At 50.1% G+C, this 140,878-nt stretch overlaps 6 protein-coding genes across 7 annotated transcripts in view; 1 reads left to right on the top strand and 5 right to left on the bottom strand.

Annotated features, from left to right (window-relative positions):
- Ap1m1 (adaptor related protein complex 1 subunit mu 1) overlaps positions 1-19,837 on the bottom strand; it is a 22,898-nt gene extending 3,061 nt beyond the window's left edge. Inside the window, exons 1-9 of the mRNA XM_059244304.1 lie at positions 19,672-19,837; positions 13,749-13,905; positions 8,456-8,523; positions 7,269-7,399; positions 6,887-7,034; positions 2,618-2,744; positions 1,391-1,533; positions 1,043-1,114; positions 598-756 (exon numbers count right to left, since the gene is read on the bottom strand). Of these exons, the coding sequence (XP_059100287.1) occupies positions 598-756; positions 1,043-1,114; positions 1,391-1,533; positions 2,618-2,744; positions 6,887-7,034; positions 7,269-7,399; positions 8,456-8,523; positions 13,749-13,905; positions 19,672-19,713 (1,047 nt within the window). The 5' untranslated portion in view covers positions 19,714-19,837. The remainder of the gene's footprint in view (positions 1-597; positions 757-1,042; positions 1,115-1,390; positions 1,534-2,617; positions 2,745-6,886; positions 7,035-7,268; positions 7,400-8,455; positions 8,524-13,748; positions 13,906-19,671) is intronic.
- A 2,854-nt stretch (positions 19,838-22,691) lies between these two features.
- Positions 22,692-27,871, bottom strand: Fam32a (family with sequence similarity 32 member A). Its single transcript, XM_059244336.1, has 4 exons — positions 27,733-27,871; positions 27,511-27,652; positions 23,085-23,138; positions 22,692-22,897 (listed from the first exon to the last, which is right to left on the bottom strand). Exons 1-4 carry the CDS (start codon positions 27,804-27,806, stop codon positions 22,829-22,831), a joined length of 339 nt encoding a protein of 112 aa, XP_059100319.1. The 5' UTR covers positions 27,807-27,871; the 3' UTR covers positions 22,692-22,828.
- A 21,768-nt stretch (positions 27,872-49,639) lies between these two features.
- Positions 49,640-58,289, top strand: Cib3 (calcium and integrin binding family member 3). Its single transcript, XM_059244479.1, has 5 exons — positions 49,640-49,690; positions 49,814-49,899; positions 52,228-52,339; positions 56,233-56,380; positions 57,878-58,289. The coding sequence occupies exons 1-5, from the start codon at positions 49,640-49,642 to the stop codon at positions 58,117-58,119; spliced, it is 639 nt and encodes a 212-aa protein (XP_059100462.1). The 3' UTR covers positions 58,120-58,289.
- A 2,136-nt stretch (positions 58,290-60,425) lies between these two features.
- Hsh2d (hematopoietic SH2 domain containing) lies at positions 60,426-67,826 on the bottom strand. The gene is made up of 5 exons (XM_059244692.1): positions 67,696-67,826; positions 64,837-64,926; positions 63,895-64,060; positions 63,375-63,500; positions 60,426-61,702 (listed from the first exon to the last, which is right to left on the bottom strand). Exons 1-5 carry the CDS (start codon positions 67,818-67,820, stop codon positions 61,187-61,189), a joined length of 1,023 nt encoding a protein of 340 aa, XP_059100675.1. The 5' UTR covers positions 67,821-67,826; the 3' UTR covers positions 60,426-61,186.
- An 8,293-nt stretch (positions 67,827-76,119) lies between these two features.
- Rab8a (RAB8A, member RAS oncogene family) lies at positions 76,120-95,248 on the bottom strand. Its single transcript, XM_059244618.1, has 8 exons — positions 95,049-95,248; positions 87,915-87,975; positions 85,336-85,396; positions 82,181-82,258; positions 80,802-80,891; positions 80,318-80,383; positions 79,025-79,075; positions 76,120-77,309 (listed from the first exon to the last, which is right to left on the bottom strand). The coding sequence occupies exons 1-8, from the start codon at positions 95,170-95,172 to the stop codon at positions 77,217-77,219; spliced, it is 624 nt and encodes a 207-aa protein (XP_059100601.1). The 5' UTR covers positions 95,173-95,248; the 3' UTR covers positions 76,120-77,216.
- A 7,388-nt stretch (positions 95,249-102,636) lies between these two features.
- Tpm4 (tropomyosin 4) lies at positions 102,637-128,486 on the bottom strand. Of its 2 annotated transcripts, XM_059244290.1 has the most exons (9): positions 128,356-128,486; positions 121,692-121,817; positions 116,954-117,087; positions 112,392-112,509; positions 111,356-111,426; positions 109,704-109,779; positions 109,129-109,191; positions 108,979-109,048; positions 102,637-104,181 (listed from the first exon to the last, which is right to left on the bottom strand). In XM_059244290.1, exons 1-9 carry the CDS (start codon positions 128,467-128,469, stop codon positions 104,099-104,101), a joined length of 855 nt encoding a protein of 284 aa, XP_059100273.1. In that variant the 5' UTR covers positions 128,470-128,486; the 3' UTR covers positions 102,637-104,098. The 2 variants fall into 2 exon arrangements, with proteins under 2 accessions (XP_059100273.1, XP_059100274.1); XM_059244291.1 differs by lacking the exons at positions 121,692-121,817; positions 128,356-128,486 and adding an exon at positions 121,284-121,484.
- Positions 128,487-140,878: the final 12,392 nt, after the last annotated feature.

Here is a 140,878-nt window from a genome sequence, read left to right as displayed (position 1 = left end):
GAGGTCAGCCTGAGCTACATGGTAATTGTTGGGCCAACCTAGGATACATGATGAATTTCAGGCCAGCCTGGGCTACAGTTAGGAGGTCAGTTTGGGCTACATAGTGAGTTGCAGATCACTGAGACTACCCAAGGAGACCCTGTTTCAAACAAAGTCCCCACCAAACAAAATTATGAAACAACCTCCACGTGAAAAGAGGATCTGCAGAAAACGGCATCACACGTTGCCGTGGCTGTGTTGGAGCACCAAGAGAAAGCTCTCCTGGGATGGATCTGCGGCCCACCCTCCCCCAGCCCTGCTGGGGTGCAGAGAGGAGCTGTACCTGTCTTCCTGGGACCAGGATGCCACTCCCCAGGGCTGCTCCTTGCTCTCAAAAAATGCTGTCTCAGAGGTGGAACAGGGGTGGTATGGGGGGGGGTTATTTTTATGTGCATCCGTGTTTTGTCTGCATGTGTCTGTGTGAGGGTGTCAGATCTTGTGACTGCCATGTGGAACTGAACCTGGGTCCTCTGGAAGAGCTCTTAACTGCTGAGCCATCTCTCCAGCCCCGTGGGGGGTGGGGCGTGTTTAGGGCCATGTGGCGAATATGGGGCTCACCGGGAAGGACTTGATGGACCACACGATCTCGCTGTTCTCAGGGACCCACTTGACACTCCCCACTGTGGTCTTGAACTTGGGCGAGTCGGCATCATTGGGGACTGGTATGTGGATCTCTACGTTGTTGGCTGTTGACCGCCGCTTGAACTGGCTCTTGGCCTGCAAGGAGGCCCCGGGCAGAGGCTCTGGAGGATGCAGGGAAGGGAGTCTAGCCACCCCCCACCCAGGCACCTACCAGGGCGACACAGTCCCTGCCTGGCAGTGGGTTCCCACTTTCTACCCCTAGGCTTTTCCAGGCAGTGCCCACACCTGACTCTCCTGTCCCAGGCCTCCAAGGCGCCTGTCCCTCCCTCCAGGACAAGGTGAATGTCTGCAGGATGAGTCTATCTCCTGCTTCCTGTTGCTGCTCCAGCACCAGGTGAGAGCTGCCCACCCTCCCACTGACCTTGATCATGTACTCGATTCGGCTGTGGGAATGCTTCTCAATCACGGACTCAATCCAGATTAAAGGCTTTACCTGTGGGGAAGGAGGAAGGTGCTCACACCAAATCCCACTTCCTGAGGGGAAACTGAGGCCTGTTCTTTCAGGAGACCAGAGTGCAGGCAAGCGGTGGGGCAGTCTCCTGGGCCCCTATGAAGGTGGAGCAGCTATCACACTGCCCAGCGCCTGCCCAAGAAGTCCAGTATTGATGTTTAAGGCTTCCGCTCACCTACAGGGCTGCAAGGTGGCCCAGAGGGTGTGTCAGAACTGACGCTGAACTTCCCTGGGAACCTGCAAGTGGGAGGCACTCACGTGGGTGTTGAGGCGGTAGGACATGAGTTCGAACTCTCCGTCGGGTGGGATGAAGGAGATGGTGCGGTCGTTCTCAAAGCGCGACAGCCGCACACACTGGTGGAACTTCACATCCTCCAGCTCCACTGACTTGCTCTTCCCTCCTGTGTGAGGCAGGGGTGAAGCTGGCACAGGCTGAGAGTCCCCATGTCTGCTCTGGCTCCTACTGCTATGACCACCTCAGCAGACCAGAGCCTGCCCCATGCCCACAAGACATGCCTTTGTATACACAAGGGGCCAGTCAGTTCCTAGACAACTGCCTGTCATCCTCCTGCCTCCGCATCTCAGCCTGACACTGGCATGGAGTCCTGGGGTCTGGGCTCCCTGTGCCATGCCGTGTCTTCAGCAGCCAGAGAGCAGCTGGTCAAGACATATTTGCTAAGTGGCTGTGGGTGGCACTATGGTGTCCCACCTACTTCAGAGGGCCCAGGCAGAGCGAGCAAGTCTGGGAGGCTGTGAGGGGCCAGGAACCTCAACTAGGGCCAATGAAGGCCCACAGAAGCCTAGGCACGCCCACCTGTGGAAGCCTCACCATAGAAAGAGCCCACAGTCAAAGGGAAGGGGACCGAGGATGGGGCCAGGCTCTACTCCAGGCTCTGACTGTGGGACAGGCTGGGCCTCACTGACGACGTCTAAGTACTCAGACCTTAGCTCTCTGTCACCCTCTTGACAGTTTCACACTGTCGTCCAGGATGGCCTCAAACTCCCACTCTTCCACCTCAGTTTCCTGAGGGATGGATGACAGGCAGTTCCACACACTAGCCTGGATCTTTTTGTCTTTTTGGTGCTGGTGGGTATTGAACCCAGGTCTGCTAGGTCAATGTTGACCGTTTACTGATCTGCAGCCCTAGTCTTTGAGGTTTTCTGAGCACTGTGAAAGTCTCTGTTACATCTTACTTACTGTGTACGGGAAGGGGTGTGTGCTGCGGTGTACACGTGAGAGGACAACTTGCAGGAGCTGGCTCTCTCCTTCTACCACAAGGGCTCAAGAGGTCACACTAAGGTCGTGGGGCTTGGCAGCGAGCACCTTTACCTGCTGAGCCTCCTCAACGACCCAAGGCATTTTCTTAAACCTGGCACTTGAAAGCAGTTGACCGTCCCAAGCATGCACTTGGGATCAGGTGAGGCCACCTCCCTGGGGCAAGGCTGATCCATGATCCAGCCTCTGCACTGTTCTCGGGTACTCACGGCCTGTGTTGTCGAAGAGGACCTTGTCATTGAGGCCCAGGCGCAGCTCAGGCATGCCCGAGAGGAAGACCCGCATCTTGATGGAGCCCACAATCTCACTGCGCAGCACGTTGCCATTGGCACTGACCTGGGGACAGTCGGAACCATGTAAGGTGTGACCTCCATCACTTCTGGCTCAATTGCAAACCCAACTTTCTCCCTAGTGTTTGTCCTGAGGAGGACAAGCAGATGAGCTGGCTGCAGGTGTGAGGATTCCAAAGCATGGAGGGCTGGGGATACCCCACTTCCAGAGGGAGGGCACTCGCCTAAGCAGATGGGAACCCAAGCCCAGTTTTATACGCACAGCAACTGGACTATGGTGTTTGGTGATGTCATCATGACAGCACCACAGGGGCCTACATGAACCTTGACCGGTCATGGGCCAGCAGCAGACACCACCTCTCGGTGGCACCAACATATATGAGACTGCCAAATGACACAGCAAACAAGGCTGCTGCTTCACGGCATGTTTGCCAAGTTGCAGCCCGATGTTGAAAGGATGGCCCAGGACACGTGGCTGCAGGGCACACCAGCACAACCCCAGCACTCTCAGCAGGTTCATGTCAGCATGCACTGCACTGGGTGACGACAGGGAAGCCTTGGGACTTCCCAGGTCCTCGGTGGTCCTCAAGGGGGCACCATCTTGAGTGTGATTCATCATTTGCAACACACAGCTCTTGGTGCTTTGCAGAAGCCACTAAGATAAGCACACCATGAGACAAGGGCAGAAGCACAAGGAAGAAACAACGGAACCCTCAAATGTCTCCATGACCCACAGGGAGAGGAGGAAGGAGAGGGAGAACAGGAAGCAGAAAAGAAGGCACAACAGCAGACCTTAGTCCAGAAACTCACAGAGCACAGGCGGTCTAAACACACCAATTACAAGACGGAGACGGGCCGGGAGGGTGGCCAGTGAGTGAAGTGCTTGCCATGCAAGCACAAGGGCCTCAGTTCAAGTCCCCAGAGCCCCACGAAGCCAGCGCTTAGGTAAGCACCTGCAGTGGAGGTGGGGCGGATCGCCTGGGCCTCCAGGCCTGCTGTGGACAGCAACAAACAAGCAAAGGGCCACCTCAGACAGGGTGGAAGGTCAGGACTGACACCAAGACTGTCGGCCCTCTGCCCTCCACTGTAGCACTCATGCACCTGCATTTACACACACACACACACACACACACACAGAGTCAAAATGGATTGTCCTTTTTGGGGGTGAAGTCTCGCTATGGAACTCAGACTGACCTCAACATTATGATTTTCTTGCTTCAGTCTTCCACTTACTGGGAATAGACGGGTGCTACCAGACACCGTCTCAGATTAGGTTTTTAAAATGAGGTTCCTACCAGAACTCACTCTGACTAAGCTGTAGGCAATTCAAAGCAGAAGGATTAGGTGTGGTGGTCTGATGAGAAACACCCTCCTAGCCTCGGGCATTTGAACGGTCCCTCAGTTGGTGCTGTTCGGGAGGCTCAGGAGCTGCGGCCTTCTGGAGACATATGTCACTGGAGATGGGTTTTCAGGTTTCCATGTCTCAGGCCATTCCCTGTTCACTCTGTTTCATGCTTGCGGCTGGAGCTCAGCTTCCAGCTCCAGACACCACGTCTGCCACTTGCTGCCATGCTGTCCCTGCCATCATGGACCCTAACCCTCTGGAAACCATAAGCCCAATAAGCTCTCTCTTTCGTAAGGTGCCCTGGTCATGGTGTTTACCACAGCAAGAGAAAAGCAACTAATACATGGGGGAAGCCTAAGTGAGAGATGACGAGCCAGCCAGGCGTGGGGGTACACTCCTGCCGTCCCAGCACTTGGGAGGCTGAGGCAGGCAGACATCTGTGCATTCAAGGACAATAATGCTGTCTGTCTTACTGGGTGCGGGCTCACTGTACACCTAGTGCCAGACATTCCAAGCCCAGGCTGATCCTTTACTGACTTCTCACCATCTGCTCAGATCACTCACAGGAGGAAAAGGCTGTCAGCACCAGAATCTAGCAGCACGTCCAATTCTTTTGCTTTGAACAAAAAGGCAGGGCCATTTCATCTAGTCAGGGATTTGCATGAGTTCCAGGCTAGCCAGGGCTAAATAGAGAGACCTTGTATTAGAGCAAAACAAAACCGAGACCAGGTATGGAGGCGCACAGCTTTAACCCCAGCACTTTGGGGGCAAAAGCAAACACATCTCTGAGAATCCCAGGCCAGCCAGGGCTATATAGTGAGACCCTCTGACAAGAAACAAACTACAATAAACACAAGCCAAACCAAAGGAAACAGGTTGTAAGAGCATACACTAGGTCTGGAGAGATGGCTCAGCGGTTAAGAGCACTGGCTGTTCTTCCATGGGACCTAGGTTCAATTCCCAGCACCACATGGCAGCTCACAGCAGTCTGTAACTCCAGTTCCAGGGGATCTGACATCCTCACACAGACATATATGCAGGAAAAACACCAATGCACACAAAGTAAAAATAAATAATTTTTAAAAAGAGTATACACTATGTAAAAACTAATAAAAAGCACTGGGATCTGGGTGTACAGCACCTGGGAGGTGGAGTTTCTGCTCTTGGTTCCCAGCACTCATGTCAGGGGGCTCACAACTGTCTCTAACAGCAACTTCAGTGGATCCTACTCCTTTACTGGCCTCTGTGGGCATCTGCACTCTCAGGTACACACCCCCCGAATGCATACACACACACCCCGAATGCATACACACACACCCCGAATGCATACATACACCCCCCGAATGCATACACACACACACACAAATACACACACACGTAATGAAAATTTTTTCCTGATGTGATAGTAACTCTTGATTATTAACCTGACAGGCTTTAGTCACCCAGGAGACAGGCCTCTGGGCAGAGGCAGTCTGGGAGTTTCTAGATTGGGTTAACTGAGGTATGAAGACCCACCCAGAATGGGAGGGCCCCTCCCACGAGCTGGAGTTCTGGATGAGTGAAAAGGCGGAACCAGCACCACTGCAGCCTCCATGGCTCTGCTTCCTGACTGTGGACACTGTGTGACAGCTGTCCACACCCCTGCCACCATGGCTTCCCAACCCTGACGGGCTGTGATGTCCAAGGGACCCTTCCTCCCTTAAGATGTCCGGTATTCTGTAACAGTTAGACAAGTAACTAACACACCCTGTGTGCAGAGGTCCTGGGGTCCACACCCACTACCACAAAAACCAAACACCAAGCAAGGAACACAGAAGCCAAAAGCTCAAGCCACTCATGATCTCAGCATTCTAGAAAAGTAGCAGTCTTGGGGCGTGCGGTCTTTTAGGGTGGCAATAAGACTCCAGGTCTCTTGGGGACAGAGCTGGCTTCCCAACGTTCTATGTTTATGGGTTTGGTCTGTCACATGTGTGCACATGCCTACGTGTGAGCATGTGCAGGCCAGAGTTCCACGTCAGGTATCTTGTCCTCTGGTTCCCCAACCTTTGTTTGAGGCATCCTTTGTCTCTCCTGAGCTGGACTTCTCATGTTGGCTGGGCTAATCCTCCTGGCCCGCCCCCTCAGGGTTGGGGTTACAGTGCACGCCACCACACCCAGCTTCCACTCATGTGTTGGGGTCTGAACTTGGGTCCTCACCCCTGTGCACAAGCGCTCTGCTGGTATACCTATTTTTTAACTAGGTATGAGTGTACAGGATCTGTGTCAGGGTGTCCCCACCTCTACGTGGAGATCAGAAGACTGTGGTGTTCTCTCCTTTCACCTTTCTGAGGCCTCTGGAGTGGAGCTCAGGTCATTAGGCTTGAGCAGTAACTTGGCTCACTGAGCCATTTCCTTGGCTCTTCATTTCTTTAAATTGTAATTATTTATTATGTGTGTGTGTGTGTGTGTGTGTGTGTTTGTGTGTGCAAGGGTATGCACAACTGCGCACATAAGGTCAGAGGCTAACTTGCAGGAGTCACTTCTCTCTTCCCACTGTAGGTCCTAGGATGGAACCCAGATGGGTAGGCTTTGTGGGAAGCCCCTCTGTTTGTGTTTTTCTGAGACAGTGTGACCCAGGAAGGTCTGGAACTTGAGGTCCCCCCACCTCACTGTCCTGAGAACCACCACAATGTTGGCCCTACAGCTTCTAAGTGAGAGGGAGGCTGGCACAGAGGGAGCCCTGCCACCTGCTGCAGGCAGGGAAGGTTACCACTCCCACACCCACGGCGCTGCTGGTTTTCAGTTTTATCTGGCTTCCACCCTGAAGACGGCAAGTTAGGGAAAGGAGAGAGAAGGCGGCTTACCAAGAGGTTGACGGCCTCAATGACGTCCAGGAACACTTCGTTCTTCCGGTACTTGATGCCCTCTGAGCGCCAGGACACAGCATTGGTGACGGTGGCCGGGGGCCGAGGGGCCCCCGTTTCCAGCTTGTGGCCTTCCTGAGTGATGTACCTATGGGGCCACCCGCTCAGTTACAGAGGTGACATGAAATGTTGGACTTTGACACTGGGGTGGGACTACGGGGGAGGGGAGCCCAACCACTGGAAGCCCCTGCATCAGCCCAGCACTCCAGAGGCAGAGGCAAGAGGATCAGGACCCTGCCTCAAAATAACCAAAAAACAGCAGAGACAGGCAGAGCAACCTGCCTGCCCTGCTGGGCTGGCAACTGAGAACACATGCACTCACTCCTGCAGGATCTTGCTGTCTGTGGTCTGTGGGTAGCCAAAGTCCATGAGCTCGTCCAGCAGCTCGTAGATGATGACAAAATTGTCCCGGATGCTCTCCTCCTCCAGCTCTTTAAAGTACTCGGAGAAAACCTGGGCAGGGCGCAGCACAGCAGGCCTCAGACCAGACCTGAGGGCCATTCTGGCCCTCCCTGTGGGTGACACTCCCCATGGGTGATGACACGTGCCCTGAACTCAAGGGTCTGAACAGGGACCACAGGCACTGGCCAGGAAGAATGACCCTGTATCAGCACTGCAGCTGTGAGGCCTCCGCAGTCAATCCTGACTGTGTCTGTCACCCCTGTCTCTGACTCAGGCTGCTGCTCACCTCCCTAAGGTGTTGGCTGTCTGGCTGTAGACAAGCATCTCCATTTCAGTGGGTAGCTAGGAGGCTAAGGAGGGACCCAGAGGGGTACCAGGAGGCCTGTCTTCATACGGACACTGGAGCAAGCCGGTTATTAGAACAAGTGGGAAAGGCCAGCACTGGGGAAGATATATGCCCACATCCCTGCTCACCCCAGCACCCAATCACATCCTGCACGCCAGAGGTGGCAAAGCTAGGCTGTTCGCAGTGGGCCCGCTCAGAAGGAAGCCACCTGGGGACTCTCCTTAGCCCTATCCTTAGCCCTTGGCTAAGAGGCACCCAAGAAGGGAGGGAGGAGAGACAGAGAGAGGGCTCCTGACCCCCAGAGGCACTCAGTGGAAACTCAATGCCAGCCCTGGAGCCCTTGCTCAATCCCAGCAGCAAAAAAGCCAGATTGCCCATAGCTCTGCTGCCTTCATCCCAGTTGACTCAGCAGCCAGAGGTTGCTTTAAATCCAAAGGTGTCCTGGGTAAAGCTGTGCACTAACCAGCATCAGACTGCACATTCCTACACGTCCCCAAGGCCCAGTCCGTCACCTAACTGACCCCAACCCCTATGTCCAGGCACAGGGCCTGGATCACACTATGCACCCTCCTGTCCCTGTACATTTGCACAGCCATGATGTCTCCCCATCTTGATCACTTTCTTGGGGATGCAATGAAGGCCAAAGACCTCACCTGCAAGGAGGCTGAGGCTTCCTAGCCTAGGATCACCTGGGTATACGATGCTACAATCCCTCACTCAAAACCCTTCCCAGGAGGAAGTCCCACTGCGAGGGGCCTTACCTGCACCACCTTGTAAAGGAAGGAGAATACCAGCGACACACAAGCGTTCTTTTTTGAAGTGGCGACCACTGCATGGTGGCAGAGTCAAGGAGCCTTCTGGGGCTGGGATATCACATCATAGAACCCCCACGTCTCCCTGCCCCAGCTGCACTCCAGCCATCCACTGGGCCCAAGATTAGGACTAAGTCCCCAGTCTGAGCCAGGGCAGGGACATATGGTAAGGAGTCAGTGGAGCCCTGGGGGACACAGGAAGTGGAAGGTTTAAGGGGTGGCTTCTGGATGCTGCATTTAGGAGCAATACTGGAAGAGCCCAGCTGGGTGAGGAAGCAACCAGGGTCAGGCCTGTCTGTGTCTTTCCACTGTGCGGCAACACTTTTCCCTGGGGAGACCCTACACAGTTCTACTCCCCCAGAGAGGGAGCTCAGGGCAGACCACAGTATGGGCCATTCCCTTCAGACAACCTTAGGAGCTACCCACTGGTCCACATAAAGTCTGGTCACAGGGAAATCAACACAGGTTGGAAAATAGCTACCTCTGCTGGCATTCCTGAGAAACATCCTGCTATTCTGTATGCTCTCTAAACACATGAGGCCTGTTCTTAAACATGGCCTGGGCAAATGGACAGGACACATACATACATACGTCAACCTGTCCCCCGAGAAATTGGCAGATAGATTTCACAGGGCCTATGCCTATCAGTAAGGGATGCAAATATTTCCTCACCAGAGTGGAGACAGCACAAATCTCTAATAAGCATTTTTGTGCAAGTTGAAGGGACTCTAGCCAGCCCAAGCATGGCAAAGATGGCTCTGGCAGGCCTTGCCCATCTCCCCCATTCTCCCTGCCTTGCTAAAAATCGTTAGATTACATTCCTAAAGCTAGCCTCCAAAGTCTATTCCCTTATTTGGCCCACTTCCTCCTCCTGAGAGTAACTATCAAGGTCCAGCTATCAAAGTATTGAAGTCCAGCAATCAAAAGCCCCCTTTGGCCGGGCGGTGGTGGCGCACGCCTTTAATCCCAGCACTCGGGAGGCAGAGCCAGGCGGATCTCTGTGAGTTCGAGGCCAGCCTGGTCTCCAAAGTGAGTTCCAGGAAAGGCGCAAAGCTACACAGAGAAACCCTGTCTCGAAAAACCAAAAAAAAAAAAAAAAAAAAAAAAAAAAAGCCCCCTTTGGCTAACCTAATTAACACACCCAATTAAAATTAAACCCTTCATTCTAACATGGGTTTCCCCCTTTACCTTTATAAAATGCCATTTGCCTATGGGCCAAGTCAATCCAGAGACAGTCCTTTGTCCCCTGGGACAAATATCCCTTTCCTGTCTCCCTGTCCCCTTACCTTTCTCCCTGTCCTCTATCTCTTGCCTTTGTCTTTTACTCCCTGCCCTCTGGGGCAAATAAATCTCCTTTGTGCTGATAACTTGGGTCTTGGGGGTCCTGAGCCCACACAGGTCCCTTTACAAGTGAGCAATAGGGGAAGCCACCATTAAGGGTCTCACCGAACTAAGCGTTATATATGGGTGTCCATGAAGAACAGACAGTGACAGAGACAGCCATTTCACTAACGTTGACGTACAGAACTCGGCTGAAGACAACCACCTACCTTACAACACAACTGAGGCTCGGTTAACTGAAAGGAAAAATGGGGGTGCTGGAAAGATGGCTCAGTGGTTAAGAGCACTGGTTGTTCTTCCAGAGGACCTGGGTTCAATCCCAAACAACCACACAGTGGCTCATTACTGCCTGTAACTCTAGTCCCAGAGGGATCCAATACCTCCTTCTAGCCTGCATAGGCACTGTGCACAGACATATAGGCATTCAAAATACCCCTACACATAAAAAATAAAAAAATAAAGAAAATTAAAAATAAAAGGAAAAAATGGGTTGTTAAAACAGAGTTTAAATACAAATGGTACCCTACATGGATGGAAAAAGATACTCCCAGAGGCCATAAGGTTACTGAATGAAAATCCTAGTGCCAGGAGTGGGCTGCCTGAAGGGACACTAGCCCACTGGAGCATAGGACTCTGAAAGGCCTTCTCCCCACTTCCTCTGCCTTTCTACAAACCCTTAGATCACATTTCTAAAACTAGCCACCAAGGTCCATTCCTTTATTTGGACATTTCCTCCTCCTGAGGCTGATTACCAAGGTCCAGCAATCAGAAGCCCCCTTTGGCTCACCTAATTAACATGCCCAATTAAAATGAAACACCCCATGCTAACACGAGGGTTCTCCCCCTTCACCTTTACAAACCGCTATTTGCCTATGTGCCATGTCCGTCTCCTATCCAAAGGCAGTCCTTTGTCCCTCCGGAACAAATACACCTTCCCCTTCTCCCCATCCCCTGTCTCCTTTACTACAGCATCCGAGTCCATTCTATCACGGACTTCCCCTTCTTCTCCTCTTTAAAATGACACTGCAAGGTCATTTGCTACTGTTTTCTGCCTGAGTCAGAAAGCAGTCATTTTAACTTTTCTTCCCTGTTTAATAAAGGATCTCCCTGTGAAAACAGGTGTCTGAGTGTGGTTTGTACCTCATACAGGGTCCAGGAGGAAGCCCCTGCTGTGTGTGGGTCTCCTTCTCTACCTCCCTGTGACTCGCTGGCCAGGGAATCCCGAGGCCCCACAAACCATAAAGGCTATTGATACTACTGTTGGTTGTATGCCAGAACTAGTGGAAAGACCCTATTGCTTAAGACACTGCACACTTTGACTGCAGGACATGGAGAAATAAAGTTGGGACTGAACTGGAAATTCCCACCCTGCTGGCTGGCTTTTACAGGTGCCAGAGGGGCCATGCCTGATGCTGGTGAACTGTCACCAACATTCCTGCTCAGCTATGGACCCTGCATGCTAAAACACCGACATGATGGGCAACACTTGCCTGATTGTGAAGTAGTGGCTTGGTGATCATGGATAAGACCAACAGCCTTTCTATTGGCTTTCAGGTCTGCTCCACAAGAGGAAGTTCACATCTGATATTATCTGCCAGGACAAAAACCTGTGGCTGGGGAGGTTCCAGGTCCTAATGGGAAAGCAACTTGTACTGTTTTACCAGGTGGATGTGATGTGCCTGTCAAACTGCCTTCTAAACATGTGTGTTTACCAATCACCAATGTTGTCAGCCTCAACTCATACATAACTGGTGAAACTCCTTGTTAGAATTCCTGGCCACTCCCCCAGCTGCATGACCGCACATGCACAGTTCAGTAGCCAAGCAAGGGGCCTTACACCTTACATCATCTGTGCACAGCGTGGTCACGCAATCTGTGCACCTGTGGTGTAGCTCCATAAGCCCACATGCGCATGTGCAGGGGAATCCTTAAAAAGCCGGTCACAGACTCCTCCCCTCTCTTCTGCTCTCTCTTCATCCCTTCTCTCTCCCTTCTCCTCACGTGTCTTTCACAGGCCTGGCCAGGCTCTCTTCTGTCCCCACCCCCAATAAAGCTCTGATACTGGGTTTTGTCATGCCTCGTGACCTTTCCTCAAAGAGTGAAAGCGCCTCATTTAAAACCAACATTCCTCACAGTGGCTTAATTTTTAGCCATAAGTGGACAATTGTCGTTATCCCTCCAATGTCAGGGATCATAGTGGAACAGGGGGTGGGAAGAATGTTAAAGCTGGGGGAAGGAGTGGAGTGTTGTATAGCAGTTTCCATCCCGCGGGGAAACTCCTTAAGCAGTAAACAACTCCAAATAGCTTCAGGAAGTCCCTGAAACTGAGCAGATTCACTAGGCCTGTTCTTCCCAAGAGTGAAGACTCTGAGACCAGATCAGCTACCTGGACGAAGCAGAGAGCAGCAGAGGTAGCTGCCTGGCAGAAGTTTAGATCAGAGGCACTTGGAAGGAAGGGACACTCTAACATGCCGAGCTGCCTGTAGACTGTGCAGGGACTCAGGCTCCCAGCTTTGTGAGCTGTCACCTGGGCTGGGGTGGGCTTTGGAGATGCATTGTCTTTGAGTCATCTCTGCTCCTGTAAGGGACCCATAATCCTATATGTAACTGTAGTAAACTCATTGGTTCACCAAGTTGGACTTTGCTGGTATCCATACTTTGGTCTGTCTTGAGCTACCAATGTAATGTCTCCCCAGCAAAAGTTCTGTCACACAGCACCTTCCTCGCCTTGCAGACCGCACTAGGCCAATCACACTGTTTACAGAAACTTCCAGATCTCCCCAGCTGGCTGAGGCTGCTAGATTCACAACAACTGTGCTGGAGAAATGTGCCCGCCAGCCCTCAGGAGCTTTGTGCTTCCCTTTCTCATCAGCCTGAGCTATCAGGGAGGCGTGTGGCCAGTCTCCAAGTCCCTGTTTATGCCACACCTATGCACTGGGTAGGAAGGCCCGGGAAGGAGGAAGAAGGCCATGTCCACTTGAGCCTTGCCCCAGTTATACAACAGGATCCAGGTATAAGCTGGAAACTCACAGGACCACAACAGAGGAGGCGGGGCAGGCGGGGGGGGGGGGGCAGTGGTGGAAGATGCCCCAGTGCAGTGTGTTGGGGGGGAGCCCTCTTATGCCCCTGCTGTCACACTGTGGTACTATAGTGGCAGGGACTCATCTGCTGGTCCAACTAAGCTCAGACCACAAGCGCCTCACCTATTCTTGCACTGGGCAGCCATAGCCTAGAGTGTGGCTTCAAGTGACAACCATCTTTCTCTTAGGGGTCCCAGGACACCTATAGCCTCTCCACAACTATCCTCAGGGCTTCTAGAGATGGGGATATTTCTGGGACTCACCCTGTAGGGGGGGGGCACTTATCACCACAGGTTGGAGCATGCCTGGGTGGGAGGGCGGGGCAGGAGCTGCAAGGCCAGAACACGTGTCCATAGGAGGAGGCAGCATCTGCCTCTGTTGGGGGCACACCCACATTCACTTACTGACCCTGAGGGGCTGCAGCTGCAGGGCTGGTGCTCCCCACTGCTTACTGCACAGCCAAAGCCCCGAGTAGTGGGTGCACTCATTTCATGCTTGGTTTGAGGCTGAAGACGGGCTGGGGATGCAGGGCACATGAGAACTCCCCATTCCTACTCCGACCCCACTTCCCTCATTTCTCCACCCCTGCCTGACAATCTGGCCACCCCATCCAAAGACCAACCCTGTTAACATGACATGTCTCCAACCAAAGCCAACCTTGGGCCCAGCTGGCCCCTACTCTTGCCATGTGTCCTCCCTCCCCTGGGCAGCAGCTTTGGAAGACTTAGCATTCCCTAAACTTGTGCCCTCTGGCTGCCCAGTTGTCCTGTGCCAGTGGGCAGGTATGTCACCCCCAAGTCCCTGCTCCGCAGCAGGGATACGGTACAGGTTGTTGTGCTTTATCCACATGAAGCGAACGCCGCCATGGGCCAAGATAGGTGACAGCATGCCCTCCTCCTCCTTCTCCATCAGGATTGGCATGAAGTGCTCCACCTCCGACATGTCCACATCCCCACGGTAGTTCCGGCAGATGAGTACCTGCAACAGGAAGGAAAGAAGGGGTGGCTTCCACTCTTGAGTGCCCAGGTAGGGGTGGGAACCATCTGTGAAGGGACAGGACCTCAGGCCAATTTGGCTTCCACCCCAGGCAAGTTCCACCACAAGGCTCTCCTGCAGTCAGAGGGCAGGAGAGGGGAGGGACTGAATCCCTCAGACACCAGGGCAAGCCCTGCTCCATGAGCACTCCATGCAGACTGCTGGTGCACTTGCCTCTCCTGACAGCAGCAGACACCCAATCTCCAAGGAGTCCAAGTTCATGGAACCCCACTGAGGCCTGCACAAGTGTAGCCCTGCCCTGTCTTTCTCCTCACCGCCCATCACCAAGAGGACTGTGGAATGAGGACAACCATGTTGCAAAGACAGTGGTTCCTCAGAAAGTGACACCAAGAGTTAAATATGACCCAGTGGCTCCTCCTGGAGACACTTACAGTGGAGAAGAAGCTATGTGTGTCAGTGGACATTCAAAGGAGAGTGGAATTGGACCTAATGAGCCCAGGCTAGTCTCAAATCCACTATGTAGCCAATGATGACCCTGAAATCCTGTTCCTCCTGCTGCTACCTCCTGAGTGCTGGGAAGACAGGCGTGAGCTACCACCCCTAGCCCACATATATGAATACTTCAGTGGCTGAAATTTAAACAGACCTGGACTAGAGGCAAGGACATGTCTTTCAACAGATGCACAGAGCATCTGGGTCTGTAACGTCCCAAAGCACTCCACAGCTAGGTTTCAGGACCCCAGGATTCCAGAATCTGAGGGCCCTCCAATCTCTACACAGTGCCTTGGTATCTGTGGACAGCCTCCTCTGACAAGAAAGATGCCTGTAGCTTTTGCTTTGTCGAAATGATTTCACTGTGTAGCCCAGGCTAGCCTCAAACTCATGGCAATCCTGAGTGCTGGGATTATAGGCATGAGCCACCAAAGCTAGTTCAAATGCAACACCTTTGAGTGTGTGTGTGTGTGTGTGTGTGTGTGTGTGTGTGTGTGTGTGTATGTAGTACAAGAGTCTGAATGTGGAGGCCAGGGGATGGCATGGGGTGTTTTCCTCAACCTTACATACTAAGCAGGGTCTCTCACTTGAGCTGCCAGGCATAGTGGCATACTTGGAAGGAAGAGGCAGGTGGATCTGAGTTCAAGGCCAGCCTGGTCTACAGAGTGAGTTCCAGGACAGCCAGGGCTACAACAGAGAAACCCTGTCTCAAAAAACAAGCAAGCAAGCAAACAAATAAATAAATAAATCCTAGAGGTTGGAGAAATAGCTTATTGCTTAAGTCCAATGCTGTTCAGAGGCCCAGGTTCAGTTCCCAGCATCTACATCAAGTAACTCACAACTGCTTATAACTCCAGCTCCAGGGGATCTGATTTCTTTTGACCTCCAGGGCACCTGCACTCTTCACATCCAATCTCTCTCTCTCTCTCTCTCTCTCTCTCTCTCTCTCTCTCTCTCTCTCTCACACACACACACACACACACACACACACACACACACATGAAATTTTGAAAAACCACGATTTCCCATCCAGAGTTAGCTGAGCACAGATATAGAACATGAATACAGGCCTCGGGACTATGAGATGCTCAGGGTGGGCTCTGCCCTCAGAGTCACTGTGCACACTGAAGGAACAGATAGAAGTGTACCCTGGAGGACCCCAAGGAAATGGGATGGAAACGTGAGTGGCTGCAGGGGAGGGAGGGCTGAGGATGGCCTGGGTACTCAGGGTCCAGTGCCCATCTTGTCACACTGCCCGCTGTCGCATGGCTGGCTGGCTGTGGCAGTGCTGCAGTGCTCCCGAACTGCCATGCTGCACAGACACCACCCGCCTCAGAAGCTGTCATTTCAGAAAACATTCTGTCTGTTGCTTACAGCTGGGGTAGTGCAGTCAAAGTGGTTCCCTTCCTAAGCCCTTGGGCCCTGTGGGGACATAGCCCCCACTGGGTAAGCTTCTGGGTCTGATGCCCTGGCCGAGGGCCTCCCCTTTGCCCACTCCTATTCCTCTTGCTATCTCTTATATGGTAGGCTGATTTGACAGGTAGATGACAGTACCCAGAGAGGTGGAGCAGCCTGCCTGAGGTAACACAGCAGGCAGAGCAAGGTCAGGATCTAAGTGACATCCTTACTTCCATCCACTTCCTGTGCTCACTGGGAACCGCTCTCCTGGGCAGCTCTGAGCCCACTTCTCCCCCATGTGTCCAGGGACTAGATGGGACTGGTCAAAGAGTCAGCCAGGTCAAAGAGTCGGCTGTCCAGGGGTTTGCTTGCTCAGCAAATGTGCACCATGTGCCCATATGGTTGCTACCACCATGGCAGCCAAGGCAGACGTGGTTCCTGCAATGTCACAGCTGTCTGGACATAAATAATGGGGAAACCTTTCCGCTAGCCCCCCCTTCTCAAAGTCTGATGGGATGGCAGGGGATGTTAGGAAACCCCTAGGGACTCAGGGAGGGAATTCGCCTCTGAGCTGCTGTGGCACTGAGGGAGGCAGGGGAGACACTGAGGCCCAGTTCCTCTCTGCCATCCTCTCACTCCATGGTCCTTCCCCATGAAGCGGAAGAGGATTCAGTTTCAACAGAAGCTAGACGGAGCAGCCTCTCCCTGTTCAAACCCATCAGGCAGCTCAGGGGCAGTTGCCTGTCCCCAGGGGAGGGGATGATTATCACATCCCTACTCTTTGCCCTGCAGCAGTACCATTTACCTCTGAGACCCATGGCCTCCAGGATGCCCGATGGTCCCATAGCAGCTGCACTCTGGACATCTTCCAGGTACACCCTGTCATTCACAGTTCCTCTCCACCACAGCAAGTGGCATGCTGTCTTTCCCATGGCTCCTTTTCCTTCTTAGCACAGCACCCTTACTGAGTTCTGTCTGACAGCGTGGTTTTGCTCTGGGCATCTAAAGCCTGTGTTGAATGAGTTGGGAGTATCTGCTCTTCTCAGAAATGTCCCAGGATAAGGGAACAGACAGATAAACATGCTTGTGATGCAGTGAGCAGCCTGGGCCAGAAGATGAAGTGTGGTCAGGGTAGGGAGGGCTGGAATATGATCTCAGCCAGGGCAAGCAGGAAAGGCTTCCTGGAGGAAGTGCTGTTTGAGTTGAAGCCAGGCCACACAGCTCTCCACAGGACCAAATACAAAGGTCCCAAGGCAGAAGCAGACAGATTGTCCAGGGACCTGCTTAGAGTCCCCACTGGCTGAAGTGGAATGAGCCAGGACCACGTGTACAAAAAGGCCCTGTGCTGGGGGGCTATGAGAACTCAGACTACAAAGGTCCTTGTGAATAACAGGGGGCAGCCTGGGGTTTTGTTTTCAGTGTCCAGAAGAACAGCATTGAGAAGGAGGGGAAACCGAGAGCTCAGCACCCCAGACCTGGGGTCCCCAGGGCCACGCTGCCAAGCAGGGAAGCTGCAGGGTAGCTGGGGAAGCAACAAACAGCAGTCAAGCGCTCTTGGAAGACCTCCTGCTGTCCAAAGGTGGCCACGTGAGATCCCTCGGTAATCAGAGGCTCAGCCTGGCACATTGTCAGGAGGTTGTCTTCATTTCTGGAAGGAGGCGGAGAGATCTACAGCCTCCCTGGGAAGCTTTCCAGAGGCAGGTCTGCTCACACCCTATCCTGGGGCCTCCTTCCTGGAACTGCAATGGCCCTGGGGCCTCCTCCATTGGAGCCCTAAGATGCCACCACTAGTCTGTGGCTGCCTTATACCTTGCATGCTAATTGGGACACCTGTCACCTCCTCAGAACCAGCTCAGGTGCCCAGTTCTGCCTGGAAGTCTTTTGTAACTTTGTCTGATTGCCAAACAGAAGGCAAGCAACCCTTAAGCTGCTGGTCCAACTGTTTCCTGCTAGGCCAGGAAGCCTGTGGAGCCTAAATAGCATGCTCTGTGGGCCTTGTGCAGGGCTAGGCCTGTCTAACCCTATAATAACCCAGATAAGACTCTTTGGACCAGGCAGGAAGGCAAAGCTCAGAGAGGCCTCGGGTTTGTCTATGGTCACACACCTCAGCTGCAGAGATGGGTTGAGTCCACACATGAATCTAGCTCTATAGCTTGAGTCCAGGATGGGGCACCTGCTAGGTGCCAATGGGGTGCTGGCTAAAGGAACAAGCAAGCCATGACAGGCAGCCCATTGTACCTCCAGGCCAGGGCAGAAGGCAGAGCATGTGCCTAGGGAACATTGCGCCTACCAGGTTCCCAGAAGGCTGTGGAGGAAGCCCAGATCTGGGACTCACCAGTTGTTGACCTTGGGTGGCATCCAAGGCAGGCACATACTCAAGGGACTAAGGAAAACGCTGGGGCTGGGGCACTCCACCTCTTTACTTCTGAACACCAATGTTCTTTCACTGATGAATGTTGGACTTGTTTACTATGGTCGGACCTGTTCTGGTAGCTTCCCGACATTAGAGGCTGGCCACCTGCCTTCGACCTTGATGGACTGAGGCAAAGGGACAGCCATTTCTGAAGGCTGAACAAACATTCCTGTAAGAGGCTTTTGTACTGAGCACAGTGTGGCTCCCCGACACAGCACTCCTTGAACAGACTTGAAGCACTGGGTTATATCCTCAGCATTACAAAACCATAAATTAGCCGTACCCAGATCCCATGGTGGTGGTGGTGGTGGTGGTGTGGTGTGGTGCACACCTTTAATTCCAGCATTCCTGAGGCAGAGCAATCCTGTCTGAGGTCAAGGCCAGCCTGGTCTACAGAGTGTACTCAGGACAGCCTGGGCTACACAGAGAAACCTTGTCTTATAAAACCAAGGGGTGAGGGTTAGCCAGGTGCTGCTGGGAAGTACAGACAGGGAGATCCAAGTGACTTAAAAGGCCAGGCAGCCTCGCTGAATCAGTCTAGTGACTTGAGTTTGATAACAAGAGCCCATGTAAGGGTAGCAGGGTCTCCTTCCTCCACACACATGTGCAAACCCGCACAAACACACACAAATGAAGTTTTCTTCCACAGATACTCCTGGGGAAGATGCCCGAGTCCTGTTTCTGTCCAGGGCCTTCATGTCTCAGCAGTCTTGTTTTCCCCCAGACAGGAAAGCTCTTTCTGACTCCCAGCTGGGGCTGCCAGTTCGTTATGAAGACACGGCCTCAACAGTCATTCATTTATCGGTGCTTTTTCAAGTGACTGAGCTTAGCTGTGTCGGGCTCTGCCCACCCACGGTGGCCCAGGGCTTAGCACCCTGCCTGGCTTCTCTGAAAGCATCAGTTGAAAGCAAGGACGCTTGGGGTGGGGCTTTGAGACCGCTACTTCCCAGTAATCAGTGTGACTCTGGGCAGTCAGTTTCCCCCTCGGTAAGACCGCCTTCCTATCGCCCTCCTCTCCTAACTCAATGTCACAGGAAGCGCAGCTGCTCTCGGGAGAAAGCGCTGAAGCCTGCAGGCTGCGGAGGGAGGGGCTGACCAGAGGACACGGTCCCCACCACGCCTCCGGCCAAGGGTCGCGCGGGGTCCTCAGCTTCCGGTCCGAAGCATAGGCCAAGCCCGGTACCCGGGCGCCCGAGGCGGGAAAGGAGCTAAGCGGACGGTTTCCTAGCAACCATAGCCCACCAAGTTAGCTAGAGACGGGGCGGGGCTCGCAAAGACCCCCGGCCGTTTCCTAGCAACAGGGCGGGCCGGCAACTGAGGCTGCCCCGCCTGCCTGACGCCCAGGCAGGGCCGGCCGGCCAGTTACCTAGCAACAGGGTGGGTCCCGACAGGGCGAGGGCTCCGCTGTTGCTTGGCAACGTGGAGGGTGGAGAGCCCTTCAGTACCTTGCCTTTCAGGTCCAGTACGTAGACGGCGCTGGCGGACATGGCGGCTTTGGAAGGCCTCGGCAATAGCCGAGGGCGGCGGCAACGGCAGGAACTGCCGGCGTTCAGCAAGGCCCGGCGCGCCCCGCGACACTTCCCCTCCACTTCCGGTCCATGAAGCAGCGCGTGGACCGTTATGTCCGGTCTGAGGGGAAAGCCGCGAGTGCGCAGGTGCGCGACGGAATAAGTGCAGGCGCAGTACGAACTTCGTGGCAGTGCTTTTCATCCACAGGGCAAACGGGCCGGAAGTAAGTCCCGGTGGGCGGGCCCTCCGGGTGGGCGGGGCCTGGAGGGCCTGGGGAGGGCCTGGGCAGGGCAGCTTCCCTTCTGTGGCTGGCAGACTGGCGGTGGAGGAGGGTGGACGCTTTCAAACCCGCTGCTGTGGAGAGACTCTGAAAGCGGAACCGATTTGGGTCTGCCTTGCATTCGGCAGAAGTCTAGTAAACTAATGTCCGGTCACCGGCTGTGATTCGCTGTAAGGTGGCGATTAAAGGAAGTCAGTCTCTGAATGGCAATCAAACCTTATCAGTAGTTACCTGTCACCTGTCGGTGTCAGCCTGTCAATGACTGCCCCACCCCGGCTTGCCCCAGTGAACCCAGGCGACTAGCACGTGTGTTACTTAGCCACTGTGCCTAATGTAAAGTGTGGCCGATTACCCCATTTTCTTTGAATTCTGTCATTCTTAACCGTCCCTCCCCGACCAGGAGATCAAACCAGCACCTCAACACCCGCCCCCATGTTTTTCTTTCTTTCTTTGTGTCTGTGTTCCTGTACACACAGGGAGGCCATAGGACAACTTGCAGGGGTCAGTTCTTTCCTTTCACCATGTGGATCCCACAGATCAAACAGGTCATCAGTTTTGGCAGCAGGAGCCTTTACTTGGTGGGTTTTTTTTTTTTTTTTTTTTTTTTTTTTGCCCCTTTTTCAGTTTTTAAAAAGTAATTTTAGGACTGGAGAAGTATTCACTCCTAACCACCGAGAGGTGGTTCCCAACAGAGAGGTCTGTTCCCAACACCCACATGTGCCTCACAACTACCTGTAACTCCAGTTCCAGGTGATCTGATGCCTCTGGACACCTGCACTCATGTACACACACCTGAACAGAGACATATAACTTCTTATTTTTAAAAGTAGTAAGTTTTAGTGAGGGATGGTAGTGTGTGCCTTCAATCCCAGCAGTTGGAAGGCAGAGGCAGTTAGATCTGTGTGTTCTAGGTCAGCCAGGTTTACATAGTAAGACCCAGTTTAAAATTTTTTAATTTATCCTTTGTCAATTTCATACATGTATATAGTTTATATTTTGGTCATATTAGCCCATTTCCCTCCACTATTTTTTTTTAACATTTACTTTGTGTGTTATGTGGAGTTCAGAAGACAACTTGTAGAAATCGGTTCTCTTCTACCATGTGGATCCTGGGACTCAGACTGAGGTCTTCAGGCTTGGCAGCAAGAACCTTAACTGCTGAGCCATCTTGCCAAACTCCTGGTAGGACTGCAGGTTTTGCAGCCTCGGATATAGAATCTTGGTAAAACAATTAAAAAAAAAAAGGCGTGGTGGTGAACGCCTTCTATCCTAGCACTCCAGAGGTAGAAGCAGGGGGTCTAACAGCCCGGTCTACACAGAGTACTTCAGGCAAGCAGGGTTGCACAGTGAGACCCAGTCTCAACCTCTGCCCCTCATAGACCAAAAACAAAACAAACAAACAAAAAAAACCAAAAACCTCAAATAACTAATCTCATATCACTGAACTGTCTCATTTTGTCTCACAAAACTCTTCAAAAGATTGTGTATTTTGTATACTATGTTCAAAGGAAGAAAAAATTCATATAAAATGACCTTGGGCTATGTGCACAAGCACAAATAAAATAGAAATGAAAGGTATGCAAACTTGTGACAATCACTGCAACATCTAATTACATATGACAAAATTAATCTGCTACCCAAATCTGGAAAAATTCCCAAATCCAAAATGGTCCTAACAGTTGAGACAAGGCATGTACATCCCACCTGCTATCTCTCTCAGGCAGGAACACAAGTGGAATAAATGTGTCACCTGGACTATAACTCAGTGGTAAAGGCACTTACAGCTAAGTCTCACAACCTGACTTAGATCCAATCCCCCCAGGATCCACACGGTGGAAGGAGAGAGCCAATCCTTCAAGCTGTCCTTTACACATCGTACATGTGCACACACAACACATACTGTAACACACACACACACACACACACACACACACACACACACCATTAAGAAACAAAAGCATCTAATTTCCCCGAGTAGTTTTGTGCTGTGCACTCTTCATGGGATGGACAGCATACACAGACAATACTCAGACTCTAATTCATGACTGGCACTTGCTTTATTCTACATGTCAGCTCCAGGGATTCCTGGCATTCTTTCGATATCCATGGCAGCAGAAGCTGCTTCTCAACAGTGTGTGCACACAGGTTCTCCAAGTGGTCCACCTAGACTCTCAGATGCCGAAGCTCTGCAGCATTTGCACCAGGGCCCTCCCACCACACCAGGTCTGCTGGCACTTTGCCCTGGCATTGTCTGGCATTTGGTGTCCTTAAGCCAGCAATGGCAAGCAGGCTCATAACACATGCCATATGCTTACAGCACCAGGTGCCATCATTGAGAACTGGATTCATTAGTAATGTCTGCAATGGCAGCCACCAGGTGGACTGTAGGACAGGGTATGTGCTGAAGACCTGTGTCCCATCCTTGCTTCAGGTGGCTGTTGCTCGATGTAGGCTGTGTGGTCTGATGTCCAGGTGGCCCAAAAGGAGCAGCACTGTGGGAACTTCTGTGGTGGTCCACAGGCAGGAGCATCCTGTCCTGGTATTGTGGAGCAGGTGAAGACAGATGCTGCAATGGGGTGGGAAGGGTACCCTCCTTCTATGGCCTTCACCCAGAAATGACCCCAGCCTGTCAATCCATAATGTTGCAGTCCAAATAGGAAAGTAACCAAAACCCAGTGAAAGTACAGCCTGACTTTAATCAAGTTTCAGAAAACCTGGTCTCAGCAGATGCACCAGGCAGCTGTAGAACATTCTAGAAAACACCGAGGGGAGCAACACAGCCAACCTGGCCTGTTTTTTGCACCAGAGGAAAGTTACTTGGTCCAGCTGACTTTAGGAATGTCATAGTGCTCGGTGAGTGTGTCCAGGTGTCGGTTGAAGTCCTGTGGAAGACAGGCCACATCAGTGCGAACCAGGTGGGCAGTGCCCCCATCTGTGCCCAGCCCATCTCTCACACTCAACTACAGGTCTCACAGCACCCCAAATGAGCCTGGGGAGGCACCATGCCTGAGGGTGTGCTTGGGCTCTGGGCACCCCATGGCTCAGGCTCCCCCCAGGTGCAGGACTCACCTCCACTCTCTGCTTGTGGGTTTTGGATGCCTTCTTCAGGATTCTTTCCATTTGCTGGAGAGAGAGAAGACTGGGGTGAGTCCCCATGCCCCACACAGTCCATAGACACCCAAAGCAGCTGTCTCTCTCCCGCCACCCCACTCAGAAGGGGCGCCTGCTTAGTCTCCCTGCAACCTCTGCATTCCTCATGGTCAGATCCTGGCAGAAGCTGGACACTGGCATTGTGCTGCCTGGGGCCATGGTGAAAGCCTGGGGCTGGGAGGAAAGAAACCACGCCCCACCGAAGGAGAGCACAGAGCAAGAGGCCCCAGGGAGGAGGGGCTAAGGGGACAGGACCCCAATGAATGTTCAGTGTCCTAGTTTTCATTTGTTACCAAGACAGAATACCCAGGCAAAAAAGCAACTTGGGGAGAAAGGGTTATTTGGCTTGCTGTTTCAGGTCACAGTCCACCGTGGAGGGGAAGTGAAGGCAGTCTTAGGGCCACGACTCAGGCAGAGCATAGAGAAATGGGTCTGAGCATGCTTCGTGCTCAGTCTTCTCTGCTCGTACACAGCTCAAGACCCAAACCCTGGGGCTACAGAGCTTCAGCTCAGTGGTTAAGAGTACCTGCTGCTCTTTCAGAGTCAGCACCAAGATGGTGGCTCCCAATTTTCTGTAACTCCAGGTCAGGGATCCTATACCCTTTTCCAGTCTCCTTTGGCAGCACGACACACATATGCATATGTGTGTACATATATACAGACAAACAAAACATTTGTACAAATAAACAAAATTTCAAAAGTCTTACACCTAGGGATTGGTGATGCCCACGATTGGCAAGGATGGCAGGTCTTCCCATCCTAGTGCAAATCAGGACAGTCCCTCATTGAGACTCTCCCCCCAGGTGACCCTAGCTTGTGTCAACTTGTCAGTTAGGGTGCCCAGGAGGGCCACAAGACAATAACCAGTCAGCCCATGTCTTCATTCAGTTGCAGACTCTAAAAAAATGACTCCATTCAAGTATAGGCTAGACCAGAGAACACTATTGGCTAGGAGACAGAGAGGATGGGGCTAGCGAGACAGCAAAGGGGCAGTGTGTCCCAAGTGTCACAGCACAGTGGAGTGACCAGAACTTGTGGATTACTACACATCCCAGAAACTCTGTGGGCCAGCTGGAGGAGTCCCAGCACATAATCAATGCCCTTCATCAGATGGAGATGGTGCCCTTCTGGGTTTGCTCAGCACATGGGTATCAATTATAAGACTACACCCCATAAGTTCAAAGACTACAGGTTATTTTCCAAAAAAAGAAAAGAAAAGAAGGACCTATGCTGGGTGTGATGGAACACACCTAGCATCCCCATACTGGGCAGGCTGAAGCCCCATCTCAAAGATGAGGATGAGGGCAAAGGCGCTTGTGAGTTCAATCCCTGGGACCCACAAGATGGGAGGGGAGAACCAACTTCTCCAAGTTATGTTCTGATCGTCACACACCATAGCACAGGCGCATGCTTGAGCACACAAGCACAGGCGCATGCTTGAGCACACAAGCACAGGCGCATGCTTGAGCACACAAGCACAGGTGCTTGCACACAAAACAGAATTTTTTAGAAAGATGAAGATGGGGACAGGAGTAAATGCTCAGTGGTTAAAAGCACTGGCAGGTTTTCCAGAGGACCAGTTCAGTTCCCAGCACTCACACAGCAGCTCAGAAGCATCCGTAATTCCAGACCTAGGGGACCTGCTGCCTTCTGGCCTCCTTGTGCACTGCACTCACATGGTGCACTTAATAACAATACAGGCAAAACACCAATGCATATTATTTTGCTGCGAGATTTTTGTTTTTGTTTTTAGTGAAGTTGAGGACCAGACTGCAGAACTGGGAACAGGGCAGAAAAGGCAGAGCCTGGGTCCCTCCACCTGATGCCCCCACGGTCTGCAGCTGACCCACTCCACCCAAAGGGGCCTTCTGGCAGGAGGCTGGGAGGGGTCTAGCAAACTCATCACCTTGGTCCACATCCTTCCCCCACCTCTCATCACAACCACCTGCAATTTGAAATAACAAGCTCTTTGCCCTGAGGTCCAATCCTCTTCAGTTTTTTGTTTGTTTATTTATTTTGGTTTTCTTAAGACAGGGTTTCTCTGTGTAACAGCCCTGGCTGTCCTGGAACTCACTCTGTAGACCAGGCTGGCCTCAAGTGAGATCTACCTGCCTCTGCCTCCCAAGAGCTGAGATTAAAGCGTGGGACACCTTCACCCAGTCGTCCTTTTCTGTTAGATCTTCACATAACACAGGTGGCTCAGAGACTCTCCAGCACTTGTTCAACGGCCCTCCTATTCCACTTCACCCATGTCTGTCCGTCTGCGGTCTGTCCTGGTCCTATCCCCCACTCGTCCTCAGGCCCCAACTCTGAATACAAATGCTTGAGTCTCGGGTTGAAGATTAAGAAGCAGACTGTGGATTGTGAGATGGGTCAGTGGGTAAAGGTGCTTGTCACCAAAACTGACAACTGAGTTTGATTCTGGGACCCACATGGTGGAAGGAGTGAACAGACTCCCACAAGTTGTCCTCTGACCTCCACAAATATACTGTGGCATTCAAGTCCATACACTGGTAACAATAAATAAAATTTAAAAAAGGACAGTGCTATGACTGGATTTTATAACAAAGTATGTGGTGATTGATTAGTGATGTCTGAGGTAGCAACACACTGTAGATGTGTCTGGAAGGATCACATGCTGCCTGAACACCCACGTCTTCCAAAGAGCCAGTGGTTTTTGTTTTTTGAAAAAGGGTCTCATCCTGCAGCCCAGACTGGCCTGGAACTCACAATGCCCACCACTCGTGGCTCAAAATCGCTTTTCCATTCCTCATCTCCACCTTCATCTTTGTCCCTGTTAGACAGGCTCTAACCAGCCATCCTTCCTCCTCAGCCAACTGCTGTCATTACCATCACCCTTGGCTGCATCAACTGCTCACCCTGACTGGTGGTTGAATGTCAGCCTCAGCTGTGACCTCCAGGTGACAAGGGACGGAGCAGTCACTTGTTAATTCTCCTCACACCCCTGCAGGGTGACTTCAGTCCTCCTCTAAGCGAACGGAAACAGGCTATCCCTCTGAGAGGCAGCAGAGAGCGCCTCGGACCCAGGTGCGCTCTGCCAGCCCACAGCACGCAGAAACTAGATCCACGTGATGCACACACTTTGCGCAGGGCCAGTGCACAGGTACACCAGGCTGATGGTGCTGAGCCTCAGCCTGATATTCGGGAGAAAGTCACTTCTTTCTCTGTACAAGGGTAGCAGTGGGCCTGGCCTCTTCCCACTACATGTTAGTGGCACTCTCTGCTTCAGAGGGAGTCCAAACACCTTCAGAGCCTCATCTGGGGAGAGAGGGACTGCCTTCAGAGAACCACGGACCTGGGAGGGGGTGTGGCTCGGCTGAGGCATGCACTGGGTCCTGGGTACAATCCTCCTACACTGCAAAAAGTAAGCCACAAACACAGGCTTATTTTCCGTCTACAGCCTGGCAGGCTGAGCCTCTGTCTCACTCTGAACTCTCCTCTTCCTCATGATTCTAATACCAAGAGAATAACGTAAGGAGGCATTAAGACCCATGTTTAAAGCAGTCAGGGTGTTGATACCTGTCATTCCAACAAGCAGGAAGATTACAAGTCTAAGGTCATCCTGGCTACAGTGAGTTTGAGGCCAGCCTGGGCTACATAGACAAATGGTACCTCAAAAACAAAAGAAAGCAAAAACACCCAAAATAACTAGCATGGCCTTGTGGGCCACAAAAGTCATTCCAGGAACCAGGAAACTGAGGCAGGAGTTCAAGGCCAACCGAAGCTAGTTCCAGGAGAGCCTGGTGCGGACGCGGACGCGGACACACACACACACACACACACACACACACACACACACCCCGCCAAACAACAAAACCCATTGGAAGCTTCTGAAGCAAGTTGTTACGGAAACATACTTCGTGGTAACTTAAGAGCAACGAACGTGGTTATCAACAGCAGTCGGAAAGTGGTGACACCCGCCTGTCATCCCAGTACACCGGAAGGCTAAGTTAGGCAGGACTACAAGCCCAGGCTACAGGGAGAGTTGAGGGAAGGCCTGGGCTACATCGGGAGTTGGGGGGAAGGCCTGGGCTACATCGGGAGTTGGGAGGAAGGCCTGGGCTATACCGGGAGTTGGGGGGAAGGCCTGAACTACACCGGGAGTTGGGGGAAGGCCTGGGTTACACCGGGAGTTGGGGGAAGGCCTGAGCTATACCGGGAGTTGGGGGAAGGCCTGAGCTACACCGGGAGTTGGGGGAAGGCCTGGGCTACATCGGGAGTTGGGGGAAGGCCTGGGCTACATCGGGAGCTGGGGAAGGCCTGGGCTACACCGGGAGTTGGGGAAGGCCTGGCCCGCCCTCCGCGGTCCCGCCACCCGCCTCACCCGCTTCTCCTGCATCTTCTCGAAGGCCGCCTGCGCCGGCGTCCGCTTGTCCAGGCAGCGCCTCTTCTCCTCCTCGCTCTTCTTACTCGTCCCCATGGCCTCCAGCAGCTTGGCCTTGTCTTTGTCCTTCTTCTTCTTCTTCCTGGGGGAGAAGGGGCCGGTAAGCGGGGCCGGAGCCCGGGGTCGGCCCTCGGGGACAGACCGCGGGCTCCCGGGCCTCACCGCTTCGTCACGCCGAGCTCCGCGACACCTTTCAGCTTCAGGGGGCCCTTCTGGACCTGCTCGTACGCCTCCATGGGGCCCGCCCGCCGTGCGCAGAAACCCGCCACGCTTCCTGTTTGTAAACAGTACTTCCGCCCGACGCCCGCCTCGCTCCCTTCTGATTGGTCGGCTAGGCGAGACCTATGCATACGCAAGTCTCAGAGCTCTAGCACACTTCCGGTCTCACCCTCGGTGGGAACCGTCCCGCAGCTTTGCGGGCCAAAAGCGGTACTTCCTGTTTGGGCATCCACTTCCGGCCTTGTGGGCATAGCTTTGGCTTTGTGGATTTGTGGATTGTGAAGTCGTAATTACTGTATTTTTTTTTTTTTCAATTTAAAGAATTACATTTACCCAGCACTCCAGAGACAGAGGCAGGAGGATCTCTGAATTCGAGGCCAGCCTGGTTTACATAGTGACTTCCAGGACAGCCAGGACTATGTAGAGAGACCCTGTCTCGAAATAAATAAATAGAAGAAAGGTTAAATCTTAAGAATTACATTAAACATTATTTACCTGTATATGTGTATGTGAGTGTGTGTACACACAGAGAACACCTTGCAGGAGTCTGGTCTCTTTTTCCACCCTTTGGCTTCCCGGGAATAGAACGATGTGGTCAGACTTGTAGACCAGAACCTTTACCTTCTGAGTCATCTCACTGGCCCACAGTTCCTGATGTTGTGTGGGTTTGAGGGCAGAAGGGTCGTGCTAAATGATTAACCTTGAATTTGCTGTGTAGACAGACCTCTCTGGGCTCTGCCTCAGCATCTTGTGAACTGGGACTTCAAGTGTGTCCACTGTGGCTTGTTTTGTTGGGTTTGATGGAGGCCATGCTGGCCTCAAACTTACCATGTAGCCGATGACCTTAAACTGTGTTGTTGTTGTTGTTTTGAGACAAGATCTCACTATGTAGCCATGGCTGTCCTTGTATTCACTCTGTAGACCAGGCTGGCTTTGAATTCAGGGAGAAACACCTGCCTCTGCCTCCCGAGTGCTGGAATTAAAGGTGTGTGCCGCCACACCTAACAACCTTACTTCTCAACTTCAGGGATCACAAATGTGCTGGGATTTTTTGTTTTCTTTAGCAATTGTTTTGGAGGTTACATTTATTTGTGTGCTATGTCAAGCAAGCAGAGGTCAGAGGACAACTGCGGTTTGCTCCTTCCACGGTGTGTCCAGGAAATCGACCTTCCGATGCTGCTTTGGGACAGGGTCTCCCTATGTATCCCATGCTGACTAGTGACTCCTGCTTCTGCCTCCCTTAGTGCTGAGTGACAGACTGAACCACTGTTCCCAGCCCACTGATTATGCTACGTAATGGCTATTCTTGGTTGTCAACTTGACTCCATTTAGAATTAACTAAAACCCAACTGGGCACACCTCTGAGGGATTTTTTTCTTTTAATCCAGATTATTTGAGATGGGAGATCCACTTCTAATCTGGGCCACACCTTCTGCTGGCAGACTGTATAAAGTACATGGAAGAAAGAAGAACTGAAGGGACCCCTGAACAGCAGGGGCTTCCTCCCGGACACCAGATTAGGCACAAACCACACCCAAACACCTGTTTTCACAGGGAGATCCTTTATTAAGTAGGGAAGAAAAGTTAAAGTAGCTGCTTTCTGACTCAGGCAGAAAACAGCAGCAAATGACCTTGCAGTGTCATTTTAAAGAGAAAAAGGGGAGGTCTGTGTTAGGATGGACTTGGATGTGGCGATAAAGGAGACAGGAGATGAGGGAGAGGGGAAGGAAACAGGGAAAGGAGGAAGGGGTATTTGTCCCAGAAGGACAAATAATAGAAGGGAGACAGATGTGGCACATAGGCAACTGGCAGTTTATAAAGGTAAAATGGAAAACCCTGTGTTAGGATGAGGTGTTTCATTTTAATTGGGGATGTTAATTAGGATAGCCAACGCAGGCTTCTGATTGCTGGATTTTGGTAGTCAGCCTCAGGAGAAAGAAATGGCCAAATAAGGGAATGGACTTTTGTAGTTAGCTTTAGGAATGTAATCTAACTGTTTTTAGCAAGGCAGAGGGAATGCGGGAGAAGGACAAGTGTAGCATGAATCCTAATTGGTCTTAATAATAAAACCTGGAGCTACATATCAGGCTAAATGCTGAAAGATCGGTAAACGAACCATCCACAAGAGAGACTTCTTACCTTTACTGAATCCTCAGCCTGAAAGGGCCGAGTTCCTGTCTCCATCCTGCCTTATCAGTTCCTCTCTCCACCCAGCCATATCACTTCCTGTTTCCTCTTCCCAAGTGCTGGGATTAAAGGTGTGTGCCACCACTACCTGGCCTCTAGTGATTAGCTTGGCACTCTGAACTCCAGGCAAGCTTTATTTGAAAGAGCACAAACAAAATACCACCACATTTTTCCTTTTTTGTCTAAAATAAAAAAGAACATTATAACTAATATAAGAAAAAGTATATACAATATATATAGGCAATAAATACATCAATAATATCTGGTCTATAAACATTTGACAAATTCAGAGAAATACTCCATTATCTATCCTATCTTGGTGAGTCTGAAAGGTTGTATCTAATTCATTTTCTATTCTAACTTGCATTACCAAAACTATCTCTTAATGTCTCTCAACCTTATATACTTTACACCTCTTTAGTGAATTTCTTTTATGAATCTGGTAACAAGGAAAACTATAACAATAACTATAAAGTCTTCAACTGCATCAGAGACCCAAGAAGGAAATAATATTACTTAAGTAAGCAGAAAGTGCAAGCAGGCAACTTCCAAAAAATGTGAGAAATGACAGAAATAGCTGGCTGCCTGTACAATCACCCAAGGTTCTTGGGGTGTTCATCTTTGGCCTACAGGCCTAGCCTATCTGACAGACTTTTTTGTGAAGCAGGATATTTGAGGGGCTGTCCTACTTTGTCTTGGCAAAGTTTGGCAGTCCTTTCTTTTGTGTCCTGTTTGTCCTATTTGGACAGCATCCTATCAGCAGTTGAGGCAAGAGCATTTTCTTGCCCAGTGGCTAACTTTTGCCACAAAGAAAGTAAACTCTATATGGAGTTTCTTCAATGTCCATCATTTTATCCAAAGTAGATTGGTGCTGCTAGGAGCAGACATATCTCATTGTCATTAAAACAAAACAAAACAAAAACAAAAAAAAAAAAAAAAAAAGAACCTATGTTATTACAACATCTTAAATGTCATATTCTGTAGATCTCTGAAGTGTTTGAAGATGACCTGTTTATATAAAATATATCTCTGTTTGACCTTGAAAACATACCTAACATGATTACAATTGTGATTTTAAGAGGTGACTAACTACTAACCTGCATTTCCTTATTATCCTAAATAGTTGGTGATAAGTCTATGTACCTCTCGCCAACTCAGCAATCCAAATTAAACTGAATCAGACCAAATTGGAAAATCCCAGGTTTAATGGGCGAAGCATTCCTGAGTGATTCCCCAGCCCCTCAGAGAGGAGACTGAGATGAGAGACCAGAAGAACCACACATCTGTTTTCTGGGATGTAGCTTATATACACTGTGGGAGTGGTCTTGAGCCTCTCTGGGGGAGGAGCTGTGTTTGGCAGGCTTTGAAGGGGCAGGTTTAGGGAAAGAGATAGGGGAGGGGAGTTGAGGTGGATCTTCAACTAGAACATTCCAGATTCTTTGGGTATAGGGATGCCAGTGTGCCAGGGGTTGGGGTGGAGCTCCCACCCCAAACAATTGGTAATAATAACTTTCAAGAATTTGAAATTGGCATTATATTGTTAAATGAGTTGTATAGGTACAATACCTTGAACAAGAGTAGAAATGTATATGCAGTATGTTCTAACAAAAATAATCTCAAATTTGTATCAATATTCAAAAATCCATATTAATGTAAAATATTTAAAACTAGTAGTTGCTTTTTTGGTTTAAAAGTAGATTCAACAATCTATCTTTTTATTTTATTTCTATATCCTTCCTGTTTCTTTTCAGAGTAATCTACCCTTATATCCTATCATATCAATATCCCCTTTTCTTCTTTTCAAAACAAGAATCCTGAATCTAAACTCCTTTGTTCAGCTTTTTTCCTGACCATAACCAACCACCCTAAATGATGACAAATATCCATAACCCATTGAAAGACCAAAAACCACCACCCCACCTCTTGGGTGTCAAGTTCTTAAGTTTACTTCCTGCTGTCTGGGGGTGATGGCATCTTTGGGGGATCCCGAAAAGAAAAATTGGGAATACTTGTCAAGTTCTGGGAGAGGTAGCTGTATCATTTGTTGTCCAGTCTCTGTGTAATGGGAAAGTGCAGGGCTTGTCTCAAGTTCTGGCTAGAGTAGTCTGTGAGACTGGATCATCTCAGCTAGCAACCTTGAGATTGTCCTGAGCAGTTTGTAGTCCAAAGCTGATCTTTGGGTGTTGTTTGTCAGCTTAGTGGCATTATCATTGTCCTGATGGAATTGTTGTTGTGGGGCCCCATTATCCTTTTAGAGACTTCAAAGGGTGCTGTTAGTCATGGTCATGGTTCAATGCAGAAAACTTTAACATTTTAAATGTCATATGTAGCAGATCTCAAAGAGGTTAAAGGATCAGTATTTGATATGTACATCCGGAGTATAAAAACTTAATTCCTAGTTACCTGATGAAGACTCAAACCTGAAATCATGTACAGGAAGTTAGAGGAAGCATTTTTCTAGAATTAATTAGTGCTCTGTATGACCATTAATATCATGACAAAAAGTTTAAAATATATGTATATATATATTAATCTTATAAGTTTTGGGATAATATTTATACTTTAAGAAAAGTTCTAAAGAGTTAAAATAAAACCAAAGGATTATGAAATTAGTGGCAATAAAATAGTCCTTTAATTTTGGTTTTTCTTCTGTCCCATATCAGGTAGCTCTTCTGACATGAGACAAAGATTTTGGATTCTACTTTAACAAGCATGCTTGGGTTCAGAGAAGGAGAGAGCCACACTCCAACTCCAAAGCCAGCTTTAATTTTTTTAGTTGGACTGGGACTACAAAAAGACCATTTGCATTATGTGTCTATAGAGAACAGCAGAAATGAACATTTGGGAAGATTTATGAAATTTCCTTTTAAAGATGTGATATACCAATAGGCCAATTTACTCTTTTTCTTGGGACATTATCTTTGGATGATTTGTTCTTTTTCTTCAGATGTCTCATTTGTCCAGTGTTCTTTAGATTCCTTAGCTGGATGCCTTCATTTTCTTGAAAAGACAAAAACAAAAACCCTTCGCTAACCCTAATTTTGGGGAGGTTCCTTTTTGGCAAGTTTTATCTGATCAAATGAAAAGCATTTGTTAGTCTTAAAGTTTTAGATATAATGGTCATGCTAGTTGATGAACTATCACCTATTCCAATTAAGAGTTTGTAGATGAATTTCTAAATGGTCTTATTAAATAAAAAAAACAAGGAGCCAGATATAGGTGTTAAAGCCTGAGAGGGATCAGAGGAATAGGAACAGCCATGAGCTAACTTACCTCGCCAACTCTGCAGCTTCCAAATGTGAGCTACTTCCTGTCTACCCACGCCTATATGCCTTGCTGTTCTGCCATCTGATTTACTTTCTCTGTCCAGCTACATCACTTCCTCTTCCTGCCCAGCTCTGTCACTTCCTGTCTGTCTGTACAGACCTCCATACCTCCATGGTTAACTAGTGTTGGAATTTAAGGCATGTGCCACCACACAGTGGCTGTTTCCAGTGTGGCTTTGAACTCACAGACATTCAGACAGATCGCTGCCTGCCAAGTGATAGGATTAAAGGCATGTACTACTCTTGCCTGACTTCTTTGTTTACTTAGGCCTTCACCCAAAAGCAGCAGGAAGCAATTTTAAATAACACAATGCCCATATTCCCGAAAGGTGTGGGGTGGGTGGTTTTTGGTCTTTCAGTGGGCTTTGGATAATTGTCATTGTTTAGGATGGTTGGTTACAAGTTGTTAATGTTAATGGTCAGGAAAAAGGCTAAACAAAGTGTCCCGGCCAGTGGGATCTTCAGCAGAGACCCTAGAAGGGGGAATGGCGAATGAAAGGGACAAGAGACACAAAGAATTGACAGCAAGACAGGTATTCTGATCAAGCTGCAAAATTTTATTTTTCTCAGGCAGGTTTTATAGCAAGCAGACCAGGAAGCTTTCTTTGGGAAAAGATCAGGGGACTGTTGAGTTGCCAAGCAACGCAACCAAGCAACCTAAACATAAAACATTGTTACTAATGGTCAGTGTAACAGAAAGATAAGGAAATGTTAAGTTATTTTCTAATAACTCAGGACTTGTCCAGGCATGTCACAAGTTTCTGGTAAGTGGCTCAATACTGGAGAACAGAAACTTAACTCAGGAAGGCAATATGGCATGGCTCTTATAATTGTCCCTGGTAACAAAGGAGATCAGATTTAAGGTTCTTGTTTGAGGAGAAAAAAAAAAGAAAAAAAAGAGGATGTAGATAAGAGGTAGATTATTGAATCCACTCTGAAGAAAAAAAAAGATATGGAAATGATAGAATAAAGGGTTGATTAGTGAATCTACTCTGAAAAGAAAAAAAGAAAGGAGAGGCAGAGAGATGCCAGCCAGCTGCCCAGGAAGCAAGATGCTAGCAGACTGGTAAAGCCACAGAACATGTGGCGAAACATAGATTAATAGAAATGGGTTAATTTAAGATATAAGAGCTAGCTAGAGAATATAAGAGAATATAAGAGAAGCCTGAGCCTTTAGGCCATAAAATTGATAATTACTATAAGCCTCTGAATGATTATTTTATAAGTGGTTTCGGGACCCTAGGGCCAGGCAGGACCCAAAGAAACTTATGGCTACAAGAGTTCTCTCTTGTTCAAATTGAACCTTTATCAATTTTGATGGTATTCATAGCTTTTCTTTTCCTGAGGAAACAAAAACAAAACCTCTTCTCCAACGTAACACATATCCTGGTTTCCATTCTGAGGTCAACACATCTTTAAAGTAAACAAGCTGATTTAATTCTATAGTTTTTTTCTATTGTCCAATGTCTCTCTGCAGCTGTTGTTCCTTTCTCATTAGCATTTAGAAAATTCAAAGTTAATAGAGCATTATGTAATCTATTTCTGGGGGGTTTTGTTACCCCTTTCTGTTAGGTTAGCATATCCTTTAGAGTTTGATTTGATCTTTCTATACCTGCTTGGCCTGTAAGATTATGTGGTATACCTGTAATACACTTTATATTGCAATATGCAAAAAACTGTTACATTTTAACAGAGACATATGTTGGAGCATTATCAGTCTTAATTTGTACAGGTATACCCATGATGGCCATAACTTCTAACAGGTATGTAATTACAGAATCAGCCTTTTCAGAACTCAAAGCAGTTGTCTATTGAAATCCTGAATATGTATCTATTGTATGGTGTACATATTTTAATTTTCCAAATTCTACAAAATGAAACACATCCATCTGCCAGATTTTATTCCTTTGAGTACCTTTTGGGTTACTTCCTGCAGGTAGTGGAGTTTGGTTGTATAGAGAACAAGTAGGACATTTCCTTATGATTTCCTTGGCTTGTTGCTAAGTGATGGAAAAATCCTTTTTCAAACCCTTGCTATTGACATGATTTTTTTTTTATGAAATTCAGAGGCCTCCAGCATATTTCCTATCAATAGTTGACCAATCTCATCATTACCTTGGGCTAGAGGTTGTGGCAGACCTGTATGGGATCAGATGTGTGTTATATATAAGGGATGATTCATAGTCCTGATTATTTCTTGTAACTGAATAAATAATGAAGTTAATCCTGATTCATCAGGAATAAATCCAGCAGTTTCAATGTATAAAACAACTCTTTCTGCATACTGAGAGTCAGTAACTATGTTAAGAGGTTCTGTAAAATCCATTAATACCACCAGAATAGCACATAATTCTGACTTTTGGACAGAACCATGAGCCACTTTACTTAAATTTTCTGATTTGTAACCTGCCTTTCCTGATTTATTTGTATCAGTATAGAAATTAGGAGCTCAAGATATTGGTGTTCCCCATACAATGGGAGGAAGGATCCAGTGAGTTCTCTTTATAAATTGAATTCTCTTTCTTTTGGAATATTTGTTGTTAACCTCTCCCAAAAAAATTACTGCAAGCTCTTTGCCAAAGTTCACTTTTTGCCCATAATTTGTCAGTTTCATCATTAGTAAAAGGTACTACAATTCCTGCTGGGTCTATTACTGCTAATTGATGAAGTCTCAATTTTCCTTTTAGAATCAACTCAGAGACATTTTCCACATAAGTTTTTAATTTTTTACTCTGTTTATGTGGTAAAAAGATCCATTCTAAGATAATATCTTTCCTCTGCATTAATAATCCTGTAGGAGAATGTGTACAGGGTAAAATAACCAGAATGCAATCAAGCCCTGGATCCAAATGATCCATATGCGCATACTGTAATTTCTTTTCCACCAAAACCAATTCTCACAGCTTCAGCTAATAATTCTCTTGGATTATTTAAGTTCTTGTCACAATTTAAGGTTTTGAACAAATTAATCAGTTCTTGATTTTCTACTCCAATAGTGGGCTGTAGATGGGAAATGTCTACCAGCAATCTTTGAAAGTCATTAACAATCCACAATCAATATTTCCTAATTTGTACCTTTTGGGGTCTAATTTTTATAGACTTATTTTAGATCTTAAATAATTAATAGAATCTCCTCTTTGTATTTTTTCAGAAGTAATTTGTAATCCCCCAACAAGGCAAAATTTTCTTTACCTCTTCAAACATTTTCTCTAAAGTATCTACATTTGAATCAGCTAGTAAGATGGCATCCATATAATGATAAACTATAGATTGAGGAAATCGCTTATGTATCATTTTCAATAGATGACTTACAAAATATTGGCCCAGGGTGGGCTATTTAACATTATCTGTGAGAGAACCTTCCATTGATATCTCTTAACAGGCTGAGAATTATTAAAAGTAAGCAACGTGAAGGCAAATTTTTCTCTGTCTTTTTATTGTAAAGGTATTGAAAAGAAACAGTCTTTTAAATCAATAACTATAAGAGGCCATTCTTTAGGTAACAGAGAAGGCAAAGGAATTTCAGACTGTAGAGAGCCCATTGGCTGAATCATCTTATTAACAGCTCTTAGATCTGTTACCAGTCTCCATTTTCCAGATTTTATAAAATAACAAATACAGGAGAGTTCCAAGGGCTGGTTGATTCTTTGATATGCTGAGCATTTAACTGCTCCTGTACCAGCTGTCCTAAGGCCTGCAATTTCTCTGATGTTAAAGGCCATTGCTCAATTCATACAGATTTGTCCTGTTAACCATTTTAAAGGTAGGGCTGTTGGTGTCTTTGAAAGATCAGCAGCTGTTGTGCCCTGTTCTTGTACAGCCTGAGCAGTCAGTGACTGTTCTTTATAATACCTTATAATATTTCCCCAGAAACATACGTTAATTTATGGTTTGTTTCTGAAATTGGAGGAATGTTAATCTAAGTATTCCATTGCTGTAACAAATCACGTCCCCATAAATTCATTGCTATGTTAGCCACATGTGGCTTTAATTTTCCTCTCTGTTTCTGGCCCTGTACATTCATCCATCTTGCACTCTGTTTTAACTGAGATAATGTTCCAACCCCTAAAAAGCTGAACATTTACCTCCTGAAGAGGCCAATCTGGTGCAATTATTGTTACATCCCCACCAGAGTCTATAAGGCCTCAAAGATGTCATCTATTAATATTTTTAATTTTGGTCTTTGTTCATTTATAGAAGTTTGCCAAAATATTTGCTTTATGGTTTCTCCTGAATTTTTTGTTCTCTCTTCTATAGGTGTTCTATCATCCAGAGTAGTATGGTTTCTTACAATAGGCATTAGATTCTTTAATTGCTCTGGGAAGGAGTTTCCTCCACAATGACAGGAAATGACTGAACCGGAATTTAACATGGATGTCTGCAAGAGGTTCCTCAAAGCATTTCCCAATGGCAAAAGGTTATCTTGACTGTCCCTTGTTGATCTACATTCATTAGTCTAATGTCTGCCTTTGCCACATCTTCTGCATGATCCGGAAGGGAGGGGCATTCTGTTAGAATTATTTTTAGAAAAAACTGTGTTTCTAGGATGCCCTGTTTTATAATCCCTTTTTAGGTGACCTTGTTCACTACAATTGAAACACTTGACATTTCAATTTTTCTTCAAACCACTGGAAATCATCTCTCCTATCCAAGCATCATCATGGTTATGAGATTCAATATTGATCGTATCTTGGATCCATTCCTCCAAGGGTACTAATCTTGCCTTTAATGGCCTAATTACCCTTTTGCATTGTGCATTAGCATTTTCAAAAGTCAGAGATTCAATTATTACTTGTCTAGCATCTGAATTTGGTATCATTCTATGCACTGATAAAGTCAATCTTTGTAAAAAACAAAAACAAACAAACAAACAAAAAACAAAACAAACCTGTGAAGGTTTCTTTTGGGCCCTGCATAACTTTTGTAAATGACTCAATTTTCTTTCCTACTTCTTCAATTCTGTCTCAAGTATTCAAGGCTGCCACAAAGCATAAAGCCAGGGTGTGGTCATCATATAGAGACTGCCTTTCTACATTAGCATAATCTCCCTCTCCAAGAAGTTGGTCTTGGGAGATTTCCATACCTCTACCCCTACTTCATTGTCCAATGGTCTTAGCCTCATCTTTCTACCAGGTCCTCCATTGTAATTGAGGACCAGTCTCCAAAACTGCTGTAACCAAGTCTCTCCTGTCTTGAGGGATAATTCTATTACAAGTTGACCACAAGTTTAACATCTGCTTCATCAAAGGTGAATGCATGCCATTTGAGACTTCCACTTCCTTGAATCTCCTCATATCTAACATTTGCACAGGAGTCCATTCAGCTCTTATACAGCCTTGGGGATATCTATCATTTGGCAGTTCCTGTAAGGTGACTGGATAAATTAAGGTTGACTGTTTGAAATTCTTAGTCTGATCCTCTGTAAACTTATAATGCAATGCTGAGATTGGTTCTCCTTTAAATTCCTCTGTCTGGGTCTGAATATCTCTATGATCTGTTTTAATAATTTTTTCTAAATTATTAACCAACTTTTTTTATTGATAAAACAAAAATGATCAAACAGATAATATTTATAATTGACATTACATAAATCCCATCTAAATTAATTATCCTCTCATTTAATTGCTCCATTTTCAAACTGTCCAGTGTATTATCATACAGAGATCTAACTCTCTCCATTGTAATAGTGTTTCCCTTTTTTTTTTTTTTTTTGGTTTTTCGAGACAGGGTTTCTCTGTGTAGCTTTGCGCCTTTCCTGGAACTCACTTGGTAGCCCAGGCTGGCCTCAAACTCACAGAGATCCGCCTGGCTCTGCCTCCCGAATGCTGGGATTAAAGGCGTGCGCCACCACCGCCCAGCGTTTCCCATTTTTTTTTAATGTGGGGGAAAAAAAAACTCTCTTTTAACTAATTCCTCCCTTTAAGAATTCCCAATTGTCTCACCAGATCTGTTGACAATGATGATTCAGATGTGAGGCTGACTGCTTCTGTGTAGAACAGTAGAAGCCCAAGTGGGTTCAAGGCAGCTACCTAGTGTGGTAGCAGTCTGAGGAGGGGGTCCAGGGAGAGCCCACAGCCCACCAGGAGAGAAGAAGCCAAAGAGCCAGCCATCCGATGGGAAACCCGCAAAAGTGGCTAACTCCTGAGGTTTTTGGAGCCCCAAAGCCTAAGGAGTTTGCTATAGATAGGCAGCAACAGAAACTTAGCCAGCGGGGTAGTGACTCCAGCCTTCGCAGCCACCGGCAAGAGGCTTTTTTTTGTGAATTTGTGCCCCACAAGTTAGACGCCAGATGTAGCACGAATTCTAATTGGTCTTAATAATAAAATTCCAGAGCCAGATATTGGGGTAAATGCTGAAAGATCAGTGAAGGAGCCAGCCACGAGAGAGACTTCTTACCTCTACTGAATCCTCAGCCTGAGAGAGATGAGCTCCTGTCTCCACCCAACCTTATCACTTCCTCTCTCTGCCCAGCCATATCACTTCCTATTTCCTCCTCCCAAGTGCTGGGATTAAAGGTGTGTGCCACCACTGCCTGGCCTCTAGTGGCTAGCTCTGCACTCTGAACTCCAGGCAAGCTTTATTTGTGAGAGCACAAACAAAATATCCACACAGGCAAGGCCTGCCAGAACCATGTTTGCCGTGCTGGGACTGGCTAGAGTCCCTTCAAGCACTCTCTTTGTCTGCTTGCCCTCTTACAGGCAAGTCCATTCCTTCCCTGGCAACAGAACCTACTTCTTCAGGGTTCTGGAGTACAATGAGACATCCAGCCTTGTGGACTGAACAACTACTGGATTCTTGGACTTTCCGTTGGCAGACTGCCATTCTTGGATCAGCTGGACCACAGCCTGTGAGCTACTCTAATAATTCCCCTTTTATATATTCATTCTATCAGTTCTGACTAGCAGGCCCCCAGATCTTAGCACAACTGACACCATGTTAAAAGCATCATTCTGACCTTACAGCACAGACCCCAACACCTGGCAAAACAGGAACACAGTCCAGACCTAACCATCAACCACGGGTCCACAGCCCAGGATCCAGGAAAGCCCCTGAGTGTGCTGACCTTGTGGTTTCACTTCTCTCATTTTACCTCTTTCTGCTCTTGCTAACCGAAGTGTGTCAACCAGGGTGTGCTTTTTGTGCATAAAAGAAAAAGAACTTACGGGATGGTGGTGGCACCACACTTTCAATGCCATCACTGGGGAGGCAGTGGCAGGTGGAGTTTACTCTGAGTTTGAGGCCAGCCTGGTCTACAGAGCGAGTTCCAGGACAGCCAGGGCTACACAGAGAAACCCTGTCTTGGAAAAAAAAAAAAAAGACAAAGAACCGTGAGTCTTGGGGCTGTGTAATTTGGGCAAATTTACCATGCAAGAGCTCTGGCCAGGAACAAAGACTTTCTTTTCAGCTTTAAGAGTATGTGGGTTTATTATATAAAACATATATGCTATGTATGAGTGTTTCGCTTGCGTGTATGTGCAAGTAAGTGCACCATGTGTATGCCTGCTGTGGAATAATCCTTTTGTACTATAATATATATATCTTGCTCTCATTGTTAATAAAAAGCTGATTGGCTGATAGCTGGGCAGGAAGAGATTGGGTGAGACACCCTGAGACAGACAGAAGGCTGGGATGAAGAAGGGTGGAGTCAGAGAAGTTGCCAGTAAGACAGAGGATGAGTCGGACACACAAAATTGGATAGAGGTAAAAGCCACGAGCCTGGGGCAGCTCATAGATAAATAGAAATGGGTTAAATTGTAAAGCTAGTAAGTAACAAGCCTGAGCATTTATAAGTAACCTTAAGTCTTTGTGTTGGTTGTTTAGGAGCAGGTGGTCAGACAGGAAAACTCCATCTACATAGGCCTGGTGTCCAGGGAAGGCAGAAGAGGGCATTGGATTTCTTGGAACCGAAGTTACAAATGCTTGTGAGCTGCCATTGGTGCTGGGAATGGAACCCAGGTCCTGCTGAGCCATTTCTCCATCCCCATTCAGCGTGTGTGTGTGTGTGTGTGTGTGTGTGTGTGTGTGTGTGTGCTGAGAACACTTAAAATCTCTTTTAAAAAGTTTAAGGCTAGGGGCTGGAGAGTTGCCTCAGTAGTTAAGAGCACTTGCTTATCTTGCAGAAGACCTGGGTTCAGTTCCCAGCACCCACATGGTGACTCACAACCATCCATAGGCACACAAGTGATGCACATACAGACACACAGGGAAAACACAGCACATTTTAAAAGTAAAACAAATCCAATAATATAAAATAAAAAACATGTCAGAACTAGCCAGGTGTGGTTGTTCAGGCTTGCAATCCTAGTACTCAGAGGAGCAGGAGGAGGCAGGAGAATCAAAACTAGTGTGCCAGCCTGGTCTACATAGCAAGTTCCAGGCCAGCCTGGTCTATATACGTAGAGGAGTACAAAGGAGACCCTGTCTCAAAACAACAACAGCAGAAATAATCCATGTGTGGTGGTGCACACCTTTAATTCCAGCACTCCAGCTGTAGAAGTGATAGATACCCCTGCGAATCTGAGGCCAGCCTGGTCTACATAGCAAGTTCTAGGTCAGCCAGGGGTTACATAGTAAGACTCTGTCTCAAAAACAAAACAACAGCTAACCATTTATTGTTATCAATTATAACCACATGCTGTACCACAGATGGCTTGAACTTACTCCTCCTACTGGCAACTTTTGCATTTAGCCTCTCTCCAAATCCCTGGAAGTCACTCTTCTATTTTCTGTTTAGATGAGTTCAATTCTACCCTCCCCCAGCCTTCTTTTTCTTTTAATTCAACATGTTGGGGCCAGAGAGAAGGTTCAGCAGTTAATTCTGTTCCCAACACCAATATGGTGGCTCACAGCCACCTGGATCACTAGTGTCAGAGGATCCAACACACTCTCCTGGCATTTGCCGGCACCTGTACACACACACACACACACACACACACACACACACACACACACACACAAATAAAATAAACCTTTAAGGAATGCTCATATCTAGACTCTTAAGTGAAACTGCAGCACAGCATAAATTAAGGAACTGTTCTGTTGATTTGGTCTGAGTTGTGCCCTCAGGCTCAGAAAGACCCGGCATCTCACAGGGTTCCAGCAAGGGAAGGCAGGAACCACAGATGAGGAAGTGGGCTGTGTGCGGCATTGACAAAAGGTGTTTTGTAAGAACAGTGGGGTCATTTAAAGCATATGTGTAAAGCAGTTTTCAGAAGTGGGGTGGGCGAAGGAATAGGGCATATTTGTGGTGCCTGCTCATAATCCTAGCACTGAGAAAGCAGAGGCAGGAGGATTTTGGAAAGTTCTAGGCCAGCCTGGGCTACAAAGTGAGACCCTGTCTCAAAAACCAAAACTAATGAAAGAAGGAATGGGTGGGCCTGGGGTTTGTTGGTACCACATAGAACAGGAGGTAGAGGCAGAAGGATCAGGAATCAAGGTTATTCCAGGCTACATAGTGCGTTTGAGGTTAGCCCATGCACCTGGTGTGTGTGTGTGTGTGTGTGTGTGTGTGTGTGTGTGTGTGTCCATGTCAGGTAGTTTGTTACAGTGTAGGAAACTGACTAAATACTGTGGGATGGGGATGGAGAGATGGCTCAGAGGCTACGAGAGCTTGTTGCTCATGCAGTAGACCCAGGTTTGGTTCCTAGAACCCACATGGCAGCTCACAACCATCTGTAACTCCAGTTCTGAGGGATCCAGCGCCCTCTTCTGGCTTCCATGGGCACTACAGGCACGTGGTGCACATACACACATGCAGGCAAAGCACCCACAAAGTAAAAAAATAAATCTTTAAAAAAGCAAAATACATGCTGTGAGAGGGAATGTCTCTAATATCCCCTTTGTCACCCTCTCTTCTCCCTTTCTTTTTCTCACTCCTCCTCATCATGCTCATGCTCATGTGTATGCAGTGCTGGAGACGGAATTTAGAGTTTCTTGCATGCCAGACATGCAACTGTACCACTTGATTATATTCTCAGGCCTTTCAAAAAAAAAGATTTACTTCTTACTATTGTGTGTGTGAGAGTATGTGGGTGTGTGAGAGCATGTGTGTGAGAGAGAGCATGTGGGTGTGTGAGTTGGTTCTCGGCTCCTACCTTTATGTATGTCCTAGGGATGTAACTTATGTTGCCACAGCTGGCAGCACTTTACTGGCTGAGCCACTGGGCTGGCCTCTTTCATGCCTTTTTTCTTTAAACAGTGCTGTGAGCTGCAGAAATATGAACTAGGAATTCAGCTGACTATGTCAAAGGCTATTACCTGGAAGAGTTAAGGACTCTTCCAGAGGGTAAAGCCAAGACTCAAGGAGTCTTGGTGATATTGGCTTTTGAATATATTAGCTGTTTCCTGCAATGAATTTCTTGTGTGCTATTGTAGCTTTCCCATTTGATTCTTTTCCCAAGAACTTCCAACAGTGTAGTTGATCATTAATTGGGCACAATTTCCCCTATACAATTGGAGCATTTGGACAACATCCCCCAACTGTGCTGACAGCAGTCACACAGTCAAGACCCCTAATTTCAGGACTTTCTGTAATTATCACCATTAGCAACATCCAGCCAGGACCATCTGTGGATGTATGTATTTTATCTGAGATGCTTCCCAGGCTTTCTAAGAACAGACTGCAGATAAATAAGCATCCAGACTATCTGTTAGTTCCTGAAAGAAGGTAAAAATTTACAGAGACAACTGCCCAGGCCAGGTGGATGTGCTAATTAAGCTCAACCCTCCTTTCCCCAAGTGCTATCTCTAGTTCTAGCTCTCCCTTTAACAATTAACTCAGAACTAAAGGGTTTTTACACACCAGGTACATCTAGCTGTGATGCAGGTTGCCTAGTTACCGAGTACACTTCCCCTGCCCTGCCAGAAAATGGCGCAACCAAGATAAGTTTGGATGGATATGGCACCAAAGGACAAAAAGGCAGTTTTATTTTCACTCACAACTTAGTGACTTATAGGATCCTAACACTTTACCTAACCACTTCTAAGAACATAGTTTGAGCACATAAATTCCCTTTTTAGATCTATTAACCAAATTTATCCCTCAGCTGATTCATTCCCCATTAGTCACTTCCCTTTTGAGTTGCTAATGACAGCTAACAATTACTGCTCTTGGTGTGGATTTTATCACCCCCCACTTTTGACCCTGAAAGAATTCAAGCCTGGTGACCTTGCCTTGGCCAGAGTATTGTTGATTGCATGGGTATATAACTGAAAACCTCAGAGACTTGAGAAGAATTAAGATGGGGAAAACTAAGACAAGGTATTAAGATGGAACTTAGAACAGCAGAAAAATGAAGAGAGAATCAGGCAAGAAAGGAACTAAGTATGAGAGCAGAAAAGAAGCTGTGTAGAGAGAGAACTGACTCAGAAGAATAAAGTGAATGGACTAAGAGTTTTGTGTATGTGGACTCATTTGGTATCATTAAGATTAGATTCCTCAGCTGGTTGTTAGATTCTTCCACAGACCCCAGGAAAAGGCTATCAAGGGGCTGGACTCCAGTAGTCTTTGATAAAACAGGTTCTCATCATGTAGCCCTGGCTGATCTGAAACTCTCTAAGTAGACCAGGCTGGCCTTGAACTCATAGAGAGTCACCAGCACCTGACTCCTGAGTGCTGGGATTAGAGGCGGGCACCACCATGCCCTACTCCCTTTCTTGGTTTTTGAGACAGCATCTCACTAAGTTGTTGCACCTTACTTAATCTGTATCCCAGGCTGGCCATGAACCTGGAATCCCCCTGCCTCAGTATCCCCACTACTGCAATGACAGGCATGCGCCCCTACACTCATCTTCCTTACCTAGGTAGGTTTGCATGGTGGGGAACAGAACACATCTGTAGGAGGGAGGCAACGGCACCTGTTTTTCCCAGTGTCACCTGCAGGGGGCATCAGGCCACTGCCTGATGCCAGGTCACAGGCTGACTGGGACCTGGGGAAGGCAGGATGAACTTGTAGGGGTGGTTCTTGAGGACTTCCAGCCCCTGGGCACCTCACAAATTAACAGAGATGTCTGAGTCTGTAAGACGGCTAAGCAAGAGAAAGCACTTGCCGCTAAGCCTGATGACCCGAGTTGCATCCTTGGGAGCCACAGGGTGGAAAGAGAGAACCGATTACCAAAAGTTGACTTCTGACATGGTGCTGGTTATTTTTTGTCAATTTGACACAGCCAGAATCATCTGGGAAGAGGGAACCTCTATTAAGAAAATACCCCTGAGCCAGGTAGTGGCACATGCCTTTAATCCCAGCACTCAGGAGGCATAGACAAGTGGATCTCTGTGAGTTGGAGGCCAGCCTGGTCTACAGGGCGAGTTCAAGAATAGCCAGAGCTGTTACACAGAGAAACCCTGTCTTGAAACAAACAAACAAACAAAAACAAAAAAGAAAGTGTAGACGAAATTCTAAAGTCTTAGTAAATAAGAAACACATAGCCAAATACAGAGGAAATAGCCAAAGAGATCAGAGCAATAACCAAAATTAGCTTTAGCTTATCACCAGCAGTAGCTTCCCCAGAGAGAGTTTCTTCCTGTCTGACTTGTGTTTTTATTGCCTTTCTGTTCTGCCTTCTCATTGGCTCTAAGCCCAGCCACATGACTTCCTCATCACTGCCTGTCTATACAGACCTCCAGGTCTCTATGGTTGGTACTGGGATTAAAGGCTGGTGTTACCACGCTTGGCTGTGTCATTGACCACACAGAGACTCTGCCTGCCATGTGATTGGATTAAGGGTGTGTGCTACCACCGCCAGACTTCTGCTTAATGGCTATTTGACCTCTGATCTTCAGGCAACTTTACTTATTAACTTACAAATAAAATGTCACATTTCGCCGGGCGGTGGTGGCGCACGCCTTTAATCCCAGCACTCGGGAGGCAGAGCCAGGCGAATCTCTGTGAGTTCGAGGCCAGCCTGGGCTACCAAGTGAGTTCTAGGAGAGGCGCACAGCTACACAGAGAAACCCTGTCTCGAAAAACCAAAAAAAAAAAAAAAAAATCACATTTCATCACAAATAAAATATCACCACAAGAAAGAAAGAAAAAGAAAAGAAAATACCTGTCAAACGGCCTCTAAGGAAATCTGTGGGCTTGTGCCTTGATGGACTATTGATGTGGGGGGGCCCAGCCAACTGTGGGTGGTGTGAGCCCTGGGCAGATGGTCAGTGCTATAAGAGAGCAGACTGAGGGAATGGGGAGATGGCTCAGCAGGTAAGAGCATTTGTTGCTCTTGCAGAGGATGGGCTTGAATTCCCAGCACCCACATGGTGGCTCATAGTCATCTGTGGCTCTAGTTTCAGGGAATCTGATGCCCTCTTCTGACCCCTGTGGACACCAGGCACACACCCATGTTGCACATACATACATACATATCATAAGATAAAATAAATCTAAAGAGAAAAGAGCAGGTTGAGCAAGCCATGAGGAGTGAGTCAGAAAGCTGCATCCCTCTACAGTCTCTGCTCCAGTTTCTGCCCCCGGGTTCCTGTCTTGAGTTCCTGCCATCACTTCCCATCATGGTGGATTATAAGCTGTAAGATGAAATATGCCTTTTCCTCCCCAAGTTGCTTTTGGTCATGGTATTTATCACAGTTACAGAAAACAAACAAAGGTAGACCTCCATAAACAGACCCTGGCATTCACACACACACACACACACACACACACACACACACACACACTCGCTCTCTTTCTTCAAAGAGGGGGGGGGGGAAGGAAGAAAGAAAGAAAGAAAGAAAGAAAGAAAGAAAGAAAGAAAGAAAGAAAGAAAGAAAGTCCTGCTCTTTCCCAGCCAAGCAGCTTGGCCTCAGAGGTGAGTGTGAGTGACTTTGGAGATCCTTACCTGAACACCTGAAGCTGTGTGTCCCTGAGGCAGTGTCTTGGCTTCTCTGAGCTCTAGCCCCTCCTTCATAAACTAGCAACGCTGACAAGATGACAGCAGCAGTAACTGGTGCTCTGAATAGGTTTGTTCAGATTGGTCTCCTTCGTGCTCACCGACATTCCTTTATGTAGAACATCCTCATCGTACGGATAGGGAAACTGAGGCACGGGTGTTATCCAGCCTCTCTCTGCTTAGTGATGCATTGTTGGTTCTGTCAGTGGCCTCATTAAAGTAGGGACTGAGCAATGACTAGGACAGAGTCAAAGGGAAAGAGAGGAGGGGGAGGGGGAAAGGAAGGAGATGGGAGGAAGGGGGAGGAGGGGAAGAGGAGGGGAGACAGGAGGGGGAGGGGGGAGGGGGAGGGAGAGGAGGGAGAGGCGGGGAAGAGGGGGAAGACAGGAGGAAGAGGGAGAGGAGGAGGCAGAGGGGAAAGAGGGGGAGAGAAGGGGAGACAGGAGGAAAAGGGGGAGGTGGAAGGAGAGGAGAAGGAGGGGAACAGGAGGAAGAGGGGGAGGGGAGGAGGAGGAGGAGGGGAAGAAGGAGGAGAGGAGGGGAGGAGGGGAGGAAGGAAGGAGCAAGACCCACCCAGATCTCCACACAACACTAACACTGAGCAGGCTGCATGTAGAAAGAAATGTCTACAACTACAGGCGGAATGTCCGACCTCTCCTCTGCACCCTAGTGTGACAAAGATAGCTTCTGACAGCGTTTCCCAGTTGTCCAGGGAAGGCAAGGAGGGCATCAAAGGGGTGGGGACGTGGGGATGACCACCCAAAATGAGCAATGGGTGTGGACCCCACTCCGAAACCTGCTACTTTGTAATCTCAAAGGGAGGAAAGAAAAATGACCCATTTAACCTTTACCACATCCCCCAATTTCAGTACAAAATACACCCAAACAGCCTCTTAGAAATGGCTTGTTGGTTACCCACACCAGAATTAGAACATCAGACCCTATCGCTGTAGAGACTCTCTGGCTGCTGGACGCAGAGAAATCAAGCTAGAACTGACCGGAAACGTCCTCCTTGCTGGCCAGCTCTCACCATTCCAGACTGCGGTGCTATGCCAGCGGTAGGTGTGGTGTGGGGGAGCAAGCCCCAGCAGTTTTACTGAGCTTTGGATGCTGTGTGCTGCACTGTTGACCTTCTGGGCCAGATGTGCCCTGCTGTAACGGTGGCGCAGCTGTTAAGGTACAACCGACCACTTTCTGCTTGGCATTGTATATCGGGTCAAAAGCACACAGCAGCATTTTCTCAGTTGCGGTTCCCTCTTCCCAGATGACTCTGGCTTGTATCAAATTGACAAACAGTAACCGGCACAGCACAGTTTCTGAGCTTTAGGCTCTGGATCTCTTTCGTCATCTCACTCAGCACTTAATACAAGGACTGCAGTGCTCACCTCGTGCTTCATCTAGCTTCGTTCATTCCTGCGTTCCTAGGGCCTAGAACGGGCTTACGACCAATACCAATCAACTACCCCTCCGTCTCCTGTTCCTTGTGTAACGCGTGTGTATCTTCTCTTTTTGAGACAGGTCTCTCACCAATCACAGAGCTCGCTGATTGGCGGGCTGGCTGGCCTGTGAGCTCCAGGGATCCTCCCGTCTTCTTCCACCCTAACACCCCACCCCACCCACCCCTCACCACCAAGGTTACTGATGTGCACAGAAGGTCCTTTATTGGCTGAGCCATCTCCCGAGTCTACTTCCCTCCCTCCCTACAACCTCCTCCTCCTCCTCCTCCTCTTTTCTTTTCTCTGAGACAGTTTCTCTGTGTAGCCCTGGCTGTCCTGGAACTCTGTGTAGACCAGGCTGGCCTCGAACTCACAAAGATCTGACTGCCTCTGCCTCCCAAGAGTTGGTATTAAAAGCATGCACCCCCATGACCTGGTTCCTCCTCCTCCTCCTCTTCTTCCTCTCCTCCTCCTCCTCCTCCTCCTCCTCCTCCTCCTCCTCCTCCTTCTTTCTCTCATAAGATCTAACTATTCAGCTTCAAGCTGACCTTGAACTCATGACCTTCCTGCCTCAGCCACAGCCACACCCACACCCACCATGATGTCTCTCCCCCTCAGACTGATGCTATGATATAGATGCTAAGTAGTTTCCGTTTCACAAACCAGGTTCAGAGAAGTCAGACAGTTATCCAAGGCCACACAGCTGGCAGGGGGAAAGCTGGGATTTGAGCTGGGGTGTATGTGTGGTGTCCCTGAAGGTGTCCTAGACCACCAGTCTCACCAGACGGTGATGATCCTGGCTCCTCGGGGACCTCCCACGGCCCTCGTTCCTCACCTGTGGACACATTCAAATGGTTGCCCAGAGAGAGCCAGGCTGTAACCTGAGCCTCACTAAGCTTGGGGTGACGGGATGGGTGGGCGGGTGACAGCCAGGGCATCTGCTCAGACACTGTGCCTGGGTGCCCCTGAGGAGCCACCTGTAACTTCAGTTCCAGTAGACTCAAGACTGCGGTCCCCAGCATGGGCAACAAGCAGACTGTGTTCACTCATGAGCAGCTGGAGGAATACCAGGTGTGTGTGGGCGGCGGGTTCTGCCCTCTGGCACAGCCTGGTGTGGGATACAGGCAGCCAAGAGTCTCCGCAGAGCCTTGTTTGTGACATCAGGCTGTCTGCGTGGGTTTGGAGTGACTGGAGGGGCACACGGAGAGATGCAGGTCTGGGCCAAGCCAGTTTCTCTCCCCACAGGACTGTACTTTCTTCACGAGGAAGGAGATCATGAGGTCAGTGGGGAGGCGACACCCCAAAACAACTTTCTAGTCACTGCTGGACCTTTGTGCAGTCTGTTGTTTGGTTTGGTTTGAGCAGGAGCTCAGGCTAGCCTCAGACTTTCCTCTTGAGTCCTGGGGTCTCAGGTGTGTGCCACTGTAGCTGCCTGCAAGGTGTTTTTTTTTTTTTTGAATTATTATTATTGTTGTGGGGAGCATGACATGTGAGTGTGCAAATGTGTGTGCACATGTGCCAGGGTGCATGTGTAAATGTCAAATGACATTTTGTGGGGTTGATTCTTTCCTACCTCCTTTGGGTGCTGGAGACAGAGTCCAGATGGTTCAGATGTTCTCTTTCTACCATGTGGCTCTCAGGGGTCAAACTCAGGTCACCAGGCTTGGCGGCAAGTCAGCAAGCGTCTTTACCAGATGAGCCACTTCGTCATTTTGGTTCCCCTTGGTTTTTTGTTGGTGTTTTTTTTGTTTTTGTTGTTGTTTTTGTCTTTGAAACAGTTTTTCTCTGTGTAGCTCTGGCTGTCCTGGAACTCGCTCTGTAGACCAAGGGAGCCTCGAACTCACAGAGATCCGCCTGCCTCTGCCTCCTGAGTGCTGGGATCACAAGCATACTCCACCATGCTCTGTGTCTTTTGCAATATGAAGGGAGTCAAGATAGCACCGTCAAGGTTAAAGCTTTGATGTGGATGTTGCCTCCAGGTCAGTGGGCTGAGGCAGATACGGTTGGCTGAGAAGTCGCATCCTGTCACACTGGCGGAGTTTTTGTTCTGAGGAATTTGTACTTTTACCCAATGGTAGCAGGGAGCCACGGAAGGTGCTGGAGCCCTGGAGAGGCACATTGGCATTCTGAGGTTGGGAGGCCAGCTCGGAGCCGTGAGGGGTGTGAAGGTGGGTAGCTCCTGGATGGCTGCAGGTCCCTGGCCTGAGCCCAGCAGGATGGACACAAATGAACCTCCCGTGTCACCGTTCTGTCTGTTGGACCATTATCCGTGAACTTGGAGCCGTGAAACCCAAGCCGGCTGGGGTTCAGCTGTGGGGCGCTCAGGGCTGAGCCCCTCTTGTGTGGGCACAGGGCATCCATTATTGATGGGCACACCTCTCACCCATCGCCCATTGTCTGTGAGAGGACAGTTGGCAGGGTCACTTTGGCCATCATGATCAGATTACTGGTGGGGAAACTGAGGCTTGGGCATGGAGGACTTCTGTTTCCAGGGCAGACAGGCAGAGTCATGGTGAGTCTGGCATTTCGACTGGCCCAAGATTCCAGATTGCCAAACAGAGTAACCGAGACCGGGAGGAGAGAGGGACTCACTGGATACCACAAAGAAAGACAAACTCTGTGAGTCCCCAATATGGCTCAGCAAATAAAAGTCCTTGCTGCCAAGCCTGAGAACCAATTTCAGACCCCAGGGCTCACACTGCAGGAGAGAATCCACTCCCATTAGTTGTCTTCTGACCTTGATACATTGGCTGTAGCATGCACACACATGTACACATATCAATACATAACATAACTGTAAAAACACATTTAAAGGAAAGATGAACACACTCAGGGCATTGCCTGGAGGACCCCAGACAAGGGGGTGGGGCGTTTGGGACCCTTGTTCCTCCGAGAAAGTTCTTGGCAGCTTGGGGACATCAGAGATATGTCAAGGATGGGCTCTTGGAGGAGGGCACAGTGTCACCGGTGTTTTGTAGACTCCCTTTTAAAAAAATCAACCAGAAGTGGTAGCACAAGCCTTGGGGGGCTGAAGCAGGAAGAGCATGAGATAGCCTAGGCTATATATGGAGACCCTGTCTCAAAAAAAAAAAAAAGATCTGAACATTAACTGTTTGTGCCCTGCCCGACTGGGGAAAGCTGCCTCCTAGTGTGGAGAGAGTGAAGAAAGCCTGAGACTTGGGTGGAGGGGTCAGCAGAGACGGGATCCTGCTGACGTAATAATGAATTGTATAGGTTATATAGCCAGGTCCCTCAAATATTGGCTATGGGATGATGGATCAGTCATTAACGCCTCCTTCTTCTAGTTCCATCTTCCGGGTCAACTCCTATTCCTACTTGTAAGCCCAACACCAATGCCTCCTCCTCCAGGAAGCCCTTCTTCCTCCTTACCTTGTTTCTGCTTCCCCTCTGCACCCTGGCCTTGTCTGACAGGGAGACAGGTGCCTATTTCTGGTTCTGTGTGCTCCAGGGTCAGACTCTGGCCTGAGGCTCTGGGGACCCAGCGTCCTTCCTTGTGGAGTGAGTAACTGCCAGTGGATAAGAAGAGGGACAAGTCCCTTCCGCCTCTTGGCTCCCAGCCTTCCCTGGCTTCTCTCTCCCCACACCAGGCTCTTCTATCGCTACCAGGACCTGGCCCCCCAGGTGGTGCCCCTCGACTATACCACCTGTCCTGAGGTGAAGGTTCCCTACGAGCTGATTGGCAGCATGCCAGAGCTGAAGGTATGGCTGGGCTGTGGGGACAGAGGGAAAACGGAATGCAGACATCGCGTTCTTATGAGGTGGAAGCTGCTGGTGTCCCCCTTTCACAGAAAAGAAAACTGGGGCTCAGAGAGACACAGCTGCTACAAGAGAAGCAAGGTTGAAACCCGGTCGTGGGCTGGGGCGTGGTGGCACACGTCTCCTGGAGACGCAAGCAGGTCTCTGTGAGTTCGAGGCTGCTCTAGGGTACACTGCAAGTTCCAGGCCACCCACATAGTGAGCTCCTACCTCAAAATAAATAAATAAATTAAATAAAAAGAAAAAGAAAAAAAAAGGAAACAAGGAAGGAAGAAATCAGAAAGACAAAGCACTTAGTCACGAGTTGGGAAGGAGACACCAAAGGTGTGGGAGGATAAGAGAGGTGTGTGTGCCTGTGAGAGGGATGAGTGAGGGGAATGTGGGGGGATGTGTGTGAGGGGAATGTGGGGGGACGTGTGTGAGGGGAATGTGGAGGGATGTGTGTGAGGGGAATGTGGAGGCATGTGTGTGAGGGGAATGTGGGGGGATGTGTGTGAAGGGAATGTGGGGGGATGTGTGTGAGGGGAATGTGGGGGGATGTGTGTGAGGGGAATGTGGGGGGATGTTGTGAGGGGAATGTGGAGGCATGTGTGTGAGGGGAATGTGGGGGGATGTGTGTGAGGGGAATGTGGAGGCATGTGTGTGAGGGGAATGTGGGGGGATGTGTGTGAGGGGAATGTGGGGACATGTGTGTGAGGGGAATGTGGGGGGATGTGTGTGAGGGAAATGTGGGGGGATATGGGTGAGGGGAATGTGTGTATGTATGGGCAAAATGTGTGTGTGTGTGTATGTGTGTGTGCGTGTGTGTATGTGCGTGTGTGTGTGTATGGGAAGATGTGTGTGTGGAAGGGGGACGTGTTTGTGTGGTGCTCGTGGTGGTGTACGGGTGTGTGAGAGATGTGTGTGGAGGGGCTGCGTGTGTGTATGGAGATGATGTGTGTGTCAGGGGAGTATATATGGGGAGTGTGTGTGTATCGGGGAATGTGTATATGTGTGTAAAGAACCACTTGTAACTCCAGCTCTGGGGGATCTGATTCTGTCTGTGGTGTCACTCAGAGGTGATGTGTGGCACCAGTCCTGAGGAAACATGAATAGACATCTACTCACCCAGACGACAGACCAAAGTACAGATATTCCCAGAGCCCACCTTGGTGAACCAATGAGTTTTATTGGGGTCCTGTTTTGGTCACTGTTCTATTGATGTGAAGGGACACTGTGACCACAGCAACTCTTTTTTTTTTTTTTTTTTTTTTTTTTTTTTGAGACAGGGTTTCTCTGTGTAGTTTTGGTGGCTGTCCTGGATCTCGCTCTGTAGACCAGGCTGGCCTTGAACTCACAGAGATCCACCTGGCTCTGCCTCCCAAGTGCTGAAATTAAAGACACGTGCGGCCACCACCCAGTGACCAGGGCAACTCTTATTGGGGCTTGCTTACAGTTTCAGAGGTTTAGTTCATTATCATGGCAGGAAACAAGGTGGCACACAGGCAGACATGGTGCAGAAGTAGCTGAGAGTTCTGCATCCCAATCCACAGGCAGCAAGAAGGAGAGCCATTGGGCCTGGCTTGGGCCTTTGGAACCTCAAAGCCCACCTCACGCGACACACTTCCTCCACATTTCCTCCAACAAGGCCACACCTTCTAATTCTTCTCAAGTAGTTCCACTCCCTGGTGACTAAGAATTCAAATATATGAGCCTACGGGGGCTGTTCTGATTCAAACCACCACGGGTTGCTCTCAGGAGCAGAAATGACTCACAGACAGCCGCATCACCGAAGCCCACCCCAGCACAAGTGACACAGAGCTGGCATCCTGGAGCACACTGCACACCCTGCAGGTGGCTCAGCAGGTTGGAGAATGTCCCTTCCAAGTGACTCAGTTGGCCTAAACCTCTTCATGTCTGAGCCTCTTTTAAGTGGCCCAGCTTGTCTGAGAGCATCCCTCAGCAGTCCTTAGAGCATATAAGCTCTTGGAGAGGAAAGGGTTAGTGAATCTAGCTGGTTTCAGGGACTTCCTGAGGCTACTTTGTGTGCTTCAGGTATTAATGAACTACCCTGCAGGATGGAGCGTTTCTCTTCCCCTTAACCAGTGGTTCTCAACCTGTGGGTTGTGATTCCTTTGGGGGTCAAATGACTCTTTCATGGGGGTTGCCTAAGACCATTGGGAAACACAGATGTGTACATTATGATTCATAATAGTATTAAAATTACAGTTATGAAGTAGCAATGAAAATAATTTTATGGTTGGGGGTCACTACAACATGAGGAACTGTGTCAAAGGGTCACAGCGTTGGGAAGGCTGAGAACCACAGTCCTAGAGCATCTTGTTTTTCCTCCCTTTCTACATCTGTGCCTTAAGAAGTTTCCCTCAGCCGGGCGGTGGTGGTGCACGCCTTTAATCCCAGCACTCGGGAGGCAGAGCCAGGCGGATCTCTGTGAGTTCGAGGCCAGCCTGGGCTACCAAGTGAGTTCCAGGAGAGGCGCAAAGCTACACAGAGAAACCCTGTCTCGAAAAACCAAAAAAAAAAAAAAAAAAAAAAAGAAGTTTCCCTCTGTTGGGCAGTGGTGGCGCACACTTTTAATTCCAGTACTCGGGAGGCAGTGGCAGGAGGATCTTGTGAGTTGGAGGCCAGCCTGGTCTACAGAGCAAGTTCCAGGACAGCCAGAGCTATACAGAGAAACCCTGTTTCAAAACAACAACAAAGAACAAAGATGTTTCCCTCCAAGAGGGGATATAAGAAAGCACCTGTACTCACATGTACACACACACACACACACACACACACACACACAAACACACCATTAAAATTAAATAAACCTTAATTTATTTTTAATTTTATTTTGCTTTTGGTTTTTTGAGACAATCTACGTAGCCCTAAAACTCACTGCATAAATCTACCTGTCTATGTCTCCCCAGTGCTGAGATTAAATGTGTGCACCATCATACCCAACTTGCTTGCTTTTCTTCCTTCCTTCCTTTCTTTCTTTCTTTCTTTCTTTCTTTCTTTCTTTCTTTCTTTCTTTCTTTCTTTCTTTCAGCTGTTGACTGAACCCAAGGCCTTGTACTTGCTAGGCAAGTGCTCTACCACTGAGCTACATCCCCAACCGCCCCCAGCTTTATATTTTATTTTTAAAAAATATTTTATGATATGTGTATGAGTGATTTGCCAGCATGTATGTCTATACACCATGTGCATGCCTTGTGTTTTCAGAGGCCAGAAGAGGGAGTTGGATCCCTAGGAACTGGAGCTACAGATGGTTGGGAGCCACCATGTGGGTGCTGGACACTGAACCTGGGTCCTCTGGAAGAGCAGCCAGAGCTCTTACCCACTGAGCCATCTCTCCAGACCCTAAATCTAGTTTTTTTTTAAAAAAGATATTACATATGTGAATGTAATTGTCAAACAATAAGTAAAAAATTATTTAAAAACTAAAATGAGAGAAAGAGTGAGCACACACACACACACACACACACACACACACACACACACACAGGCACGCACTAAAATTAGAAAACTCAAGGAGTAGTCATGGTGGACTTGGACAGGCCCCCTACACCTACAGGATCACCATCTCGCCTCTGGAAAGAGGTACAAGCCTCAGAAAGTATCTGATTGGTTAGTTTGAGTCACATGTCCCTCAGTTATGGCTGGCAGGTGGATGTCAGCTTCTGATTGGCTTCCTTGGACCACAAGCATCTTGTGGAAGTGGAAATGGGGTGCACAGGTGAGAGCAGCCAGACTTCCTGTTCCAGACCCCTGGGTCCTGGGGAATGGGGCAGGGATGACACCTGGGGTCTGGGGAAGCCCTGAAGAGCAGATATTTGCCTTCCTGTCCCTAGGATAACCCTTTCCGCCAGAGGATTGCACAGGTCTTCTCTCAAGATGGAGATGGTCACATGACCTTAGAGAACTTCTTGGATATGTTCTCAGTGATGAGTGAGATGGCTCCACGGGACCTGAAGGCCTACTATGCCTTTAAGATTTATGGTGCGTGCAGGGTCCTGGGCTGGGAACCAGACAGAGACCATATAATGCTCATCTCCCCAGGGACTCCAATGCCCACATAGCCAGGGCCTCCACCCTATCCCAGATCTCCGTGTACACTATTCCAGCCACATTAGGCTCACCCTTTTTTGAATTTATCAAATGCTTCCAGCCTCAGGACATTTGCTCTCGCTGTGCCCTCTGCTTACAGCAACATCTACAGCTCCTCACTGGGGGATCCTATGCAGGGGCTCCACCCCTGAGCCATGCCCCCAGCCCCTCACTGGGGGATCCTACACAGGGGCTCCACCAAGCCACGCCCCCAGCCCCTCCCTGGGGGTTCTAGGCAGGGGCTCCACCCCTGAGCCATATCCCCATCTGTCTCTGTTCAGAGTGCATATAGATGTCCAGTATTTTCTGAATGACGGCATGTGGAAGAACAGCCTGGCCCATAATAGACACTTAATATGCACAAGTGAGTCAATGAAGAACAGTTGCTAAGGTATCCAATACACAGTAGGTGCTCAGTAAGTGGACCAATAAAACTCTCCCAGGCCCCAACAGCTCACAGACCCCATACATGATGATCCCTCTGTTGACTGATTCTCTTGTGCTCCTGGGCATGTCCTCGGTGTCCCTGACCTCGGCCACATCCGCCGTGGAAGTCATCAGGAGCGTGTGTGCAGCTCCGTGGGCAGGCACAGGTCTAAACACTTAAAACAACCTTTTACATTATTATTTATTTTAGCATGTGTAGGGAGAGTTAATGAATGACAAATCACTACCACAGTTGCTGGCAAGCAGTAGGTATTCAATACATACTTGATGGGTCAGTGAATGAATAAAAAGCAATTATGATGCCTGGTACATAGTATGTACTTAACAAATACTTGTTAAGTGAATAAATGCCTCCCCCCAAAAAAGTTAACATATATGCCACACAGTAGGTACCTAGTAAATATTTCTTTTTTTTTTTTTTTTTTTTTTTTTTCGAGACAGGGTTTCTCTGTGTAGCTTTGCGCCTTTCCTGGAACTCACTTGGTAGTCCAGGCTGGCCTCGAACTCACAGAGATCCACCTGGCTCTGCCTCCCGAGTGCTGGGATTAAAGGCGTGCGCCACCACCGCCCGGCTTAGTAAATATTTCTTGAATGAGTAGATATGGTGCCTGGCACACAGTGAGTGCTCAATTAGTTGACTGAGTGGATGGATAGATGAAGTTATCCCAATGGCTGGCAAACAGAAGGCACTCAATAAATGCTTGCTTAAGTAAGAGAAAATCAGTCATCGTGGTGCCTGACATACAGTGGGTGTTGTATAAGAAACAGTTGTCACGATGGCTGGGATGGCTCTCAGTGCCTAGGGTGCGAAGCTCTAGGGTCATCAGTAGGTGATCAGTAACTGGCACATGAGTTCCAGGCATCCCTGTGCAATTCCAAAGCCTGGGGACAGACATGTTCTCCTGCCACCTGGGGTCCCCAGCCCTACTGTCGGCCTCACAGACTTCAACAATGACGACTACATCTGCGCGTGGGACCTGGAGCAGACGGTGACCCGGCTGACCCGTGGGGAGCTGAGTGCTGAGGAGGTGACCCTGGTCTGTGAGAAGGTGTTGGATGAGGCAGACAGCGACCATGATGGGCGCCTGTCCCTGGAGGACTTCCAAAACATGATCCTGCGGGCGCCAGACTTCCTCAGGTGCAGGTTCAGACCCAGGGATGAGAATTCCTGCTGCGTCATCTGAGACCTCAGGGAGCTTCCCCAGATTCTGTGGCTTCAGCCCACTCTGTCTGAGAATCATAACCAGGGCATTTCCTGTGGACAGAAGCAGCGTTTCCATCAACTGCCACAGATTTTGCTGTGAACTGTCCACACAGTTGTCCTCAGCAGTTTAGAGTAGGGTCAGAGCCCCAAATGCAGGGCTGGGGGGGTGGGTGCATGGTTAACACAGAGTTGGTGGACTGTGGGCCAGGGCCACATCCATCCATTCTTATGTTTAGTTGTTTGGTTTACTTTTTCTCAGAAAAGGTCTCACTATTTAGACCTGGCTGGCCTGGAACTCTCTATGTAGACCAGACGGGTCTTGAACTCACAGAGATTCACCTGCCTCTACCTCCTAAGTGCTGAGGTTAAAGCCCTGTGCCATCAATTGAAGCCTAAACACTTCCGTTTATCAGAGGAATAAACTGAGGCTCAGAGAGGGCCGACAGCCAATCTGGGGAGAGGCGGGGGTGTGAATGCTTATCCAGATAGGTGCCTAAGATCCCCATGGAGATCTGGCATGGTGGCACACACATACCTGTAGTTGAAGCATCCAGAAGTCTGAGGCAGGAGGATTACGGTGAGTTCCAGGGCTTCCTGAACTACAGACTGAGCCAAGGTTTTCAAAACCCCAAACTAAGCAAATGAAAAACAGGTCTCTGGGGCTGGTGAGAGGGCTCAGTGATTAAGAGTGATTGCTGCTCAGGCCAAAGACCTGGGTTCTGTTCCCAGCACCCACATGGTGGCTCACAACTGCCTGTAACTCCAGTTCCAGGGGATCTGATGCCCTCTTCTGGCCTCTGCAGGCTCCTGCATGTAACATACTGCATATACTCATATCCAAGCACGTATGTGTTTGCACAAGTGTGCGCACGTGCATACACACACACACACACACACACAAATAAACAGGTAAATATTTTATAAAATATAGTGTGGAAGCCTGAGGAATGACCCCTGATGTTGACCTGTAGCCTAAGTCTCATAGGGGCAGGAGAATTACTGTCTGTGATTTCTAGGGTGTCCATATTCCTGTGGATCCCTGCTTGCCTCTGGGTCTAGAAGAGAGAGTATTGGGGACCCAGTATCTATTTTCAAGCTATCAGTGATGCCTCTATTTTCTGTACGCAGCACCTTCCACATCCGTATCTGACAGTGCCCGGAGGACAAGGCCTGACCCTCACCCATCTTGACTCTGATGTCTCTGAATAAACAGGAATCAAACCTGCCTCAGGATCTTTGCCTTTTGCTGTGTGGCCACACCCACTCTACGTTGCCATCTTCCATTCATACAACAAACTGACTTCTAGACCTCAAAGTCTAGAGGGGCAGGAACTCCACAGTTAACATATGAAGGCTGTCCAAGCCACACCATAGCTCCTTTCCAGAGGCCAACTTGAGCCCATGAGTGCCTCATTTTTCACTCACACCTCCATGTCTTGTAAATTCCAGGAGCCCAAGGTTGTCCCAGGGTCTTTGTGTAGGGCACCCGCCTTCCCGCTAGGTGGTGATCCCACCACACGGCCCAGCCACCCAGAATCTTCCCAGACCACTCACTCCAGTGATTAAAAGCATCAGGTTCTGGGGCTGGAGAGATGGCTCAGCTATTAGCAGCACCTGCTGCTCTTGCAGAGGACTTGGTCCTTGGGTTGGGTTCCAGCAGCTACGTGGTGGTGACTCTCAACTGCTTGAACCTCCCATTCCAGCAGACCTGATGCCACCTTCTGGCCACCATGGGCAACTGCACTTATGTGCACACACATACCCACATATACACATTTAAAAATGAAAATAGTTCTAGCCGGTTGGTGGTGGCGCAGGCCATTAATCCTAGCACTTGGGAGGCAAAGGCAGGCAGATCTCTGTGAGTTCAAGGCTAGCCTGGTCTACAGAGTGAGTTCCAGGACAGCCAGGGGTACACAGAGAGACCTTATCTCAAAACAAAAAAATAAAAAAAATAAAAATGAAAACAGGACAGGCCTGGTGTGGTACAACTTTAACCTCATCACTCAGGAGGCAGAGGCGGGTAGATCTCCGTCAGTTCTGGCACAGCCAGGAATACATAATGAGACCCTGTCTCGATGATGATGGTGACAGAAGCCCAGGTCCTCCCTGCCTCTTTTCTATATGCTCCTCCTGAGAAGGGATTGCTGTCTTCCCCGTCTCCCAAGTGAAGAAATGGGCCCAGAGAGGTCTATGTTCATCAAAGATCACACAGCACTTTAATGTAGGAATGCCTTCAGAGGCCACTGCGAACCCTCACCTTGGACAGATGCCTTTGTGGGTTTTTTTTTGGGGGGGGGGAGTGCATGTGCTCATGTGTGTTCTCGTGCAGGCAGATGTCAGGGGACAATTTTGGCTGTTGTTCCTCAAAGGCTGTCCACGTTGGCTTTCAATTTTTTTATTTGTTGGCATGGACAGGGGCACATGTGTGGAGGTCAGAGGACAGCTTATAGGAATCGGATCTCCTTCCACCATGGGTCCTGGGGCTCAAACCCAGATCCTCAGGCTTAGCTGCAAGTGCCTTACTGGAGTCATCTGGCCTGCTCTGATTTTTTTTTTTTTTTTTAACACTGGTCTGGAATTCACTAAGTAGGCTAATGTGGCTGAATGTGAAATGTGGAGCCCATGGATACAGATGGCTAACCCACGGTCAGAGAGGTTGGGACACAGGCCTGGCATGTGCTCTGCCCACCAAGTCACTGCGGTAATTATTTTTAAAGTTATATTTACTACGTGTGTATATCAAAACATGTATGTGGAGGTCGGAGGGCAACTGTCAGGAGTCGGGACTCACCCTCCATCATGTGAGTACCGGGGATCGAACTCAGGTAGTCACGCTTGCCTGCAAACGCCTTTACCCTCTTACCGCTGGGCCATCTCACCCGAGTCCCTAAAGAGGTACTTCTATTATTATTAGAATAATCAGGTCCCTCTGCTGGCAACTGCAGAATTCAGCCCCGTAACCTCTTTAACACAGCTCTCTGGTTGTGAGGACAGGGGTGGGGACTGGAAAGAAGAGGCCGGTGCCCAAGATAGAGGGGGCGCTGTCAGTACCCAGGGGCGAAAGGTGGTGGTGGGAGGTATTCCTCAGGTAGCCAGTCCTGGGCTTCTGGCAAGTCTACAGGTTCTGGCTTGGTTGCCTGGACCGACAGGGCCCTCACCACCTTGCCACGCCAGGCCTTGACCCCTGAGACCGCCTCCCTCCAGCTGGCAGGCCTAGAGGCTGTGAAGGTGGCTTCTCCGCCTCTCCAGGCCGGGGACTCTGAGGGGTTTTGGAGAGAGGTGGCTGCACAGGGGTCCGCGGAGTGGCGAGAGCTGTCCCAGCTGGATGCTCGAGTCATAGGGCTGCGATGCTGCGCCTCACGCCTGATGTCCCCGAGCAGGTTCGTGGCCGACAGGTGTGAAGTGAGTCTCTGTTTTACCCTCCGGCTGGTGTCTGGCAGCGTCCTCAGGCTCTTCCACAGTCTCTGTCCCGCCTCCCCAAAAAGTGCTTTTGGGGAGCAGGGGGCTGATGCAAGCTTTCCATCAGTTGCTGCAGAAAGCTTCCTTTTAGGAGCCTGGAACTGGGAACACGGAACAGAGAAGGGGAGGCCGGGGACCCAGCTGATCAGCAAAGCTCCAGGCAACCCCACAACCTTGCCTCAGGGCACTGCAGCTCCCAAGCCCGATCCCTGCCCCATTCTGCCCATTTCTGTGTGTGGCTTCACCACCGCTCCCAAGGTTTGGCAAATTTTCTCAAAAGAATTACAGCTAGGCTGGGGGCGTGGCTCAATGAATTTACCCAACATGCTTTTGGGGACGGCTTCTATTATCAACATTTGCCCCACCTTTCTCCATTGGGAGGGGGGGGTGTAGCAGATAGGATCACTAAGTACCCCTGAGGTCCCTAGCCACAGTGGTCCATGTATTGCCATTTGTCACTCTGTTCTGTAGACACACAAGCCCCAGGGCCTTTGCACACATCCCCCACTCTGGGAATGCCCCTCCTGAATCTCTGTGTCTAGCTGCCCTCATCCTCATCTCCCAGCTCCCTGAAACCCGCCTCCGGGATGTCTTCTCTGACTTGCACCCAAACAGATGTCCAAAACACCAGCTTGCTTCATGCCCACCGCTGTCAGAACTTCCCTGCAACACAGGAAGCCTGGAGTACAACATGGCCTCAACCTAAAGGCCCCACTAGCCTCGAGGAGCCACAAGGCACATATCCATCACTTATTCACCCATCTACACTGAAGATTCATTAGCTTGGCTCCTTCAAATGGTGACCTGGCCGGGCCTGGTGGTGCACGCCTTTTTTTTTTTAGATTTATTTATTTATTATGCATACAGTGTTTTGCCTGCATGTATGTCTGCACACCATAAGAAGGCACCAGATCTTATTATAGATGGTTGTGAGCCACCATGTAGTTACTGGGAATTGAACTCAGGACCTGTAGAAGAGCAGCCAAAGCTCTTAACCTCTGAACCATCTCTCCAGCCCCCTGGTGGTGCACACCTTTAATCCTAACACTCAGGAGGCTGAGGCAGGAGGATCTCTGTGAGTTTGAAACCAGCCTGGATTACATAGGGAGTTCAGGCCAGCCAGGGCTACATAGAGAGACCTTGTCTCAACACAAACAAACAAAAACTATGCCAGGTCCTCTTGGAGGGGTGAGGACAGCAGTGCAGAATGAGCCACCTGGGCCACAGGTTTGAGGGGAGAAACAGAAAGTAAAACATACACACTCAGAATAAACAAAAGCCTCTCAAGTTGGAAGTGGTTCTCTGCAGTGACCACACGGGGTGATATGTGTGGGGAAACTTAAGATCCAGGAACTAGGGAGGGAGACCCTTGAATGGCTTCTAAAAGAAGAATCCTGGAAAGTGCAATGGCCCTCTGGAGGGTCCTAGGAGGAAGGGCCTGGAGGAGAACAGCACCAAAGGTTCTCAGGGTGGCTTGATGGGTCAGAACACAAGAAGCAGCTCAGGGGGAGGGGCTGAAGTTCCAGAGTTCCTGGTTGCTTCTGATGGGGTAGAGATGGAACCCCGAGCCTTAGGCACCCCTGACAAGCACTCTATCACTGAGCAACACACAACCCGAGACCGCAACGTGGAATCTAATCCGAGTCTAGAAATCACTGGGAAGTTGTTTTTTTCTTTAATTACCTAGCTACAGAAGAGAACTCTTTCTAGAAAGGGCCTGCTCTAGCATCTTTCTCTGCCAGACCCAGGCTGGAGGTGCCACCCGGGACCTACCTCTTCAGGAGGGCAGGAAGAAGGCCTCTGAACATCTGTGGGGCCACCACCTCGGCTTTCAGCATCCTGAGCGAGGGCATTCGAGTACAGGAAGAGATCTTCGTAGTCCACGTTTGCTGGATCCTTCTGCAAGGTGTGGAAGAGATGTAGGGCTCAGACTCAGCAGTGGGAAAGGCTGGGATGGGGAGAACCCTGGTTTGGAGGCCTCTAAAAGCCGATATCAGAACCCAGGCCACGCCCACCGGGCCTCAGGGGAAGAGCCCGCCCACAGTGTCTAGGCCACGCCCACCAGCCTCGGGGATGAAAGAGCCCTGCCCACAAGTCTCAGATGGTGGAAAGAGCCCCTCCCACAGCAGGTTTAGGCCACACTCATTCATTAACTGAAAGAGCCCAGTTCACATAAGGTAAGCCACGCCCACCAGCCTCAGAGGAAAGCCATTCCTGCAGATGAACCCCTGTGGATCCCATGCTAGGGCCTCTGGCACTCTCTGGCCCCCATCTGGGGTCCCCTCGCCCCCACCTGCCCGCAGGCTTGCGTCAGCAGCTCCCCGTATGGCCGAATGGGTTTCTGCTGGTGGAAAGTGACCAGGGCGTCCAGAGAGGCGTGGGTTACGTGGTCCCCAGCAAGGATGAAAGTCCCGTGGTCCGAGAGCTTCACCATGAAGTGACGGCAGCAGGTCTGGGCTCTGTGGAGGCACTGCTGGGGTTGGGATGCAGCCACTGGGCCTAGATTTCCCCAGTTCCACGCAGGGTTTCTAAGGCCCACCTCAGGAGTTCTTGGGTGGATGAAATAAGGGGATACGAGCTAATTGCGGTGCCTGCCTGTCATCCCTGCCTTGGGAGACTCAGGGCAAGAGGATGGAGGGTTGGAAGCCAGCCTGGGCTACATGGTGAGACTCAGTCTCAACCAAACAGTACTAGCAAAATGATAGTAATCTTTTCATTTTAAAGACACCATCTCATGGAGTCCAGGCTACACTTAAACTTACTATGTAGCCAAGGAGGACCTTGAATTTCAGATCCCCCGACTCAGCCTTCCCATGCTGGGTTAACAGATGTGCACCCCATACTACACAGCCAGTTCAAGACAACCTGGCTATGAAACCCTCTTCCAAATAGGAAGACAGAGATAGAGAAGGAAGGAAAGAAGAGGGGAAAGAAGGGAGGGAGGGAGGGAGGGAGGGAGGGAGGCAGGCTTTCCTGTGAATGCTCTAAGATGCCAAAATCAGGCTGTGAGGCCCCAGGAGCTCGCAGCCCTGACTTCCCTGACCCAGACTCACGTCACTAATCTGAAGGTGAAGTGTGGAAGGAGGCAGGGGCCACCCTCAGATCTCTGCCTGCCCTATCCTCCAACCCAGGTCTCAGGTCTGCCCCGGTGTTCCAGGCCTGCACACTGGGCAGGCCCCTTATGCATGAGGTGCCTTTGTCCCTCTCCTGGGCCTAACCTCCCCCACGGCCTTACTTGTAGGAAAGGGTGTAGCCCACATGGCTGTGGCTGACTCGGATGAGAAAGGTCCCCAGAGGTTGTGACTCCAGCAGGTTCTCAGCAGCTCTGGAGAGGCACAGAGGAAGGAGATGGCTGGATATGGAGGCAGGCCAGCACAGAGGATGGCTTAGCAACCCAGGGCTCCATCTGGCTCTGGTTATGCACAGGGCTCTTACTATTGCACATGGCGCCCAGCTCTCTCGCCTCTCTGTGCGTGCCTGTCCACCCCCACCCCTCTGAACAACGCACAGAGCAACCTTGGACCCCCACGTGCATCGGGCCACCTGTACATCTCTCACTTAAGAGTGGGGTAAGTAGCCGGGCGGTGGTGGCGCACGCCTTGAATCCCAGCACTCGGGAGGCAGAGCCAGGCGGATCTCTGTGAGTTTGAGGCCAGCCTGGGCTACCAAGTGAGTTCCAGGAAAAGGCGCAAAGCTACACAGAGAAACCCTGTCTCCAAAAACAAAACAAAACAAAACAAAAAAAAGAATGGGGTAAGTTTCCCTACCCCTAAAAACAGTCAAATTTAGTTTCTATTCAAGTGTATTCCCAGGGTATCGAGGAGGAAGAAGTGAAGGGCTGATCCGGGCTGGCCAGATGGTTCTGCCAAGCCTGTCTGCCTGAATTCAATCCCTGGGATAGAAGGAGAGAACCGACTTTCACAAGCTGACCTCTGACCTCCACACACATAATAAATAAAATACAACAAAAATGTAACTATCTCGTTACAAAGAAAGAAAACTTCTGACCCAGCCACAACTGATCTAGTGTGCATGTACACGGCAAACGGTGTCCTTCAAGGGCTTTTGGGGCAAATCTTACACCTGTGTATAACTGGGCATGCATGTGACTAGAATCAGATGCATTATAGAAAAGGCATGCACCATGAGCAAGACCTATCTATTTCAAGCCTGTGAATCAAAACGGAACCACCCACAGTACACTCCCTCAGCACCAAAACGCCTTCTCTTGGAGTACACACCTTTGGTCCTAGTACTCAGGAGGCAGAGGCAGGCGGATACCTGTGAGTTTGAGGCCAGCCTATTTCAAGGACAGCCAGGCCATCAAATGTGCTACGACATACTCAGAAGTCAGAGGACAGTCCACAGAGTTGGTTTTCTCCTTGGGGGTCCCAGGAATTGAACTTGCATTGTCAAGTTTGGCTACAAGCACCCTTAACCCCTGAGCCATCTCACTGGCCCCTGCTGTCGTCAGTCTTGACAGTGTAACCCTGACTAACCTGCACCATTGCTTTGTCTTAATGAGACAGTTTTGCTGCTTTTGCAAATTCATGTGAGCCCTTACATAGGAAGCCGAGAGCCCGGGAACCTTGACCTGACCTGGGAACCCTGACCTGACCTGGGAACCCTGACCCTGACCTGGGAACCCTGACCCTGACCTGGGAACCCTGACCCTGACCTGGGAACCCTGACCCTGACCTGGGAACCCTGGCCCTGACCTGGGAACCCTGGCCCTGACCTGGGAACCCTGGCCCTGACCTGGGAACACCTGACCCTGCCATGGGAACCCTGACCCTGACCCGGGAACCCTCACCCTGACCCGGGAACCCTGACCCTGACCCGGGAACCCTCACCCTGACCCGGGAACCCTGACCCTGACCCGGGAACCCTGACCCTGACCCGGGAACCCTCACCCTGACCCGGGAACCCTGACCCTGACCCGGGAACCCTGACCTGACCTGAGAACCCTGACCTGACCTGAGAACACCTGACCCTGACCCGGGAACCCTGACCCTGACCCGGGAACCCTGACCCTGACCTGGGAACCCTGACCCTGACCTGGGAACCCTGACCCTGACCCGGGAACCCTCACCCTGACCCGGGAACCCTGACCCTGACCCGGGAACCCTGACCCTGACCCGGGAACCCTGACCCTGACCCGGGAACCCTCACCCTGACCTGGGAACCCTCACCCTGACCCGGGAACCCTGACCCTGACCCGGGAACCCTGACCCTGACCCGGGAACCCTGACCCTGACCCGGGAACCCTGACCCTGACCTGGGAACCCTGACCTGACCTGGGAACCCTGACCCTGACCTGGGAACCCTGACCCTGACCAGGGAACCCTGACCCTGACCTGGGAATCCTGACCCTGACCCGGGCACACCTGACAGGCCCTGGAGCTTGCAGCCCTGCACTCTCAGGCTGCCTTTCTTTTCTGTGGGGGAAAGGTCTCATGTAGCTCAGGCTGGCCTCACACTCACTATACAGCTGAGGATGAACTTGAACTCCTGATCCTCCACCCTCCACCTTCTGAGTACTGGGATGACATTACGCCTGGTTTATGCAGAGTGGGAACAGAACTAAGGGTTTTGTGTATGCCAGGCAAGCACTCTACCAACTGAGTTACAAGCACTCTATCAACTAAGCTACAAGCACTTTACCAATCAAGCCATAGCCACAGCCTCTGAATAAGTAAATAATACCCTGTCTTTCTTGGTGGTTTGAAGCGCTGGGTTGTGGACACTTGGAGGCCTCTGATGTTGACCCTGAAGTAGATCTCCTATCTCCCACAGCCCCTGCCTGCCTGTCCCAGATCTGAAATCCTCTTAGGTGGAGCACAGTACCCCAGGTGAAAAAGCCGGGGCTACGATCCATCTGATGCAGAGTCTAGAGCCCAGCTGTGCTATGCATCTGCTGTGTGACCTCAGGCAGGGTATCTAACCTTATCTGTTCCCATGGCCGGGAGCTAATCTGAGAATGGTGTGAACAGGGGGCTTGCCACCTGGGTACACCCCCAAATGTTCACTGTGGTTAGGGGTGACGACTAAGAAGGAGGATATGGCAGGATGGGGGTTATCATTATGTCCTTACTCTCGAGAGATGGTGCCGTGGAACCACTCCGGGATCCCGTATTGGACCAGTGGGTCCACTTGGGTGTGCACAAACCAGTCCAGCCGAGGGGGCAGTGGTGGGGGCAGCTTCCCGGCTTCTGCCATGGCATCCAAGGAAGGCGGTCACCTTGGGGGAAGAGGGAAAGTTTCTTCATACCTCACCTTATATTCTGAGAAAGGTCTGTCACTAAAGCTGGGGCTGGTCACAGAATCCCAGGAGTCCTCCCATACCCCCCAACACCCACCCCGTGCTGGGCCTTTGTTTTTCTCTGTTGTCTCCATGCCTGCTGGAAGGCACATCTGAACTCAGGCCTTAATGCTCACACAGGAAGCATTTTATGGACTAAGCGGGCTCTTGGTTTGGTTAATGAGACAAGCTAGCCTGAAACGAACCATGTAGACAAGGATGGCCTTGAACCCCCAACCCTCCTACCTCTACCTCCTTGGGTGATAGCTCCTCCTGTGTGCTGTTAATTCACACTCATGTTGGTTGGTTTACACTCAGGGTACCGCAGGGCTTTGTGGGCTGATGACATATAATGGACTTGGTCCTGAAATGCACAACAGTATTAAGTGTTAAGCTGAAGGAAAACCAGCAAGAAGCTCTTCCCGGGGCCTCAGTCACTCTCCACTCAGTCCCTAGACCTGAGCTGTGTGTGCAGTCCCCACCTCCAGCCCTGGATGATGGGCTGATCCCACAGGGAGGGGTCTGTTGACACGGGGTGGCTGTGTTGACTTTCTTCCCAGACAGCAAACTCATTCCCTGAGGTGTGGCCCAGAGGCACTCAGAGGAAAGTCATTAACCGAATCCATTAATGAACACTTGATAACCAAGCTGCACACTGTCTCTGTCTCCATTTCCTGTTCCCTCTCTCTCAGCAGGGGTTCCATGGAGGTGAACTGTCTCTTCCAGGCTAGGGTCTCCCCAGGATGAGGCCTGGGATCACCGGCATCAAAGCATCTGGAATTAGAGGCAGATTATCTGGGTTCAAATTCTACCGTACATAGCTGCTTTGTGAAGTCACACACTTAACTGCTCGAGGCCTTAACTTCTGTCCCTAGGTGACATCTTTGGAAGGGGATGGCTGGGACAAAGTACTACATAGTCAACACATTATACATTATATAGATTGCTTACACACCTGTATATATGGAAAGGTCAGAGGCGGCCTCTTTCTTTTCTGTTTTATTTTTATTTTTTGAGACAGAGTTATATAGACCAGGCTGGCCTTAGTGTAGCTAAGGATAACCTTGAACTCCTGATCATCTCACCTCCCTGTCCCAAGTGCTGGGATGACAGGCCTACTCTATTTAACCCAGTTTACACTGTGCCAGGACCCCAGGCTATTGCCACAGGGGTCTGACTTGGGAGGCTGAGGCAGGACTACCATGAGCTCAAAGCTACCAGGACGATGCTGGGAGACCCTGAATTAAAAACAAAAGGCCAAATGTGGTGATGTACATCTGCCATTTCAGTACTTACAAGGTGGAGACAGAAGGATCAGGAGTTTATAGACCACTCTTGAAAATAATAATAGTGGAGCTGAAACTCTCCTATTCTCTGGTTTTTATTTATTTTATTGCTTATTTATTTTTAAAAGGTTTTTATTTTTATTTATGTGTATGTGTGTGCTTCTCTCTCTCTGTGTATGTGTGTATAAATGTTTATCAGCCATGTGTGTGCAGGTACCACTGGAGGCCAGAAGGTACACTAGATCCCTGGAGATGGATTTACAGGTGGTTGTGAGCCTCCCAATGCAGGTGCTGGGAACTGAACTCAGATCCTCTGCAGGAGCAGTGTGCACTCTTAACTGTTTACCCTTCTCTCCAATCTCATTCTGATATTTAAAAATGTTTAGTGTAGCCGGGCAGTGGTGGTGCACACCTTTAATCCCAGCACTCGGGAGGCAGAGCCAGGCGGATCTCTGTGAGTTTGAAACCAGCCTGGTCTACAGAGTGAGATCCAGGACAGCTAGGACTGTTACATAGAGAAACTCTGTCTTGAAAAAAAAAAAAATTAGTGTGTGTGTGTGTGTGTGTGTGTGTGTGTGTGTGTGTCCAAGTGTACGGACACGCACGTGTGCAGATGTATGTAGGCCTGAAATTGACATCAAGTGTCTTCTTCATTTACTCTCCCCCTTACGTATTGAAGCAGAGTCTCTGAATAAGCTGGAGCTGGCAGCTTCCGTGAGTCTGACTAGCCAGCTGCCCTGGGGCTCTCCTGCCTCCACCTCCCACGCCGGGATGACAGGTGGCCATGGATTGCCTGCCAGACTTTACTTGGGTTCTGGGGATCTGCACTCAGGTCCTCACGACCCTCTGCCAAATGCTTTATCTACTGAGCCATCTTGTCAGCCCTCCCTTTTTACTTCCCTTTTCTTATTTCATTATTCACCATGCAGGCACAGACACCTCCATGGTGCTCCAGTTCTGACAGTATTCATGCAGATTGGAGTCCCGGTCCCCAGGGGTGCAGCAGGCAACCAAGTACACGCTGTGACAAAATCACCTACCAAGGCATCTCCCAGAATGTATCCCGTCATGAAGGGACTCTACATCTGCCTCTGTATAAAATACAGCTGAACCCAGTCATAAGCTGGCACAGAATTCTCTTTTTACCTCAGAGCACTCCTACACTTCTTTCAAGACCCAATGCAAATGTCCTTTCCTCCAGCCAGCCTTCCTGCCTCCCTTGCCTATGAAAACCCCTGGCAGTGTTCCCTCCCCTTGAGATTCCTCATTGTTCCTTCCTCTGCTGGCTCCAGCTGGATCCCAAGGAGATGGAGGGACTTTATCTCTCTGTCTTACCCTCATTAAGGCTAAGGGTATTTTCTTAGGACGCAGGGCTAGTGGGTCGATGGTTTCTTTGAAACAGGTCTCTCTATGTAGCTGAAGCTAGCCTCAAACTCATGACCTGGCCTGCCTTGGCCCCCAGAGTGCTGGAATGGCAGGTGTGGCCAACCATGACAGAGCCTGCAAACGGTTCCCTTCCCTGGTAAGCCTTTCCCTTATCTCCCAGCCCCACTCCACCCAGAGCTGGAGCCACAGAGGCTCTGCAGTTGGGGAATGTAGGGATGCAGGGATGCCGGGAGTCCAGATGTGGAGTTCAGGATGTAGGACACATACCTTGGAGAGCCTGGGCTGTGTCCTGCAGGGCTCTTGAGCGGCCGCTGGAGCCTAAGTTTCACTTCAGGGTCTGCACGTCAGAGGGGCAGGGCGGGCAGCCCCAGGCAGTTCCTGTTTCCTCCAGCAGGTGAACAAGGGCGGGACCGAGCTCAGGGCTTGTATCTATAGCTGAAGCTGATACTGGCTCCTGCCAAGGGTTTGCTCAGTACCTATTTGCTACCGGCTCCATGGATCCCCTGAGACAGCTGCAGCCCCTCCTTCCCTTTTGAGACAGTCTCATGTAGCCCAGGCTAGCCTGGAATTTACTATGTAGCTGAGGATGCCCTTGAACTCCCGATCCTCCTGCCTCCACCTCCTGAGTGCTGGCAGGCCTGTACCATCATGCCAAGATTATGCGGTGCTGGCGATGGAACCCAGAACTTCAAGCTTGCTAGACAAGCACTCTGCCAGCTGAGCTGCGTTTCCTGCCCTTATTGCAGCCCGAGGTAGTCGTCTGCCAGGAAATGGGGGTGTCGCAGTCAGAAAGTGAAAGGGGGCAAGTAGACTGCTCAGTGGGTATGGAGTGCAGGAAGAGTGTGTAGACAGAGAATAGCATGTGCAAAGGCCCTGAGGTTGGAGAGACACTGAAGGACAGACTGCACACACAGCTCTGTCTTGCCTTCCTTTGCAAAACACGCTTGAAATGACATTCTGTGTTGCCTCCAGACCAACATAAAAGCGTGATGGCTCAGGTTTATAATCCCAGCATTTAGAAGCCTGAGGCAGGAGGATTTGGGTTTTCAGGTTAGCCTGGGATACATAGGGAGACTCAAACTCAAAATCCAAACAAAACCAAAGAAAACAAAACCAGAATGACCATTTATTTTATCTTGTTTGTTTGTTTTTCTAGGACAGGGTCTCGTGGAGCCCTGGCTGGCCTGGAACCCACTATACTGAGGCTGAGGCTGCTGCGAAACCCTGCTCTTGTTGCTTCCACCTCTGGGAGTGCTGGGATCATAGGCGTGACTATGGGACCCAGCGCTTCATCATCATAGGCGAGCACCTTGCTAATTGAGCTGCAGGTCCAGTCCATGCCTGACTTCTCTCTGATTTTAAAATGAACTAAAACATTGTGTGGGGACTCCTGTGCATACCCTGGGTCCTGGGTGATGTGTCCCTTTGCCTAACAGGCAAAGCTGACTTGGCTGTGAACAGCCTGCCTCAGCCTCTCTTGGCTCCATACCAGGTGGCAAAGGTACTTTCTTCTCTCCAGGGCATCTGGAAGTTGACACCTTCTAGGATGGAGCTGGGAGCCTTTCACACACACACACACACACACACACACACACACACACACACACACACAGCTCTTCCCTGGGTGGTGTGGGCTTGGGAGTCTTTGGGCTGACAAAGGAAAACAGAGAAGGAAACCAGGGTTGTCCCCATGATAGACCCACTCAAGCAAAGGGCCCAGGGGCTCAGCTGAGTCAGTTCATCCGGGCGATTATTATGACTTAATTTGGTGCCTTTTGACTTGGCTCCAGGTGAGATGGGCTCTGATTTCACTGGCTGGGCCAACTCCCTTGACCTCTCTGATGCTCCTCACACTTGCTTGCTCTGGCCTGGTCCCCAGCTTCTCTGGTGAAGGACAGAAGTAGTGTCATCTGGTCGGACAGGTCTTCGCGGTTCTTATGTGCATGGGGCTCAGTCTCGGAGAACATGAGCTGTTTCAGCTTAGCTCTTGGGCTGCGGTCTTCCACAGGATAACATCTTCCTGTCAGCAGTTAAAGTAGAATTCCCCCACCCGCCATGTCTGTGGTTCACAAACGGACACACAGCTCCCAGAGGAAGGAAGGGGGCCGTGGCGGCCACCAAGGCAGTGTAAACAGGGATGCCTGATGGAAGGTAACGGGGACCCTGAGGCCCCTCTCCCTCTGTGTCAGCTTCTTTCGTTGACCTCATGGGGTGAGCTGGAGTGGACCATCCTCAGGGTAGGTAGCTGCAGCCAAACCACATCCGTTTGGGCCACAGACTCGGGACAGGGGGCAGACAGGGAAGGGGCAGAGCTGCCATTTTGTACTTCTCTCTGCCTAGGGCATCTGCTTCTACTCCTTCCCTTGTTCATTCATTCGTTTCACAAACGTTGGCTGGGCTTGAGTTCTGTGCAGGTACCATACTGGATGTCAAGGTTGAGGCAGAAGAAATGATGGCGTACCTCTCATCCCAGCACTTGGAGAGGTCGAGGCAGGAGGAAAGCTAGATACAGTCTGGGCTGTATCCTATCTCAAAAAAGGGAGGGTGGGCAGGGGATAGGATGGCTCAGGGGGTAACTGCACTTGCTGCCGAGCATGATGACCTGAGTTTGGTCCCTAGGAATCACACAGTGACTCCTCCTACAAGCTGTCCTCTGACCTCTGAACACATATACACACAGGAAAAAAAAATACATTTTTTAAGTTAAAAAAAAAAAAAAGGATCTACTTCTACATTGGGCTTGAGCTGTGAGCCTAGGAACCTTGGAAGACACACTCAAAACACGGCACCACACACTGGAGAGAGGGAAGTTCTGCCGCAGGCTGTAACTTGTATAAACTAATAACTTGCTGCTGCTGGGTATGATGGCCCTGGCCTTGAATGGCAGCCCTTGGGAAGCAGAAGCAGTTAGACCTCAGTTAATCCAAGGCCAGCCTGGTCTACATATCAAGAATAGGCCAGCTAGGGCTACACAATGAGACCCTGTCTCAACAAAAGAAAACACCAGAAGTTGTTGCTGAGCAACAGCGGCCAGGCACAGAAGGGTGTGTGTCCTTACAACTGGCATACAGCCAGAGCAGGCAAACGCACAGACAGAAGACACGCTACCCGGGGCAGCTCACAAGGGGGGCAACAGGAAGTAGTGCCTACTCACGGGGACTGAGCGATAAAATATACTCAAACTTGACTTTGGGGAAGATATTTTAAGTCTGTGATTGTGTTAAAAACCTGCCCAAGGCCTGGAGAGACAGCTCAATGGTTAGGACCACTGGCTGCCCTTGCTTGAATACCAGGATTTGGTTCCAAGGATCCACATGGTGGCTCACTTGTAACTCTGGCTCCAGGGGATTCATTCGATGCATCTTCTGGCCTCCATGGGCACCAGGCATGAATGTGGTGCACAGACATACATGCAGGCAAAACAAACACAGAAAAATAAAGTTAAAAAGCCTCCCCCGCCCCCCCAAAAAAGCCTTCCCCAAACCCCGTAAATAGTCCACACTGGCCTCACACCCTTCTCCCTCCTGTCCTAACTTCTCCAGTGCTAGGGAAGACCAGCTTGGATCCCACACTCTGCCCCTTAATGCCATTTTTATCTGGGATCCTTTTGTTGTCATTACCCTCCTGTTACATTGAAAAGCATCTCTCTGCTCAAAGACACACACTATTATTATTCCCGGAAGACTCTGGGTACCAAACCTTGGCCTTGAACCCTGCTCTGTGAATGCTGATGTGGAACCCAGACCGCATACGTCTGGCAGGACCAGATGTGAAGAGTTCCTTCTGAGGGCCAGATAATACTACAGGGATGTTGGGCTGGAGAGATGGCTCAGAGGTTAAGAGCACTGGCTGTTCTTCCAGAGGTCCTGAGTTCAATTCCCAGCAACCACATGGTGGCTCCCAACCCTCTGTAGTGAGATCTGGTGCCCTCTTCTGGCCTGCAGGAAGAAGAGTGCATACATAATAAATAAATCTTAAAAAACAACAACAAAAAAAAAAAAAAAAAAAAAAACTACAGGGATGTCAACTATGATGCGTATAGGATGTTACTTTTTGTGTGTATGGGTGTTTGGCTAGCATGTGTGTCTGTGCACCATATGTGTGCCTACTGTTAGAGCCCAGGTTTGCCAGTCCTCTGGGACTGGAGTTAAGGATGGTGGTGAGCCACCGGGTGGGTGGTGTACTAGAACCAGCGGCCTCTGCAAGAGCAGTAAGTGTTCTTAACCCCTGTAGGAAGGCTCTTAGTGTGCCTCTGTGGCCACCGTTCACCTCTCCTTTCCAGCCCCACCCCACCTCATCTTCCCGGCTCTCCCTGCTGTCCTGTGAGGTGGGAGCTGGGATCCCTCCATGGCACACATAGGTTGTGGTGGCCTGAGATCTGAGCCAGCAGCCTCCTCTTACCCATGACATATTAAGGGCTCAGAACAAAGATAGCAGGGTTAGGTGAAGATTGCCTGTCATCCCAGCACCCAGAGGCTGTGTCAGGACTGCTGCAGGATTCTAGAGCAGCCTGGGCTTCATAATGATCCTCGGTCAAAAACCACAAAAAGCAAATCTTATCTTATCTGGATGGCTCAGTGTGGTGCTAACTACCTGCACACACACAATGGTCTGTGTTAAGCATGCACATGCTCACTGGGAGGAGGGAGTCTCCATGATTGCCCCCATAGAAACCTGGGTGCAGACACTGCCCTTACCTGGCAGACCACCCCTTCCCATGTTGGCAGTCTGTTCATGTGGGGTGAAGCGCATGGTATGTGACGTGCTTTGGCAGAGGATTCTGGAAGCGTCTGCCCACTTTCCTTATGCTCCCTTGCTCACCCTATTAACTCCACGCCCCCCAACCCCTGACAGAGTTTCTGTGTAGCCCTGGCCTCAACTCAGAGATCTGCCCACTCTGCCTCCTGAGTGCTGGGATTAAAGGCGTGTTCCATCATGTCTGGCTTCATTAGCTCATTTTTTTTTTCCTTCTCTTACAGTGATTCATCCTAGCTGAATGTGTGCCACAGTTTGGCGAGAGCTTGTGGCTAGAAAGGCTGTGTGCTGGAAGTCTGGCTCTCTGTGAACTTAGGAGGTGGTGGACTTGTAAGAGGCAAGGCCTTTGGGGAGTGTGGTGGCGTGCTTCCCAGGTAGGAAGCAGGCAGTGAGAGCCAGAGGGGAGGATGTCTGTATCAAACCATCTTGCCAGACAAGACAGGGTTGTAAGTAACTCACAGCTGCTGTGACCGCACTCACAAGGCCTGCACAGGACCACCCCAACCAAACTCCTAGCATGGATGCGGGCGGGGCTCATGAAGTCCCACCTTTAACTGAGGGATGGAGGCTGGATCCTTTGGGAGAGCTGCAAGTGCTCAGCTGCTGGGCCATCTCTCCAGGCCCTAGGCCACTTTTACTAAAAGGCATCCACTGAAGCTGCCACCAAACCCAGCGACCTGGTGGGTACTGGGTGGGCAGAACTGGTTCTTTTCAAACGCACTTTAATCTGTTTTCGAGTGCACGGTCAGTGTAAACAGGAAACGTAAGAGACTCCAGGGAGGGCGACTACTGCTGGTACGCTGGTTTTAATTCCAAAAAAAGGGAGATTCTGGTGCTGACAGCTTGGACTGACAGCGCTTGGGGCAGGGTTAGAGTGAAAGGAAGGGGCTCCCAGGCAACACCCCTCCCGCCAGGACATCTGGTCCCAACCAGTCTCTCTGGGAGGACAGAGCTGTCAAAACACAACTGGGTAAAGACAGCGACAACCCACCAGACTGCAGGGTGGCACTGTGCCATGGAATGCCTGTCTGGGTCTCAGGGACCAGGTGCCCTGTGGGGCCAGGGCAGTCACGCTGGTTCCTGATCGCCTGGGTATGCTGCTAGAAAATCAAAGGCGGAATCATTTCATGGTGTTAGGAATCTGGAAAAATAAAAAATCATCTCAGCTAGAAAAGGAACGTCCCATTGGAGCCAGCCAGAGGATGAGAAGAGCAGGGAGGCGGTTTTGGTGCCATTGAGGCAGGTGGCCCAGTGACAGTGGTTGTGGGTGAGTGGTGGTGATGCTGGGGTCACCTGCTGTGGGTACAGTGTCCCCTCAGTGCTGGACCACAGACTCCCATCCTGCTGTGGCCACGAGAGCCGTCCACTTCTTCCAAAATCCTCTGCATGGATTTTCCTTAGTTTGTGCTTCCCTTTGGTTTGACACGTAAGAAGACAGGGACATGGTTCTTTGTCACTTGTCCAAAACTGAGAACAGGTGAAGGCAGGTGTCAGGCTTGGCCTACAGTGGCCCTTGTGGCGGTGCTCAGGGTACAGGGCCAGGCAGGCTAGGCACCACCGCTGGCCTCACTTCTGTGGTGGAGGGACAGGGACAGAGGCTGGAGATGGTGGCTGCCACGCCCCCACCCAACCTCTCTCCATCTGTGGCAATACACAAGGGATGGATAGGCCTGACTGGCGGACGACACAGGAAAAACAGCAAAATTCTAACTCGTTCCATCTCTGAAGGTGGAAAAGATCAGACGGTTACTAAAATAATCATTTTCTCAATTGTGTCCGGGCGGCCATATCCGAGCAGCGGAGGGAGGTGGGGGCTCGCCCGGGACAGGCACAGTCAGCGGGGCTGAGCCAGGCTCAGAATGGGCGGCGGCGGCAGCGACCTTGTCCTCACAGGAGGCTGCACCGGAAGAAGCTGGTCCTCTTCTGCTGCTCCACTGTGATCTTGACCCCGTGGTTGCTTCCCTGCGGGCTGTTCCCTTCCTGAAGTCACAAGTGTGCCTTGTTACTTACTGTGGACTGTCGGCCACGCAAACCCTGGCAGTCACCCACCCTCTTCCAACCATCCCACTGTCTCCTGACAGTTCATTCACCTTCCATAAACTCAAGACCCGTCTTCATCTGCTTTCCAGGATCCCCAGGCCTTCACCCTTTCTTCCCCCTCCCCGCAAACACCCACACACCTCTCTCCACACTTTTTTGTTCCTGGTTCCCTCCGGGTATTGAACTGAGGACCTATTGGATACTGGTCCTTCCAAGTGGCTCATCACTGAGCCACATCCCCCAGCCGTACAAACCATCTTGTTCTCTCCTCTGCCCTTCCTTCATCCCTGCCCCCTTCCATCTGTCTACCCATCTATCTATGCTAACCATCCCTCTGTCTATCATGGAGGCGACTGAGGGGCAGGGAAACAGTGTCCCTTAGGGCCTGGGAGGTATGGGCTCAGAGTTTTCTGCCCCCTGTGCCCCAGTGGTGCCCAGGTCCATGGGCTGCCAGAGACATAGGACCTAAACTCTAATCTTTCTCTTATAAAGAAAGCTCTTAAAAAATACATTTATTTATTTGTGCATGCATGTGTGCTCTTACACACACAAATGTGCACGTGCAGGTAGGAGAACAACCTGTAGGAGTCAGTTCTTTCTTTCCACAGTGTGGGTTCTGGGTATCTTTATACACTGAGTTATCTGCCCACCCAGGACTCCAATTCTGACCACGCTATGTTGAAGTAAAAACAAACGTACGAAACATACAAAGAGCAGGCAAACCAAGCCACAGAGCTGTATGCTGCACCTGTCCGGTACCCTGGTTTACAGGGATTGCTGCTGTTTAGAGGTCAGCATCGCGGACATGCCGCGGAGACACCGTGAGCCTCAGGGGCCCCTCACAGCCCAGGATGAACGCTGTAGGAGACTTGCAGGGCGGGATGTACTTCACATGGGCTGTCAGGTGATCAGACTTTAAAGTGCCTCAGGCCAAGCACTCTCTGCTCTCTAACCACACCGGTGGGTCTGGGGAAGGGCAGGTGCTGGAACTGAGGCTCAGGAAGCAGGGTCACATCATCGTGTCCCCCATGTCCCAGGGTTCAGTGACATACTCAGCTCAGGCAGGAGAGCCTTGCTCTCTTTGCTCAGCAAGAGTTTGACCTCTAGCCCCACATAAAAAGCCAGGAGTGGAGGCCGGAGAGACAGCTCATCAGGTAAGACCACCGGCTGCTTTTGCAGAGGACCTGGGTTTGATTCCCAGCACCCATTGTACAGCTTACAGCTGCCTGCAACTTCAGATCCAGGAGAGCTCATGCCCTCTTCTGGTCTCCGAGGGCACTAAGCATGCACGTGGTGTGTGGATGTTCAGGCAGGCAGAACACCAAACACATACAAAAACAGTAAAATCAAATCATGAAACAACAACAAAACAAGTCAGGGTGGTGTGCTTATAATCCCAGTGTCAGGGCTGGGGAGACAGGAGGGTCCTGAGGCCGTCTAGAATCCCAATCTAACCAGACGGCTCAACGTTCAGTGAGACCCTGTCTCAAAATCTAAGGTCGGAATCGAAGGAAGACGATACTTGATAACCACACACACACACACACACCCCACACGGGAGGATGGTAGACCTGGGCAGTAATGTACTGCCCCGGTCAAGGATGACTGCATCCTACAGAACCCCAGGTGGAGACCTAGGAAGCACCCGGACTCACCAATTTTTTGTCCATTTTTGCTTTGATATCCCTGGCGAGAGTGAAAAATGCCTGTGGAAAGAGCAGGCCGTCAGAGCCCTCTAGTGGTGGAATGTGGTTGGCTGGAGGTGAGGGAGAGGTTCCAGCTAGCACTTTCTCCTGTTCCCAATTAGGCCCCCATCTGTCACCCTCTGTAAGCACCTTGGGGACAGAGGCCTGCTGTGTGGCCACCTCCCCTAGACCAACAATCCTGTGAGTGTGAGTGGGCATTATACTCAGTTGGTCCTTGACACAGAGTAGTCAAAGGTCCCGAGTAGTTAACTGGTTCTGAAGGGTCTGGAGGACCTGGAGTAGCTATCCCTGGCTGTGTCTGCCCACGCTAATCCCCTACCCTTTTATTTTAGAGAAGTTCTCTCCTAGCCTAGGTTGGCCTCAAACTCGTTTCTCCCGCCTCTACTTCCAAAGTACCAGGTTGACAGATGTCACCTGAGTCACCTGAGTGATACACAGGTGTCACCAGCAAGCCTGGCCCCTCCTCTCTCTTGAAAAACACCTACAAATGCCAGTCTGCTTGCCCACTGCCTCATGGAGAGAACATGCAGAGGCAGACTGGATTTCCTATCTCTGTGCAGGGTCGCTGACTTGGGAAGTGGTGCCAGGGAAGAGGGCGTGGAGGTGTTGCCTTTGGGTGGTGGGCCTGGCCAGGAAAAGGAGAATCTGATGCCATGAAAAGGGAAGGGAAGGCAGCAAAGGCTGGGGAGGGTGGGCCCCACCCTTTGGGTACCTTGTGGGGTAATGTAGATTTAGTTTTTTGTTTGTTTCCTGATATGGTCTTGCTGTGTAGCCCAGGCTGGCCCCAGCAATCCTCCTGTCTCAGCCTCCTGAGAGCTGATTACAGGTAGCTCTGCAGGTCTGTTTTTGAGTGTCATTAGGCTATGTGGGAGAGGTTGAGGGGCAGGGGCCAAGCTGGCACTGCCTTGGAGACGGCATGAGGATCAGGGCACAGCTCTGGGACCTGGCTGCCTACTGGGGCTGTGAATTAGCAGTGTGGCTGAGATGAACGCAGCTGGGCCTATGTACTGGGTCGGCTGGAATATGAGCTGCAGTTCCGGTCATCTGCTGAGAGCCAGTGACATGTGTCCTGAGTGCCCAACAGAGGGCACTGCAGAGGCCCCATCAGCAGCACTGGACTGGGGCCCCTCGCCAGAGGCCAGCCCCACTGGATCTTCCAAGCTGAATCTCCCAAAGAAAGGCCCCCAGAGCCCCTGAACATTGATCCCACAAGTCTGTGTCTCCCTGGAGCCTGGGACTCACATTCTCCACATTGATGTTGGCCTTTGCACTGGTCTCCATGAACTTGATCCCATAGTCGAGTGCCAGCTGTAAAAGGGGACACATGAACACAGTGAACTCCCAGTGTTCCCTAAGGAATGGATGCTGGGGTGGGGTTGGCACAAAGCTCAAGTAGTGATAGGCCAGGACAGGCTAAGGGTGTCACCTTCATTGTGTGATGGAACTGTACCAAGTGGGGAGGGAGCTAAGGAGAGGAAGGTAGAGGTAGCCTGCACCAGCTGTTCCTGCCTGGCCTTGGTGGGTTCTGGTGACATGATTGAAGTTCACTGCCAAGTTCTCATTGCTAGCCATGAGCAGCCTCTGTCCTCCAGCCCTGCCTGGGATTACCACCTCACAAGGCTCTCTCCTCCATCCCAAGCAAGCCAGGATGGCATGTCATCCTCTGCTCAAAAGACATGAAGAGGCACGTGGATCCCCCTGGGGTGGGACTGACTCTGGCACCCACCTTTTCTCCCCGCTCCTTGGACACCTGTCTCTTGTCATTCACGTCACACTTATTCCCCAGGATCATCTTCTCCACATCTGCAGAGGCATGCTGAGGAGAACAGGGTGATCAGGATCAAAGGGGGGACGACACGGGACGGGATACTACTCAGGGGCGGACGGCCCATGTCCCCAGTTGTCAAACCCTTCTTGACTATTAAAAAACTTGTATGGACCATAGTCATCATACTCCAGGCCAGGGCTCCCAGAATGGACCCTGAGAGACCTTACCCACGCCATCCCTGCTCTTCTGCGTTAGTTTGTGCGTGTGCACCTGCATGCACACGCCATGCAGCAGCACATGCAGCACACCATGTGGAGGACTACTTGGAGTCAGTTGTCTCCTTCCACCATATGGGTTCTGGGACTAAAACTCAGGATGTCAGGCTTGCTGGCAAGTGCCTTCACCCATTGGGTAGCTTGCCAGCTGAAGCCCCAATGCCTACTTAGACCTTTTTACTCTCTCCTCTCTAGGTTTTAGAAACAAGGCTGTGCCTAGAACAGCCACAACTTCTAACTAAGTTCCTGATGAGCACCCAGGCTTGGCCCAGCTCTGACTTCTCTCCTAGAAATGGCTCCCCTGCAGAAGAGACATCCAAAAGCAGCTCTGCTGTGAGGGAAACACCTCTCCACGCTGCCACATCTCCTGTCCACCAGAGGACCACACAGGGGCTCCAAGCCAATTTCAGGACTCTTCTTTTGACCAAGATGGCTTCTATAGCCAGGGCAAGGCCTTGGCACCTACACAAGCCCAAAGCAATTGCTCATAAACAGAGGGCCTGCCTCTCGGCCTGGCCTGGGTGTCCACCAGTCCTGGGTCCACAGTGACATGTGCTCCTTTGCGGCTTTATAGATGGTAAAGTTCTTGACATCCTAGACCCAATGCCCCACCTGCTTAGTCATCAGGTGGAGCTGGCCAGGAAGGGTATGGGGTGTGGCAGCACCTGGGCAACTAACTGGTCAGAGGACAAAGTTAGCTTTGGGAGGGGAGGTTGGGCTGCTTGCCTCCTTGACCCTTCACAGTTCAGGATCTCTTTCTCTGACTAGCTGATGACCTGAACATGGGCTTGGACAAGCTCATGTTCTGTTGCGGCTACAGCTCAAAATGTTTGTAACATGTGGTCCAAATACAAGTCTCAGCTGCTCTAGAACTTTCTCTCTCTATAAAGAGTCAAAAGCAGAAACGATTTTGCAAGATCAGCCAAACACTACTTTGTGGGTCCTGGGCCAATCTTGATTTTGGGCAGATGGCTGGCATCTTGGTCCCCACTCTCTGCCTGTCCCTCATGTTCCTGGCTCTGGGGTACAGCCTCAGGAGAGGAAGCAAAAAGGTGCCCTCACCTCTTCAATGTTCCGAATCCAATTCCGGATGTTGTCGAAGGACTTCTCATTGGTGATGTCGTAGACCAGCATGATACCCTGGGTGGGGAAAGACATGGGCTTTGAAGGGCCCCACGGGGCAGGCAGTGTACCCATCAGGAGTGGGCATGGCCACTGCCAGAGATGACCACTGTCTCTGCCCAGCCTGTCAGCTTCCCCACCTCCACGGTGACCTTTCTGACTCCCGAGCTAGACCTTGCCACACCCTCTGTTCCGAGCCTTGCTGGCTCCCTATACCAGCAGAAATGTGCGCCTGGACTCCCCAAAGGCCTCCAGATTCAGCCAGTGCCTCTTTAGGATACCTGGCATCATACCCACTATGTGCCAGGCTTACGGCAGGCAGGAACGAGGCTGGGATGTGCACTCAGGCCGTGTCCTTGGAGGGGTCAGCACCCCAGGATAAGTGGTCTACTCAGTTCCCTAATGAACGTGAGGGGACACCTGACAAGGTCCACAGATCCCAAGAGATCCAGAAAGCGGCCTCAGCCAGCCTGAGCATACTGCCTCACTGCTCCTGTGGAGGAGAAACTGAGGCATAAGGAGATGAGATCTTTTTGATTAAGACTGAAGTCCAGGACACCTACCTGCGTGCTGGTTCATGCCTGAATTCCTAACACTCAGGAGGCTGAGGCAAGAGAACTCCTGTAAGTTTAAGACCAGTCTGGGCTACATAGTAGGATCCTCTCCCTCCCTCTCCTTCTCTCACCCCCCCCCCCCCACTCTGGGCTTCAAGGCCCATAGTTGGCTCCAGCCCAGGCCCTGCTTGCTTCTCTCCCTCAGGCATTGGCTACTGGGTACAGTCCTGTGTAGACTGCAGCATCCCATCTCTAAGGCCAAGGAAGAGGAGTGATCAACAGGAGCACAGCACAGTGGCAGGCATGTGTGAGGGCCTGGGTTCCATTCCCAGCAGGGAAACAAGAATAAACAAAGTAACACGAGCGTCTGGACAAGCTGCTGTCATTGCCTGTAATTCCAGCACCCAGGAAGCTGAAGCAAAGGCTTACCAGTCTGAGGTACAGAGACAGTGCCAAGAGAAAAACTGCCTCAGGCATGGTGGTACATGCCTTTCACCCCAATACTCAGGCGCAGGGAGTATCAGGTAGATAAGACACCTGTGAGTTCAAAACCAAGCTAGTCTACATAGTGAGTTCCAGATCAGCCAGGCTGCACAGTGACACCCTGTCTCAAAACATGGAATTACCTAGAATGCCTGAGGCCCTGGGTTCCATGATGACACTTTGTGAACCAGAACGGTAGCACAGGCCTGTCATCCCAGTACTCAGGAGGCTGAGAAAGGATCAGAAGTTCTAGGCGAGCCTAAGCTAAACAGCAAGAATGTGCTTCAATGAAAGAACACTGAAAGACACTGCCACCATCTTGGTGCTGGTCTGTCAAGTCTCGGGGTCCTGGCTGCACAGCAGGGCTCATGTCCACACCTGTACTCAGGGTACCACCATGATCCAAGGAGATACCAGGCTAAGACCGAGGGTGCTATCTGGGACAGGATGTGGGGATGGGGCAGGGAGGGGCTCAGGGTGACTATCTTAGCCCAGAGAGGTCCAGAGGGCAGAAGTACCCCCAGACCCCAGTACCCTCAAGGAGCAAAACAGGATTAATTTTAACAAGAGCTCTAAGGTTGCAGGCCACAGGATTGAGTTTCCAATGTTGGCTGCACTTCCTGAACACTCTAAATACTTAATTTAATGTCGCCATTCATGTCTTTTGCTCCCAGGCTCCTCAGGTGTCCCCATGATTTCTCAGGCATCAGGCCTGCACAAGGACTTAGACACACACTGTCCTCACAGTGTGGACAGCCTGTTGGGAGGAACTGGGGCCTATGGCCCTCAATGACAGGCTGGGCTACAGAAGGCACAGGTGACAGGGAGAATGGGACTCTGGGCAGAAGGCCATTTGTTTTCACAGCAGCCCGGGGGCATATTCCACTTTCTCAGAGGTGACAGAGCTCGGAGTGTGACACAGAGTTCTGGGCGGGACTGGGGCTGCTCCTGCCCCCTTTGTCTCTCGAGGCCCAGTTTTGCATAGTCTCACACAAGCAGAACCCTCTTGCTGCCTCCCTCGTCTCCATGGGGGAAGTATATGGGGGTGAATTTGCTGACATGTCATCTGGCTGCAGGCCCAGGTGCAAGATGGAACAACGATAATCCAAGTAAATCCAGCCTTCAAGGTTTTCTATGGAATTCTGGAGACACTGATGTGGCCCTTCTCAGTATTGAGAGGCTGGCCCGGGTTTGTCCTCCCCTGAAGGATGCGCTTCCTGGAGCCCCTTTCTTCAACAAAGGATATTCCCGCCATTTAAACCCTGCCCTGGGTCTGAGGCCTGGGAGTGTGCGATGTACACGGAGATGACGGAGATGACATTGCAGGGAGCTGGTCAGGACACGCTGACCTCTTTAAAGCCAGTTTGGGTCTTGAGTTGCCCGAGGAGTTGGAACACAGGCTCCATAAGACATAAGGCTTGGCCAGGTGTGGCGGCATACACCGGTGATATCCCAGCCTAGGGAGGCTAAGGCAGGAGAACTGTGAGTTCCTGGCCAGCCTGGGCTACACAGGCTGCACAGAAAGGCTTGTCTGAAAACCAAATCAAAAAGGGGGCTGAGGCAATAGTTCAAGTCCGTAAAGTACTCACCACATAAGCCTGAGTTTGATCCCTAAACCCACATGGTGCTGCCTTGCACTGCATTGGGGAGGTGGAGACAGGCTGATCCTGGGGTTCATCGCCCCTGCAAGTTCCAAGCCAGAGGCACTCAAGGAACAATGCTGGAGGATAACCTGATCTCTGGCCTCCACACTCATGTACACATATGCACGTGTACCCACATGAACACACACACACACACACACACACACACACACACACACACACACACACATTTTTAGAACACATACAATAAGCTGGGTGCAATGGTATACACCAGCCATCCCAGCACTTGGGAAGTTAAGGCAGGAGTTTTGAGTCCCAGGCCAGCCCAGGCTACATTTGGGATGGTTTCAACAAGATGAAACACAGCAAAAGCCAATCACACCGGCCTTCGTACTGCCACCACTGACACTTGTTTCCACTTGTAAAGCAACAGGGACAACAACCCAGTCAGTACCATGGCACCCCTGTAGTAGGCTGTTGTGATCGTCCGAAACCGCTCCTGGCCAGCTGTGTCCCTAGGAAGAAGGATGGAGGATATTAGTGACATCTGTGGCTTGCTGGATCTTTCCCTCGTCTCTCTGCTTAGGAAGCAGTCACCATTGTTCCCACACTCTGTGACCGTCTTCATGAGGGAGGTGGTGTCCAGAGAGGGCGCCTGAGTTGGTGTGACCATGCCTGGACCAGTACTGGCACATGAGGTAAGTGATCCCAGCTGGCACTGGGGAGGCTTAGGCAGGATTTTGAGTTCCAGGCCAGCCTGGGATACAGTGAGACACTGTCACAGAAAAAAAGGGGACAGGGTGTGCCTGGTGGTACAGTGTTTGCCTAATACACATAAGGTCTTCAGTCTCTACGACTGGGAGGAAACGTGATCTAGTCAGGGACATGCCTTTTTGTCCGAGTCCATGGTTCCTCCCGAGGGCTCTGGATATCTGAATCACACAAAAGGTCTAGTGCTGAGTCCAAGTTCTACCTCTTGCCTTTAACGTCTTCTTATCTGATTGTGAGTGCCACAGTACATATATGGAGTAACTTGTAGGAGTTGGTTCTCTCCTTCTACAGTGTGGGTCCTGGGGATTGAACTCAGGCAAAAAGCACCTTTACCTGCTGAGCCCTCTCGCTGGCCCCTTGGCTTTGAATCTTATTTTACTGTGGCACAGGGGATGAAGTCAGTGCCCTATGTGTGCTAAGGCCAGTGCTCTGTCCCTGAGCCCGGAAGCTCTCGTTTTAATGTTATTTTTAGTTCTGAGATGACCTGCTGATGGCACCTGCAGGGACATACATGGTGACAAATGTTAACTGCAGCCCAGGCCAGCCTTCCAGTGACTCTCCCTTGGCTGAGAATGCTGAGGGGCAAGGTGGGAAGGGAGGAGCCATGGCACGTGGCCTGGCTTGCTGGGACTGTGTCACTTTGGACTGGGGCACAAAGGCTCCCTCATGGCCACCCTGTTGGAAGTGGAGAACTTCTATGGCTCCACTTACCATGTGGCTAGGACTGACGGCTGGCTAGGGACAAGGGCACCCAGGAGGCTCCCCCAGAGATACTGGCAAGCCAGGTAAGGGCTCATGCCGAGATTAAAGAGAACTGACCGCGTCCTGGGGGAGGGGCACCTAGGCTCTCTGTTCCCATCCAGGGATGCCTGGCTGGTGTGTGACCACACCCTTCTGTTTGGTTCTGACACAGCTTCTCACTGTGCAGTCCAAATTGGCCTAGAACTTGCTGTGACCCTTGCGTTGTCCCATGAGGGTTGGGATGACAGATGTATGCCACATGTCCCACTGGAGCATGCTCTTTGAAGTGACTTGGGTCTGTTTGCCCAAGGCTGGCTGGAGTTAGCCTCCCAGGATGCTGGACTACCCCCAGGTCCACACCAGTGATGGGGACCTAGATGCTCACACTTCCCTAACTGACTCTGGTGGGGAAGCCTCTCTCAGGGCTGAGGAGTGTGAACACTCATGGCCTTCGGGCCTGGCCTTAGCTTCAGAGTTGTTTGTGGGTTTCAGGTCCACACACCAGGAAGTGAGGCCTGGGCTCTTTCCTCAGGGGAGAAAACAGGAAGTGGTATGAGGCCTTTAAAATTTGGGGTGAGGCTGTGGGCTCAGAAGGGAACTCTCAGCTGGGTGCGGTGGCACACACTTGTCATCCCAGGACCTGGGAGCCCAAGGCTAAAGACTCAAGTTCCAGGCCAGCTTGGGCTGCACAGTGGGACTCTGTCACCACAAAAGAGAAAGAGGAAGTTGTAGCCCAGGTGTCTTGTGCTACCTCTGCCTACTCCCCAAGATCCTTGGGCAGCCAGAGCCACCAGACTGGCATGGTGACAAGAGCCATGGCTTATGGCCTACCTGTTGAGCATTGGGCCTTCAGGATCCCCTCTATTCCCACATTTGAAAGCTTCTAAAAGTAGTTTCCCTGTCTCTGCTGTCTTTGCTACCTACCTCCTGGCATGGAGGGCTCCCTCCAGGTTCAACATAACCCTGTGCACCCTGGGATACTGAACTCACTGGACAGGTAATTCTTCCCCCACATGTTATGTCCCTTAACACAACCGTTAGGCTCCAGTGGCCAGCAGAGCATGGCTGCCTGAGCTGGGTATGAAATTCTAGAACCTTCTGAGGAAAAGGACTGTGTGCCAGGGCCTGGTACCAAGGAATTTTGCTCATTTGGTAGAGTATTTGCCTAGCATGTACAGGGTTCTGGGTTCATCCCCATCAGTGTGAAAACGAAGAGCTGTGACACACACCTGTCATCTCAGCAGTCAGGAAGGGGAGGCAGGAGGATCAGGAATTCAAAGTCATCTTTGGAGCTAGATGTGGTGTACACCCCTTTAATGCCAGCACTTGAGAGGCAGAGGCAAGCAGATCTCTCTGAGTTTGAGGCCAGCCTGGTCTACATACATAGTGAGTTCCAGGACAGCCAGGGCTGCACAGAGAGACTGTCTCAAAAAAAAAAAAAAAAAAAAAGAAAAGAAAACCTGTATGTGGGGAGGGGGCACCAATGGTTCTGCTCGGGCTGCACAAGGCAACAGAACTCACCATATCTGCAGTTTAATCCTCTTGCCATCAAGCTCTATGGTCCTAATTTTAAAATCAATTCCTGAAAGAAAAGGAAGAAGAAAAGGTGTTATTAAGGTCAGGTCACTTCCTGAGCTGCCAGCCTAGGCTGGTGACTGGGGCTGTGGCTCATGGAGCAGCAGCTGGGTGCTGGGTCCTCAGGGTTCTCTGTACCCCAATAAGACTGGAAGCTTTGGGAAGTATCCTCCCCTGCTAGAAGCAGAGCCTGAGACTGTAGGGGCTAAGGGAGCTGGAAGGAAGCTGACAGGTGGTGGGAGGTGGGCAAGACCACTGGAGGGGGATGGAGGGCATCTCACGCTGGCCCCGCCCTCCCACCACCCTTGCCTAGCCTCACAGTGGGCATCCTAAAGCCTACAGACTAGGTCCTGCACAGAGCATCCAGCAGCTGATCTGCCACCCACAATGCACTGCACTGCAAACAGGCTACATCCTCTCTCCCTAGCCACTGCACAGGTACACTTACTTACTTACTTATATTTTTTGAGACAGGATCTCACGTAGCCCAGGTTGGCCTCAAATTCACGATATAGCTAGCCTTAACCTCCTGATCTTTCTGCCTCCACTTCCTAAGTGTTGGGATTACAGACATGTGTCACCTAACCTGGTATATACAGGCTGCTTCTGTACAGATGGACTACTAGCTACCTGCCCCAATGTCACCTCCTAAGGCCCCTTCCTGATGGTGCCAGCTCTCTGCCTCTGTACTCCCCTCTGCTGAGAGTGACTTGGAAGCTCTTTGGTGCCCACTGTTACATCTCTGCCCACTCCAGCCTTCAAAAATACAAGCCTTGGGCTTCAGATGTAGCTCAGGGTAGAACACTTGCATAGCATGCACAAGGCCTGGAGTTCCATCCAGAGCTGCAAGGCAGAAGGCAATGTGGTGGATCGTGCCAGATACACCAACACCTAGGAGGTGGAGGCAGGAGGATCACGAGTTCATGGTTACCTTTGCCTAAATAGTGAGTTTGAGGCCAGCCTATGTTATATCAGGTCTCAAGATCAACCAAAACCCAAATCAACCCTAACTGTAAGTATGTCCTGAAGCTGGCCTTGGCCCCAGAGCTTCCAGGGCCCAGCCACAGACCGTCTCTATGGGATATTGTGCTGTCACTGAACTGAAGGAAGGACTCATATGATAGATACACTGTAGAGAAGCCTCAAAGACACAATGCTGAGTGAGAGAAGCCAGATAGGAAGGCCGTACATGGAGCGACTAGGCTGCCAGAGCAGGCAAATCCAGAGGCGAGGACTGTGCCTGAGGCTGCCAGGCTAGGGTGTGGGCAAGATAAAGGGCTGAGGGGCATGAGAGTGCTGGTGTTTCTTTTTGGCATAAGGAGACATTCTAAAATTTATTATGGTGATGGATGTGCAACTCAAAGCATACCAAAAGGTGCTGAGCTGTATGCTTTAAATGGGTGGATCAATGAGATGTCAGTTATGATAAAGTTATTGTTTTTTTTTTTTAATTTAAATTTAAGGGCTGGCAAGATGGCTTAGCAGATAAACAGACTTGCTGCCAAGCCTCACGACTGGGTTTGATTTCTGGAACCCACACATCACTGGCCCCCATAGGCTCATGTATTTGAATGCTTGGTCATTCACAGAGTGAAACTGTTTGAATGGATTAGAAGGATTAGGAGGAGGTGTGTCACTAGGGGTTGGCTTTGAGGTTTTAAAAGCCCAGCCTATCTCTCTCTTGGCCTGTAGATCAGGGTGTTGCTCTCAGCTACTGCTCCAGTGCCACGCATGCTGCCATACTTCCCGCCATGATGATAATGGACTAACCTCTAAAACTGTAAGCAAGCCCCAGTTAAACGCTTTCCTTTAGAAGAGTTGTTGTGGCCATGGTGTATCCTCCCAGCAATAGAACAGTGACTATACACCGGCCCTCTGTGCAGCCATGCTGTCCCCTGGCAGCACCCTACACATCTTAAGTATCCTAGGGGCTTTCACACTTGTGCTTCTCTCTTCTGGAATGTTCTTTGCTTCCACAGTCACCTGGTGCCCCTCTCCTGCTCAAGTTGTTCAAAATGGCTTTGTGGGGGCCTTCCTCCACCATTACCACTCCAACACTAGACACTAATCCCATGGCATGCAAGAGAGATGGCTGAGGACCCTCTACCTACACCAAAGCCTGATGATATTCAAATTATTTTCATACTATGACATGTTGCCTACATAGGAACTCTGAATATATTCCATAGATTTTTTTGAGACAGGGTTTCTCTGTGTAGTTTTGCGCCTTTCCTGGAACTCACTCTGTAGCCCAGGCTGGCCTTGAACTCACAGAGATCCGCCTGCCTCTGCCTCCCGAGTGCTGGGATTAAAGGCATGCGCCACCACTGCCCGGCTTTTTTTTTTTTTTTTTTTTTTTAATATTTATTTATTTATTATGTCTACAGTGTTCTGTCTGCACATATCCCTGCAGGCCAGAAGAGGGCACCAGATCTCATTACAGATGGTCATGAGCCACCATGTAGTTGCTGGGAATTGAACTCAGGACCTTTGGAAGAACAAGCAGTGCTCTTAAACTCTGAGCCATCTTTCCAGCCCCTGGCTTTTTTTTTTTTTTAATATATAGTTTTGGGAGGTGAGGATGTACTTCAGGAGACAGCTCTCTCTTTCCACCATGTGGGTCCCAGAAATTGAACTCAGGTTGTCAGGCTTGGCTGCAAGGGCCTTTACCTGATGAGCCATCTCATTGGCCTACATTTTTTTTAGACAGGACCTCACTGTTTCATGAACTTTCCTGGTGATATGAACAGGCCTGTATTCAAGTCTAACAAACAGACCAAAGGAAAAACTCCACCCAAGCCTGGCTGGGTGAACCATGGGGACTTGGTTACAGGACCATGGGTAAGGAGGTGCATGACAGACCTCCATCGCTACATGGATGGAGTCCACTCTTACCTTACACACTACGTACTCTAGCACTCACTGAGACTCCACGCAGCAGACGTTGTAGGCAAAGGTCTGCTGAGCCTCCCTATCCCACCTTCAGTGAAGGTCAACAGTCACGCTATCAGGGCTCTAAGGTGTGAATCTGAGACTAGCCAGGGCTACATAGAGAGACCCTGTCTCAGAGACACACACACACACACACACACACACACACACACACACACACACGGAGGGTGGGGGAGAGGAGGGAGGAAGGGGGAGGTGGCTCTTACACTCAGAGGACAGCACCACAGACCCTGCAGCCCAAGCTGACCTGGAAACTCAGTGATTCTCCTGCCTCAGCCTCCCTAGTGCTGGGATTACAAGCACCATGCCTGGGTCCTCTGTAGATTTTCAGTCCTGTCTAGAGGAGACACAGACTACCCACTGTCCAGGCTGGCAAATGGCAGTAGTTAAAGATGCTTACCAACAAGCCCATGACTTGAGTTCAATCCCTAGAATCCACATGGTGAAGGAGGAGAACCAACTCCTACGAGTTGTCCTTTGACCTCCACACATTGGCCATAGCATGCGCAAAAAAACTGGGTATGCTGGTGTATCCCAGCAATCCCAGAACTCAGAAGATGGAGATGGAGATTAGGAGTTTAAGGTTATCCTCAGCTACATAGGGACGTCAAGGCCAGCCTGGGCTACATGAGGCCTCATCTCAAACAACAGAAAGATGGTCAGATAACACCGCTACAGTGTCTGCTGAAACAATGAATGAGCCCAAAAAAGTGACTGGGCTCTGAGCCTGGCTTGAGAACTGATTTCAGGGGGCTGCAGGGCCAGGTTCACACCACAAATAATTCATTCGGCTCTGGAGAACAATCTACCACAGGGGCACGGCTTCCAGAAAAAACACGGAACACATAGAGTACAGCCGGCTGCCAGTAAGGATGAACCTTCCTGCATAATTTTAGGACTAAGAGGCCGGGGCAGACTCTCCCAGAGACATTACCCAACGTGTCACACATGCCCAGTGACACACAAAAGTCCAGGGTCACTGTGTAACCAGCCCTGGCCATGAATCCTGCTTTAGTCTAGAGCTCTCCTAGTTTCTATTAACACAAGAACTGAATTAGGAACTGTAAACTTTATGAGGCCATAACTTCAAGGTCAAGCAGATTAACTTTCCTAGAAGATAGAGGTCTGTGGGAATGTGATGCTGATTTGGGGAGGGAGGAATCTTGGTTCAAGTGTTACTTCCACCTCGCTGGGTGATCTGACTGAGTTACACCCACCTCACTGTAAAGGGGGGGCGGGCCGTCTCCCAGGGACTCTGAAGGACTAAGTTGGTTTTGCCCAAGAGTTTTAAACCATCCAGATGGAGATGGTCAGTGGTCAGATGTGTGGCGGACCTGTGTGAGGCCATGGGCTCCATCTCCAGTAAAAAAACTGAACAAACACACGTAAAATACGTATTAATGGCCTACAAGAAGGCTCAGCGGGTAAAGGCGCTTGCCACCAAGCCTGATGACTTGTCCTTTGACCTCCACACATTGGCCACAGCATACACATGTCTACACATACATGTACACACACACACACACACACACACCAACCAAATTAATAAATCTTATCTAAAACCTTTTTAAAATATGGGGGCGGGGTTGGGGCTGTGGTTCAGTTGGCAGAGGGCTTGCCTAGCCTGCACACAGATCTCAGTTCCACCCTTAGCACCACATAAACCAGAGGTGGTGGTACACACCTGGGTCCTGGGACCCACTTTGTGGAAGAAAAAAACTAACTCCCACAAGCTGTCTCTTGACTTTGGCATATGCGCACACACTAAATAAATGTAACAAAAGCAGCGGAGCAGGGAGGCTCATATCTGTAATTCCAGCATTGGGGAGACAGGGGCAGGCAGATTTCCATGAGATCCAGGACAGCATGGTTTACACAGCAAGTTCTAGGCCAGCTTGTTACAAACAAACAAACAAAGGCTAGGGACGTGGGCTCAGTCCACCAAGTGCTTACTTACCACACAAGCACGAGGACTTGCGTTTGATCCATGTGAAAATACCATGGCATGGTGGCATGAGCTTACAGTCCCAGCACTGGTAATACAGACAAAGAAGGGTCCTAGGGCTAGCTGACCAGCCAGCCTAGCCACCTGGTGAGCTCCAGGTTCAATGAGAGACCCAGCAAAGATGGTTTGGTGGGTAAAGGTACTTGGCCACAAGCCTGGCCACCTGAGATCAGTCCCCAGGACCTACATGATGGAAGGAAAGAACAAGCTCCCACAAGTTGTCCTCTGACCCCCAATGTGCACCAGCATGCATGTACCCTCTCAGTACAATAAAAATAAATAAATAAATAAATAAATAAATAAATAAATAAATAAATAAAAGAAGCAAGGTGCAGAGTGGCTGAGGAACAATCTCCACTTCCTGCACACACACACACACACACACACACACACACACACACACACACACTATAAAGCAAACAAAAAACACCCTGAATGAGTATGTTGGTGGTGACTGGGAAGTGTCTGAGGCCGGGAAACTGAGGTCTGTGCTGAAAGCAAGCCAGAGCCTGTGGGCAGCTACTGTCATTTCCTGCTTGGTCCTCACCTAAGGGCGACTCCAAGGCTGGACGTTTGGGTGGAGGAGGGGAGAAGCTTCAGATGCACCTGTGCCCAGGGGTGCCTAAACCCTCTCTTTCCCCCAGATGGACCTCTTCACTTGTCATATAGATCTAATCTTCGACCACCCAGGGCACCAGCCAAGACAGACAGTGCCACATCTACTCTAAACCAAATCAGATCAGAGAGGGTTAGAGCTTGTTCAAGGATGAACAGCACCTGGAATCCAGGTAGGATTTTTCTGTCTAGTTCTCTGTACTTGACACCTGACACGTGACTGTTTTAGAGTGCCCACCAGGAAGGAGAGACAATACAGCTTAGTTGACATTACACAGAAATCATTCCCTAAGTTTTCCCTTTCTTTCTGAGCCAGAGTCTCATGTAGCTCAGACTGGCCTTAAACAGTCTATGTAACCAAGGCTGACCTTGAACTCCTGACCCCCCTTGCCTCCACCTCCCTAGTGCTATCATTACAGGTGTTCACTAGCACATCTGGTTTCCAGGTGCTGGGGATCGAACCCAGGGCTGCAACAACTGAACAACAGCTTGGCTTGGATAAACCAGGTCTAGGATAAACCATTCTCTTGTTCCAGGGCCATGAAGCACGCAGATCATGCACGCAGATCACTCTGTCTGAAAGGAGCTACTTCCAGGCCCAGCCTTCTCAATCCGGGCCATGACTATTCATGGCAAGGAGCAAGGTCTAAGCCATTTTTGACGTCAGAACCTGGGCTATCACAAGCCAATTCTATTCAGCTGTACCGTGAGGCAGCCCTGGGGGAAAGCTGTTCAGAAAGTGACAGGTGGTGTCCGGAGCCTGTGACAGGGAAGCCAAGGCTGCATGTGGCCATGGCTGATCTTAGTTTCTCATTGGAACTTTTTTTCTCATATCCCCACCGGGATGACAGGTGCTATCACCACTCGTCAGGCAGAAGGCAGGAGGACTTTGGTTTGGAGTCCTGACTTAAAAGCGGATTGATGGTGCTGGCCCTGTGAGGGTATAAGCCGACCCCTCTCTGGGACAGCCGGGCCTTGAATTTTGGGGTCGGACACACCTGGGTTCAAGTCTCATCCCTGACACCTGTAGACTGTGACCTTCAGTGCGTGCCACTCCCTCCCTCAGTTTCAAATTCCTCCTCCAGCGACACAGCACCCAACACGAGAACACTACAGCGTTTGATACCGCACAGGCCGAGCCTGTCACATAGGAAACGATGCACGAGGTCAGGTGTCACCTCCATGCCTCAGTTTCTACTTCTGTAAGACGGGGATCTCCCCCAAAGAACAGTCTGCGGGGCTGCTGCGAAGACACAGAGAGTTGACAGGCGCCAGGACCCCAGCCCAGGGTAGGCTCTCCCTCAGACAGCAGCCTGCGTGTTCCCGTCCGCACCTCGTCCCGCCACAGCCGGGGCTCCCCTCGGGGAGCTGGAGGCCACTGCGGTTCTCCGTCAGGCCCCGCGACCCTCCCGGATCCTCGGCTCGGGTGGATCCTGAGCCGATCCCTCAGCCCAGCCCCACAGGGGCGCGCCCAGCCCGGGCCCCCGGCCGCCCCAAGGCCCCGCTACCTATGGTGGAGATGAACGTGGAGTTGAAGGCGTCCTCGGAGAAGCGGAACAGGACACAGGTCTTCCCCACCCCCGAGTCCCCGATCAGCAGCAGCTTGAACAGGTAATCGTAGGTCTTCGCCATATTACACTCTCTCCCCGACGGGAAGTACGGCCAGCGCCTCGCCACTGGTCGCTACACCCGTCTATCATCCCAGATCCCGCCCCTTATTGGCCCTCGGCCCGCCGCGCGTCACCAAAGCCGACGCCCGCCCTCCCGAGCCCCGCCCGTCGCAGGGAGCCCAAGGGAAAGAGGCGAATCCGGCGCAGAGCCGGAAGCAGCCGGACCGCACAGCTCATTGGCTGGCCCTTGGAATAGGAAGGTTTGTGATTGGCTAGTGGTGGAGAGTCGAGGGTAAGGGCTTCAAATGACCAGCGGTGGGTGTGGCTACACCCTGGCCCCGCCTTCTCACCCCCCCTACAGTGGCCTCGCCCCGCCCCCGACGGGAGGGACCCCAACAATTCCGCGCGCTAGCTGATGAGGGAGCGGGAGGGGCGGGCTTGGTGAGAATGCGCGTGCGTGCTGGGAAGACGGTTGGCTCCAGCAGAGGGCGCACGCGCGCGGAGGACGTCCGGTTTCCCGCCTTCACAGCCCGCGCAGTCGCAGTCGGCGCTGAGGCGAAGCGCGGGAAGTAGGTAGGTGGCAGTGTTAATCTCCGCGGAGGCAAAGTGGCGCTGGTTACGGTGGGCTCCAGGCTCGCTCCCCAGCCTTGGCGCTCACCACTGGACACACTTAGGGCGAGTCCGCCACGAGCGAGGCCCTGTGGCGCACCCTGCGGGCGATCCCAGAGGCCTCAGCGCGGGCGGGGGTTGATGGGACAGTGGCCGCGTTTGTCCTGTGCCTGCTGCTGCGCTACACGCTTATAAAAAATGCAAGATCCGGGGGCTGGAGAGATGGCTCAGAGGTTAAGAGCACTGGCTGTTTTTCCAGAGGTCCTGAGTTCAATTCCCAGCAACCACATGGTGGCTCACAACCATCTGTAATGAGATCTGGTGCCCTCTTCTGGCCTGCATGGACACATGCAGACATTACACTGTATATATAATAAATAAATAAATCTTAAAAAAAAAAAATGCAAGATCCTTCACCCCACACCCGCCGATGAGGTTAGTAGTCTTTGCTCATTTTATACTAAGTACGCTGACGCTATAGGTGAAGTGACTTTCCCAGGCCTCAGAGTGGCACTTTTTCCCTTCGGTTTTTTACATGTGCTTTGAAAAGAATTGTTGAGATGGAACGCGGTATAACGGGAGAGCAGTGACCATTAAAAAAAAAGAAAAGAAAAAAGAAAAGCGCCACATTAAGATTAATGGATGAGGCCGGGCATTGGTGGCGCACGCCTTTAATCCCAGCACTCGGGAGGCAGAGCCAGGCGGATCTCTGTGAGTTCGAGGCCAGCCTGGTCTACAGAGCGAGTTCCAGAAAGGCTCAAAGCTACACAGAGAAACCCTGTCTCAAAAAAAAAGATTTAACGGATGAGGAGCTGACAACGTAGCTCAGCCAGTAAAGGCACTTGTTAACAATCCTGAGGATCTTAGTTCGATTCCTGGTGTGGAACGAGAGAACCAACTTGTGCAAGTTGTCCTCTGACCTCTACACATAGGTCCTGTGCCACCCTCCCTCTTCTCCCCAAAAGATAAAAATCTGTGGAGAGGAACATCAAGATTTAACACTAGGGGCAACAAGATGGCCCTGTGGTTAAGATGCCAAGCCTGACAACATGGTGGAAGAAGAGAACTAGCTTCTACAAGTTGTGCTCTTGCCTTCTTCACAGGTAGACAGATGCTGAGTACATGTATATTATTATATGAGGGCTGAGGAGATGGCTCAGTGGGTGAAGAAACACTGGCTGAGTCTTAGATCACAGACCAGCTTAGGTCAAGCCTGTCTTCACCCGCATAACTGATTATGCATGTAGGCTCTAGGCTAACACACACCAAGTTATCTGATGTTGCCTCCTCAGAGGAACAACATTAATTAAATGGGCCCCTTCTCACTTCCCCTGCATCATGCCAGCTGGGAATCAGACAGCCTGACTGCAAGCTCTTCCTGTAGACTACTCAACCACAAGGCATGGAACCACTCCCTATAAAACCTGTAAGACCACCCTACTCTGCCACAGTGACCTGAATTCTGAGTTCCTACCATCCTGTCTGGCTGCCTGCCTGCTTATGGCCATAGGATCTGAACCCTTAGAACTCCTGCCCTGCTACTGCTTGTCTGTCTATGTGTTAATAAATCTCCTAATAAATATTTTTCCTGAAAGGATAATCTGTCTCAGTATCCCCCGGAAGCTCAAATCGAAAACCTTTCACAGTGTAAGATGAGGACTGAGTTTGAATCCCCAGAACCTACATAAAAAGTTGAGTGTGGTAGAACTCATCTGTAATTTTTTTTTTTTTTTTTTTTTTTTTTTTGGTTTCTCAAGACAGGGTTTCTCTGTGTAGCTTTGAAACCTGTCCTGGAACTCACTCTGTAGACCAGGCTGGCCTCAAACTCTCAGAGATCTGCCTGCCTCTGCCTCTCCAGTGCTGGGATTAAAGGTGTGCACCATCATCATCATCACCACCACCACCACCACCACCACCGGCTTCATCTGTAGTTCTAATACTCATAAGGTCAAATCGAAGACAGAACCTCTGGAAGCTCAAAGGTAAGTGTGTCAGCAGTGTAGAAAACAAAACAAAACACCCTGTCTCAAGGTAGAAGTCAAGCACAGACAACTGAGGTTGTCCTTTGACCTTTACATACACATGGGCACACACACCTCAATGGGACATAACAAAAAGCCAGTTGGCAGAGGATTGGAAGCTCTTTTCTACCTGGACTGTCTATAACAACCTTGTGCAGAAAAGGGCTACCATATACACATAAGGGAGAGGCTGATCATGAGTCTTGTAGGCCAGTGCTTTTGAGGAGATGCCTGTTCCCTGCTCACAAGCCCATTCTCATTCTCAGAAGCACTCTCTTCTTTCTTTCTAAACTGTCTAGTTTTATGTCCCCAGTACAATCCTTTGTCCTGGTATATAAGAGCCTGGAAACCCGAGTAGGTGCCCCTGGGACGCACCTATAAAAAAAAAACAAGGAGGCCTTGTGCATTCCAGGCAAGTGCTTTGATGCTGACCCTCATTCCCAGGTTAGAAATTGGTTTCTGAGTCAGATCACCATGGCAAGAATTTGATCTATGGTTTCCTGTTCCTCAGAGGTAGTCTGCTTTTAAGTTACTCTGGAGCATTAGAAAGGCAGTGATTCACCTAAGGACGTATAGAAAGCTGGCCTCTGTCTGCCTCTTCTTCCTTCTCATTCAGCTTATTGTTTTCATCCACCTCTGCTTGGGAAGTTTCCATCGGAACTGATGCCCACTTTCTAGGCCTCAGCCTCTGCGGCAGCTACTTCTCTTGACTACCTCTGCACATTCTTTTTTCTTGGTACTCTGTTCATGGTAGTTGCCTCTCTCTTTTGTCATTTCCGCCTCCCCCTCACTAAGCACTGCAGAATCTGTAGATTCCTGTTTGTATTTCAGTATTGGTGTTCTGCAAGATTCTTTCCATCTGACCGTCATTTTCTGGATGATTTTTCCTGTAGCTTCTAATATCTCCATGGTGATAATTCTAAATTCCTCATCCAGGGGCCAGTGAGATAGTTTTGTGGGAAATGGTGCTTGCCACCAAATGTGACAACTTGAATTAGATTCTTAAGACCTATGTGGTGGGGGTTCAAGGTGGCCAGTGTGGAAGGGAGAGAAGGGTGCAGTGCCTGTAAGCTGTGGAGGTAAAGCCTTGATGTTCTGGAAGCTGAACCAGGAGGATTAGAAGCAGAAAATGCATGAGGATGTCATCTTCTCCATTCAGACTTCCTCATCCATGTGGCTCTGCTGCAAGTCACTCCATATATCTTAAAAGTATAAGATTGGGAGTCACGTGTGGATGCATGACATGAAAAACCTAGTGAAAGTTTCTCCTGTGTGTAGAGGACTTGGCCCAGAAAGGGGTAAGAATGATTGAATGGACATAAAAGTTCTACCTGTTAAGAACAAGTTGGGCTGTGGGAACTGACATTCATAGCTGAAATATAGAAAAGATAAAAAGATGTCTTGTGGTTATAGTCCATCCTTAGGCCTGTGGTGTCTACTTCTGTGAGTGCTGAGGGAATTGTAAGTAATAGCAAACTATAAGGGGATTATGTCTGAAATAGTGCTGTCTTGGCAGTCATTTCTGTTTACATCTCTACTTCTGTTCAGAGTGTTTATGAAGAGTCTGATAGAAGTCTGCATATACTCACCATGACCATCAGTCTATATTTTTAGTAAACATCCAAGTGGTGGAAGAAGAGACTCAATTTCTGCAAGCTGTCTTCAGACCTCTATAAACATGCTATGGCATGTACCACATGCACAGACCCATACACACACAAAATAAATAAGTGAGTAAATAGTGTTAAAAAAATAAATTACTCATCCATTGCCCATGTTTAATTGCTTTCTGGTCATTATCCAGACTAGCTTGTTCTAAATTACCTTGTGGGTGAAACTGAAATAATTTTTGAAACTTTTAAAAATCTCTCTCACATCCTGATTCTTTGTGTATATCTGCTGTGTGTATCAGTGTGTATGGCTGTTTGTCGTGTGCCTTCCTTAATCACTCTCCACCATATGGTTTGAGACAGGGTCTCACTGAACCTAAAGCTTGCCAATTTGGCTAAACTTCCTGGCCAGAGAGCCTCCCGTCTCCACCTCCCCAGTGCTAGGCTTAGAGGTACAGACCTCCATGCCTGCTTCTTCACATGAGTGCTAAAGATTGAACTCAGGTTCTCAAGCTTACTCAGCGAGCACATTACTGGTTGAGTCATCCCCCTAGCCCATATTCTGGTTCTTAAAGAGGTTCAAATCCATTTCCATTACCATAGTCACATTATCTTACCCCTCCTTGTCCACGTTAGAATCCACTCTGATATGCTCATTCTTAATGGTTACCTAATATCCATCCTTGCCTTGGTCCATCCCACACAATCTGGTTCTAACCTCACTCTCTTCTCTCCATAGTTCACAGGACTGGGGACTCCTCAAGGCTAGGACAAGTCAGCAAACACTGGGCCCTTTTTGTTGTTATTTTAGCCTTCTTAGAGTCTCAAAACTTGCCAAACCTGACTATATCCTAAGTCAACACCAGAGATACTGGGAAATTTTTCAATTACAGTCACACTGGAGATTACCCTCACTGGCTCCAATTCTCCCATTGTGGTGGTAAGCAAAGCTGAACACTTATTTAAGTGCTGAGGCACAAAAGTGACTAAAACCATCCTGAGTTTAGACTCCAACCCAGTGGGATGAGGAAGGAGAAAGGACCTGTGTAAAGTAAGGACTTTGATTTTATGACGATAGCGTGGCACTCAGAGGAGAGGGTTATGCTATTTAAAGACTTCTGTAGCAACTAAACTCATGGTCCACACTGAATAGGGAAGCTCTCGATTGTATTTGGTTAAGAAAATGGTTTGCATTTTGTGCTAATGTTTTGAAAGCTTTCATTTCTCTCTCTTGAGACAGGGTCTCAAATATCCCAGGCTGGCCTGGAACTCACAGAGATCTGCCTGCCTCTACCTCCTGAGTGCTGGGACTAAAGGTGTGCACCACCTCACCTGACTCTTTTGGAGTCAGTTCTCTCTAGCCTAGGCCAGCCTGTAGCACTACACCCAACAAACCCATTTTCTTCACTTCCTTAACCCCCTTGAAGGTAAGATTTTCATGCAAAACATGTTAGAACAATTGCGGTAACGAAACTGTAATGACTGACAGGCTTACTCCATGTCCCTACCACCCAGCCAAACAGGAAGGTCACTTCCCCCTTACAGCAACTGCTGTCCAGATAGTCTCCTTTAAAAACATTTTTTTTTTTTTTTTTTTTTTTTGAGACAGAGTTTCTTTGTCTAACAGTCCTGGCTGTCCTGGAACACACTTTGTAGACCAGGCTAGCCTTGAACTCAGAGATTTACCTGCCTCTGCCTCCCAAGTACTGGGATTAAAGGCGTGTGCCACCACCACCTGGCTCAGAGGACAACTTTTATTTCTATTCTATGTGTGTATGCCTGCTTATCTGTGTCTGTACCACATAAGTACAAGTGCCCTTTTGAGGCCAGAAGTGGTTGTTGGATCCCCTGAAACTGGAGTTACAGATAGTTGTGAGCTGCCCAGTGTGGGTGCTGGGAATCAAACCCAGGTCTCTTCAAGAGCTGAGTCATTTCTCCAGCCCTGAAAGGACATCTTTTGGGAGTTGGTTCTCACCCTCCACGGTGGCATCCAGGAATCCAGTTCAGGTGGTCAGTCTTTTACAGAAAACACTTTTTTACAGAAAACACTTTTACTCTGAGCCATCCTGCCACCCTGCTTTCCTCCTGTAAAACCAGCCACAGTATTTCTGAAATTAAATGCTAAGCAGGTTCCCTAATACTGCTGCTTATTTCTATTTCTGACCAACCAAATTCCAGTTTTTATCACGTGGATTCAGTCTACCTTTCACTCTTCTATTTTCTGCTGGGCTTTGTGTGTACCACAGGAAGCCTGGTCCCAACAGGCCTTACGTTTTCCTAAATAGGACAGTAGAAACCTTTCTCTCACCATCTATTAACATCCTTCCCACTCTGCTCAACCCAGTTTAGGCAGGATTAGGAATCACAAAGGACAGGACATCCTGAGTGACAGAAGCCATGTGCTTTCACCTGAAGTATGGAGATTATCTTCTTTGTACCGTGAAGTCACAGTGTAAGGCAAAGAAGCTACTTGCTGAGCTCGTGGCAGTCTCCTTCACTTTACATTCTGCTAACATTTGTCGAAACAAAATGGTCTGTGTGCCTGCACATTCTAAAACACAGCTGGGATCTGTGGGGAAAGGCAATTGCTGCCAAGCCTGAAGATTCCAGAACCCAGATGGTGAAAGTAGAGAACCAGCTCCTCCAGGTTGTCCCCTCACCTCCATATACTCACCACTGTATGCACTTAAATGCACAAGTGCACCAACAACAAACATTAAAAAGAAATCTACACAACTCAACCCTAAAGACTTTATACCATTCCTTCCAAGGCTTGGGAAATGCAGAAGAGGGTGGAAACAATGTAAGAGCTGAAATGGAAAAGGGCTGGGAAATGACATCATCTGGGCAAGATATAGCCATCAGAATCGTAACTCTGAATTACTACGAAGTCCATACTAGGTCTGCACAAGAATGGGACAGTCAACAGCCAGGTGTTGATGGAGGGGCCTGGGAGCCCCATCCCTCAATGTGGAACTAGTTTGATGATAGATTCAGAAAAGGGAGGAATAGTTGTATACCCACTCATGATCCCACCAGGTTCCAGCAGAAAGTTCCAAACCTACAATCACAGATAGCCTTGGTTTAACTAAATATATTGCAAAGCAAAACCAAAATGAGACCGGTAGGGATGGAGATGGGGTGTAAAGGAGCAGGAAGGAAATAAGGGGTGTGTGTGGAATAACCAAATATATTCTATATATAACCACAACATGGTCAAGGAACTGAAAAATAAACCCATACACATTGTTTATGTAAAAATTTATTTGACCAAAATGTAGAAAAAGTGATATTATCACATATGATACAATTGCAAGAATCTAAAGAACAGAGTAGGTTTTATTCAACTGCACAGTTTGCTAAAAGTTCACCTCCCTGGTAGTGTGATGCTTAATAAATAGGAGTGAGGGGCAGGGGTTCAGATAAGCTAGAAGCAGGGTGATTTTCAGTCGGAATTGTAAACTCGAGTTGTCCCCATGCTGCTAGGGAATGTGGAATGTTTCAGTCTGAGATGTTAACTGAGAAAGCAAAACTACAACAGAGCAAAAAAAAAAAAAAAAAAAAAAAAAAAAAAAGTGCAGCCTACAGAATACTCCACATCCAGTTCAATCAGGAGTTTCTTGGTCTTTTACTAGTGTCATTCCCGAAGGAATTCAAGTCTTGGCAAAGACAAGCTTCCATTTGTTGTTCCCTGAACAATGGAGATGAAGTTTAACCACTTTCTTTTTCTATCACCTTGCTGCTGGAGAGACCTTTTGTTGCCCAGCATTTGTTATTAGAACAGTCTCCTCAATGTATTGATGGCTAACAGTCTTTTTGTTTGTTATTTGAGACAGGATCTCACCATGTAGCCCTGGTTGGCTTAAAACTCACTCTGTAGACCAGGCTGGCCTCAAACTCACAGAGATCCACCTGCCTCTGTCTCCCGAGTGCTGGGATTAAAGGTGTGCACCACTGTGCCTGGCTTTGCTAGCAGTCTTTGACATGACTGATCTGAAAAGGATTGGACTCTGCCATATTCCTTGCTGAGCATGTCATTAGACCACAGCAGACAAGTCCTGGAGTAAGACACTTGCTCCTCAGAGAACAATTTTGGAGTGAAAGGAAAATGTGCACGGAACAGCATCAAGGATCTGTCTGAAGATACATGGGCAATCACCCCACCATCCTCACTTGGAATGCTTAAAGGAAGTTTGTTCTGCACAGTGGAGTGTGGAGCCGGCTCGGCATGATCAGGCTTGACTTCCCATAGCAGCCCGTTTTTAATTTTTGCTCTAGGTGGAAAATTCCTACACTTTTTCTTGTGACAACCCCCAGCCTCCCATAACTTCCCCAACAGTGACCAGATACTATCAGATACTTGAGCCTGTGCTTGAAAGTGTGGGGCTGACTAATTCCCAGGAACCAAATGCCCTCAGCCTTAAGCAACTACACTCAGTGTGAAATTCCCTGCCTATTTTAAGAATAAATGCAATTTAAGAACAAGACTAGCTGAAGAAGCTGGTGCCATTTGAAAGGAAAAGGAAAGAAACATAAGTGGTGCTCAAAGCTTGTCTGATACAAAATATTTGGTCATGAATTCATTATCTGCTTGGCATTTCCAGCAAGGTGGAGACACAGTAACAAGAGGAACTTCTTATAAGAGAGGAAGACATGGCACACTCTCTGGAGTCGAGTTGATGTTGGAACAGGACTCTTCTGGTTTGGGTTATATACAGTTAAGTTCGTTTAGTGTCTGATCCAGTGTCTGATGTAAGCCCACATTCTCTTCTTTGGCCTGGGCAAGTTTTTCTGTTAAGGATTAAGACAGGAAGGAAAAATGAATTAATAAGCATCTTTGTTAAAGGAAGGAAAAGGGGGTCACCTCAAATTGTCAGTGAAAGTCACAGCTAAGAAAGTACTTTATGCTCTAATCACAGAGAATACCATGGAGTAATAGGTATCAAGGACTAAACAAGATAAAATATGGAATATTAGGCTGGGCGTGATAATGCATTATTTGAATCCTGGCACTCAGGAGGCAGGTAGATCTTAGTTTGAGACTAGCCTGATCTACACAGTAAGTTCCAGGCTAGCCAGAACTGTGTAGTTAGATCCTGTCTCAAAAACAAAAGCAAACAACAAGAATGTCTAGAAAGAGCCTGGCTTTGTGATGTATACCTGACACTCCAGCACATGTGACCCCGTCTCACCACCACCCCCAACCCAAAGAAAAATCCTGGGTTGGTAGGATTCCTCATCAAGAAAAGAAAAGGCACTTGTCGCCAGGCCCGATCATCAAGGTTTTACTTATTTATTTACTTATTCGAGATAGGGTTTCTCCTGAGACAGGGTTTTTCTATGTAGCCCTAGTTGTCCTGGAACTCACTCTATAGACCAGGCTGGCCTTGAACTCACAGAGATCCACTTGCTGGGTTTAAAGGTGTGCACCTCCCCTTCCATAATCAGTTTTATCTCTGGGACTCACATAATGGAAGGAAGAGAAGCGACTCCTACAACCTGTTTTCTGACCTCCACACATGTACTGTGGCACATGAGCACCTCCCCCACAAACATATAAACTACAAATAAAAATTTAACATCCCAAAGGTTTCATGAGATGAAAACTCAATTGATCAACTGCCCTGTATTTTCCTTTGCTAAACCCAGCAATCCTTGGGCCAGAGCACTTGGACTGAAGCCCTAAGTTGTACCATTAGAGTAAGCCATTTAACCTTTCCAGGCCTCAGTTTTCCCATCTGTGAAATGTAGAGAATAACACCAGTGTGTGTAATATAGGCCTTAGGAGAACTAACTAGGACATGCTTCAGAACTCAGGAGGTGCTATACACATAAAAGATTTTGGTCCTAGATACAGGAGACTTGTTAGGAAAATATAAAATCCTATAACCCATTTTTCTTTGCAGTGTCTGGAGATGACTGTTGTAATCCCAGGCACACAATGTTCACTGACTGTGTGCCTCTGGCACTGGAGTCAGATGCCAGGTAAATGACACAGGACTGAAACCTAAGTCAGACCGCAGGCAAACTACTCAATATCTGAGCTGGGTAAATAAACTTTAAAAAAGACAGGGGTGGCTTGTGAGATGGCCAAGGTTCCTGCTGCCAACCCTCAAGACCTGTGTTCCATCCCCAGGACCCACATGGTAGGAGAAACTTGATCCTTTCTGTGTGCTCCCTTCAACCCCAAATAAAGAAATAAATACAATAATTTGTAAAAGCTCTGCATGACCAAGCACGAGAGAAAACTCGTTTGTGTGAGTGATGGCCGATAAGGACCAGGCCAGGAGTCATTAAAATACTGGAAGAAAGTGAAAGACCTCTTAAACTGTGTGATAGGATCAACCTGGAAATTTTCAGAAAGAAAAACACCTCAGACTGCAGCCTCTCTATAGCCACAGAAGCTTTTATGTGACAAACTACTGTGACTGGCCCACCCAGCCCGGGTGAAGACTTGTTAACTGGATGCTCTTGGGCCAGCTGCTCTGTGTTCTTAGACAACCCCTGGTAATCCAGACTGCACCTTTGTTCAACGTTGCCCAGCTCAGTAATGAAGGTGGGATATAACCCAGGTCTTCTACTGTCAATCCTGGTCCCCCATTCCAGCATGTGTTGTTAATTAGGTCTGGGATGAAAGAGGCCCCTGTACCCCACTCCCAAAGTGCTCCTCCCTATCCTTGAGACCCTCAACACCGTTCAGACAGACAACAGGAAGGAGCTGAGCTCTATGGCACCAGTCTGTAGAAGCTCTTGTAGGGCTCTAGAATGATTAGACAGACAGGAAGGGATGGTTATTTCAAAGGGTGGAGGCTATTCATGTCTGGAAAAATGTCAGGGAAATACAGAGCAAACAACAAAAGCACGGTCTGTAATCTATCCCAGGGCCTATGCAAGACAAGGTATATAGGGCACGGTTTTAAAAATGCCCACCCCACCCCCCAAACAGGGTTTCTGTGTAGCCCTGGCTGTCCTAGAAGTTGTTCTGTAGACCAGGCTGGTCTCAAACTCACAGAGATCTGCCTGTTTCTCCCTCCCGAGTGCTGCTGGGATTAAAGGTATGCACCACCACCACCCTGCTTACAAAATGGGTTAATGTAAATGGCACACAGGAACCAGGAGGCTGGTGGTGGAGAGGTTAGAGTTGGCAAAATGAATCTTTCCAAGGTCGGTCAGAGGTCAACCTTGGCTGTTCTTCCTCAGAAGTCACCTATCTTTTGTGGTGTGTGTATCTGTGTGTAGGTGCCTGCAGAGGTCAGAAGAGGGTGCCATGTCCCCTGGAGCCGGGTTACATGTAGTTGTGAACTACTTGATCTGGATGCTGGGAAATGTACTTGGGTCCTTCGAAAGAGCAAGTGGTCTTAACCATGTCTCCAGCCTTCTTACCTTGCTTTTTTGAGACATGGTCTGTCCCTGCCAGAAACTCACTCAGTAGGCTAGACAAGATGGCCAGCAAGCCCCAGGGATCTTATTTCCCCTCTCCCCATTGCTGACTCTACAAGCCCAAGTCACATCCTAGCCTTTTTACCTTATTTACCGGGACTGAATTCAGGTCCTCATGCTTGAAAAGCAAGCACTGTAACTGACCAAACAAACAAACGTACATGTTTTAGGGGTGATATGAGGTATTGGTGGTGATGAGATCTGGATGCATCTCTGTCACAATCTTCAGTCATGTTAAGCATGAACTTTCAGTGCCTACACTTCCCCTGGTTATCCCAAGTACTATGGAAACGTGCTCACCTTGGAACTCGGGAAAAACCCCGCTTTATTGCTTGTCCCCCCCCCCCCCACTTCTGTGTATGTGCACATATGTGCATACCCCTTGTGCACATGCAGAGTACAGAGGCTCTATCACTCAACCCAGACAGGGTTTCATACCAAACCTGGAGCTAGGCAGGCAGCCAGGGAGCCCCGATGATCCTGTCTCCACCACTTTCCACCCCTGAGTGCTGGAGTTATATTATCGTGGGACTATGTCCAGCTTTCATGTGGGAGCTGGGGATTTGAACTTGGATCTTCCTGCTTGCTCAGCAAGCACTCTTACGGAGTCATCTTCCTTCCCCAACCTCTCTTCGGGAGGGTATGTGTGAGACAGGATCTGGCTATGTTGCTCAGACTTCAAATTCAAATCCTCATGTCAGCCTCCAAATGCCCAGTACCTTTGTTTCTTTGTCAATACATCAGGTTCACCTTCCCTCTACTGCTAATGGGTGTTATATCCCTTGTGTGACTCCCTCTCCCCAGGGACAGGGCATTGGCTGACTGTTCCCTAGACAGTGGAGATGTGGGGACTCAGGTCATCAGCCTCAGTGTAACAGACAGAACAAGAGTTGAATTGCAACCACTTGAATTCATAGCCCGAACCCCAATCAAGGGTAGCCTCCTTTTTTTTTGCTGACTCATCAGACACTCTATTAAGAAACAATGACTAGGTTCCCACTCTGATTAGCTACTGCTGTGTTTCAGGACTCCTGCCAGATTGGCTTTTGGAATTATTTTCAGAAAAGGACCACGTGGGCATCATTTTTCTTTGGGTAAAGAGAGCCTCTACCTCTCATCCCAGCCATGGTCAAAGGCACCTTGTTCCAGCTCAAAGATGAGGTGGCAAGGACAGAAGATGGAGATGGCCTGTTGTCATTCTAGTCAGAGTCTGACACATGGAAAAAGGCCAGGAGGTGGGTCCCTGGAGTGCCGAGGCAGCAGAGGCAGGAGGCCACCGGGAGATGGCTGACCCAAGGTGCCCTCAGAGAGAGGTTTGGTCACTGAGGGCTCGTTCAGATCCCTCATGATAGCTATTTCCTTGAGCTTTTGGGCGCTGTCTACATGGTGGTGTCCCCAGGGAGGGAGTCGAAGAGAGGAGACAGAGGGCTGAGATGAACAGTGTAGACAAACAGGAGGAGAAAGTGAGAAAAGAGAGTGTGACTAGGACAGTTGAGCCCCATGTCAAACAAACAGCTATGGAGTGACTCAGGGGAGGTCTCAGGTTCTGGACCGGAGTAGCCTAGATGAACTCTTAAAATAATGGTGAGCTAGGCCTGACAGCACACGCCTTTAATCCCAGCACTTGGGAGGCAGAGGCAAGGCCAGCCTGGTCTACACTGTAAGACCCTGTTTTAAGATAAATAGCTCCCACTACCATCACCACTGGGCCCAAGATGACTTCTGATGATCTAATGACGTCGTCCTGCATAGGTCACCCTTTGGAATGGAGCATTTTCCCTTATATGGATAAGGGATATGAAGAATGAGTTTCACTCCCCTTCCTGGATGAGACAGCCTGGAGGATCCCAACTGGAATTTCCGTGCTCTATCTTGAAGAATAATAAAGTCACTTCAAGAAATGCTGAGTTGTGTGTGGCCCCAGGGAACCGAGGCCCTGCAGGCCCCTTTTTCCTTTTCTTCACACTAAGATAAATAAGCCTGGCCTCTGGGAGAGAGGCCAGCAAGAACCAGAGGCATTTAAAAAATGCAAGGCATCTCTGTGAGAATTCTGAAGACCTCACTGTGGAAACAAAGGCCAGCTCTGTCCCTCCACAGACCCCCTCACCCAACTTTTCATGTGTCACTTAGGGAGGTGGAGATTCCTACCTTCCAGGTCATCGATTGTCTTCTCCAATTTGGAAACTGTCCTCTCTGCAAATTCAGCTCGGGTCTCAGCCTAGGGGAGAAGAGAGTCACCACCCTGTTTCAGATCAGCTCCTCAAAAAGCAGGGCATGGCTGGGTGTAGCCACACTCACCTCCTTCAGCTTGTCAGACAGAAGCTTAATTTCTTCTTCATATTTATCCTCCTTTTCAGAATACTGTGGGAGAAACCAAAAGGCAGTTCTTATAAAGGGGGGAAGGAGCCTGGAGAGGGCTCAGAGGTTAAGAGCTCCTGAAGCTTTTACGGAGGGCCGTGTTCAGTTCTCTGCACCCGCACGGAGGCTCACAGTCACTCGTAACTTCGGGGCCAGGGAACCTGACGTCCCTGTAGTGCAGGCACACATGGCAGGCAAAAACACTTATGCACATGAAATAAATAAATACTCTCAAAAAGGAAGAAAGAGCTGGGTGGTGACTCAGCGGGAGTCACCTGGCTGGAGGACCCCAGCATCCACATAAAGGCTGTGTGGTTGTGGCAGCCCATCGGCGGGGATGGGATCCCTGGAGCAAGCTGGCTAGCTAGACTAGCCAAACAGATGAGCTTCAGGTGAGAAACTCTGCCTCGGCAAGGCTCCCACTAACAAAGGTCTGCATGCTGACACCCTGGCATATGCCAGGCCACCTAGACTGAAGAACAGGACAAAACGCAGCAAGCTCCCCTCCACCTGACCTTTTCAGAAGCAGCCTCCAGTGACTTGAGGTTGTTAGTGACATTCTTGAGCTCCTCTTCCAGGTCACCACACTTTCTGCACCAAGACAAAAGATGTGTGTTTTCTCTTACATTCCCTTCCAAGAAGCCTCCGTTCCCCAGGGAATGCTGGGAGCTTAGCAAACCCTCTCCTGCCAGGTACAGGCAGAGGCAGGGCAGGAGGGCACTTGGAGGGTTTGTAAAGCAAACTGGGCATCTGCCAGGGATGAGGCAATAGGGACTTGTGAAATCTGTGACTGGCTGGGCTTTCTCAGGAAGGTGTGCAAAGGAGATGAGGGCGGGAGGTGGGAGATGGCATTCAGAGTTCATACCGGACACTCCAGGAAGCAAGCCTAGAATGCACCTGTGAAACCAGGGTGCTCCCAGCCCTGCAGGGCTCTCTGTGGAGCTGGATCCCCGGTCCAAGGCCAAGGGGAGAGGTGTTTTGTTTGTTGGGACCTGTGGGATTCTAGCTGAGCTACCCCAATTGGAATGAGTCAGGCACCAATACCAATATCAGAAGCAAAGCCCTCAAACACGTGGGGCACCTGCAATCTACAGACAGCATTCTGAAGATCACATGGCCTGGCTGGGTGTGTGAAGTTAAGGCAGGAAAGTCCAAGTTCCAGGCCAGCCTGGCTATAAAGTGAAACCTTGTCTCAAAAATAAAAACAGCCAATAAGGAACGCTGAGGAAGAGGGGAGGGGGATGTAAGAGCCAGAGGATGGGCAGGAGAGCTAGGAAACTGTCTTCTGTACAGGGTTACTGCAAACCCACAGCTGCAGTGGCCACCCACACAAGACCTGCACAGGAGGGCCTGACAACATTCCGTCATGGAGGAGGTGTGGGCTCAGGAGGCCCGCCCTCCCAAGTAGCTATCAGCAGTCAATGGCCTCTGGGGGAGGAGGAGCTACATTTCTTAGTGGGGTAAACAACCCCTACCCATGCTCATGCTAATATGTATGTCTAATAACTATAGAGGTCACACACAAGAAGAAATGGGAGTTAGGAGGGGGCACACTGAGAAAAGGGTCAGTGGGAGAGGGATAAAGGAGGGTGTAGGGGGTGTGATATAAACAAAGTAAAATGTGTGTGTATACATACATAAATAAAATTGTGAGGAACAAAAATGTAAAAGCTCAGTGTGGTTGCACGCCTGTCATCCCAGCAGTCTAGAGGCAGAGGCAGGAGGATCAGGCATTCCAGGCAACAAGAGACCCTGAATCAAACAAACAAAAACCAAAAAAAACCCAAAAAACAAAAAACAAAAAACAACAACAAAAAAAAACCCCACAAAACAAAAAAACCCAGAAATCAAAGCAAAGCACAGTAGCCTTGGCTGGGAGCGGGAAATCTGGGCCCTCTATGCTGTCCTGGGGTCTCAACTCAATTTCCCAGTTTCTTGATGGGAAAAGGACCCAGCAAAGCTTCCCTTGGTAGTAAGAACCATCAGTAACCATGTTCTCTCAGCTGATAAGCAAAAAAGGAGGGATGAGCCCTGAACCCTGGATGCCCAAGTCCTTGAGCAGAGGCCCCAGCAACAGGCAATTCCCAGCACAGCCCACTCCCCCTCCTCCCTCCTCCCTCCTCCCCCTGGAGCCGGATGAGCAGCTCAGCCCCGTTCTGCCACTTACAGTTCGGACACCTCCGCACGCTCCTCTGCTCTCTCCAGCTCACCCTCCAGGATGACCAACTTACGCGCCACCTACAAAGACAGAAGGGCCAGCTGAGACCCATCCCCACTACCAGGTCATTTCCTTGCAGATGTTGGTCCCTCGAAATCTAAGAGCTCTGGAGCCTGCAAGGGATGGAAACATCTCAGGTCTCCGAAGTGAGGCAGGCAAGGGGAAGGTAGAGCTGAGTCACTGACTGGAGGAAGAAGGACCAGAGCCCAGTGTGGTGGTGACACTGTCATTCCTGTTAGGGAGGTCCAGTTTCAAAAACACAACAAAACCAGGCATGATGGCTTGCAATCCCAACATTTGGGGGCAGAGGCAAAAGAATCTGGAATTAAAGGTCACCCCTGGCTATATAAAGGGAGTTGGAGGCCAGCCTGAGATTCCTTAGACCCTTTCTCTAAAACCAAAATTCAGCCACGTAGAGTGTGGTTCATGCCTATAATCCCAGCACTTTGGAATTGGAGGCAGGAGGATTAGGACTTCAGAGGCCATCCTTACATTCTTCTCTGTATGGGGAGAACAGCCTGGACTGCAGAAGAACCTTTCTCAGAAAAAAAAAGACAAGATAGCCAGGCATAGGGGTTCACGCCTATAATTCCAGCACTTGGGAAGCTGAGGCAGTAGACACAGAGTCAAGAGTTCATGGCTAGCCCGGGCAGCCTGGGCGAGTGTGTAAGCCTATGTCCACGAAGATAAAAAAGTGGCAGCAGAGCCTGACTGGCAGGCATGACCACAGTATCTGCCAACTGGTCTCACATCCAGCTTAAGGGACGAGAGGAGGGAGCTGATCAGTTGGTCTCCAGCAACTCAAACAAGTGGCCGCAGGACTTTTTTTGGCACCCATCAAGATAGCTTCCCAGCCAAGTGGCTGTGCCTGGAAACACAGATGTTCCCGCAGAGGCAATCGTCCTGAGTGTGGGCTTCCCCTGGGCTCCTATCGGCAGCACCATTTCCTCCCACTTCCTGCGGCCACCCCGCCGGCCCCACTCACCTCCTCGTACTTGCGGTCGGCCTCCTCGGCGATGTGCTTGGCCTCTTTGAGCTGCATCTCCTGGATCTCCATCTTCTCCTCGTCTTTCATGGCTCGGTTCTCTATCACCTTCATGCCTCTGCAAACGGGGTGGGGTGTGAGAGCCAGGTCCTCAAATGCCTCCACCCGGGACCCAGGCAAGGATGAAGACCTGCTGTCAACTTCCACATTCATTTCACCGAGAAGCCCTCTGGTGCTGGGCACTGAAGCCAGGCCCGCTGCAAGAGCAGCAGGTGCTCTTAACTGCAGAGCCGGCTCTCCAGCCCGTGATATCTTTTTGAGACAGGTCTCTCACTGGACCTGGAGCTTGCTGCTCTCTACAGACTGGCTGCCATGGAACCCCAGGCCATGGCCAAAGGCCTTCAGTCTTTTGCCTCTCCAGTGCCGGGATTAGACACACACACCCATATCAGCTTTTATGTGGGGGTGGGTACACTAAGTCAGGTTCTCAGGCTTGTGCAGCAAGCACTCAACCATGGACAATCTCCCCAGACTCACTTTTACTTCTTTGGGACAGGGTCTCATATACCCCACGCTGACCTCAAACTCACTGTGCAGTGAAGGGTAGCTTTGAATTCCTGATCCCCCTGCCTCGACCTCCTCGGTGTTGGGGTGACGGGCTTGCATCACCACACCTGGCTTATGTGGTGTTGAGGATTGAACCCAGCTTTGTGGATGCCAGGTAAGAATTCTTATCAACTGAGCTCCAATCCTACCTCCCAACACCCCTTTCATCAGGTCTTAGAAGACGGGGTTTTGCTACCTAGCCCAGGCTACACCCGCCTCAGCCTTTGGGAGCACTGTAATGACAGACATGCATCACTACCATGTCTGGTGGATCTCCAGCTTTCAAAATCACACCATGCAGGGGGTCTACTATCCCCACTTCACAGACAAAAGAAACTGAGGCAGAGAAAGGCTCAAGGTTATGGAGCTGCTAGGCAGCAGAACTGGCCCCACTCCTCAGGGTGCACCCATGTTCGTTTCCTCTCCAGGAGACAGGCCTGAGCATCAGCAGTCAGTATGGAGTGTGCCGCCACACCTGCGGGAATGTGGAGGAGCAGGTGTAGTGGGAACCGAGGGGAGAGCCACAGAGGGCTTTCCGGAGCCCTTATCTACACGAGGCTCAGCTAAGCGTAAGACGAGAACTGGAGGAGCCTGGCAGGTGAGTGGCCCGTGTCTGTCATCTCAGCACTTGGGAGACTGAGACAGGCCTTTGGGTTGCAGGCAAGCCTGGCTCTATAGCAGGATCTTGTTTCAATAAAACAAAAGTTTAAAAAAAAAAAAAAGGCAAACAATGAAGCCAGAGTTTCACTGTGTGTGGTGGTGCACACCTTCAGTCCCAGCTCTCAAGAGGCGGAAGCAAGGGGATCTCTGAGTTCCATCCAGGCTAGTCAGAGCTATACAGTGAGACTTTGTGTTAAAATTATAAAAAGAGAAACAAAGAAACAACCTCCAAACCAATCAACTAACCAACCAAAACCAAAAACACACCCCAGAGTCACAGGAGTGAAAGAACAAGTCCATGCCCAGGATGGGCGGGATGTTTATGCTGGGGGGAGGGGGGGGAAAGGGAATTACTGGAAGCTTCCAAAACCAGGGCTGAATGGAAATAAAACGAACAAGCTGCCGTGCAAAGACCACAGGGAAGCACAGGGAAGGCAGGCACAATGCGGGCAGCCAAACTGCTCAGAATAAACTAGTTTTCAAAGGCGTGCTCCACCATACCTGGCTTTCAAGATAAACTTTTTTTTTTTTTTTTTTTTTTTTTTTGGACATGCAGGGGCTAGAACTCAGTGCAGTGTGAATGCTAAGCAAGAGTCCTACCACTAAGGCCCACCCGCAACCTTTGTGCACAGCCACAGCACAAACGGGAGATTCCTTATGCAACAGGCCACCATTAAAAGGAGGGCACACTAGATTCGCCGGAAATGACCCCCTGTCCCTGGGTAGAAGGGATAGAGGATGCATATGGACTTCCTGTTTGGACTTGGATCCCACCTTTAAGATATCTCATTATGCACATGCAAAAATCCCCAAATCTAGAAACAACCAAACTCCTAAGTACTTTCTGTCCCAAGCATTTCAGATAAAGGACACCCAGGTCAGAAAGAATGACGTCCGAGGGCAGCCACAACAACTCAGCTGCCTCAGCAGAGCTTGCTCTCGCTGAGCTGCGTGGAGCAGAGGCAGTCATGGGGATCCGCGACGGCTGTGGGCCAAATGCTTTCCCACAAGCCTGAGACCCGCTCCTGCTCCCCAGCACCACATAAAAACCTCTGCTGGGGAGGTGGGGACAGCATTCCTGGAGCTCCTGTCCACTGAGACCCTGTCTCAAAAAACAAGGTGGAGATAGCGCAGTGGGAACAGCGTTTGTCACCACCAGTCTGACGAAGGGGGGCACCCACTCCTACGAGATGTTCTGACCTCCACATACGCGCTGTGGCACACACAAATGAAATACAATCAATTGGGGCAGGGAGGGGGGGGCACCGGGCACTGGGCACTCTTTTTGATTCCGGCACTCGGGAGGCAGAGGAATGTGGATCTCTGTGAGTTCTAGACCAGCCTGGTCTACACAGGAAGTTCCCGGACAGTCAGGACCCTGTTTCAGACACACACACACACACACACACACACACACACACACACACACACACGTACGCACGTTATTAAAACTGTGGTGTATGACAAAACACCTGATTTATTTATTATTATAATTCTACATTTATTTGTGTGTGAGCGCATGCGCCCCAGCAAGTGTGGAAGTTGTAAAACACCTGCAGGGTGTTTTACACTTCCAGTGTGGGTCCCAGGCACCAACTGAGCTCAGGTTGTCACACTTGGCAGCAAGTGCTTTTACCCACTGAGCCATCTCACTGGTGTTGTTTTTGGTTTTTAATACTCATTTTATTTTTAACTCTGTGTGTGTGTGTGTGTGTCTGTGTCTGTGTGTGTGTGTGTGTGTGTGTGTGTGTGTGTGTGTGTGCAGGTAGGTGTACACAGAAGTCAGAGGTACTATGTTCACTGGAGTTCATGTTATAGGCAGTTGTGAGCTGCCCAATATGGGCACTGTGTGTGTTCAGGGTGTGCACATCTGTGCCATGGACAACTTGCAGGAGGTTGGTTCTCTCCTTCCACCATGTGAGACCCAGGAGTGAATTTAGGTCATGAGACTTGGCAGCAAGTGCCTCTACCCACTAGACCACCTCGACAGCCCAAGTGGACTAGTGCGGAGTATAGAGCCCGGGCCTCTCACAGGCTAGGCAGGCGCTCACCACTGAGCAGCACCCCAGATCCTAGCTGGTGTCTAGTGTCTGCTTCATGTTCACAGCAGCACAATCTGCACTCAGGTCTTTGGGAGGAATGTATACTGGGAAACCTTCAGTGCTGGGCCGGCCACCCTGTCCATGGCTCCTGTAACCATGCAGCAGTCTGCCCTCCAAGCCGAGATACACCAGAGTCACTCACTCCAGAGGATGGTGGGACAGAGCTCCCTGTGGAAGCCTTTTGGCACAGACACTACCAGAGCAGCACAATCAGCTGCACACACAGTGATGGCTGGTTATGCACTGTCCCCAAAATACAGCTGTGGTCATCCGGAAGCCTAAAGCTTGCCACAGCAATGGGAACCGCCATCCATTCAGGCATACGGCAGAGATCTGCACCCCTGATCCTGGGACAAAGTGTGCACTGCTACGCTGCCCATCCACCTTTACTTCCTCTTTTCTCCACATCATCTAGAAACTCTGTTTTCTCTAGAACGGGGACCAAAGGCACCCTGGCTTCCCCAGAAAGCAGCAGCACACTGACGCCCCAGCCCCACACCTGCTCATTTCTGCTTTTCTCCGCCTGCTGGAATGTGTTCTCCTAGGCCATCATCAAAACAAAACAACAACCAACACAAGCTGGGCACATGGGGGACCGTCTGTCACCCCAGCATTCAGGTAGCTGAGGCAGGAAGGTTGCTAGGAGTTGAGGCCAGCCTGGGCTACATGGGTAGACCCTGCCTCAAACAGAATAAAACAGAAAAGGGAATTAAAAACAAAAACAACAACAACAAAATAAATCCCCCAAATCACCACATAGTGTGGTGTTTACAGGGCTGTCACACATCTGTAAAACCCCACTGGCTTTCCCTTCAGCTCTGAGGTCACTAGCACCATTTCAAATCCAAAATTTATGTGTAATATGGAGGCCAGAGGAGGATGTCAGGTGTCCTGTTTATCACTCTGTCTTTTTCCCTTGAGACAGGGTCTCTCACTGAACCTGGAGGTAGGCTGGCAGCCACCGGGCACCAGTGTCCTCCTGTGTAAACACAACAGGCTTTTCACACGGGTGTTGAGGATTCAAGCACTTATATACTGAGCCATCAACCCTCACACACACCTTTTTAAAAGTCAGGAAGGGCCTCCTGGGGCCCAGGCTGGCCTGGAACTCCCGATCCTCCCCAGCGGTGGGCCCACAGGGGTGCCACCACACCTGGCTCCATCCCCAGTTTCCCCCAGGTCGGAGCATCCTACCTCTCGCTCTCGTCTGCTGCCTTCTCTGCCTCCTCCAGCTTCTGCAGGGCTGTGGCCAGTCGCTCCTGAGCGCGGTCCAGCTCCTCCTCCACCAGCTGGATGCGGCGGTTGAGAGCAGCCACATCTCCTTCAGCCTGGGAAGTCAGAGGTGCAGCCATGAGAAGTGGCATGCTGGCGAGCAGCAGCCCCCCCCCCCCCTTCCCTCAGTGACCCGGATGCCCTGCCACAGCCCACCCAGGGGCCCAGGCTCAACAGAATTCACTCTCATCTGAATTTAAATTTGATTTTTAAAAAATTATTGATCTGTGAGACAAGGCCTCACGAATTGACCAGGCTGGTCTCCAACTCAGGGAATCCTCCTGCTTCAGTCTCCCAGGTGCTGACACTATTGGCAAGTCACAGCACCCAGCCTCTCTGGAGAACATAACATTTCAGTCTCCTGAAAACTTTGAGGAATTCACTCTGTGACTGATGGCCAACCAAGTCAGCAGAGAGACCACCCGCACAACTATCACGTGCCGAATAAGAATCTAAGTGCGCCAGGCGGTGGTGGCACATGCCTTTAATCCCAGCACTCGGGAGGCAGAGGCAGGCGGATCTTTGTGAGTTCGAGGCCAGCCTGGTCTCCAAAGCGAGTTTCAGGAAAGGCGCAAAGCTACACAGAGAAACCCTGTCTCGAAAAACCAAAAAAAAAAAAAAAAAAAAAAGAATCTAAGTGCAACAGGAAAAAAAAAAAACAAAACAAAAAAACAAGCCAGGGGCGGCTCCCTTGGAAGGCAGAGGCAGGCGGATCTCTGTGAGTTCCAGGCCAGCCAGAGATACACAGTGAGACCCTGTCTCCAAAAAAGAAAGGAAGAAAGAAAAGTTAGGCCTGGTGCTATATGCCCAACTCTCTGAGTAGTGCCACTAGCTTTCTGGTGTTTTTGCTGTTTGTGGTTGCTCTTGTCGTAGTTGGAGAGGGACCCGGGGCCTTGTGCACACACACTCACAAGCACACTGCCCTGGAGCTGCACTCCAGCACCGTTAGCAGGCTTTCCAGGGGCCCTTTCACACACAGCATGCAGAAGAGCAGGAGCTCTGGGGTCAAGTGGCAGCTTGTGTCACTCTCTGTACCTGTATCTCTCAGACTGAACACTTCACAGGACTAAGGGTTATGACCAAAGCATGGCTCACCCCAAACACGGGGAAAGACTGTGGGGCAGGGTGGAAGCGCTTACTGCTACTCTTTGTCATTATTTTTCTGAATTACACTCATTCGGAGTGTGTGTGTGTGTGTGTGTGTGTGTGTGTGTGTGTGTGTGTGTGTAAGAGGGGACCTGTGTGGCTGTCAGAGGACAACTTTTGGGAGTTGGTTCTTCCACTCCACCATGTCCTGGGATTCAAACTCAAGGCAGTATAGCTGTTGGCAAGCACCTTTAACAACTGAGCCATCTTCCTGGCCCTGGCTTCACACAAAGTCCATCAGTGCACTGGTTTTGTTCAGTGACTTGGGGCTGGTAAGTACCTTCTCACTCTGTCCCTCAGAAGCTTGGAGGGCAGGCCAGTCACCTAGGGATGGCCACCCTCAAGAAGGAGCACAGAAAGTTGGTCACATAAGATTCAATTAGCAGGGCATGGACACATGCCTGTGATCCCAGCTCCAAGCGAATGAAGCTGAAGGACAAATCATTTCAGGCTAGCCTGGATTACTATATAGCAAGTTCCTCAGCCAAAGTACCAGAAGGAGGGCGAGCTGGGGAGCTGGGGAGCTGGGGAGCTGGCTCAGGAGGTAACAGGTATCGTTGCACAGCATAAAGACCTGAGCTTAAATTCCATCACACACATCTTAAAAATGCATGCGTGGGTGCATGGGATTCAGCTGAAGGAGACACAGGAAGTCAGGCTATCAGCTTCCTTTCAGGGATAACCACTACAAGGGGGCAGTTATAAAAATCAGGGAGAGTCTGGGTCCTCCCAGCCCCAGCTTCCAGAGCAGGGAAAGTAACATAACAAGGCCAGGCTGCCTGTCAACACACAGACAAAAAAAAAAGTTTCTGACCTGTGACCCCCACCTCCCAACATCAATGTGTGCCTGTGTGTCTCAGGTATCTCCTCCCACTATGTGGGTCCTGGGGATTGAACTCAGGTCATCAGCCTTGGTGGCAAGAACCTTTACCCAGAGAAACCATCTCGGTGCACACGGGTGCCTCCTTTTAAGTCTTGAACCTCAATGCCTCTCGCATTCCAACAGCTAGGGCAGGGTTGGTTCCCGCCCAGTTCAGTTTCTAGTATATTTAGCAGAAGTATGCAACTAGGACTACTATCTAATTTGTTAACTTTTGTCATTTCCCAAAAAGAACCTTGCACCCATCTGCAGTCAATATTTTTTTCAGCCATGGTCTCATGTAGTCCAGGCTGGCCTTAACTACATAGGGTGGCCTTGAACTTCTGATTTCCCTGCCTCAACCTCTCAAGCGCTGAGACTGCCTCATCCAGTTCACCCAGTCCTGGAGATGGACCTGGGCTTCGTGCAGGCCAAGCAAACTCTGAGCCACTCAGGGACGGCCCCAGCCTCTAGAGTAGCTGGGGGCTACAGAGGAGCAAGGCCACACCCAGGGAGTAATCAACTTTCACGGTCACACTGAGTTTCTTGATTCAGTTGTCTCAAAGAAAAGAAAGAAATTAGATTGATGAAGCACATTCTGAATCTTGGCACATTTTCAACTGCTTAAAATCGAAAGAGCTTTCGTTCATAAGCATGCACTAACGGCAGAGCATGCGGGCACGCGCGTGCCACACACACACACACACACACACACACTCACGCTCTTTCTCTCTCTCTCTCCCTCTCCCCGCCCCCCAGGCTAGTCATCCTGAGTACCGCCTCTTCCTGCAATCAAAGCCTTCCACGGGCTACAAAGGGTTTCCCTTATAAGGTAAAAGAGGCTCTCTAGATACTTGTGGCCAAGGAACAGGAAGACGTCGGTTAATCACACAAAAATCTAAATGAAACCAGCTGTTGGGACACAGGCCCAGAAGTCTGCCACAGCCCCCGCCCCCCATTTCTGGTCTGGGTGCTTCTGGCCTGGAATCAACTTGAGACGTCTTTCCACAGGGAAGAGAAGCACACTTTGTCACACGAAGTTTTTAAGAAGCCCCAAGTTTTGCAAAAAAGCATCCCCCGCATCCCACCCCCAGGCCGCCAAATTCCTGGCTTGGCTGGAGACTCGGGGCCATTTTGGAGCTGTCTCGGGTGGGACTGGAGTGTGAAAGGCCAGAACAGCTACTGTGTGGAGCTTCCACCCGGTTCTGAGGCTTCCTCCAGCCCAAGAGGCCCTGGAGGGATTCAAGGTTTCCACTCAGGCCAGGCTGTCGCCCAGACCGCCTTGGGAGGAGTCCAGGCGGTGCCAGCGGAGCCAACTCTACCTGGCCTGGCAGTTTCTGGGGTCCTCGCCCTGAGTCCCTACACTCTGGCTTTCAGGGGCCCTGGACGTCCCCCCAACACCCCTCCCTTGTCTGAGAGGCTCCTTAGCCAGCAAACGCGGCTCTAGTACCCAGGCTGGGGTCTCTCAGAGCCGCGGAAGCGTCTGGAATGCCTCTCTCTAGTCGGTCTGGCCACCCTCCTCTTTTAGAGGACTTTTGGGGAGAGAAACGCGAATCGAGTGGTTTGTGGGTGTCAGAGCTGGGTTAGAACCCAGATCTGCCTCCGGCCCCGGGCTTGACCCAGGGATGAAGAGGAGGAGGTGCGGAGGCCGCTTCCTCTTTCGGAGCTATTTATGCACCCGGGTCCCCGGACTCCCCGCGAAGGCGCATAGAGTGGGCGCTCCGACCTTGGCGGGTGGAGAGGCCCTGGCGGGTATTCCCAGGGGCTCGGGGAGACAAGGTGGGGGGGGGGTGCGGCAGGCCTGCGCCCTGATACTCCTGCCTCCCACCCCGCCCTCAGCCGACACGTCGCGGCCGCACCCCAGGGACGCGCCGGGAAAGTTCGGGCGCGAAGGAGCGAGAGCGCGCGCCGCCCCCGCCCCCACCGCGGTCGGGCCGCAGACAATGGGAGCGCGGGGTTCGCCCGGCCGCCCCACGCCGGACTGCTCCGCGCCCCTACCCCCCCCATTTCCCGCCCAGTCGGCGTACGGCGCCCGCTCGGGGGTCCCGGGGTGCGGATGACCCAGGCGGAGGACCGAAGGAGGGAGGGGGACAGGGAGGGAAGGAGGAAGGGAGGGAGGGAGAGCTGGGAGCGCACGGAGCCGGGAAGAAAGGAGGGCGCGCGGGCCCGGGAGCGCGCGGGGCCGCAGCGCCGGACGAAAGCGGGGGTCGCGCGGGGCTCGGGACGGCGCGGGCCCGGGTCGCTCACTTTCTCGCGCCGCTCGCGCTCGCCGTCCAGCTCGCGCTGCAGGCCCTGCGCGCGGTCCTCCGCGTCGTCCGCCTGCTGCTGCAGGGCCTGGATCTTGCGCTTCACCGCCTCCAGCGAGTTGAGGCCGGCCATGGCGCGCTCGCTCCGCTGGGCTCCGGCGACAGCTGGGCGGCCGCGCCCGGGCCCGCGAGCCTTGGCCACGCCGGGGCCGCCCCCGCCTCTCCCCGCCCCCCGGCCGCTGCCTTCGGGCCGATGAGGTCACCCCGGCCGGCCCGCGACGTCAGCACCGGGCGGGGGGGGGGGGAGGGCTGACGTCGGCACCGCTGGCCGCCGCTGCCCTGGGGGCTCCTCGCCCTCCCGCGCGGCCCGCCCCGCCTTGCCCGAGCGGGCGCCCGCAGCCGCGCTTACATCGGAGGCTTTCTTCTCCGCCAGCTCTAGCTTTTCCTGCGCGTCCTTCAGGTCCTCCGAGTGCCTGTCCAGCTCGTCCTCCGTGCCCTTGAGTTTCTTCTGGAGGTGCGTCAGCTCCTCTTCTACCTGGGGACACAGAGGAGAACGAGTCAGCCTAAGGGTGTGGGTCCCAGCTCTCTGGGCCTCAGTTTCCTTATCTGTAAAGTATGGACGTGGTGGTGCACGCCTGTCGCCCAGCGTTTGGGAGGCTGAGGCAGGGGGATCCGGAGTTTGAGGCCCTGCCAAGAAACATAAAGCCTTTATGAGCTGGCGAAGTGGCTCAGCGGGTAAAGGAGCTTGCCGCCAAGCCTGACACCACCAGGAATCCATCCACAGAACCCACTGCCACAGCCGACCTCACACACGCGGCCCCCCCCATTAATGTAGAAAGTAAAAAGTATATATAGGTGGATCTCTTACAGAGGGCACAGGTTTGATTCCCAGCTCCTGTTCCAGGGGATCAACACCCTCCTCTGGCCTCCATGACACCGTTGCATACAGGCAAAACATCCATACACATAAAATAAAAATGAATCATACACACATTGCAGAGTGTGTACTACTGAATTTTTAGTGAGACTCACCAGCGTCCCCACTCTCTTGAGGAAGTCAGAGCCTCACTACAAATTCGATTTTGCATTGCCATTTTCGGAATTCGGCCTTCAGGGGATCGTTTAAACAAAGTGGAGCCTCTGGGTCTCTCACCGAATTTTACAGTCAGAGAGACGAAGTTTCTGGTCATGTGCAGGCCCATCTCCCCACAGAACCTTCTGTGGCTCCCCATTGCTCTGGAGAGCCCTGAACCTGTTCCGGTGCCTGGCTTTGAGGGCGCTGGAAGAGACTCACCCCGCAGAGACTGATTCCCATCAAAACTCAAGTCTCTCTCCTCCAATTTTTGCACATTTGCTGTGACTCTGTTTTCATTAACACGTACGCCCCTTAACCTTCTCCAGACCTTAGTCCTGTTAGTCCTGAGGGTCTGTCCCCGACTTCCCGTTCTCTCTCACAGTCACCCAGCTCTTCAGAGTTGGCTCAGGAAGGCACCCACCCAGCCTCCATGACACCTCCTAGCTGCCAGGGCCACTCCTGTGTCTACTCCAGTGGATCGACTGGTGCGGCCTACTGCGTCACCCCAAATGCTGTCTGTGGCCCCAAGCAGGCAGCACTCACTGTCCTGACTCCCTCAGCAGGAATCACAGAGGGTGGTGCCTTTCCCTTGGTTGCCCAGCACAGGACTGGAACCCGGTTCTCAAGGTAAACTTGTTGGGGACACAGGAAGGCTGATCTCTGTGGACAGTAAGTTAACTAAGATGATAACCAGCTGAACACGAGAATGTGTGTGTGTGTGTGTGTGTGTGTGTGTGTGTGTGAGAGAGAGAGAGAGAGAGAGAGAGAGAGAGAGAGCAAGCAAGCAGGCAAGAGAACATTAAATGCTGTCTACCTTTTTTCCCCTTTTTTTTTTTTGTTTTTTGTTTTTTGTTTTTCAAGACAGGATTTCACTCTGTAGCTGTGGCTGTACTGGGACTCACTTTGTACACCAGGCTGGCCTTGAATTCACAAAGATGCTGCCTCCTGAGTGCTGGGACTAAAGGCCTGCACCACCGTGCCTGACTGCCGTCCACTCTCTTTAATTTTTATTTTTGGAGACAGGGTCTCACTGTGTGGGTCAGGCTGGCCCCGAGCTCTCAGAGATCTGCTGCCTCTGCGTCCTGACACTGGGATTAATGCTCTGTTCTCTTCTCTCCCAGGGGCAGTGAGTTGGAAGAGGGGCCACCTGGGAGGTCCTGAGGCACTCCTGGGTGGGTAGGAATAAAGCCCACCCTGGGGGGCGGGAGGCAGGCCTGACACAGGGGCTCAGCTGAAGTCACCCACGAGTCCCAGATGAGGCCCAGCAGAGTGCAGGCCCAGCTGGCTTGTGTGACATCCCAAGGCCACCCCAACACAGTCCCAGTCTGTCACTGTGATGGATTTGACTGGACCATCCCATTGTCCCTAGCACTTGACCTCTGCGCAGAAAGCCTGAAGTCTGGCTCCCAGCCCCAGACTTTTCTGACCTTAGTTTCCCCATCTGCAGAATGGAAACCTTTGTCTGGTGGACTCTGAACACTCTAGGGCAGGAAGCTGTCTTTGACTAAGAGAGTGAGTCATTTTCCTTAAAGACACCTCCCAGAGCAGGGCTGGCCCTCACCCCCCTGTCTTCCTTCTGGACTTGTGGAGTGGAGTATTTATTGAGCACCTACTGTATGCCAAGCATGGGTACTCTCAGTGTGAAACAGATTTGACCCCACTGGACTCAGAGGCTATAGAGAAAGTTTTAGGGGTTTTTGTATGCTGAGAGAAAGAGAGAGAGGGGGGGGGGGGAGAGAGAGAGGGAGAGAGATATATTGTGTGTGTTCACATGAGGGCAGGCGCCTGCAGTTGTGAGTTGTCTGACCCAGGTGCTGGCAACTGAATTCAGGTCCTCTGTAAGAACGGCCAGTGCTGTTAACCACGTGCCCGCAGCTCCAGCCTGTTTGTTTTTTTGAGGCAGGGTCTCGTGTAGCCCAGGGTGTCCTCCAGCAGCCAGGGATGAGCTTGAATTCCTGACCCTTCTGCCTTCACCTCCAGAGTGCTGGGGTGACAGGCATGCGTCCCCTCACCTGACTGGGTGCCCGACTGAGTTCCTGATGTTTTGGGAGACAGTAGATAGACTGTCGGAAACGTAGACAGACTTACAGGCTCCCCGAAGCCTCATGTTACAGCAAACTGAGTCCCCGAAAGGGGAAGGGACTCCAGGCTCACACAAGTAGAACTTGGACGTCAGTGCTGGTTTGACTGCAAGGCTCTGCTGTGGACACCTTCGGCTGTCAGCCCACCCTATCCCCACTGTCCTCAGCCTCCTCCCTCCGGCATCCTGAGGCTGGGGATGTCACTGAGGGCCAGGTTTGCAGCTGAAGTCACCACGGGCCCCAGCAGCAGAACACAGCAGGAAGTGATCTTTGGTATGTGTGTGGTATATATGTGTGTACGGATGTGTGTGGAGGTGTGTGGAGGTGTGTGGAGGTGTGTGGAGGTGTGTGGAGGTGTGTGGAGGTGTGTGGATGTGTGTGGAGGTGTGTGGAGGTGTGTGGATGTGTGTGGAGGTGTGTGGATGTGTGTGGAGGTGTGTGGATGTGTGTGGATGTGTGTGGAGGTGTGTGGAGGTGTGTGGATGTGTGTGGATGTGTGTGGAGGTGTGTGGAGGTGTGTGGAGGTGTGTGGAGGTGTGTGGAGGTGTGTGGAGGTGTGTGCTGTGTGCTTGCCTATGTGGAAGACCGGTTAATATCAGACATCTGCTTCTGTTGCTCTCCACTCCGTGTTTTTTGAGGTGGGGTCTCTCAATGGAACTGGAGTCCACTAGTTCGGTTAGCCTCCCAGGGCAGGGAGCCCGATCCCCAGTGCTGGGGTTACAGGCGTGCCCTGCTGTTCTGGACTTTTACATGGGATCTGGGATCCAAACTCAGGTCCTCATGCTGTGTGGCCAGCACTACCCACTCTGCCATCTCCCCAGCCCCCAGGGGTTCATTGGCTAGATTGGTGACACACTCCAAAGCCTCCAGCGGTAGGAGGTGGGTATGAAAAATAAACAGATCCCACAGGAACTGGGTCATTTTCCTTTTGTCCAAACTTCATGCACAAAGTGTGTGGGTGTGCAGCTTTTCCTGGCCAGCCACTGTGCTTTGGGCCTCAGTTTCCCTTCCAGTAAAGTGGTCATAGGATACACAGTTTAGTGAGGTGGAGGCAGGATGTGGGGTCAAAGGGCAGCGGTAACGGATGTTGCTGCCCTGAGCTGGGAGTGGGCAGGAAACAGCCGGGCCAGTTTTCCATCCTACGTCCACACTGGGCAGGCACAGCCAGGAACCGGATCTGGCTGGAGGTCCCTGGGGGTACAGGGGCAGGAGTTGGTTCAGATGGGTCCTGATTGGCTCCCTCTGTCATCCCACAGTGTTAGGCCTTCTTGGGAAGGGGAGTCCATGTTGGTATACATACCCACCCCACAGCCTCTATCATCAGGCAGGACTCAACCTTCTGACCCAGCATCCCAAGATTTCACTAAGGGCTCACAGACGGTGGCCTGCAGCCAGGTACAGTGGTGGACACCTGGCAGGAGGATCGCTGTGGGTTTCAGGCCAGTCTGTGCTGCCTAGTTGGGTCACGTGTCAAAAAACCATACCAGGGAGGTGACGCAGTGAATAAGGGTACCCAAGCCAAGCCTGAGAACCTGAGTTCAGTCCCAGGACCAGGTGGAAGGAAAGAACCAAGTCCTAAAAGTTGTCCTCGGAGCTTCACATGTGTGCCCCTCCCCCAAACACAAAACAGACAAATCAAATGAGAGAGACCTGGATTTGAACCCAAGTCAGCCCTAGCAGGTTGCTTGAGAAAAAGACTTGGAAAATATAGAAGGAAAAAAAAAATCTGGGCTGGGGAGATGGCTCAGTGGGTAAGAACACTTACAGCACATGATGATCTGAGTTCAAATCCCCAGCACCCATATAACACACACACACACACACACACACACACACACACACACGCACGCACGCACACACACACACACACACACACACACACACACACGCCTCATATGGAGGAACACTGGCTCTTACCAGCCGCCAGGCTAGCTCCAGGGCCAGTGAGAGACCCCGCCTCCAGGGGATAAGGCAGAGGGTGCTACATCGGACACAGGTGTCTTCCTCTGCCATCTGGGACAGACTATGTACCCCCCCCACACACACACACAGACAGACAAATCCAGCGAGAAGCAGGACAAATTGTCACTATTTTGGTCACAGAGCTGGCTGGGGACTATGACACTCTTCTCTTTTGAGGTCTAGGTTCCCTTGGGAGATTCGCTAGACCAACCTGTCAGTCACAGTTAGTGAGAAGTGGAGCCACAGACTCACTTTTCTCTTTCCCAATCCAAGCGCTTCATGACGAGGGCTTTCAGGGTTGGGCGAAGCACAGTGTTCACACACCACACAGATACGGCCAGGCAGTCTAGACTAGGACAGGGCTACTGTGTTTGCCAGGGAGGGGCTCCAGGGAAGGAGGAGGGGTGGAGTCAGCCTACACAGATGTGCCACACAGGCTCTCTGGGCAGTCCTGGGACAGTGGGGGGTGGGGAGGCCCAAAGGGGAAGTCAGGCGGGGCAGGATATAACCCCACATTTATTGAGTGCTTACTCCGAGCCAGGCACTGGGCCAAGGGTTTCACCTGCACAGTCACCCATGAGCCTCCGTGTGAGCTGGGGAGGTGGCTCTGTGACTTCCCCACCTTACAGGGAGGTCACAAAGGCACAGAGAACTGGAGGTGCTTGTCCCTGGGCACACAGTAATGAAGTCTTCTGTCTAAACCAACTAATCCCTGGCCTGTGCAGGGACTCGAGTTTGGTGTCACCATCCTGGGGGACCCCTGGGCTTATCTGAGGCTGCAGATGCCCCTGTGGTGGGGTACGCACTGAGGGCAGAGTGGGATGGTGCCGGAGTGAGTGCCTTCCTCCCTCCCACTGGGGCTCTGGACACAACATTGAAACAACTGAATTTGCTCTGCCAGGGTCACTGCACTGACTGCTTGTGAGTGCTGAGCCTGGTCAGTGTCCACTGCCTGCCCCCACCCCCACGCCAGCTCTCCAGGGAATCCCCATGCCAAGGCCTCCTGGGCATCTGCTCCCAGAGTACTCAAGGCTCCTCTTCCCGGAACCCAGACTCCTCCTGGCCACTCTGTAGCAGGTCACAGGTCACCTCTCTCCACACACATCCACTCTTTTTAGGATGCTGTTACAAATGGGGACACACTGATACACTTAACCTAGACACGCAGGCACTCACACAGGACAATGGCCATCCTGGTAACACCTCATGGATGCAAGTCCAGACACTACAGCCCCAATAAGATATGATCATCCTGCGGCTGTGACGGAAGCACACAGACAGACAGACAGACAGACGTCTTATCTTCCTCACCCCGGATCCTGTACGACGTTCACACACCACACAGATGTGAGCACACACGCTGGAGGTAGGCACAGGGAGAGGAGCCTCCACACGCAGCCGTGCTGACTCACACCCTGACTGCCAGGTCCGCTTCCTTCTCACTTTCTCAGACTCCCTCTGAGCATGCTACAGCCAGTGTCAGTGTCGCTCTGCTCTGGCACCCAGGGGCTCTGGAGACCACAGCCCAGCAAGTGCCACTGTCGCTTCTGCTGTATGAGAGATCGACCTGGCTGCTGCCCACAGCCTCCTAGGAAGAACAGGGCTCCCCTCGTCTTTTCTTTGTTAGAAAACCACACATCCCAGTGTCGTGGTGCAAGCGTGGAGGTCAGCGGGCCGCTGGCTGGAGGTGTTTTCTTCTCCCACCATGTAGACCCCAGGGACTGAAGGCAGGTCTTCTGTCTTGGATGCAGGCCCCTTTACCACTGAGCCATCTCCCCAGCTGGTACCCTTGCCTATTCTAATACAGGGCATTAGCCCCACTCTCCCGGCAGTGTCCAGGCCCCAGAGTTCCTGGGATGCTCACCCTCAGGCCCAGCCTGAGACAGCAGAAGGAGTCAGCACAGAGAGGATACTCGGCAGCCCGGAAGCAGCCCAGCGTGGCACAAGGCTCTTACTTGCTTGCACTTGTCCTCAGCTGTTTTCTTGTCCGCCTCGGCCTGTTCGGCACGGTCGATGGCGTTCTCCTTATCCAGCTTCAGCATCTGCATCTTCTTCTTGATGGCCTCCATGGCTTCTGCGGGGTGTGGGCACGGGACTGTGTGAGCAGCCCTGGGTGGAGGACCAGGCCTTATAGGCCTTGCGTGCCCGCCCCCCTGCGGGCGAGTCTTGGAGGAGGCCCAAGTCTGCTGCCGGCCGGGCCAGCCGCCACTCGCTCGCAGGCTCGCACTCAGGAGGATTTGGCCAGCTCACCTGCCCGAAGACCTTGCCTTATTTGGGTCTAGGCTTTTCTTAAAGAAAGAAAGAAAAAAAAAAAAAGGCCAGATCCGGTTCCATCTATAACCTGGCGACACAGGTATGGGACCCACGTGAGACTGTGGGCAACAGCAGGCGGGTCTCCTGAGATTCCTGTGGGCAGGCCGGGGGCAGGGTTACACCTCAGTTTCCCTGGCTCCAGGGAGGAACCACGGTTTGTGAGTGGGCCCAGAGTCTTCGCCTCAGATGTGGAGAGATGCTTGTCTGCATCCCTGTCCCGTCGAGTGCTGCCTGTGGGTCCCAGGGCCAGGTGTCTTCATTAGGTCCCCTGCTCGCGCCTGGCATGGTCTCTCCTCTCGTCTGCTCCCGTCATCTCTCCCCCTGTCTCTTATTCTATAACTCTCTGTCTCTTTTCCATCTTTCTTTCTGTCTCTCTTACATCCCTGTCTTTTCTGTCACCGTGGTTTCTCTCACATGCAGCTCACCAAACTGAGAAGCCTGGCCCATGCGCTGCCGGGGGTTATCTCCTGCAAGCTTGCAACTGTACGCAGGCCCGGGGTTCTTAGACCCCATGCTCTGTCTTCCTTGTTCAGAACCTGCCTTAGCTCCCTAGTACCCACAGAAACAGCAAATGGCCTTAGACTCCCGCACCCCCCACCCCTGCCAGTGCCCCTGGAAAGCCAGACCCTGGACTTCCAGCCCAGCAGCAAGACCTTCTTGGTCTGGGATCTAGGCCTAGCCTAGACCTCCCCCTAAGTCCTTTCTCTACCCCTTCCCTAATTTGATCTGTGTTCTCACCATGCAGACTCAGTTTCCATTTGTGACAGAAGCAGACCGGATTAAATGTATCTTCAGAGTGTCAATGAAAAAAAAACAAAACAAAACAAAACTCGGGGACAGGTCACAAAGGCTCCCGAGTCAAGGAGCCTAACAGGTAGACACTTTCCCTTTGTTTGAGACAGGATCTTCCAATGTAGCCCAGGCTAGCTTGGAACTTACTTTACCACAGCACTGGGCTACACCCCATCATAGTTTTTGCAGTACTGTGTGTGAAACTCAGAGTCTCACCCCAAGCTCAGTAAGTGTTTCTCTGCCCACTCATGACCTCACTGGGGGATTCTAGGCAGGGGTTCTACCTGTGGGCAACATAGCAGCCTACCTACTACCCCTCCCCAATTCACAGACAGGAAACTGAGGCCCAGGGGAGCTCACTCCTGGCCTCCCACCTTGTCAATGACTCAGCGGACTCTGGTGCTGAGCCAGTATGAGGTCTTTAGCCCCCGCCCCACGTCGCTGAATCAACCACCTAAAGCTGAGTCATCTGAGGTCACCTGGCTCCGTCCCTACTGCCCCTGGCGCCTGCCCACCGCAGGTGCTGTGGCTAATTCCAGGTCTGACAGCAGCAGCCCAGGAAGAGGCTCCATCCCACAGAACCCGTTTTCCTGGGTACGGCCTGGCCTCTCACAGGGCAGGCTCTGGCGTCTGGACCTGTCCCTTGCTCAGGGAGCTCTGGGGTGAAGTCTGATGCCTGGAGAGGACTAGGGGGCTGTTCCCTGTCCCCAGACATGTCCTCTTGTCCTCTGCCCTGTAGCCTTAGGGATGAACCTGCTGCCTTCCTGTGTCTCTGCCCCAGGGACATTTGGGAAGTTCTGGCTAAGGGCGAGGGACATTTGGAGTTCCTGGCCCCGGAGGGGAGGTCTGGTATGACTGTCCAGTCTGTGCACTCAGGAGGCAGGACCAGTTAGCAGATGACATTTATAGCTCAAAAAGAGTGTGGTTCCCTTTATTCCCACTTGAGGAAAGACATCTTGGACGTGAGACTCAGAGTCATTCATGGAACAGAATTATGATCCAGGCTGCTGGTTTAGCCGCCTCTCTCTGCCTCTCTGTCTCTCTCTGTCTCTCTCTGCCTCTCTGTCTCTCTCTGTCTCTCTCTGTCTCTCTCTGTCTCTCTCTGTCTCTCTCTCTCTCTCTCTCTCTCTCTCTCTCTCTCTCTCTCTCTCTCTCTCTCGTGTGTGTGTGTGTGTGTGTGTGTGTGTGTGTGTGTGAAATGTTAGCTTGCGGGATTCAAAGGTCAGCTTGTGGATTCCGTTCTCTCCTTCCACCATGTGGGTCTGGAGAAGTCGACTCAGGTCGACAGGTTGGCGGCTAGCTCCTTTACCCACTGAGCAACCTCTCCTGCCCAATATGAGGGTTTGTTTTGAGTGACACAGTAGAGATGTGACTCAGCCCTTTAGGGTGAGGCCGACCATTTCAACAGCACAAACAAGTGTCTCAGTTTGGGTGTTGCAGAAGCAGATCCTCACACAAGATCTCAGGGTGAATAGTTTATAAGGGAGGTGATCTAAATACACAGGAGTGGTGAGACCAGGAGACCCCAACCTTCAAAGAAATTGGTTACCACCAGGTTCAATGGGATTGCAGTACCACAGCCAGCCTGCTGGGTGCGCCAGAGAATACAGGCCTTCTCCACCAATCCCTGATTCTTGTGGTCTGTGCCTGGAGGGTGCTGACAGGCCAGTGTTTCTGTGACCAATGCTTTTTTGTTTTTGTTTTTGAGACCCCTGGCTCACTATGTAGCCCAGGCTGACCTGGAACTCACTATGTAGTGGCCTGAACTCACAGAAATCCACCTGCTTCTGCCTTAAGTGCTGAGATTAAAGGCCAGGGCCACCACATCTGGCCCGTGTTTTAGTTTTTTTTTGAGACAGGATATTGCTATGTAGCCGAGGCTAGCCTCCATGCATCCTTCCTGCCTCACTCCTGAGTGCTGGGATGATAGAAATGAGGCATCAAGCCAGTTGGTTCCCTGGGTCTTTACATGCCACAGATTCCTGGAGACTTTTGGGGTGGGGGAAAAGACTCTCTTATGTGATTTGACCCCGTAGTTATCCACCTTGTCCCACCCCCTTCATATTCATGAAAGGCAACAAGCTAACTATCAACCTTTCCCATGGCATCCAGAGCAATGTCCTCCTTCGCTGCCACCCAGGGTGAAACAGGGGCCAGCACTGCCCTTTCTCACTAAAGTTGTTGGCCAGCATCTTCAACTGCCCTGGCCTCTGGGCTTCACTCTGCACCCAGGGCTACCACCTCATGGGCTCTACCTAACTTCCACATCTGGCATGCCCCTCTATCTGCAAACTGCTCACCCAGGACCAGTCAACTGGCTGTAGCAAGGCGGGATTTGAACAGGAATGTCTGATTTGGAAGCCCTGATGCTCCCATTTATTAAGAAAGACCTGAGGGACTGGCAAGATGGATCTGTGGTAGAGCACAGGCCTAACATGTGAACCCCAGGTTCTGATTTCCAGCACTGTTGACAGAAGTTGTGTGGGTGTGGCCTGATTCCCTCTTTGCAATAATGAGCAGCACTGTGTGGTTTAGAGAGCTACAAAACAGGCAGAGCCACAGGCTCGGCAGCATGGTGGGGTAATTAATAATAATTACAGTTAACATTGATTGGCCCCATTGTGCCTGGGGCTCTCTGTCAAGTGCCTTCAATTGAACTGCATGCAGTTTTACAATTCTCCCAAGAGACAGACACTGTGTTTTACTTTAAAAAAGAAAAAAAAAAAGGTTTACTTATTTTTATTTTATGTGTCTGTGTGTGAGTTTGTGCACCACATGCATGCAGTGCCCTTGGAGGCCAGAAGAGGGCATCAGATCTCCTAGAACCAGAGAACCTAATGTAGGTGCTGGAACTGAACCCAGGTTCTCTGCAGGAGCAGCCGATGCTTTTCACAGCTAGTACCTTACTCAAGTGTCAGAGCTGGGATTTGAACATAGACTCTTAACTCCAGAGTCCACACAAAGAGCCACTAGCCAATGCCATGGGTAGCCTCTTCTGGTCCAGGGCCAGCTCAGGTTATTTACAGTGGTCAGCCAAGGGGTGTCATTGCTGCTATCAGGGGACAGTTCCACTCGTGACTGAACTATCTGGCTCCAGGGGTGTGGCAGCCTGGGTTCCAGCTACCTCCAAGGATGTTTGCCTATGGAGTAGAGCTCCCCTGTGGAACAGAGTGTTTGCCTATGGGGCATAGCCTCCCCCTGTGGAGCAGAGGGCAGGTTTGTTGGGTTTCTGTAGAGATAATAATATTCCTCTTGGACCTGAGGGTGGGGCCGGAATGTTTGCTTCCAAAATAAAAGATTGAATTTTTTCTTTTAAAGAATAGCTTTCATTTTTTTCTTTGAAAATTTTAATTGAAAATATTTTTTCATACAATATATTCTGATCGCTGTTTCCCCTCTCTCAACTCCTCCCAGAGCCTCTCCACCTCTCCACTCACCCAACTCCATTCCTTCTTTCTCTCTCTCTCTTTTAGGAAAAACAAAAACAAAAACAAATAGGCAAACAAAAAAAAGCAAACAAGCCAGAATAAAAAAAAAAAAAAAACAAAGAGCACAAGAAACACATAGACATGTGCTTGTACACACACACACACACACACACACACACACACACACGCACACATGCACACACTCAGCCCCATGAAAACACAAAATTGAAAACCATAATTTACAAGCAAAAGACCAGTAAAACAAAACAAACAATGCCCAAACAAAGCAATGTGAGTAAAAAGTTCTAAAGAGAATACTATTGAGCTGGCTTCATGTCGGCCATCCGGCTGGGCACAGGGCCTACCTTCCTGTGGTTTGTGTACCCAGGGGGGCTCCACTGGAGGAAACTGATTTGTCCTTTGCAAGCAGCTGTCAATTGGAGACAGTTTCTGGTTTAGGAATGGGGGTTTATGTCCACTTGCCCCTTTCAGCTCTGGAACCCCGTTGGCTGAGGCCCATGCAGGCCCTGTGCATGCTGCCACAGTCTCTGTGGGTCCCGTTGTATCTAAAAGGCCTTTCTCCTCGGTGCCCCCCATCTCTTCTGACTCCTCTTCTGCAGGGTTAGCTGAACCCTGAGGAGAAGGGTTTGGTGAAGACATTCCATTGAGGACTGAGTTGTCCCAAGGTCTCTCACTCTCCACACACTGTCCAGTTGTGGGTCTCTGTGTTAGTTCCCACCTACAGCAAGAGGAAGATTTTCTGATCTAAGGCTGGAGTAGAATGTCATTAGGAGGCATTTTATTGCTGTGTTTCTTTGCAGTATTTGGTTTTCCTCTCGGCTCACGGCCTGTCTGGTCTCAGGTTCTTGACCACGGGAGCAGTGTCAGGAATGGATTCCATCTCACGGAGTGGACCTTAAATCCAACCAGCGAGTGTTGGTTACTCCAACTTTTGTGCCACTACTGCTCATACATTTCGTGCAGGCAGGTCACCACAGTAGATCTCAGGGGTTTCTTTTCTTTCTTTCTTTTTAAAAATTTATTTATTTTTATTTTATGTGCATTGGTGTTTTCCCTGCATGGATGTCTGTGTGAGGGTGTCAGGTTCCCTTGAACTGGAGTTATAGACAGTTGTGAGCTGCCATATAGGTTCTGGGAATTGAACCTGGGTCCTACTGGAAGAGCAGTCAGTGCTCTTAACCACTGAGCCATCTCTCCATCCCCCAGATCTCAGGTTTTGTAGCTGGATTGATGGTTACCTTTCTCCAATTTCTTTAGGAGATTTTTTTTTTTTTTACATTTTATTTGTGTGTGTGTGTGTGTGTGTGTGTGTGTGTGTGTGTGTGTATGTCTATAATCCATAGTGCAGTTAACACTGCCTGTTGAAATGTTGACCCACCTCTTGGCTTGCTCCCGTGAAGTCCCCACGGCTGCAGTGAGTTGCTGACTACAATGGCCCTGTTGTGTCCAGAAGACCCCCTGTCACATCGCTCCTCCCCAGTCTCCAGCTCTTATGTTCTTTCTGTCCCCCTCCTCTGAGGTATTCTTTGAGCTCTGGGGAAGGGGTGGTGATGGAGTCGGCCCATTTCTGGCTGAGTACTAAACAGTCACTTAAATCTCAGACCTCTGGCCAGATATGAGTCTGTGCATGAACTGCTGCCCACTGTGGAAAGGTGTCGTGTCCCCCCCACGCCCACCCCCGCTCAAGGCTGAGAGCTTCGCTCATTTGTAATTGCTGGCACGGCTGCCTGAATTGAAGCTGAAGTCCTCCGGTCCCTCCTGCTCCAGCAAGTTCTGTGCTGTGTGGAGGGAGGGCAAGCGAGGGCTGCTGGTTTCTGCAGCCTCGGGGTTCCCGGGGTCCTGGCACGTGTGGGAGGGGCTGGCATTTCCTGGTGGTTCCCTGGGACCCCGTGGTCCTGAGGGTGTGTGGAGCAGCCCTTCCCTTGCAGTGCTTGGCCCGCTCCTGGCAGCTGCCTTCAGGAGGCCGCCTTGCGGCCCCACCTTGTCTGTGCAGGGAGAGGTCTCACTGTGTGTTCTCCTCTCTCTTCGCTCTCTCTCTCTCTCTCAGGATTTATTTTACTGTTACATATTTGTGTGTGTTGCCCCAATTCGGGGTGTGTGGAAGGCGGCCCCGGAAGCCTGCCGGGGCAGAGAAGGGAGACTAAGAAGTCACTGGGACTCAATTTCCCTTTCAATCTTCCTAAGCAAAAACAGATATCTCAGGTTAGGAGCCCAAAAGTCACCCAGTTATTAGTTTATTTATTTAACGTACCTGTGTGTCGCTCTGTGTGTACGTGTGGGTCCCCAGGAAGGCCAGAGTGGGTGTAGAATCCCTTGGATCTGGAGTTATAGGTATTGGTGAGCCTTCTGATGTGTGTTACAGGATGTGAATCAGGTCTCTGATAGAGCAGTAGGCCACTGCTCCGGACTCAGTTGTCCAATTCTTTTTCTGGGCTGAAGAGATGGTTCAGAGGTTGAGAGCACTGGCTGCTTTTCCAGAGGACCTGGGTTCAATTTCCAGCACCCAGGGGATCTGACACCTTCACACAGACATACATACAAGCAAAACACCAATGCACATAAAATTATTTCTGTGGATAAAATTATGTGTATGTGTTGTGGGGTATCCACCAGAGAAGACTATTTGGACACCAGTTTAACTCAATAGAATGCCTTTATTAGCCAGCCAGAGACTACCCTGGGTGGTCATGATCCCAGTGTAGCCCTGAGCCTTTCTCAGGGTGAGCTTTTAAGCACAAAACCATATCCTGTGATGATATACTTCAGTTAGCAAGAACAGTTAGAATCGGAACTACAGAAGCTAAAACACACGGTTAGTACCTTTAGATTTTCCCAGAACTATGGAGTTGGATGGATCAGGTCTTTGTTTAATTTCAGCAGGTGGTGCTGTCTTCTTGCTGAGTTTCATGTCCTGAATGGCACTTCCATCATGGAGTCAGTTGTGCTCAGGTCTAGAGGCCTTCTGAGGTTCTGAACCCTGTTACATACATCTGGATGGAAGTATGTACAGGTGTGGGTGTTCTGAGGAGGCCAGAAGAGGGAGTTGGATCCCCGGGCCTGGAGTTACAGGCAGTTGTGAGCCACCCAAGTGAGTGTTGGGAACTGAGTCTGGGTGCTCTGCAAGAGCAGCGGGTGCTCTTACCCACTGAACTGTTGCTCCATGCCACTCATCCAGTTCTTACCTTCATTACCTTCATCTGTTCTTTGTGGCTATAACAAAATGCCTGAGACTGGGCAATTACTAAAGTAAGGAGGTTTACCCCAGCCAGGAAGTCCAAGATTATGCTAGTCACCTCTCTACAACAAAACATCTCAGGAAATGGCTTAAATAAATAAAAATATTTATTTTGATTCACATATTCTTTTGGGGGGCATAGTTGAACTTCTTTGTTGGAAGTTGCTTGTGTGCCTGAGAACTGTGGGTGGGCTGAAGGAATGTGGGGAGGGATCATCATCCATGCCTGCTAGAGTCTTACCTGTGTGCTGAAGAAACTATCATTCACTTGAACTTGTTCTTTCTTTTTAGGAGGAGGAGGTGTTTCGAGACAGGGTTTCTCTGTATAGCTTTGGAACCTGTCCTGGAACTTACTCTGTAGACCAGAGTGGCCTTGAACTCACAGAGATCCATCTGCCTCTGCCTCCTGAGTAAAGGCATACGCCACCACCGCCAGGCTTGAACATGTCTTTGAACATGTGTAGTTAATGTTCTGTTACTGAGATAGCAGAGGAGGAAGCATTCATTTCGACTCAGTTTGAGGGATACAGTCTACGTGACAGGGAAGGCATGGAGAAGTGTTTTGGTCTGGGGAGGTGTGAGCTTGCAGCTGCTATTTATTACATATGGGTGGATGAGGAAGCAGAGGGCTTGGGTAGGAAGTGGGTGTTACTGTCAAGACCCACACCAGTGACCACTTCTCCTAGCTAGGCCTCGTGTTCCAAAGATTCAAAAGCTCTCCAAACAGTGCCACCTTCTGGGGACCAAGAATTCAGACACACAAACGTGTGGAGAATATTTCACATTCAAACCACAACAAAATCTATGCCACCAGCCCCCTTCTCAACAACATCACCAGGTACGGTGACACACACTTGTAATCTCAGCTCCTGGCAAGCTTAGATGGGGCTGTTGTAGCCACGTTGTAAGACACTCCCCCCACCCCCCCAACAAGACCACCACAGAGCTGATATCAGATGCAAAACACACAGGGGTTTATTGATAACAAGCAAGCCCAGGCTTGGTCCATGTCCAACACTTGACACAGCAGGTGGAGGAAGACAGCCCTGAGCTCTCAGGGTGAGGGGTTTTTAAAGGGAAAAACCGTAAATAGGGTGGTACAAGCCTTTGCATCATATGATTGGGTGAGGGTGTGTGACCTTTGAATTTACTGGTTGAGGGTTACAGTTATCATTTTTGGGCAGGCCTGGACAAGTCTCAGACTTTGTCCTTGAGCTGCCATGGGGGCTGGCTGGCCTAGCACATACTGACTGTGGGGGCTGACTCAGTGGCCCAGGCCCTGTCCTTGAGCTACCATGGAGGCTGGCTGGCCTTGCACATTCACATTGACCCATGCACATAGCTCTAAGTTGGTGAGGGGTCCCAGACAGTAAACAACTGACTGAACCTTGAGCAGTCAGAGTATGTGCAGAAAGGGAGCTACTGCAAGGACTAAGTCATGGTCCTCCCAGAAACTGCTTGCTCTAGTCTCAGGAAACTGAAATTGAGGCCTGATCTCTGAGAGAAGACTCAGCAGCCTGTTATGGCGTCTGCCTGGTCCTTTCATTGCCCCCTTGAGTTGTATATCATCTCCAATCCTGGAGATGTTGCTTTTTGGTAAAAGACTTCATCACCAGGGTAGTAGATTATTTTGGATACTAATTGGATCAGGACTTAAGAGTTTTCCCATTATCAATGGCAAAGTGAGCTTCCCCTTATTCGGGTTTTGCCATCTGCAAGTGTGTCATGGGTTTGGTCCAGGGGCTGATATTGGAATTCTAGCATCCTCAGTTTAGTGGTACCCAGACAGGAATCTTCATTTAGTTAAGACATCAGTGACTTAAGAGCCAACAGTAATTAGCAGAAGCACAAGGGCCAAAATCCCTGTGATGACTGACAGAGTTCCTTATTCTGAAGGAACTTGGAAATGGGAATGGGGACCAGTTACTACTTTATCTCAGGCTCCCTATGACAAGAAATTCCCTTTTGATCTAACATTCTGGGGGTGGGGGGAGAGGGAAGGGTGACGTTTTTGCTGCTGTAATTACTTCTTCCTAATGTTGGGACATTGTTGTCAGGGCCCTGGAAAGCCAGAATGTTAGTCAAAGGCAAGGAGGGAATATTTTATTGACCAACTGAAGAGATGGCATGTATATCAGCTAGATTGGTCCATATCAGCTTTCAGCAAGTTCAGGACTCATCAGCAAATAATGCTTGGATGTGTCTGTCAGCCAAGTGGAAACCTGTTGAGACAGATATAAACTAGGAACAGGGGTTAAAATTCATGAACTTATTTGGAACTTTCAGACCCATAGTCTCAGTAATTATAGTATTATCAATTTGCATTGAAATCCATATTGTGTTTTCTATCTAGGGAGCCAGATATAGATTGTACTGAAATGTCTTCGGCCCGATGAAAAGCATCTGTAAGTCTATATTCAGAGCCTATTTGTCTCTCTCTCTCTCTCTTTTTTAAGGGACTTAGTAGCTTTAATTAATTAATGCATTGATCAACTAATTAATAAGGTGGCTGCAATCTTGTGGAAGACTCTGGTTGACTGATGTTGCTAAGCTGACAAAGCTATAGCTAGCCCAGTCATCAATGCCATCAAAGATCTGAGAAGGATAAATTTTACCTGAGTGCAGACTTCCAAATCTATTAAAAAATGACAGAGCCTGGCGGTGGTGGCGCACGCCTTTAATCCCAGCACTCGGGAGGCAGAGGCAGGCGGATCTCTGTGAATTCGAGGCCAGCCTGGGCTACCAAGTGAGTTCCAGGAAAGGCACAAAGCTACACAGAGAAACCCTGTCTCGAAAAAACCAAAAAAAAAAAAAAAAAAATGACAGAGACTATTGATTACCCAGACTGCTATCATCCCAGGCTCCTGTAGTTTTCATAGCATTGGCAGGACAGGTGTCAGGACAGCATCAGTCTTGGCTTCCGGGCCCATGGTGTGAAATTTCTCCCTGTGGAGGAGCAACTTGGGAAAGACCAACCTTATCTTGTGAGTATCTCATTTGTCCATCCTGGGCCGGATCCCTGGCAGCCGGTGTTGAGTCGGGGCATCTTGCCCAGTGGTCCATGTTGTCCACAATTCAGTTGGCATCATCTTGTTGTTGTTCCATATCTTCTTTGGAGACCTCGGGAGTCATTGCTAGGAGCTGGGAGTCTCTGTTCGCTATAGTAAGCTTTTTATCAAATAATTTAAATGCCATATTCATCAGCTCTTTGACGGGTTTGAGGTCATTATTAAATACATTTGAGCCAAACAAATCTAGGCCTAATCTTGAAAATATCTCTAAGTTTGGTAACAATAACCAGGCCAATTTGTTATCTTGTAGATATATTAGTCAAACGCAGTTCTCAAGTTCTGTTTTCTTCTTTTTCTTTAAATAGCTTATAATTTAAATAAGAGCTAACAGTATGCTTTAAAGTAGTATCTGGATAGCTGGATTATTAGTATTAACTTGTATTCCTTAACACAGAGGACATGCAAGCTCAGACACTCAAAACCAAACATACATGTGGCCACATTTTCATTCATACCTGCTGAGTAGACAGACATTTTTAAAACTATGAACCTTTGGAGTCTCAATGTAACAGCAGAATAGCAAGAGAAAGAAATCTGAAACAGGTTTCATTCTTTTATACATTTTAAATCATTTTCTCTTATCATTACTTAAGCCTTTTTATCCTCAGACCTTCATAACTTGCTTTTACATATCCCAATAACTTGCATTTCACAATCTTGTTACTTTCTTTCTTCCCAAAATGTTTTTTTTATATTCCCATACCTAAAACCTTTACATCTTAGATCCCACATAAACTTTACTTATACTCAAACCTCACAACTTACTTAAACTTTAAAGTTAAACTTAAAGTTCCACATTTTTAAACCTCAAACTACTTCCTCAGACCCAAAATATCATGTACTCAAACCCTCAAAACTTGCTTAAGCCTTCAAATTTTCACATCTTAAACTGTTTCCTCAAACCAAAAAATCATTTATTCAAACTTTCATCCTCATATCTCAAGCCTTTATATTCTTTTTTTTTTTTTTTTTTTTTCGAGACAGGGTTTCTCTGTGTAGCTTTGCGCCTTTCCTGGAACTCACTTGGTAGTCCAGGCTGGCCTCGAACTCACAGAGATCCGCCTGGCTCTGCCTCCCGAGTGCTGGGATTAAAGGCGTGCGCCACCACCGCCCGGCAAGCCTTTATATTCTTATAAAAACATTACATCTTAAAACGTCTTTTTTCTATTCAATTCATTGAGCTATCCTCTACTTGGAATTTGATACAGTTTTTTTCTCCTTATCTCAACCAACAGTAATTTGTAACCAATTCTCTTAAATGATGGCAAGTATTTATAACCCATTGAACTCAAATGACCCAAACCTTTGACTGTTAATTCAACATTTTTCTTTTCAAGCAATATCAGGAGAAGGGTTAACAAGAGAAGTTGCTGGCCAGCAGAAAGGACCTTGAAGTTATCACGGTGAAGAACTTGGCTTAGGAAGGAAGAGAGTGGGAGCCGTGTAACCGGAAGATTTCCTGTGTCCTGGCCTGCCTGCGGTCAGGACAAATCTCTCCCACTCGCATCCCTCAAGTAAACACACAGAGGCTTATATTAATTATATCTGCATGGCTACAGCTCAAGCCTTTTGTTAGCTAGCTCTTGTACCTTAAATTAGCCTATAACTGCTGTGGGAT

The sequence above is a fragment of the Peromyscus eremicus genome, chromosome 17, assembly GCF_949786415.1.
Source record: "Peromyscus eremicus chromosome 17, PerEre_H2_v1, whole genome shotgun sequence".
NCBI classification, from domain to species: domain Eukaryota; kingdom Metazoa; phylum Chordata; class Mammalia; order Rodentia; family Cricetidae; genus Peromyscus; species Peromyscus eremicus.
This window is presented reverse-complemented; position numbering and strand designations above follow the sequence as displayed.

Bases quoted from the DNA above. Each gene is read 5' to 3' on its own strand.
- Rab8a (XM_059244618.1), bottom strand. From the start codon at position 95,172: ATGGCGAAGACCTACGATTACCTGTTCAAGCTGCTGCTGATCGGGGAC. The intron at 80,892-82,180 runs GTGAGGGCACCT...TGTTCTCCTCAG, and splicing joins GGATTCGGAACATTGAAGAG to CATGCCTCTGCAGATGTGGA. The intron at 77,310-79,024 runs GTGAGTCCGGGT...TTGTGACTTCAG, and splicing joins CAAAAATGGACAAAAAATTG to GAAGGGAACAGCCCGCAGGG.
- Fam32a (XM_059244336.1), bottom strand. From the start codon at position 27,806: ATGGAGGCGTACGAGCAGGTCCAGAAGGGCCCCCTGAAGCTGAAAGGT. The intron at 23,139-27,510 runs GTGAGGCGGGTG...CTCTCTCTCCAG, and splicing joins AGAAGATGCAGGAGAAGCGG to CAAATGGAAAGAATCCTGAA. The intron at 22,898-23,084 runs GTGAGTCCTGCA...TGTCTTCCACAG, and splicing joins CCCACAAGCAGAGAGTGGAG to GACTTCAACCGACACCTGGA.
- Hsh2d (XM_059244692.1), bottom strand. From the start codon at position 67,820: ATGGCAGAAGCCGGGAAGCTGCCCCCACCACTGCCCCCTCGGCTGGAC. The intron at 64,927-67,695 runs GTAAGGACATAA...GTGCCTCTCCAG, and splicing joins CACGGCACCATCTCTCGAGA to AGCTGCTGAGAACCTGCTGG. The intron at 64,061-64,836 runs GTAAGGCCGTGG...GTGCCTCCACAG, and splicing joins GGCTACACCCTTTCCTACAA to AGCCCAGACCTGCTGCCGTC.
- Tpm4 (XM_059244290.1), bottom strand. From the start codon at position 128,469: ATGGAGGCCATCAAGAAGAAGATGCAGATGCTGAAGCTGGATAAGGAG. The intron at 121,818-128,355 runs GTAAGAGCCTTG...CTGTGTCCCCAG, and splicing joins CTGAGGACAAGTGCAAGCAA to GTAGAAGAGGAGCTGACGCA. The intron at 112,510-116,953 runs GTAGGATGCTCC...CCCCGTTTGCAG, and splicing joins GCAGCAGACGAGAGCGAGAG to AGGCATGAAGGTGATAGAGA.
- Cib3 (XM_059244479.1), top strand. From the start codon at position 49,640: ATGGGCAACAAGCAGACTGTGTTCACTCATGAGCAGCTGGAGGAATAC. The intron at 49,691-49,813 runs GTGTGTGTGGGC...GAGTGACTGGAG, and splicing joins AGCAGCTGGAGGAATACCAG to GGGCACACGGAGAGATGCAG. The intron at 52,340-56,232 runs GTATGGCTGGGC...TCCTGTCCCTAG, and splicing joins GCAGCATGCCAGAGCTGAAG to GATAACCCTTTCCGCCAGAG.